Source organism: Patella vulgata, chromosome 4 (genome assembly GCF_932274485.2).
Source record: "Patella vulgata chromosome 4, xgPatVulg1.2, whole genome shotgun sequence".
Lineage (NCBI taxonomy): Eukaryota > Metazoa > Mollusca > Gastropoda > Patellidae > Patella > Patella vulgata.
The window spans coordinates 15,068,848-15,192,772 of record NC_065882.2 but is presented as its reverse complement, the minus strand read 5'-3'; the positions used below and the strand labels follow the sequence as shown (position 1 = coordinate 15,192,772).

The 123,925-nt window shown below is 37.1% G+C and overlaps 1 protein-coding gene across 1 annotated transcript; it reads left to right on the top strand.

Moving 5' to 3' along the window:
• Nucleotides 1-7,614: 7,614 nt before the first annotated feature.
• LOC126818581 (receptor-type tyrosine-protein phosphatase T) lies at nucleotides 7,615-116,809 on the top strand. Its single transcript, XM_050546043.1, has 34 exons — nucleotides 7,615-7,790; nucleotides 66,757-66,915; nucleotides 67,423-67,674; nucleotides 68,156-68,293; nucleotides 70,121-70,267; nucleotides 71,305-71,595; nucleotides 73,501-73,833; nucleotides 74,302-74,393; nucleotides 75,377-75,611; nucleotides 77,167-77,390; nucleotides 81,836-81,905; nucleotides 82,416-82,522; nucleotides 82,894-83,089; nucleotides 83,650-83,740; nucleotides 84,408-84,669; nucleotides 85,369-85,408; nucleotides 86,246-86,357; nucleotides 87,355-87,455; nucleotides 88,775-88,947; nucleotides 89,259-89,346; nucleotides 90,063-90,139; nucleotides 91,532-91,568; nucleotides 91,971-92,068; nucleotides 93,755-93,874; nucleotides 98,179-98,327; nucleotides 102,504-102,639; nucleotides 106,783-106,932; nucleotides 107,700-107,799; nucleotides 108,398-108,471; nucleotides 109,358-109,492; nucleotides 110,101-110,232; nucleotides 110,668-110,825; nucleotides 111,454-111,589; nucleotides 112,609-116,809. Exons 1-34 carry the CDS (start codon nucleotides 7,718-7,720, stop codon nucleotides 112,681-112,683), a joined length of 4,761 nt encoding a protein of 1,586 aa, XP_050402000.1. The 5' UTR covers nucleotides 7,615-7,717; the 3' UTR covers nucleotides 112,684-116,809.
• Nucleotides 116,810-123,925: the final 7,116 nt, after the last annotated feature.

The following is a 123,925-nucleotide window of genomic DNA, read 5'->3' as shown; positions in this document are numbered from 1 at the left end:
AACATTATAGGTTTCCTAATGAAGAAAAGAGTATTGGAACGTTGCATGTAATAAACCAAGTAGTATTTTAAGTATGCGATTCGCTTTTGTTTTCTGCGCTTGAAAGCATGAATTTCATTTGTATCAAGAATATTGGTACTAAGTCGAACTGCGAGAATCTTACTTATTTTGATGGCTTACAAATTACGATGTCCGTGTGAATGTCTTGTGGTATCCTTTATTGCACCCGTTGTTCTTGTGGCATCACGCAGCATGTGTGTATGTGATATGTCTTCTTTGTGTTTTTTAGATTGCTGTTGCGTGTTTTGCGCCCTCGCCCCCACAAGCTTCTGGTACGATCAGACTAACTAACTATATTGTCCTTCTATTTATCTCATGACCATGTTATCCAAGTTTTTTATTTGGTTGTTGTTGAGTGTTATTGAAATAAAAATGAATCAGATGTTAGTCCCGGAATGACCTAGTTTGTGTCGTGTGGGCGTAACCTCCCCTCTCTCTCTCTCTCTCTCTCTCCCTCTCTTTAAAATTTGATCGTTGTTGTGTGTTGAACCACCCCCTGTCCTATTAGACTATTTAAGCTCCCCTATTTATATTTCTCAATTCAGGAACATGTGATTATATTAGAAGAGGCAGTCGGACAATTTAAATGTCATATCATTATAAAATGAACACGGGACTATTCAGCCATCAATAACCATTAGGGAGTTTTTGCCAGCCCTTAATATCAACAATCATCTGGTCTATCATACAATTGGTTTGTATCAACAATAACGATGGTTGACAGATGGTGTTTCTCAAATCGTTATCCATCTCTTGGGGTCATTTTATATTTCAATACATATGTCGCTTTGTTCATCAGGGGCTGTTGAATTCCCTAAACTCAAACACGCATCGTTTTGTCATAATTGTATTTATTTGTCAATTATTCGTTCATACTATTGAACAAAGAAGTGTCTCTCTATATATATTATTATTATAATACAATTTATTTAAATGTTTGTTATAACATTATTTATTTAGATATATTCCCCTGAAAGAACCAAGCATCGTTTTGTCATAATTGTATTAATTGTACAACTATGTGTTAACTATCGCTCGTACTTTGGAACAAAGCAGTACTATGTATTTCTTATATCCCTATTTATTTATTTAATTGTTTTCCCTGAATTGAAACACGCATCGTTTTAACATAACTGTATTATTAGTGCAACTTTATGTTAACTACCGCGCTTACTTTGGAACAAAGAAGTTACTATATATTTAAATGTTTCCCTGAATTAAACAATGTATTATCAGTATTCTAACTATCGCTAGTACTTTGAAACAAAGCAGTCTAAATTATTTTCGAACAAAATGTATCCAATAAATATATTTAAACACTATACAAATATAATTATGACGGAGTTTATAAAAATTCATCTCACAATAAAAATTTTTAACAGACATATAAATGCATTGTTTGAATTCATTGTAATTAATCAAGTGAAATGAAATGAAATGGGGTTGAATGTGTTACTTTGCTACATCGACCGGACCATGAAGGCGGATCTACGCCATGCAGTGTGCTAAGAGGGAAATTTTACCCGTTTTTTTCGTCTCATCCAAGAGGCTATAGACATATGTTCCTTGCTAGTCTGCACAAGTGATAAATATTACGAATAACTGTTTCGGTTTTTAAAATATTCTGTTCTTCAGGACCGACAAAAACATCTTGGATTCCACGATACAATTGAGAGGCCCATCAGAACATTTCAACGAAATTCACAGGTGGCGCTGGCTTGCTTTGATTGACTATTTCCTATACACGTATCGTCTACAGTGGATTCCGAATATTTACAAATTTCAATTCATCACATCTTTTTAAATACTGGGGAGGGGGAGGGGGTGGATGACCGAATGGTTAGCAAGGTCTGTCATTGAGTCAACTGGCGTGGTTTCGATTCCCCGGTTGTACGTGACAAGGAGCGGGGTCGCCTGTCCAACTTCGTGGGTTTTCTCCGGGACCTCCCACTGCTAAAGACCCCTACGCGTAAGCAAATTATTGAAATAAAATTGAACCATATGTTAGTACCGAAATGACCTGGTTTCTGTCGAGTGGACGTTAAACCGCATGTCTTTCTTTCTTTAAATATTGCCTGGAATTGGCCAATTTTTGATTAATATTCCGTTTAAAAGACCCAGCTTCCACAATTGTGTTGTTTGAAGGGAATTTCAAATGCTTCAAATGACGATCCGTTGCTGCAGTGTTTAAAATTTGAAAACAAATAAAAGATCTTTTTTATCATAAACATTTTTTATAGCAATCCATATTCATTCAATGAATCGAATAATCGAACATTCGTGATTATTGTAGCAATAATCGTGAAATAATAGAATCATGATTTGTTAAATTTCAGTTTTATAGTTCTTTGTGTTCGGGGTGAGTAGAGTATGTTATCTAACGCCTCGGTGTTCAAATTGCCGTGACAGATAACGCAATAAAACAACAAAAGAAACGTCCGATAAATCAGCTAGTGAATAGAAATCCGATCCGTCTTATGCACGCACATAAACACGTGTCGACTCGTGCATAAAACATTTTAAAATAAATGTAAGAGGGGTTCTATCGATTACATTTTCACAATGATGAAAGTTTTCTTCGCCAGAATTACGTCTTTTCAACCACTGACATTAAAATCGAGTTATTTCACCAAAATAGGGATAAGTTGTAAAGGCCATTGTTGAGGGGCACGCGCCGTGTTAATCAACCGTAACGGAGCGCGTGTCCTGATATAGGATATACACAAACAGTCAACAAGGGCTTGGCGAATATGAGACTTAGTTATCAAGTCTTAAGTTTCAAATTACTCGAGTAACGTTCTTTACAGGTCCTGATGTTCGTGACTTGAAATTATAAACGGGTCTTCTTGATCGTTTATTTGCAATCGTGAAAAATTTCAATAACAAAACCAATCTTATTCTAATGGAGCGTGCTGCTTACTGATTATTTTCTAAATAAATTGAAAATTGTCGAGTTCACCAAATAAAGTTGTCACTCATTGTATTAATTACGAAGAGATTTTATAGCAAAATGAAATGAAATGAGGGTTATAACGTCGCCATTTTCTGCACCAACCGGGATAATGAAGACAGACATGCGCCATGCATTGTGCTATGAGGATATTTTATCCGGGCAGGGGCGTTTCCACTTACTCTTAGGTTAGATCTATTTGGCAAGGACAGCTTAAAGTTTGGTCAAAGGTCACGAAAGGGAAGTTCTGCCACTCTGTCCATTAAAACCAGATTTCTATGGGCGGTTTTTAGATGACGTTTTCATAGTCTGGACCTACCCACTAGACGAATTTTGGACGTTTTTCAACATTCTGAACAATCATCATCCATCTGTCAAATTAACCGCAAATGTAAGCCATAACAGCATAGATTTCCTTGATACTACCGTTTTTAAAAGTAACAACACCAAAATCACAGGCCAATTGGAAACTAAAGTATTTTTCAAAGAAACCGACACACATCAATTATTGTTCAAAAGCTCCTTTCACCCAAAACATACATTCTCTGGCATCATAAAATCTCAGATTCTCCGTTTTCATAGGATATGTACTCAGAAGACCGACTTTGAGTCAGCATGTACATTGGTATTTAGCAAACTAAGGGAAAGGGGATACTCCAAACGCTATCTACGACGTATAAAAAACAACACTCTAGCTGAGCTTGCCGCCAAAGAAACAAATAATATACAATCAGCACATAAAACCAAAATTTGTGGCCATCCAAGATGTCAAACATGCAAAATCTTAAACATATCCGACCATTTCCATAACAAAACATCTGGCACAAAATTCCCAGTAGTTCAAACATAATTTATCTAATCTCATGCAGAAAATGTGACAAGCAATACGTAGGGGAGACTCAAAATGCACTTAGGGAAAGAATTAACGGTCACCGGTCTGACATAGTCACCAAAAAGGACAAACCTGTCTCAATTCATTTCAACCAACCAAATCATGACATTTCTGATCTCATTGTCACGCCAATAGAAAAGACCAAGAGCGACTTTGAAACTTCAGAAGAAATTAAAACGTTTAGGCTAACAAGAAAAAAATTCTGGATTGACAAATTGAAAACAACAGCCCCCCTAGGTTTGAATATTCATACGGCTAGCGCAATAGCTCCTTTTGTAGTTCCATTTAGCGCAACAGCAGCAAGTGCGTCCAAAATCATCAGAAAACACTATACTGATCTCCAAGAAAATCACCCGAAAATATTCACACAGAAACTTATAATTGCATATTCTAAAAATAAAAATCTGAACGACATCCTAGTGCACAGTAAATTAGATTAAATAAGACCAGTCTCCACCCTGACCCAAAACAAACCATATATCAAATCCTATGCCTAACCGTTAGTTATTAAAATCAATTAGATATAAGAATCCCTAGCCGTAACCCGGTGATGTGGAACAAACACGATTTTTTTTAGAAAATCCAATCCGTTGTAGGAAACACACTAATGTGGCTCTCTCCCGAGAGCCTCAAATTTATTTTCTTTTTTCTTCAGAAACAATAATACCAGAATACCAGAAGCACCACCCAAGGAAGACCATCAGCGCCACCAACACCAATAAACAGTGAAATCGCCTTTCTATATAAATCTAATGTATTGTATGTATTCTAATAAAACTAGGAAATACCACGAACTAATTTTTCATCATCCTAGGTCAGTGCTTATGTGGAGACTTAACCTCTCCCCCCAAATTCTTAAACCTAACCTACAATCTCGCCAACAATCACGTGCCCTAACCTTATTTACATCTCAGCGACCTCGACGAAAATTGAATTTATATGGTTACGTGAGAATTTCACCGGGACAGCAGCATCTCCGCCTACTTTCCGTTCTATCAGAACAACTAGACACAAAGTGCGTTTCAGCCCAACTAGGGCCACGAGATATTCCAGAGTCATATACATCCTTAGACACTTAGTCAAACTGCTAGTATATAATTCGACAATTCTAGGCCTATAATATCTTTATTATATTTTATATTCTGTTCTAAACTTAAAATCGTAAACACTAGTATGAATGAGTGTTAAACAAACGATGACAGGGTACTGATAACGATGTGGGTATGGCTTCCGTTATTTACATCCGTTGTTTTATAGATTCTCAAATGTTGTATTACTTATGGTATGAACATCCTTGACATTTTTACAGACATAATTAACACAAGAATATTTTGGATATACCTACGACGAATTTATTAGCAATTCCCAAGATATCAGATTAAGACCGATGTTAAAAGAATTCACGATTATGTTCACTCCTGCACTTAACTATGCTATAACCTAGACATACAGCCTATAATTATTGAATGAAATATGGGAACGAATGAAAGTCAGCTTCCAGTACAAAATGTCTGAGAAAGAGATTATATTGGAATAAAAATTTATTTTTTAAGAATTATTGTATTTACATTTAAAAATGTAAAATAATGAAGTCTCACTAAGCGCGACGTCGTGTTAAAAAGCTTAGCATTGAAAACAAAGCGAAGCGTGACGCGATGGCTATAGAGAGTTGATTATGGGCTTGTCATGTTAATATAATAGTTCAAATAATAGTTCACATAACATTTCAAACCAAAATAATGATCTGCAATAGGAAGATTTAGCTACTTTCTGTGCCGTCACAGACAAAAACATTATATCGCTGCACTATATTTTTCCATTGACATAAGAATGACACGTGATTCAACATACTACTATTAGTACGTTTCGGCACCAACAGGGCTAATGAAGACGGGCATGCGCTATACAGTGTACCGTGAGTGAGATTTTACCCAGACAACATTTGAATTCCAATTATCAAAGGGGGGGGGGGGGATGGCCCAATGTGTAGCACGTGCGTGCTGTATCACATGGAGTGGTTTCGAATCCCCAGTTGTACGTAGCAAGGAGTAGGGTCGCCTGTCCAACCTCGTGGGTTTTCTCCGGGTCCTCCGGCTTCCCCCCACTGCTAAAGACCCCTACGCACAAGCAAATTATTGAAATAAAATTAAACGATATGTTAGTCCCGAAATGACCTAGTTTGTGTCGAGTGGACGTTAAACCCCATTTCTCTCTCTCTCTCTCTCTCTCTCTCTCTCTCTCCAATTATCAAAGGTTCTTTTACGTCCATGTCCGGCAAGGGACAACGTATAGTCGTTCGGATGTGACGAAAATCCGAGGTCCCGTGTACACATTGGCGTAAAATATTCCTTGGCAGTTGGAATAAGATATAAAGAGTAGGCCGTAGCGCCGCTGTCCGGGCAAAATTTCCGTCACAGCGTACTGTATGGTGTATGCACGTCTTCATTAGCTCAGTCGGCGCAGAACAGTAGGACTTTAAACCCCACTTCATTTCATTTTTCAGCATACCTTCTAAACGACTAGACCATGAACGAAGACAGTGTCATGACACTAAAACACACATATTTTCTTTTACCGCGGATCAAAGAGCGGATGCTGACCACATAAACAATGTCCACTGTCCAGCCCGGCTATATAATAATTTCCCTAATTCATCGTTTGACCCATTAAGTGAGACAAACCCATTAATTAAGCAGTAATAAGCCTTGGATGTCAAAATAATTAATCGCCATTTATTTTAAATTTAGGTACATACAATAGTCTTGAATAATGTCCATTACTTGTCTCTTTACTAACGGATGACGATCGGCGCTGCACGGGTTGAAGGTAGTATAACCCCGAGAACGCCACCTAGCCCATGTTTCCCCCCGGTCCGAGATACTACTATGCACCACATTTCAGCCTCGGGACATCCCTAGTGTAGCCGCCAACCACGAACAGACAGACAAACAGACAAACAAACGACAGTCGCAAATAATTAGTATAGATAACATCACTTATTGTAAACACACGTTATTTTGGTTACTAACAAATTTAAGAATCAGAGTTTTTAAACATTGCACATGAGAAACGTTGATGTTTAGAAGATTTAATAAAATCGTAATAATATTATATGAACCCCATGCAAAGACGTGACGACCGTGGTATGGTTGGTTTTATAAATTAATCAAAATATTACCACTTTCCTTTGTGTCAGACAAACAAAATATACTATAATATAGAAAATAATAACACATTCATTATATCAATATCTGCTGTGTGATCATCCACTTAGTGTAAAAAAAATGAAACCGGTTTTTTTTTTATAAAACGAAATATGTTGGTTTTACATGTCGGGGCCGTCTTTGATATGAGAAAGGATGAAGATGTGTATCCCTAGCGAATCCAGTCTGACAAGTACTGATAAAACAAATATCTACTGTTTGAAGTTTGGTATAGAAGACCGTGATGTATATTCTGCGATTTCCTATCTTTTTATTTATTTATAAGCTTAAATCATTACTTAATTACATTAATTAGAAACACATCATCGTAGTCCTTTCAACATCTAACCCCCACTTAGTCACTCAACTCTTTTATTGTTTAAAACTAACAGCCGTCTCTAGCTACAGCCATTGAGAAGGATTCCACATATGGCCCGCTACCATTACCATTCTAGCAGAAATCACGCATGCGCTTGTTCTATTTAGAACGGCAGCAGACGAGAGAGAGAATGAAATAAGATCGCGCGTGTTTAGAAGACTTCAGTAGCAGTGTATTGAGTGACGTACGTACGTACATTTCATGTGTATTTTGGAATATTGTCGATTAAAAGAATGGATATAACTATTTGGATTATCGGTTGGCTGTTTTTAATCGGATATTTGGATATTCTGTGTGTCGAGTCAAGTAAGTGAAGTTTTTGTATTAAATAATTCAACACAATCAGCTGTTTTAGAGTCGAATAACCGTTCACACAAAAGTTACTCGACTTTTTGAAGTAAGGCTTCTATTGCAGTTCCTGTATCCCGGCTGTTTTGGCATCGAATCGAGGCTAATACAGGGGTATATATAACTCTATTTTTAGATTCCCCCCATACCACCTTTCCTTTCAACAAGCCAAAATATCTTCTGGTAAATAGTTTAGCCATTTTATATATATGTATATCATAAGCGAACGTAAATAACTCGGGGAAATATAATCGTATCATATTAACATTAAATAAATAAAATATATAAGTAGGCCTAAATATGAATGCAATTATAGCTGTAAACGATATATAGGCCTAAATATGAATATGAAAACAATTAAAGCTATAAACGATTTTTTAGGCCTAAATATGAATACAATTAAAGCTATAATTTGAATACAATTATAGCTACAATATGAATACAATTAAAGCTATAATATGTTGAATACAATTACAGCTATCAACGATCTTTTTTAAGGCCTAAATATGAATACAATTAAAGCTATAAACGATTTTATTCACACATATTTTAGAGGATCATACACAGTAAACTGGATCAAATCTATAGGCCTGAATATGAATAGAATTTAAAATATTTGATTCATTTATACAATTTTAGAGATAGCTATGGGATTTAATTTATTGTACCATAAGAACAACTATGTACATGTACACACATTAAAACAAAAGTTTCTGAACAGGAATAATCGAGGATGATCACCCGGACCTTAAGGGTTTCAGGGCAGTGGCATCTGTCAGCTAGAGGGAGGCCCTCCAGAGGTTTTTATATGTAAAAAGTTATTTTATTAGTGAAAGCTGAATCCCGTAGCCTATAAGTATTCTAAATAATCTATTGTAACAAAGGGTTCAATTAATATGTAAGTGTAGAAAAAAGCACAGGTTTTCTTGTGGCTAAAACAATTAAAAGATTCATCAAACATAACCGTACCTCTGGGATCTATACGGAACCTTTAGCCCCAGGCCTATAGAATCTTCATTCGAGTCTGTTTACTGAGAAATTATCTGGAGACCTCTACATTTTAACCGTTGATATTTGTTTTACAAATCTAAAACGAACTAACGTTGTATTTAACTCACAAATCATACATTATATCATACGCCATTAAAATCCTGCTGATAATTGTCTATAATGGATTGATATTGTTGGTATTAGTAATGGATTAATGATAATAGTTTTGATATTATATAAACCTAGTGAGAGAGTTTGAATTATTTCGGGGTCACCTCACTTAACCGCATTACCCGATTGTGATACAGTAGTACGTATGACTAACGGTTCTCATACAAGTTGGCAACCATATTGCGATTAATAAGCAGTGTATATGCGATAAAATAAAATTTAGTTTAACAGTTATAGATCTTGTTTCTCTGCATCAGCCTGGATAATGAAGATGGGAATACGATGTAGTTTCCAATTTTGCCTGGGCAGCGGCGCTACCGCCTATTCTTATTTCAAATTCCAACTGTCAACGATTCGTTCCCGTGAGCAACAATATTAATGTGTACATGGGATCTTGTTGTTTTTGTCCCTTTCGAATGACTAGACACTGGTTATTGCTAGGCTCTCCAAACTGCACCACTGACAAGAGGAAACCACGTTGGAAAATCCATCGGAATTGGAGATTTTCCTAGCCATCATCGGGAACTAATCCCTAGTTATTGAGCCAGCGCCTTACTGATCAAGTCAATCTGGATGATAACAAAACGTAATCTCTCTCCCCACCCCTCTCTCTCTCTCTCTCTCTCTCTCTCTCTCTCTCTCTCTCTTCTGTGGCTTTAACCAAAGGACAACACGTTTAAAGGACGGGCATCATGAATGAGGGTGAGAGAATGTGGGTATAATTACCAGTAATTTTAACATGGTTAATATTGTGTGTGGTATTTAAATTACTCTACAGTAATCTCTGTGAGAACCAGTATTTATACTATAATAACCCCGGTCTATATATACATACAGTCAGCTAGAATAAAGGGAGTGCGTTCCTGATTTCAATACGATGTATACGTGTGTATTTATGGTGTCGGGCTTAAGTCATTTGAACAAAAAATGTTTCAAATTCGGCTCCCACCACCGCTCACAGGTTTCTGTGAAAACCTGAATATGTATATATTTATATTATAATGGCTCCGGTCTAGATATATACCGGGGACACGGTGGCTAAGTGAGTAGGTCTGGAAGTCGTGGGTTCGATCCCGGTGTTATCCGAGAAAGTTCATCGGTATTTTCGTGGTGTGTGTGTAGGGGGGGGGGGGTGATGAGGACAGCTGTATAGTCGTTCGGATGGTACAAGAAAATCAGCTCCCGTGTACACATCGGCGTGCACGTAAAAGATTAAATATCCCTTGATACAGTTGGCATTCGATATAAGACCAGCCCTCATAGTACACTGTATGGGGTATGCCCGCCTTCATTGTTCCTGTTGGAGCTGAACAGCAGGACGTTATACCCCATTTCATTTCATTTTATTTTCAATTCAAAAACTAACTTCCACTCCCTTCATTTATATTCTTCTTTTGATACAGATTAAACAGTCAGAACCGTGTTGACCTCTGATTCTGACATTTATAATATACCCTTATCCTCTAAAAACCTCAACTAAAAATAGAAATTAGACAGAAACTCGGATCAGATATTTTGACTAAACGAGACGGTTTCGTTGTAAATTATAAAATGATCCTCGTTTAACGTGTTTATCACCATTTAATGTTGCTAATAGTTGTTAGGAATCTTCATGATGCCCGTGGTAAATGCGTTGATTCGTTTATTTTGAAATGCAGGTTTGAAAATTGAATTCCGATGTGGATATGTTGCATAACGGGGAACGTATCTCGTTTTGTATGTCCATTAGAAACGCCAATTAGACATTTTAAGTTAGAAAAAAGAGCGCTGGTTATTTAATGTGCCTCTTTATCTGGGTTCATCATCATTAGATGATTTAAAGGTAGTTATTTATCGTCATGGAGTGTATTATCAGTAAATAACACTGTAACGTAAATTAGAGATTTGAATATGGTTATATGGAGTAACATTGATATAACATTAGTCACGGCTAATATTTTTTTAAAATCCAACAATACATATGTTTTATTTTTTAAAAAAAAAGCCTATACATGCATTTTGTTCAGCAATCACAGAAATGTGCTTAGCAGACTGAACCAATGTGCCTTATTTGAGAAAGCTTATACTCGCTGAACGTCTATTGGTAATTGACTTGTAAACTACAATATTGTTAAAGATAATCTCAAAGAATAACAGTCCAAAAATGGTTCAATTCCGTTCGGTATTTATAAATGTTTGATGAATTGAAAATTTATCTACGTTTGGCATCCATTGCACATGATATATGGCATAATCATCACAGGCCAGTGTCACCATCTTTTGATGGACCACGTTTTAATCGGATTGGATCTACTGTAAGTCGGGAGATTATCTACTGTGGATAGTTTGATTTTGTATTCTTATTTAAATGTTAAGTAATCAAATACTAACGCCTTCTCCTCTTGGGCCCCTTACAAACACAGGAGCCACGATGGCTAGGTGGGTTAGACGCTGGCTCGCTAGCCTGGAGGTCGAGTGTTCGATCCCTGCATTGGCCGAGAAAGTTCATCGGGATTTTCCGACGTGGTTCCCCCTTGTCAGTGGTGCAGAACGGGGGGGGGGGGCTGACAAGGACAGCTGTCTAGTCCTTCGGATGATACGAAAAACCGAGGTCCCGTGTATATATTGGAATGCACGTAAAAGATCCCTTGGCAGTTGGAATTCGATATAATAGTAGACGATAGTGCCGCTGCCCGGGCAAAATTTCCCTCATAGCACACTCTATGGCGTATGCCCGTCTTCATGAGCCCAGTATAGGAGCAGAACAGTAGGACGTTAAACCCCATTACATTTTATTCCTTACAAACACTCGATGCCCCCCCCCCCCCAAGATATTAAATTCTGAAAGTGAAAAATTGAATTGTCTCTTTGAATACTTCACTGAACCAAACACGTGTATCATTAGCATCACTGAACATACTGAATACAGAACAACGACATATGTATTTTATGACATTTAACAGTTGATTTATATCAAATAGAATTTAAATAATAGAATATCATACTATATACAATAGATTCAATTAGGACAATGTCCACATAATATGATAATTGAAACAATTTAAAGTACAGAATTTGACACCAGAGATCTCGTATGTGTATAAATTAACATAGCATCTGTATGATATAAAAACCATATCACATTTATCAATTAGAACCACCCGGCTGTAATTTATTATATATCTAGTTTCATTTCTGGTCGTATTTTATCCATGGTAGCCTAGTTGGTCAATATGGTGTTAGTACAGCCCTGTACTAACTATTAACAAAAAACAAGAACGTGCTTAGGCCATCAAGGAAAGAAGGCATCACAGAAAAGGGGCCCTGCTATCAGTGGCATGCTATTATTATTTGTTACATCGTCTGAAAACATATTTAGTTCAAATCATGGTCCTCATACCGGCTTGTCCACTGTATAAAATGGTTGGTGATATTATAACCACCAATACGTAGGGTCCTCATAACAACCATCAGTGCATAGGGTCCTCATAACGACTTGTTCACTGTATAGAACAGTTAGTGATACATGTATTATAACCATCAGTGTGTAGGGTTTCATAACGACTTGTTCACTGTATAAAATAGTTGGTGATATTACAAAACACCGGTTTGTTGGGTCCTCATAACATGTTTGCTGTATAAAGTAGTCGGTGGTATTACAAAACATCGGTCCGTGGGGTCCTCATAACGACATGTTTGCTGTATAGAATAGTTGGGGATATTAACACATCGGTACATAGGGTCCGCATAACGACTTGATTACTGTGTAAACTGTATAAGGAATTTGGTGTACGACAAGAGTAATATGATCAAGTGTGTATTAATATCATGTAATATTTAATATCGATATCATCGCCTTTCTCTTTCAATCTGTATTTTATACTCCACACTCAATCAACCAATCAATCAACTTATAGTGTCCTCCACGGTGTCATAGTGCTGTATCTATTTAAAGAGAGACTCAATTGTTCGACCCCTTCTTCTTACTGAATTTTGTGTTGGAAATATCCTGTACTAGCGGATAAATCGGAAGTGCACTGTTTGTGCCCGAAACTGTAAGCAGTAGGCCAACGCCACTCTAGCCTATGTTACTTTTAGGTCCGAACTACCCTATACACCAAATTTCAGACAAACGACAGTCACAGATAGATAGATATGGTCTGCGGTGGATGCTGAATGTTGACAAATTATCAATTCAGCATATCTTAGTGAACGGAATTTAACCATTTTTGGACTTGTATTCCCTCAGATGTACAACTTTCACAGTATTGTATTATGAAATGTAATTAAGATACATCATATGCCGATCAGGGAATTTGGAACAAATTATAACTGGACTGAAAACTTTTACGGGCGCATCAGTTAATTAGTTCCCATCTAGATCCTTTCGATTCCTTTACAGTGGTCTGATTCCATGATTCCCTAGGTTTGGGTTTGCTGGATCTTGGGATAAGCGTGATGAGTAAAACAAAAACACAACATAATTTTATGGAAAACAATCACTGGTAGATAACAATAAGAGAATATACCATGGATGTAAAAAAGCAGTGATTGTTTTCCATAACATTGTGTAGTGTTTTATTTTGTGCCCAATCGCTATATGCGATTATACCATTGTAATTAATGTACTGCTGTGTCAGATTCGTTCCAGTATCACAGTGGCGAATGTCTCTTTAACGGACGAGTATGACCGGGGTGTATTATATTGATTACTGTACTAGTCAAGTAGATATTATAGTATTATGTATAGGTTAGATCAGTTCAACAACTGCTATCTGTCCACAGTCTTATATTAATCGATAATCGATTGATCTAGGTGATCTGGTTCACATTCCAGCACACAAAGGGACACAACATGATATATAACTGTGTTGGAATCATGTCGTATTTACGGTGATTGCGAGTTTCAGACTCGAAAACAAAAAACCTCGTATCAGATTACAAATCATTTTTTTCTAAATGTAAACACCGCTGCCTTCATATTATCTTCTATGTTCACAAGTTGTAAATTATGGCCTGTAACTTAGTTTGCGTGTGATAATAGTCGTTATTTTTAAGTCAGAAGCTCGTAATGACCGTAAATATGAACTCAGTCTTCGGTTATGTCCACTATTTCAGTGGTTCCTAACACCTTTTCCACTATCGGAACCCTAGGGACATCTTACAAATCTACGAGATCCGGTAATCTGATGGAAAAACATGGTTCATCATCACAGAGCAAAATGATCACCACTCCTATTAATGTGACTCTATAATATTAGCTACTGAAATTAATTATCAAAATTCTGATAATTTGATACTGAATAATATTTGACTTGGTTTAACTTTCTTTCACTGACCCTGCTTTCCTATGACTAATTTATGATTCTTTCTTCACCACATTATATAATACTTAAAGATGCATAATGTAAAATTTAGATAAACAGCTGATAGTTCTCGGTATAATAGTTTAAAATAGACGGTGAAAAAGGACCATATTTAAACTTTCAGTCCAATTACTTTATTCTGAGCGAAGTTATGGATGTTTGAAGAATAGTATAGTCTCGGATTTTCATTGCTACCGTTGTTACAATAGTAAACAGAGTTTCCATCCATTCAAAATCACAAGCATCCAGATGATCTAGAGAGTTGATTATGGATTTGTCATGTGAATAATTGTCTAATTTTAATTAGTAAAACAAATTATGCATCTTTAAAAGGAAATAAGTCTATGCAAGCCAGATAAATTGTGTAGTCAGAAATCAAATTTGAATCATACTAATTGTCGGATATGCATATTAATTTTGGTGCCCTTCCAATTTAAGAAATATAGTTCTATTTGAGAAATATAGAGGTTCAATAAGGTTGTAGATGACTAAAACATAATATGTTTTAACCTCATGCCAAGGACGGATGCGGTTGGTTTTAATATTTTAATAACCAATATTTATACTTTAAAAAACCTGGAGTAGCCTAACCAAGGACACTGTCTACATGTACCGTCACATAGAAATCTAATATAAATATTACGAATAAAACATCTTCTCGTTTGTAGTGCAACCTTGTTGCTGAATGAAAAGTTTGTCTATGCCACTATTTTCTGAATGAATGAAAGAATGGATTAGATGTGTGCCAGGAAGCAATTACTGGGTTTGTGGGTGTTTGAATGATAGCGTGAATGTAAACCAACCACAGCATGGTACCACACCGTTATATAATATACCATTAATACTCATAATTACATCCATTCAATTACATCACTTACTACTAATCTTTATTCCCACGATAATGGTCTAGATCCTTGCGTTACGGCACTATGTGTACATTATTAACACATATACAATGTAAATTATAACCATTCATTTCATTATTTAACAAGTATAGATGTGATGGTAGTAGTGGGCGAAAGCTTTGCGCTGCGACTCAAACGTTGCTTTAAGTAGTGACTTGGTCTAAATCCTTGCGTTACAATTCGTGGCACGACACTGTGTACAACCGTAACACAATGACAGTGATGGGAAGCACTAGTCGAAAGGCTTGCGCTATGGTTCTTTCGTTCGTTAGTTAATTTAGTTAATTCCCTTTTCAAAATATTACAGGGAAAATGTTCCTTATGACCTGCTGCATGGCCTGCAAAATGTTACAATCATGGCCCTTATTGCGCATTGCGTGGTGTTTACAGGTCTTTATTAGGTAATCGGAGTAGAAAGTTAGGATGTTTAAACCATTCCATCTCATCCCACCATGTTACAGTAATAGTGACACGAATGTTTATAATCTTTTATTTTGACCCGACTGGCTTCTGTTTATAATTAGCTATGGTTGTAGCTTTATAAGTTGGGTTTGAAATAGAATCTGTTCTGTGTTAGTTTGTGAAGTAGAAGTTTGAATGTCAAATGTTGAGGATAAAGTAATAGATGGGTTTGTTATTGTATATAATATGGTTTATAACTTTATTCACATTTTGAACTTCCAGAATCCTGGAACTCTGAAATCCATCATTGTTTTAATAGAACCTTCATACGCTACGGGAAGCCGCGGCGACTCAGTGAGTATGGCGCTGACTCAATAACCTGGAGGTCCCATGTTCGCTCCCGGTGATGGCCAAGAAAGTCTCTTGGGATTTTCTAACGTGGTGTCAGTGGATCAGGAGCCACGATGGCTAGGTGGTTAAGGCGCTGGCTCGCTAGCCTGGAGGTCGGGTGTTCGATCCCTGCATTGGCCGAGAAAGTTCATCTCGATTTTCCGACGTGGTTTCCCCTTGTCAGTGGTGCAGAACGGAGGGTCTGACAAGGACAGCTATCTAGTCCTTCGGGAGAGACGAAAAACCGAGGTCCCGTGTATACATTAGAATGCACGTAAAAGTCCCTTGGCAGTTGGAATTCGATATAAGAGTAGGCGATAGCACACTGTATGGCGTATGCCCGTCTTCATTAGCCCAGTATAGGAGAAGAACAGTAGGACGTTAAACCCCATTTCATTTCTGTCAGTGGATCAGGATAAAGAGAGTACATTTCAACGTAACCACCCTTTTAAAGTGGCATTATGGAAGATTACATAAAGGGCTGACAGTTCTCGCTATAATAGTTACAAAAATAGATAATACAAAGAGGATATGTTGAAAATTACAGTCAAATTATTTAACTCTTAAGCCGCGAAATCCCCATTTTAATAACACTGTAGCCTCGAGGAAGAAAAAAGACTTTGAGTAGATGGAACCGAATGAGGGAAATTCATGGCCGCCTGAGAGACAATCACTTCATTTCATATTTTAATGCGTTTGCATTTTTGTGTATCATCTTACTATTACCAACGCCTATACCGTTGAGTCACCCATAGATTTGTTGAAAAAGAAAACTATATTTTTTCACTAGATACAACCAATATAAACACATCTGTTACTTCTGTAATTAGGCGAGTAGAGTTCACGGGAGATTTTTTGTTTTGTAATTTTCTCAGTTTATGTTTTTTCTAAAGTAGCTTTTTTTTTACAGAAAGTAGATGAAAGACGCCTCATCAACTAATGGCTGGGATAAATAGGTCTTGTAAAACGCTTTTGATTCGTAGATCATTTTGTCGACTCAAAACCACTTCGTCTTAGATGTTTTTTGAATCATTTCAAAGACTTGATGTCTCTAAAGACACAAGTCGAATCCGAGAACAAAGTTTACTACAGTCTTTTTGTGGAGATTTTTTGTCAAACATAGTGCTTGAATTAAGCCTGTACATTTCCATATTGGAGACCTTGTAAGCCAGATTTCCATCTGATTAACCAGAACGTTTCAAGTTTTTTTTATGTTGGAATAATATGTCTGTTAAAGCCCAGCTAATATAACAACTGGAAACTGTTAGCTATAACATAAATAGCCATTCCTGGGGACGTTAATCAAAATAAACTCACATCGAGAGTGTATTCATATCTAGTGGAGAGTTGTCGCTTGTAAAGTTGTCATCGCTAAAGATCAATGGTTATCATTTTGCAAAATGGTATATCAAACATCTGAATACAATATCGCGCCTTTTTATAACTCAACTCGACCCATTATCTACAAATATAGGGCTTAATATTAAAACGATTTGAAATCGTGGTTGAAACCTTTGTTCTCTTGTGGTGGGGGATGTCGTGCATGGGGAGGGGGAGGGGTGTGATTGGTTATCATTTTGCAAAATGGTATATCAAACATCTGAATATAATATCGCGTCTTTTTATAACTCAACTCGACCCATTATCTACAAATATAGGGCTTAATATTAAACGATTTGAAATCGTGGTTGAAACCTTTGTTCTCTTGTGGTGGGGGATGTCGTGCATGGGGAGGGGGAGGGGTGTGATTGATCTTTCTAGAACACCTGATACGACTTCTCTTTTGTGGAATTGATATTTGGTACTGTGGTTGTATTTCTCTGATGGCGAACGGTTATTGTTTTAGATTTTCATAATTTCGAACAGTTTACTAGTAATGGGTCCCGTACACAATGACAGGTAGGCCTATGACTACTCTAGAACATCTGATACCACTTCTCATGTGGCACACAGCTAATATTTTTTTTGTGAGGATCTTGGAGTATTTGTAGATCAGGTTTTGAACACAAATAATTGGAACAATCTCCAGGAAACACAAGTCGTAGAGTAGACACGAATACAACGTGTAGATCTATTTATAGTAACGGAAGATTCAACAATCTCCCTGATACCTGTATCTGATATATTTACCACCTGTGTGTGGGTGTAACAAAGACTGGTGTACATAAACCAGATAAATATATTACACCGAGTGTGTGTGTGTGTGTGTGTGTGGGTGTGTGCGGGGGGGGGTCATCCCATATAGTTTCCTGTGTGGTTGTTGGTAAGATAGATAGTGAGAGGAGGGTGGGAGGTGGGAGGAGGGGTAACGTCCCCACGACATAAACTAGGTCATTTCGGGGCAAACATATGGTTCAATTATATTTCCATAATTCGCTTGCCTGTAGGGTTCTTTCGTTCTTTCGTTGTGGGAGGAAACCGGTGGTCCCGGAGAAACCCCACGAAGTTGTACAGGCGACCCTACTCTTTGTCACGTACAAGCTTCGGATCGAAACCACACCACTTGACTCAATGACAGACCTTATGATCTAACACGTACACGTTAAACCATTCGGTCACCCAACCACACTTTGTGGTTGTTGGTCGTTCATGTAGCATGTCGCCTGCCTAACCTTGTTGAGTCTCTTCGGCGGGTTCTCTGACTGTCAGAGAACCCTACGCGCAAGCGAATTATTGGAATGGACTTTTACCATAATTATGTTAGTCCCGCAATGACATAGTTGGTGTCGACTGGGTGGGGGTGGGGTAAAACGTCTATGGGACACGAATGTTTTGTCTTGAGTAGTCACGATTTTTCCGTAAATGTGGCGCCGACTACCCAACAAGGAGGTCTCGGGTTTGTTAAAGCAGCTCGCGATTTTTCAGCATCGTTTCCGCTTGCTAGTCCTGTGAGGAGGGGGTACTTGCAAGAGATATTGTCTAATCGTTCAGAGGATTCCATAGTTGTTCTAATTCGAAGATGAGTAAGCGGTCATTTCCCTGATACCACATTGCTGAAAAGAACGACGTTAAATCACATCTCGTTCCGTTTTACAATAAGAGGAAAACAGGCTTAACCCACAGTTTCAAGTTAAATTCCTCACTTAGGAAGTTGGTCAACAGTCTATATATTGTCATGTGAGAAACTTTGAACATGTTTATAATTAAAATACATGCATGTGCAGGGTTTTAACAGGAAATTCCAATGTTGTCTACACCCCTAACTTACTTCCTGGCACTAGCACAGTTGTACTATTGTATTTAAATGAATTCACAGACATTGTTTGTTTTCTTGACTTCGTTCTGGAACACTTGTTCTGTTAAGCGAGCGATTTTATGAATTCCTGTTGTACCGATGCCATATAATCGTTCATTTGGTTGTATACGGGAGGTTGAGCTGACTCCTTTTTCATGAGAGGTATTATTTAATTAGTTTTTCAAAACAAGCCTTAATATAACGGCTCATAAACGAAAGCATATTCCCATTAAAAGAGAGAGAGAGAGAGAGAGAGAGAGAGAGAGGGAGAAAGAGAGAGAGAGAGAGAGAGAGAGAGAGGGAGAGAGAGAGAGAGAGGAGAGGGTGGTGGTAACGTCCACAAGACACTAGCTAGAAAACTAGGTCATTTCGGGGATAACAAAGGGTACAATTTTATTTTAATAATTCGCTTGCGCGTAGGGGGGGGGGGGCGAGTCGTTAGAAGTGGGAGGAAACCGGAGGACTAACAAAGGGTACAATTTTACTTTAATAATTCGCTTGCGCGTGGGGGTGGGGGGTCGTTAGAAGGGGGAGGAATCCGGAGAACCCGGAGAAAACCCACTAGGTTGGACAAGAACTGATTGTCAGGTACATGCTTGGGATCGAACCCACACCACTTGAATATCGACAGACCTTGTGATCTAACGTGCACACCTTTCACATAACCGCCAACCCGATTCCCAGCAGAGAAGACGTGAGCTACCATACATCTGGAAGAAAGATTTCTCGAGTATAACAACGCTGGACTAGGAACTACTGCTAAGAGGTCAAAGTTCGATATTGTACATATTGGAATGTTTTGACATATTTTAGCCATTGTCTTTCATATCACATGCCAGACCAATCTAAACTACCGACATCTAAAACACAAAGGTCAAACGAGGTTAAGTTAACAGGGTGTTCGTAGAAAGGTCAGATTGCTATCACGCGCTACGTGATTTTCTGTGAAGGAACGGACTAAAAGTTATATGGATAAAATAAATGGCGGAAGATATTTATGCCATCATATTTATAGCTGATACGAAACTAAAGAGTAGAAAATATTGTTGAGTATCAGCGTTGTACAGATAAGATAAATGTTATTGCCCACAGGGAGCGGCATACAATCTCATAAATCATAGTAATACAACGAACGTGAAGGAATAAACTGATGAACGAGGAAATGGTTTATAACTGTCCAACATCAACCGAGTAAATGAAGACGGGCATACGCCATGCAGTGTGCTATCAGGCACATATTGTACGATCGGGTACACGATTGGACCTCGATTTAACGTGCTATCAGAAGGACTAGACATCTTCTCCTTACCAGATTATTCGACCTTCCAAAGTAACTTTCAAAATAGTTATTTTTATTACGAAGTTCTTCTCTCCACTTCTTGCATGCAATTCGTGTGTGACCGCAAGCAACCGTTGTTAATCATGGGCCGCAAGCAACCGTTGTTAATTACGGACCGCAAGCAACCGTTGTTAATCACGTGCCACAATCAATCGTTGTTAATCACGGGCCGCAAGCAATCGTTGTTAATCACGGGCCGCAAGCAATCGTGGTTAACCACGCGCCGCAAGCAATCGTTGTTAATCACGTGCCGCACACAACCCTTGTTAATCGCGGGCCGCAAACAATCGTTGTTAATCACTGGCAGCAAGCAATCGCACGCCGCAAGCAATCGTTGTTAACCACGGTCCGCAAGCAACCGTTGTTAAGCAACGGTTTGTTCTAGACGGAATCGAACGTATTTCGTTATCGGTGGCGCACAAGGGGTTGGTGACCCTTGGGGACGATTCTTAGATTGTACGCCCCCAAAACTCAAGTATGGGAGAAAGGGAGACGTTTTAAATAAGTAAACTGTTAATTCAAATTAAGCAAGGCATAATGTACAGCAAAATTAACAGCGATAAATAACTTCAAATTTTAAAATAAACTTAATTTTAATTTCAATCTTCGATTGGATGCCCTGCGCACCCTGAAATGGATGCCCGGAGGGGGGTGGGTATAGCTCTCTCTCTGCCCCCGCCCCTCTCTGCATTATCCTGTTGGTTATTGGCATTGCGGTATACTATATCACAGGTATTGCGAAATATTTCTAAGAGGTGGATAAGAGTGATATAAGTTACACGTGTATTAAAGATGTGGTATATTGTTTATATACCATGGTTTATATATTATATCATTCTAGCTGTACATGTTACTATAAATAGTATCATAGTTTATACTTACAGGAAATATATAGGCTATATTATAAATATATAACAGTTTTGTCATATCTGTCAAAATTCCTTACTTTTCTTTTCGTGAGCTTAAACATGTACATCTGTAATCATTAGACGCAAAAACTTTATTACTGACTAACCTATACAAATACAACTCAATTTGAACATTGTAAGTTCTAATGTCCTTAAAATCAAGGTTTTGAACGTTCTAATGTCCTTCCAATAATGTTCTGAATTTTCTGATGCCCTTCCCAGCGGTGTTTTGAACGTTTTAATACGTGTGTTCTAATGCCCTTTCCATCGATGTTGTGATTGTTCTAATACCCTTAACATTGCGGTTTTTGAAAGTTTGAATGGCCTTCGCATCGTTGTTCGAGAGCCCTAACGCCCTGGTGTTGTTATCTCTGTTTTCTAATGGTAATATCCTTCCCATCAGGGTTTAGAACATTGTAACATCCTTCGATGATTTAAAGTGTTTTGAATGTTCTAATGCCCTTCGAGATTTTGAACCTCTCTCTCTCTCTCTCTCTCTCTCTCTCTCTCCCTCAGGACGGAGGGCCTGACAAGGACAGCTGTCTGGTCGTTCGGATGGGACGAAAAACCGAGGTCCCGTGTACATATTGGCTAGCACGTAAAAGATCCCTTGGCAGTTGGAATTCGATATAAGAGTAGGCCGTAGCGCCGCTGCCCGGGCAAAATTTCCCTCATAGTACACTGTATGGCGTATGCCCGTCTTCATTAGCCCAGTTTAGGAGCAGAACAGTAGGACGTTAAACCCCATTTCATTTCATTTTATCTCTCTCTCTCTCTACCTCTCTCTCTCCCTTAATGGGGCTACACAAATACAATAAATTACCAGAACCGCCTTTTGTCTCGCCAATGGTTTTTCGTGCACTATGGAAGCTATTACCATTAATATATTCATTTAGTCAAGGAATTCAAACCATCGTCTCTTTAGAAAATAAAAATGTCCTTAACTGTATTTTACGATGAGATTAACGTCACGCGAGGTGGAATATTATTAATTGATTGATTGTTGAGGGTCTTAGCCTCCGAGTATTTTATCACAATACATTACGGTTTAAAACCAGTTCTAATCAAACGAAAATCGTTATTCTTACGTCTTCGTGGTATTTGATATACTTACATTAAGAATTGATATAAATTGCGGGTTAACAATGGAGGTCAGTTAAATGAAATAAAAATGGGATTTAACGTCTCAGTGTTCTACACCGACTGGGATATGAAGACAAAGTCTTTTATAAGTAGTGATCATATCGAATGCTGGTTTTGCTATTGAAATATACGCTTCAATTTCTTTGAAATTTCTATTTTGCGAATTTTTAAAATCAGTAGATTTTGATTGTCTCTTTAGTTTGGAATTGGGGGATAGAGAGAAGAGAGAGAGAGAGAGAGGGGGGTAACATCCACTCGACACAAAATAGGTCATTTTGGGACTAACATCTGGTTCAATTTTATTGCAATAATTCGCTTGCGCGTAGGGATCTTTAGCAGTGAGAGGAAACCGGAGGACCCGGAGAAAACTCACAAGGTTGGACAGGCGACCCTACTCCTTGTCATGTACAACCGGGGAATCGAAACCACGCCAGTTGACTCAATGACAGACCTTATGATACAGCGCGCACGTACTAACCATTCGCCCCCCCCCACCCCGTTTGGAATCGAATCACAATGGACTAATATTATTCAAGTTTATAGCAACAAAAAAAGGTTTCAATTGGAAGATATATATCAGAACATTGCTTGATAACGACCAGAAATTACAATTGTATTCCATGGAATTTTGTCCTGTGATTATTTGCTAATTCTGCGTTCTGCGACAAGCAAGTAGATCTATTTTAAACATTTAATTTAGATCCTACTCATTTACAGAGAGTTTTGTTGTAGCCTATGTTCTGTTTGGAATACAAATATTATTTATTACTGGGTAACGTTTCGACTAGGATTCCCCATTCCTGTGTATTTCAAGTTCAATTACTGAACTCAACATCAAAACTATACAAGACACACCCCTGATTCTAAACCTCGTCTCTCGAGACTGCGTTTCTCGAGATAGGAGATGGTACTGTAGTTCTTTCTGGAGATACAAATGGGAATCACATAGTAGTCCATAAGCAAAACTGAAATTTTTTTTTCTTCAAAACAATTGATTATTATTATTTGTTACATTTCTGCGTCTGACATGGGTATAAATCTTTGCCCAATATTTTAAAACGGAATAGGTGTGACGTCTTATCGTTATGAAGGCGGGGCTAAATCTATGTCGTATACAACAGCCAATCAAAATACTGCGAGGGTGATATAATAATCAGTGTTCAAATCTATATATACGACCCGCTTAATTTCATTTCCTATATATGCTGCATGTAATCAGCATTATTCCCTGGTGGCTGCAAAATACAGTGACGGCATTAAGTCAATATAAAGCACGAGACACTACTAAAATATTCACGTGCACAATATTTACACGTGACGCTCAATACATATTATCTTTTCCACGTTTAATTGATTCCCAGGTGCTTCAATAGAAAATACAATCGACATTATCTCTAAAACATAACATTGTTATTAAAATCTACTTCACAATATCTAACCCCATACAGCACGACATAACTTTAATTTTAAAAGTGGTCATGTGACCACTCACGGACCGGAAATTACATCAATCGGAAGTAGAATCAATCTGTGACAGATTTTCTATCCACAACGAGTGCTTTTGGTGCTTTTTTTGTCCAGCAAAGATCAATTTTAAAATGTTGTCCAGTGGAACCAACCATTATGGTAACTAGACCCGTACAAGAAATTCAATTTAGCAATCAGTGTCTGTGTTGAAGTCGGAGGATCATTTCGTTTCGTGTTAGCGGCGTGGGCATTGATTTGTTTTTTAGCAAGTCAATAACTAGTGGAACTAAGCTCGTGGAATCCACTACGTGGTGATAGATGACTGTCTCAACTTAGATAAAAAAACCAACGAAAGACTGATAGACGCTGAAATTAGATTATTTTTTGTGTATAAAATCTTCAACTCCCAGACCTATAAAGATCTGAGGATGATAAATCGTATAATAAAATAATGTTTCTAGAATTAATGAAAGGGTTTTATTGACGGTTTATGGGTCTGTTAAGATAGATTAAGAAATGAAGGAAATCGAATAATGTCTCGATTTACAGTTTAAGAATTAATTTAGAGGGAAGGAGTAAGAAATGTAGTTTGAAATCCAACCGAAACTGTTTAGCCAGGTCATATTGAGACTTACGTGGTACATCTTTTTATTTAAATAATTAGTGGTACATCTTTTTATTTAAATAATTAGTGGTACATCTTTTTATTTAAATAATTAGCAAGACCACATGGGTCTTTAGATACGTATGACATCCGATCTTTATCACGTATAAGCCCTGGATCAAGCCCATGACTTACATAGAGAACTGGGTCATTTCAGGACAAACATATGATACAATTGTAGATCCGGAGAAAACCCATGGGGTTATACAGGTGACTCAATTCCCCGTCACGTATTGAAACCACGCCACATTAGAAATAAAAACATGGGAATTATGTTTAACGTAGCACAAATACTTTCTGTTATTCTGAGATTGACTTTGGGTGTTTTGTAATGGATGGGTTGAAAAAATCAAAATGGCTGTTCTCTGTCCACGTCAGTGTATTATCTAGTTGTATAGAATGGAGAGAGGTTTAAAAGCTCGTCAACCCAATGTCATCATTTTAAGAACAACATACGGTTAAATTGTAAAATGGCCAAGTATGACCTAAATGTTGGCTGTACAACGGCATTTCATCGAATTCCAACGAATGTGTTCACGGGTGAATCTTGGTTTGAGGATAAAACTTTTAATCCTAATGTATGACACCATTCAAGGAAAGTCGACAGTTCAGGCTTGAGTTTTAATATTGCATCACCGACAGAGCAGCACAGAAATAATTAAACCTAACAGTCCTTCAAATCTTCTTCTCCTCCTTCAACGTCACCATATTAAACATTATTACAACCACCCTTTCTCTATTAACGCAAGAGTTGAGCCCAGGGGCAGATTACTCGCATGTTTTTACGACCCCCTCACAATGGCCACCACCTTGATTCTTCAAACAGTAAATATTGTCTTAGATGAATCATATTAGAATGGATCACCCTGCTGTTGTCGGTATAATGAACACTGAGTGCTAGAACCAATCGCTCGTTCCCCTTCAAATATTTTATGGCTAAACGGAACACTATAATTTCTTTTTTTTTTCTCGTTGTAATTTTTTTTTTGTTTTCTCTCGTTGAAGTGAGAATTGATCTCTTTTTTTTATGGTGCTCACTTTTTACAGTGCAAATATTTTCTCCCCAACAAGACAGTTGAAATGAATGTAGTTATCAATTATTTTTCTCCTCGTTTCCCTTCGGGGTTATATAAAGCTGTTTTGTGTTCTGGCTAATAACTTTTCAGACTGATCTAATATTTCAATTCGTTCAGAAAACAGGGTGACGCGTTATGCTGGGTCTCACTATGAAATTGATTTATTTTATAGCGAAGTTTCTAGTTTTTTGTTTCAAATAAGATACACAAAAAGTAAAAGTAATTTGAAATGCTTTAGAAACTGGCGATGTTCAGAATAAAACAAATTTATTTTCAACCATATTTTTAAAAATGTAAATTGCTGTACGTGATCCCGCCGCCCCCTCTTTCAAATAAGATGCAAAAAAAGTTAAAAGTAATTTGAAAATGGAAATGCTCAGAATAAAACAAATTTATTTTCAACCATATTTTTAAAATTATAAATTGTTGTACGTGTTCCCCGACCTCCCGGGAGGTGAATGACGAACCGACCTACATAGTTATAGTTTGATATCCCTTAGGCTTACTCGTCTGAAATCTACCCAAACTAACGTTTCAATTAACTGCATATGGCCAGGGTACATGTATGTTTAATCCTTATATGAGGAGCCGCAAAATGAAAGGAGGTTTAATTTCTTAATTTTCTGCCCCGGTTGGCCTAATGACGACGGACATGCGTCATAGTGTGTTATGAGGAAAATTTTTCCCGGACAGTGGCGCTATAGCTTACTCTTCTATCCAATTCCTACTGCCAAGTGTTCTGTTACGTGCACGCCAATGTGTACACGGGCCATCAGTTTTTCGTCCCATCTACTAATAGGAGCCACATCGGTTCGGTGAGTAAGGCACAGGATCACTAACCAGGACGTCTTGGGTTTCATCCCGGTGTTGGCCAACAAATTCCTCGGGGTTTCAAGTCTAAGTTTCGCCTTGTCAATCGTGCAGGAGAGAGAGAGAGAGAGAGAGAGAGAAAAAAATATTAAGTATTTCCACAATAACAGAGAAAGAGATAGGGTTTAACGTCCACTAGACACAAACTAGGTCATTTCGGGACTAACATATGGTTTAATTTTATTTCAATAATTCGCTTGCGCGCAGGGGTCTTTAGCTGTGGGAGGAAACCGGAGGACCCGGAGAAAACCCACGAGGTTGGACAGGCGACCCTACTCCTTGTCACGTACAACCGGGGATTCGAAACCACCCCAGTTAACTCAATGACAGGCCTTATGATACGACACGCACGTGCTAACCATTCGGCCATCCAACACACGTGCAGGATGGAGTGCCGGGCAACAAGAAAAAGCGTCTAGTCGTTCGGATGGGAGGAACAACCGAGGTCGCGTGTATACAACTGACAGCATGTTAAAGGTCCCTTGACATTTGGAAATCAATATACACTGTAAGAGTAGGCAAAATGTCCTACATACATGTACATGTAGCTGCACGTCGTATACTCGTCTTAATTAGCCTGTTGGGTGCAGACAAATAGGACGTTAAACCCCATTTCATTTCATACTACTTCTCCTTTTTGGTGGAAAGGGCGGTGGGGAGTGGGTGGGTGGCCGAATGGTATAACGTGTGCGCGTTAGATCGTAAGGTATGTCGTTGAATCAAGTTGTGTGGTTGCGATTCGCCACTTGTATATGTACGTGACAAGGAGTATGGTCGTCTGTACAAATTCGTGGGTTTTCTTCGGGTCCCCAGGTTTCCTTCCACTGCTAAAGATCCGTACGCGCAAGCGAATTATTGAAATACAATTAAACCATGTTGGTCCCGAAATAACATAGTGTGTGTCGATTGGACGTTAAACCCTATCTCTTTCTCTGTTATTGTGGAAATACTTAATATTTTTTTTTATCGAACTGAAACACTGATTACTCACTGCATGCCACCAAGATCGTGTGTTTATTGCAGCAGCAAAAAATACAATCAACCAGGAAAGTTCCCTTGAGATCCCGAGACAGTAAATCTAATTGACTAATTTATTGAGGCCACTACCAAAAGTGACTAAGCTAAATTCGATAATGGGAGCGACTAACGAGAAAAATGTATGTTATGAACATATAGCCTGCAGGGTTTATAACATGTGGAGATATGCCATCAGTGTAACCGTTACGATACTTCAAAACCAGGAAAACTACTTTCAGCACTGCGTCGTGAATCATAAAAAATTAGCAAAAACACATTCCTTTTAGCAGACGTTACCCTGGCCGTGGTCTGAAGTTGATAACTCACACTAGCCTTGTTTTTAAAGGGCCAATCCCGATATTATTTTGGAGAATAGATTTGCTTAATTTTGTGTTAAAATCTCTTAAAATCCTCTACCTTACAGCCGAGCAACAAACTCAATAAATGTGATACGTTTTCAAACAACTTAAACCCGTCAGTCTTAATCTGAAAATGGAGACCGGTGTCTTAAGTTGTATTATGCAGTGTCTGGATTAAACTAGACTTTTAATTTATAAGAATAATGTTTAGGTGAAATTTACCTTTCGTTATTAAGTACAGCATATGGGTCATTCACTGTATAGACCTCTAAAAGAACAGGAATCGAATATCAGGTCACCCAACGAAAAAATTGACCCGAAAACTTAAAAGGGTTACGTGTCCGGATCAGCAGTTTTGACGACTGAATATTTTGAGCTGACATTTTGAGACAGGGTAAATACACAATTCCTCTATATTTTGGCGCTTAAATTTCATACGTACTCGGACTTTATTTTTGAGTTGAGACTCTGTTCAAATCGGGATAGTCCCTTTAACATGCAGAGATATGTCAGTGGTGTAACACTAACGATACTTCGAAACCGGTAAAACTGCTTTTAGCACCGAGTCGTGATTAATTAACACAAATACATGCCTTTTAAAAGACGTTACCCTGTCCGTGGTAGTAAACCGATATCTCACAATAGCCTCGTTTAAAGCATGTATAGATATGCCATCAGTGTTACCTGTACGATACTTCAAAACCAGGAAAACTGCTTTTAGCACTGAGTAGTGATTCATAATTTTTTTAAAACAAAAACACATGCCTTTTAGCAGACGTTACCCTGTCCGTGGTATAAAACTGATAACTCACAGTAGCCTCGTTTTTAATTGTATAAATCTACATATTGATGCTGGTGCCGCCAAAACGTGATAAATTAGCTGAATCTGGTGATGTTAGGACGTGGAGTTAACGATTAGACCAGAACACTCTAACATGGCACTCAATGTTCAGGAAATCTAATAAAGCCAGAAGGCGGTTGATGGGCGCCATTGTAGATCACGTTTGTTTATTTTGGGTTAATTCGGCCATTGTTATTTTATTGGACTTGTTAATGTCTGTTTATAATAAAGTCGCCCTTTCAAGACTGGGTCTGGCTTATTCTGTGATCTTTACGAATGTCTTGTACTCAGTCATACGTCCCAATAGGCATTCTGCCTATATATAGTTAATAGATTAATGCTGTGGTTGATTCGTGTTGTATTTTGAACTAGGGCTAAACACTGGATATTCAGTGAACTTCGAATATTTCTTAATAGGTTCGTCATAAAAAAATGGAAATAATCAAATTGGCTGACAGTTCTTTCCAAAGAGAATTAAATATTTTGATAGTTGAATCTCGTTTACTGTGGCTTCATACGGCATGTAATCGAATATTTTTATTTCAAATTATATAATCACCATTGGACGGAAAAGTAAGTACGAGTCGAATAGCGACGATTCTCGAGTGAGAAAACGGTCCGCCATTTGCTTCATATGTATTATGTAAAGACGGATTTTTTAAGTTGTTGCATGTTGTAATTATATCGGTAATTGTTTTATAATAGGCCCACCTGAGAAATAAAATTGTTGCATGTTGTCTTTTTTATCACACATTTTTGGCAGATAAAATATTCAAGTTGGTGGAAAAAATATGAACATTTTTGTAGATAAAAATTATCATCCATTTTGGTAGAAAAAAATGAAAGCCTGTGAGTGCCCTGATTCCATAGAATTTTATCCTGTGTATTTCCACGGCAGTTCCGTTACAAAATGCCATCGAAAAATTGATAGACAATATCGGTAAATAATGGACGTACACGTGAAGAGGACTTTTACAAAATGACATTTATCTACAATGTATTTTAGATAGACGAAACGAAATAATGAAAATTATCAATGACCAGTAGCCATCAGAAAACATAGAGGTAACCCCAAGTGTTATCAGGTGATAAGTTCGCTGTTGGCATGTCGTGTGTTTTCGTGCAGGGTTTTCATCGCGGATGGATTTGATCTGATATTGTCTGTGTGCAGGCCTTATTGTGTTCAGTAAATAGGTTTTTCATCGCGGATGGATTATATCTAATTTCGTCTATATGTAAGCCCAATCTCATTTAATGAAAGGGTTTTCGATCACCGATTTATTTCATCATACTGTCTATCAAGTTTCTTATTTGCTTAATATACACCCCCCCCCCCCCCATTATCCAAGCTCTGTATCCACACAGGGATCTGGACATATCACAGTACAAAATGCCACAAGGGTAAAAGAAAATAATTGCTTGTGCCCTTATGTACTCTGGACATTATGCACTGTTCTATTATATCCACTGACATGATTTCAAGGACTCATCCATACTGCATGTTAAAGTAGCTATCTTCATATTATCACATCAGAATGTTTGTTTGCGAGTTTTTTATCAAATGTTTACAAAAGCTAAAAGAATAAAACAATCCATAAAATTACTATGCACGATTCTTTCCGTTTGTTTTTTGAGTCAGAAATAAAATACCCCCCCCCACTCTCTCTCTCTCTCTCTCTCTGAGTCAGAATATGGATGTACATATGGATATTTATACAATATGAAGCTTTTAGCTGTGTCATAATCATCTAGATTAAATTGGAGATAAACGGCCATCGAATATTGCTACAATTAAATCACTTTGATACGTTCCATTGTTATAAACCGTCCTGCTTAGTGTTATACTGTTTGATAGACCATCTATTTGAAGAGCATATAAAGTCGTGGCTGTCCCGTTCAGGAAATTGGGTTTATTTTGAATGACAGCCACAGTGCTGCTGTTTCTCTCTCTCTCGTGTATTACCGTGACAAATACACCGATTGTCATTTAAAGTAACATTCCCGATTTCCGATGATGCCAGCCTAGAGGCATCTTGTGATCTTTGAAGAAAAAATCCAAATTTTACTAGATACTTCAATTTTGAATGGCTAAGTACTAAAATCAACCTAATATTATCCAATCAAATTACTAAAATTTGGATTTTATCTTAGTTAAAATTTCGTGAAACAGGCCCCTGGTTCCCACTTGTCAAAGGTACCACCAGCGTGTCTGAGAATTAAAGTCCCGACTAAGTTATGCGGAGGGGACGAATTACAAAGGTTCACCTGTGCATCCCCTTTGTCGCACACGTGAAAAACCTATGACAGTTGAAATTCGACGAAGACTAATCGGAAACGTCGCTGTCCGAGCAAAATGTCCCCGTAGCACACTCGTGTCCATTTTCATTATACTTGGTTGGTGCAGAAAAGTATAGGACATTAACCCCTTTTTTATTCAATGTTCCAGAAATCATTAGAGTAATAATGTTTAGAGAATTCGAAACGTCACCCAAATATATTAATAGCTGTTTTCCATAAAGTAATGTTATAGATTTTTACTCTATCCAGTTACTAAATGCTACTAAAGGATTATTCAGAAATATAATTTGTAGCTCCAGGTCTCTGTCTTTAAATATTCTGAAAGTGAATTCGAAACGTCACCCAAATATATTAATAGCTGTTTTCCATAAAGTACGTGTTATAGATTTTTACTCTATCCAGTTACTAAATGCTACTAAAGGATTATTCAGAGATATAATTTGTCGCACCGGGCCCCTGTCTTTAAATATACTGAAAGTGAAACATGTTTGGTTTAAGTCATGGTTGCAATCATTTAAACTTAAAAGACAAGCACACTCGATAATCAGTTCATTATGTAATTATAGTCTTCAATTATTCTCTGTAATGTTTTAAAATTGACAGAAGAGATTTCAGATATCAGCCAGCCTGGCACAGATTCTTTTGTCCTGATAAAAATTGTTGCAAACAATTGTTTTTGGCTGAATAAACTCGGTAATTTATTAATCGATGTGAAACTGTTGACAAGAGTTTATTTTCAATTGTGCTTGGTTTCTCTTTGTTACGGTTGCACAATAAATCAACAAGATAGCATGTGAATGTTAGAACATGCACATGCGTTTAATGACATAATGCACGTGTAGCGCGATTGTTGAATCAATCCATATATTGAATTAGTTTGCAAAGAGTTCATTAATTACACGTATAGGGATTGATAATGAGGGATGTAAACCGGTACAATAACGCCCCTGTGGGTTGAACAAAAAAACATTATGTGTAAACATTATCTGATAAGGCGGAATAAGGTTGAGTTTAACCGCCTGAAAGGAGAGAGAGAGGAATGAGGTTTAACGTCCACTCGACACAAACTAGGTCATTTTGGAACTAACATATGGTTCAATTTTATTTCAATAATTCGCTTGCGCGTAGGGGTCTTTAGCAGTGGGAGGAAACCGGAGAACCCCGAGAAAACCCACGAGGTTGGACAGGCGACCCTACTCCTTGTCACGTACAACCGCCTGAACGGAAATAGGGGTTTGGTGACATAGTCGTCTAAAGTGTCGCGCTTCGAGCCACCTGTGAGAGTACCTGGCTTGAGGATAGGGACACCTTCTCAACATCGCGGGTTTACTCCAGGTACTCCTATTTCGATTTTAAGTGTCAAACTGCCAGGGGTCCTTTAACGTGCTGCCAGAAAGGCATACACGGAATCTTGGTTTTCCGTTACATTAGATGATTTTCTTTCCCAGGCCGTCCATTCTGCACCACTGACATCAGAAAAGCAGACTGGAAAATATCACGAAATGGATCTCCAAACCCCCCTGGTTAGTGAGGCATTGCCATGCACAATATTGGATGGGGTGTTCTTGTGTTTCTATGGTTACGTGGGCAAGACGAGACGCAGCATTTTAGCTCTGTGATTGAAGTAGCGGGATGATTTCAGACAAAGAATGTGCAACGTGTTTTGGAAGGGAGGGAGGGGGGGGGGGCTTTTATGAGATGAATTGTTTGATCATGTGTCTAAAACCAACCCACCTCGCACCCGTCTACCGATTGCGTAAACGAGCGTTTCTCTTATTTCCAAAATAAACATTTATTCAACCTAATCAAATGCCAGTTCATCAATAGGTTACCGACTAGTCGATTGGCTAACAAAAGTTGATTTTCATAAACCATTGGTTAATCGAAGCTACTTTATGCTAAATCAGACCAATTGACCAAGTCTCTTGAGGTCAGTTTGTGAAACTTGACAATTGATGTATTCCGTGTCACGTGCGTCTAGCAGGCGGTTATATTCCTGCACGCACATGTAATGTGATACGAGCAGGAACGTGTAAATCGACTTCTTCACAGATGGAACAACACTAAAGTTCAATTAACTCACTCCAATTTATTAATTGTTGAAAAGGCATTTAAATAATAAAAAAACGGGGAAGTTCAATTAAATTGTTAAAAAAAAATGGGAATTTAAATAATAAAGAGACAACAGTAAAGTTCAGTTTACTAAATGCAAATTCATTAAAGTCTCTCTCTGAACGTCATTTTTGGGAGTAATGAATTCGTTGCAAACTACTGTATTGCGAAATAAGTTGAATGCCCGTCTTCATTGCCTTGTCGTGTAGCAAAGACAGGACGTTAAACCCCATTTCGAAGCCACGATGACTAAGTGAGTAAGACTCTGGCTCGCTAGCCTGGAGGTTGCGGATTCGATCCCGGTGATGGCCGAGGAAGTTTATCGAGATTTTCCGACATGGTTTCCACGTGTCAGTGGTATGGTACGGAGGACCTGATAAGGACAGTTGTCTAGTCGTTCGGATGGGATGGAAAACCGAGGCCCTTGTGCACATTGGTGTGCACGTAAAAGATCCCTTGGCAGTTGGAATTCGATATAAGAGTAGGCCGTAGCGCCGCTGTCTCGGCAAAATTTCTCTCATAGCACATTGTATGGCGTATGCCCGGGGCTTCATTAGCCCAGTCGGAGCAAAACAGTAGGACGTTAAACCCCATTTCACTTAATTTAGTATTCAGCTCGCCGACAAGTAATATAATCAACCCAATATTCAATAACATGGATTTAATAAATCTCAATGGAATTTAATAACTTGTCCACGTACATGTACATTAACTTGAAATAAATTCCTCTGGTTCTATGGTTGAAGTGGTTCTGGTGAATTGTTTTTTCACACTCCACGAGACACCGTGACGACTTCTTTAAATAGCGAATATTTAGAATAATTGAGATGGAATGGAATAATCTAATCATTGGCTTAGTCATAACTATATTACTAACTGTCCATCATAATTTCTAGCGCACGTGCCATACTCCTGTCTCGTGTTTTCACGTTTTATGGTAACAGCATTAAGAACTGATTAATATGTCGGAATATTCAGATTAATTTGACATTTAGAAGTTTCTTGTCCGTTTATAGTTTTATACTACTCGGTATTGGTGACATAGATAGTTTTAAACTAGAACGAACGTGAAATGAAATGGGGTTTGACGTCCTTACTTTTCTGCACAGATTAAGTCCGAACGTACATGTATGTACTACATGTCATATATTAACCACGAACCGATCATGACGTCTTCGCAGCCATCTTTGATTGGTGACGTCAAATGAAATTGCGCATCAGTTGACTCAAAGAAGAAAAATATCAATTTTTTTTTAGATCGTACTCGGATTGTTGACGCTTCAGGATGTTTCCGAAGAGCGTGTATCTTAGTTTACCTTTGAAACTGGGAGCCATGATGGCACAGTAAGTATGATAATGACTCAGTAACCAATAGGTCCCGGATTCGATCCCAGTGTTGACTGCAAAAGTTCCAGTCTGGCTTGCTTCTATTTGTTCGGATGGCACCCGTGTACACATTAGCTTGCAACTAAACGAATCCTTGAAGTTGGAATTTGTTGGCGGAAAACACCACTTTCAGGGCAGAATTACTCCCATACCACACTGCATGACGTATGTCTGTCTTTATTAGCTAGGTTAAACCCCAGTTTATTTCACTTTCCCTCTGAAACCGTCTGCAGGATATCGGTGTGAGAATTTACCCAAATACCTTGTTTATATTCATCTCATGGATAGAAGAGAACTGATTGTAAGATAGAACTATTTCAACTATGATTTAATTTTCTAGAGAAGAAGTCCCAGCAGGGGGCACTGTTCTCACACATTTCTGCTAACTTTTGGCAGAGAAACAGATTTACTTGAGTTATAAAAAAGCCAACACGGCGTGAGTCAGAAACTATAGATCGAGTCCGCGTCAAGCAGATTGAATAATTACTCAATCTTTAGATCTTTCACTTAAACTCATGCTTTTAATTTCTTTAGTAGAAAATCTCTTGTTGTTGGGACTATTACCATAATTATCAATCATTGAAGCAATTCTACCAAACCATGTTATACAATAGGATTGGTTGCTATAAAATCCCGATTCTACGGTTGATTAAGAAATTGACAGATCCAAAGATGATGACTCCAAAAATTAGACTTTAAGACATCTGACAAGATAAGCCATTGGGATTTTGTTTAATGCATAAGTTTATAATTTTAGCTAATAATAAGACACTAACTCGAAAAATGTTGATATCAAGTATGCCAACTCATGTCAGATCCTTTAATCCTTTGCATAAGTTGATCATTCTAGCGGATAATAATAAATAAGGAAGATTAACAGAATTCTTTTATCATCAAATATGTCAACATAAGTCCGGGTATTCAAGAGGTCAAAGATTGTATTCGATCATTTTAAATCAAAACGCTTTTTCAAAATTTTGTCGATCCCGAAAACCATATAAAGGTCATATCACAAGGTATTTTTCAAGTTTTTTGAATATATGATATCTTGTAATAAGTTCATATTTACCGAAAAATGGATGAGCGCCATTTTTGAAAATGGTCAATGCCCGACCGTAAAGTTAAACAAATAAATCTGGCAAAATATTAATTTATCTCTAGAACAAAGCAGTACTTCATTTCGGCAGAGTTTAGGACATCCCTATACACTACTTTGAATGCCATTGATTTGTTCTTGAAAGGATGTTAACCCTTTTGTATTAATATTCAGAAAATAGCGAAAAAAAGTCATTGTCAATTCCACTTGGTATAGCGAGCCTGTGCCTTACTCCCTGGGCCACCATGGCTCCCATGGTCTCAATGAAGTGTAATAGAGATTATACCAGTTGTGGAGAGATTCTGGAATATGTAACAAGACATATTTAAAAAATGTGGGAACCTACATCTGAATTAACCTTATTCAGATAGATCAGACTTTAAATGAAAAGCTTTCCTGTAATTAAAGACACCAATAATTATCCTGAATAAAGATGGCTACTTTAATTAGTCTCGTGCTATTTAACGCAGTTTAGTTTGACGTATAAAGTTGTTGACATGACAAGGTGTCACCTCATAAATACAAACTTCATCGACAGTCATCGTCAACTTGATAGTTCTTGATGACTGTGACATGTCATTAGGTGTCTCGGTCGTCCAGTTATAATCCAATATCTCTAATCACGTCTCGTATCATTTAATCCCGCTTAGTCTATTAGTTGCAATTACAGGACTGGATGTGTGAGAATAAATGTTGAAGATTTGATTGGCAGGGACACAAGATCACTTTGATTAAAACACGTGGATTGTGTGTTGATTAAAAGACGTCATTTCCTCATCGCGTTACTTTCGCGCCAAATTATTCGCTCTCACGTCGAGGTTGTTACAGAGTGCACGCGAGTTGACGAAGTGTGAAATGACTGTCTGGCTGGAGGGAGAATCGTTCAGTTTACTTTATTAGAATTCCCATGATTTCCGTTCCGCTAGTTTTATATTAATAATCCAAAATATGGACGGATAGTTATAGGATTACAAAATAACATTAACCATCATCCTCTCTGTTCCATGTGAATGAATAGTCCGGGCTTTGGTATTCACTAAGCGTAAAGCATTTACAACAAGCAGAACACCCTAATGAATTTTGAAATTGTGGTTTTCGATGTTTTCTGAAGAATCGCTAGGCAGAATACCCATAATAACAGTTTCTAAGGCGCTAATTCGATTATTGCTAAGAATAACCACTAGGCAGAATATCCACCGATAACACAGTATGTAACTGCAAGTTCAAATCCCATTGTGGACAATTGTGAAATTTAGATCTACATATCAGTGTTATCGCTACGCAATTTCTATAACACGACCCCATTGCTACTAACACTAATCCCGCTGAAGATTGTGACAATTTCGTTCATTGTAAATAAAATGCAAACGAAACAAAATGGTAATTAGAAAAATGATACACGTATATAGGGGGTAAAATCATTCCTTGTAGTCGAAATTACCATCCCGTTGATGCATATGGGAGGTACATTAGGTCAAAAACAAAACTATTTTGATGAATGCAAAAGTAAGTCCTGAACATAAGTCCAAGATAACATGGATGCATATAAAAACAAATCTATCATATAATGTATCTTGAACGGAACAAAGACACCGGATGAATAGACTTTATCGTTCAGATATATCAGCTCTAAATCGAATCGATATTTGACTATTGTTGATTTAGCAGATTCCACAATATGATTTAATGGATGCAGGCGTAGCATCAGCTTCGTGAGTTTATAATTAAAATCACTTAATTAACTGATTAATGAATGGCGGAACTCTCTGTCGGATGACGGTCTGGATAATAGTTATTATAAATACAACTAAACAAAACTCTATTTGCATAAATCTTCCATTCTAATTCATGGAAACAAATAAACGAGTCACTTCGCATGTGCATTACGCGCGCATGAATGAGACAATTTGAACGGAAATGAGATCATTAACAAGCCCGACCACAATCAGTTGTTCGTTTCGGTTCCGCTTAATTCAGAAATTCGATTTGATTCCAGATTTGTTAATAGAGAATACCAAATGACACTATTTAAAACCGAGGTATGAACGATTGATCGTAACCACGCTCTTCAGCGCACAAAGGGTTAAAACTAATAACGAATCGTGTTGATGTTAGAAAGTGGCTATCTCCGAAAATAAAGATCCATTTAAAGTAATTTTAAGATGTTTTGGGATGTGTTGATTGAATAAGAAAGTTGATTAGAATTCCAATGAGATTCGTGAGTAAAATCAGAATAAGTCTAAGCTGTGATTGAGGAAGGTTACAAAGGTTTTTCGCAGGTCAGACAATTTATTCCGTTACGCAATTAGTTCATTGAAAAATGAGAATTCTAGTTACTTCTCTGGCTTTGTTTGTGAATACAGTTTTAGAAAACATTTTGTAAATATAAGTACAACCGTACTATTTGAAATAGTTACAGATCATGGGGTCATCCCAGCCATCATGGAATTGTGACGTCATATCAAAAATCAGTCAATTCGACTCGGCGGGGCCTTAGAGCGTCGCCGAAGCAAGAGGATTGACAAGTGTGTGCCCGGTTCAAAAATATTACCAACAAGTAACAAACTTGTTTGTATTTCCAAAACAATATTAGTTTCATTGATTAATTTATGTAAAACGGACGTTTCTGATATAGCAAAAATACAACCCATGAAACACCCTCCACTTCACAGCCCCACCCCCAACCAAAGGTCTTGCTTATTGCAGGGTATGCATACTCCTTATATAACCGGGAGGTTGACATATTTGTTCTCTGTTAGGAAAAAGGGTCGGTCGGGTAAACACAAAAGAAATGGAATCGTTCATGAGACAAATTGCAAGGCGGGGTAATGGCGAATTACAAATGCCGGTCTGTAATTTGTATAAATCAGTAATTCTACCCAAGTTCAATAAAAATTTAGTGACCAATTTTAGCGGAACGGATTTCATGTAAAATGGATGAAGAAGCCAACGAGATGAGATGAGTTGATTCTGGCGTCGATGAGGTCAGAAAGAGGTCACGTGATTTGACAGACATTAAAACAAATTGGTGACAGTTTATCTGGAAAGAATTAATCTATGCTAGTTTTCATCGGGAAATAACCGCAGACGTCTGCAGTGAGAAAGTCTATGGCGCTGGCTAACTAAACAGTTCGGCCGAAGTTGTTCCTCGGGAGTTTCTAGCCTGTTTGTATAAAGTTTCTTTATTTATCATCCGCTTTCACAATAAAGTGATATCGCCGACAAAACGTGATTCTACTCACACCAGAGCAGCTATTCCCACTGACAGAACTGGATTCCATACAAATATACAATTACATTTTTCAATTCTGTCAAATCAGAACGCCTAGGATCCATAATCGAACAACCCCAAATGATTTCTTAGGAATTTGGGTCCAGCATTCGACTCCCGTCAGTGGAATTACATATTACATTCAACCATTTTCATGGCCAACTAAGAATATTTCGTACATACCAGATGATACCTTTTCAGGCTTTTTTTGTAATTGTTTTTTTTATATCTCGGCTGGCTTTTTGTCTGCGATATCAATCTGATGGAAACTTAAGTCAAATAAAGCTATTCCACACACAAACAATCCTGGCTTTGGTTATTTCGTTCCGCCAAATGTCCCCGCGGAGTGACTCACGTTACGGTAATAAGCTGTTTAAGAATTATTATACAGATGCATCTATAAATATGTCAACAATGGTTATTTTTTTTATAGGTTCAATTATAAAGATAGCTTTTTTTATTGTTCAGTTATGACGGTGATATGGAACTCCATGTTGGTATTAGAAAGCAATAAATTTTAGCATGATATCGCAATGGAATTTTCCTTATCATAACTTGCAATCTTTTTTCTCGTATCAGTCAATCACAATTATTACAGTTTTTATTGTTATTCTGTATGATTATTCATGACCTATGATCAGTAGTCATGTCCACAAAATTAATTTGGGCTATGTTTTATGTTTTTCTTGTCAACGGGGAGAGAGACGGAGAGATGAAATTCAACGAAATGGGGTTTAACGTCATACTGTCCTGCTAGGACTGGGCTAATGAAGACGAGAGAGAGAGAGAGAGAGATAGCCCGTTCAGACGCTTAAGTTGAACTGGTTTAAAAACCCCGGGGATCGTTAAACCAGTTTAACTTAAGCGTCTGAACGCAAATGTGGGGCAAATAAACCAGTTTAAAAAACCCTGCTCGCGACCTGTCTTCGAGAAGGCTTTTTATTTTAAACTGGTTCATCTTAGCCGTCTGAACGGGTTGGCTTAAAAACCCCAGCTCCAGCTTGCTTCGAGCATGCGCAGTACGCAGTTAGTTACATTCCTGTGAAAATATTGGGGTCAGACAGTGCCAATGTTATCGAAAGCGTGCGAGAACCGAATAAAGAATATGAAGCTACCCATGCGCAGTTAACTCTAACCTCCGACCGAAGAGGTCAGAATAGTTAAACTGGTTTGGCTTATAGTACGTGTGAACGCAACACGATGCTGTCTTAAAAACCCCAGCGATTATGAACTGGTTTAAAAATAAGCGTCTGAACGGGCTAAGAGAGATCAGTAGCCATGTCCACAAAAATAATTTTCACTATGTTTTTCTTGTCAACGGAGAAGTGAGAGAGAGAGAGAGATGAAATGCAACGAACGAAATGGGGTTTAACGTCATACCGTACTGCTAGGGCTGGGCTAATGAAGACGAAAAGGACACAGAGATAGACAGCGAGACGGAGAACTGATTATTTCGGAACTAATATATTACAACTGTACGTTTTAATTTAATGATTCGCTTGTGCGTTTGGGTCTTTGGCAGTGGATGGAACCCGATCGAAGGACGTAGAAATAACACACGGGGTTACTCCTTACAATACCGAACATCAGCCTACTTGAGCACATTGCGTCCACTCGCTTTTATTTCATAACAGAATCAGTGTTTAGCTCTCTGAAGAGCACGACACCATAGTACTGATAGCCCCTATTAACCCACATACAATAAGAAATAAGCAGGAAATGATGTAGATATGTCATCTAGACTAAACAATTATCCTTTGACTCAAACGGAACACTTTAAAAATGACGGAAGAAAACCAAGCAAGCATTGTGATAGAAATAAGAACAGTTTGCGACAAATGTGGCACAGAGCATGTTCTATAAGGAAATATATGCCTCTCATTAAAACATGTCTGACACTTTTCCTGTTGTGTGTTGATTGTTGTTGTGTGTGTTCAAAAACTCCTGTACTTACTATAATATGTGTGTGGTGCTAATTAACATTAGTTTAAGGTGGTCATATAGTTTAACACTACACGTATCAGTGAATTACTTAATTTATTTTTCAACAGAATATCGCAATCTGTACTCCATGAAGACATAAAAAAATAAAACATTCCCGGCCTGTTCAAATCTTCCTACACGCACGGGGGGTCACGTGGCACGCTGGCTCGCTAGCCTGAAGGTCGGGTGTTCGATCCCTGTATTGGCCGAGAAAGTTCATCCCGATTTTCCGGTGTGGTTTCCCCTTGTCAGTGATGCAGGACGGAGTTTCTGACAAGAACAGCTGTCTAGTCGTTCGGATGGTACGAAAAACCGACGTCCCGTGCACACATTGGAGTGCACGTAAAAGATCCCTTGGCAGTTGGAAGTCGATATAAGAGTAGGCCGTAGCGCCGCTGCCCGGGCAAAATTTCTCTCATTGCAAATTGTATATCGTAGCTAGTCGGAGCTTCATTAGCCCAGTCGGGGCAGAGCAGTAGGACGTTAAACCCCATTTCATTTCATTTCATTTCCTGGATGTAGTGTGCTATGAGCTACATTTCCTACACGCACTTTATTAATTATTGTTAAATGTGGTTTCAAACTACATGTGTTAGTGAATCACTTAATTTATTTTACAGCAGAATTTCGCAATCTGTAATCAATGAAGACATAAAAAATATATCCTGTTATGTGTTTATTTTTGTTGTCTGTGTTCAAGTACTCCTGAAGTTAGTATTATTATTGTCTATGGTGCTCATCAACTATATTTTAAGGTACCAATGAATCATATAATTTAATTTACAGCAGAATAAAAATCAAACTTTTTCCAATTTTAAATGATTTATGAGGAAGTTTATGGAGGTTTATTGGAACATTTTTTATGGAATATCACCGACTGCTATCACCCGTTATTCCACCATGACTCAGACAAATATTTAAAAAATGTTTAGAATATGCATAAAGTGTCTGACGAATCAGCGGAGAGAGACAGAAGCTCGAAGCCATCCATCTTAAAAGTCAATTTAATGCATTTTTGTGCAGAGCCATGGGACGTTCTTTTACGATCCATTTTCATATTTCTTTAATAAATGAATGTTGGTTTGATCTGTGAGTGTAGCTCCGATTTTTGATAAATTTATCAATTCATGTCCATTACATTTGTGAATATGATTGACAGACAAGATTGGTTAGAAAAGTATGGAGGAAAGTTAATGACGCGACTTAAAGACGACATCTTTTAGCTTGTTATTACATTTTTTTTGTCTTGCTCGAATCATTGAACTAACAGCTCAAGGCAATCTATAACAAAAACGTTGTGTCATTTTTTGGACCTAATGAGCTAGTGACGAAGATGGAGTATTTACAGAATCAAGAAGGGTATCACGACATATTCACCGACTCCAATTACCTTTGATGTCAGATTGGTTTGACTCCAGAATTCAGTGCCACAAGCATGAAAGAAAATCCGTGGGACAATCTTGTCTCGGTCATTAAATGTATCGAAAGAAAAACGCCCATTTAGCCGATTGTACAAAACATTGTACACAGTTTAATTGAGCATGCTGAATAGGCTTCTTCATGTCAATGAATTAAAAAAATGTGTTCACTTTTCAAGCAGATCGGACGGTAAATTTTGTCACTAGATTGTTCGAATTGTTCACGGGCCATAATTCAGCATCGAGGCAGGAAATAGATTTCTGATAACACTTGTACTCATTTGTTTGGGAAGTTCATATAGCTAACCGAATGTTCGTTCCATCCAAACGATTAGATGCTGTTCATTGTCCAGCTTGCCTTCCCACACAACTGATAAGAGGGGAAACACGCTGAAAAATCCCGGACCAGCACCTGGATCGAACCCCGGATCTCCTGGTTTAGTGAGCCAGTGCCATTCTCACTGCCCCGATGTGGCCCCATGTTCCGTGGATTCTTCTGACCAGACATACGTATGGCAAATAACAGTGCGTCTTTTAACGTAAATAGCCATGGCCCTGTTTCTCGAAATCTTAACTAAAGATAAAATCCAAATTTTAGTAGATACTTTAATTTTGATTGGTTAAGGACTAAAATCAATCGAATATTATCCAATCAAATTACTAAAATTGGGATTTTATCTTAGTTAAAATCTCGTGAAACAGGCCCCAGAAGAATAAACAAATCGTATCTTATAAATGAGAATTATTGTATCTGGACAACAAGTAGCATCTCAAACTGTCATATCACATTCAATAACCCCGAGGACATCCTTCCTGGGTAATCACATACTGTAACAAGATATATCATTGGTCAATTAATCAATATTAATATATCACGTGACCGCATCAGAAGCTCCACGAGAGCTTATTACTTCCGGTAAGTGGCCAGCAGTGTAGATTATAACCGCTGATTTGATGCTTTTCATCAATAGATTATTTCCACTAGGGCTTAAAACTCACAACATTCAGATTCTGAGAAAATAACCAAATTATGATAAATAAATAAACTTTCTCTTCTCGATGTCGGTTCTTTGTCAGTCTATTTATTAATGTAGATACCATGTGGGCTTGATTATCCTCAAGGATCGACCATAGAGACAAAATGTACTCTCATATACTGATTACAACTTAATTATTTTACGTTTTATCCACGATGAATTACATAAGGGGTGTCCACAAGGCGTACTCCATCTTATAAGTCGCTGCAATGAATCAGGAACATTTGGTCGAGTGGGCTAAAGCATGGTCTTACTTTTATTACATCCCTTTAAAACTGGTTTCGCATTGGTTAGGGCGCTAGGTCAGTAACCAGGAGTTCTTGGGTTCGAAGTTAGTGATGACCCAGAAAGTTTCTCGGGATATTTGAAAAGCCAAAAGCAAAACACCTGTCTCTGTGAAAATAATTGAAATGACACTAGTTTACATGGAAAGGGCGTTAGCCTCTTGAAAAGCCCCGCGGTCGAAACCTTTGCTTTCGGTATGACGCACACCGCCAGAAACTCTGTGTTTTAAAGTAAATTGTATGTATTAACATAAGTAGTCAACCACCCGATGTATATAAAAAATATATAAGAAAGACTTTGTTTAATATTTAAAATAAAAAATGATATACCACATTTTAGTCCGGAAATAACCTAGTAGACGTTTCTCCAAATCTGGTGACAGACAAAAATACGACATGAATTGCACAGAGTATGGACCCGAAAATAGCAGGGAATGGTGTTTAACGTCAGCTCGATAGAAACTAGGTCATTTCGGGACTACTACATGTAAAGCATCCAGCATCTAGCAAAGGAAAGGAATTGGGTTCACCTCATCATCCCCTTGTCAGTGATGCAGGACGGAGGGACTGACAAGGACAGCTGTCTAGTCCTTCGGATGAGACGAAAAATCGAGGTCCCGTGTATACATTGGAATGCCCATAAAAGATCCCGTGGCAGTTCGAATTCGATATAAGAGTAGGCGATAGTGCCGCTGCCCGGGCAAAATTTCCCTCATAGCACACTGTATGACGTATGCCTGTCTTCATTAGCCCAGTTTAGGAGCAGAACAGTAGGACGTTAAACCCCATTTCATTTATTTCTCTCTCTCTCTCTCTCTCTCTCTCTCTTACAACATAGGCCACACGCCACTGGTAAGTAGAAAGTGTATATTAATATAAGTATTGGTTTAACCACCAGGCGTTTATAAGAGTTACTTTGTTTACTATTTAAAATGAAATGACGACGAGATGAGATAGGGTGTGAGATATAAAACACGTGGCTTATGTTGTGTCTGTTCTCCCGTCATCGTATATTTCAATTTGTTGTTATAGTTACTGACTGGTCGCCATCTTATAACAAATTACCTTCTTTCAACACGCAGCTGTTTCCATCACGTATATTCAAATTCTTCACATCTCAAGCTTCTTTTTATTGTTTTATAAAAATAAAGGCAGGTTTCTAGGAAAATAGATTTCGGTGATCTTGCTATACAAGCAGATTTGTACAATGGATGTTTGATCCACTCATGGTGTATGTTATATATGGTGAGATATGCTCTGTCGATAAGAGGGAGAGAGAGAGAGAGAGAGAGAGAGAGAGAGAGAGAGAGAGGGGGGGGGGGGTAATGTCCACTCGACACAAACTAGGTCATTCACGGTTCAATTTTATTTTAATACTTCGTTTGCGCGTAGCAGTCTTTAGCAGTGAGAGGAAACCAAAGAATCAGAGAAAAAAAACGAGGTTGGAAAGGCGACCCTACTCCTTGTCACTCCAAGCGAGAAATCGTAACCATACCTCTAAACTCAATGACAGACCTTCCTATTCAACGCGAGCGCGATAAACATAAGGCCACCCAAACCCCCCGTCGATAAACGATCAATATTGTCAGATATAAACAATTTTATTACATACATTAACATTTAGGGAATTTCCAACTTGGTTTCCTCATGTCAGTGGTGCAGGGTTTTAAACGGTCCAGCATCTAGTTGCAATTGTACGGACAATCGAGGTCCTGTGACCACGTTGGCGTGTACGTAAAAGGAACAGACAAATCGATGAAAATGTCGCTGCCTGGGTACAATTTGCCATATAGCACACTTTATGAGGGGTAGATGGAAACGCGAAAATTTAGATCATAGCATATCTCATGGAGTATGCCTGTCTCCATTAACTTGGTCAGTGTAGAAAAGTAGACCGTTTAATCACGTTTTATTTCACCTGAGTATTTGTATTTCTTGGATTGATTCACTAAATTTTTGCATTACTGTTCAAAGAGGTCAGCACAGTTTTATTTATTTTATATTAATTCCATTGATAACGAGAAACGGATACTAATCGACTTCCGTTGTGATTTGAGTGCTTCCCGATACCTAAGATTCAGCTGTCGGGTGGTTCCTGCACAGATGTATATATTTGGCATACGAGGAAGGACCTAAAAATAGCAAGGATTGAGATTTTAGTGAGAACTGCATGGTTTCTGTACAGTTGATACGGGATGTGAGGTCTAACGTGGTATTTGATAAAATATGTTAAACGCCTCATTACTGAAACACATCAATGATTGGAGCAATTATAACCACGTGGTCATGTCCAAGAGATTGGCAACAAAAGCGAAGTCTACATAAACCAGAGGGAAACAGGCCACAAAACATTTCCCTATTGACTTTCGTGTTAATTCCTATCTCATTGCCTGGTTGAGCTTTGCCCAAATTTTCAATGGGTTGAGCGCCCTGCACCACACAAGAGACACCATCTGGCGTCGTCTTACCGTATAGATTGGACGAGGTGCAACATGGAAATATTGAGATATGCAAATTGGAAATAGCATATGTACTAGTAAATATATGTCTATTTGTAACCAGACTCTTAACTCTGTTTCTCAAGATATTCCAGATTGTTTTACAATTTGTCAGTGGTGTTAAAGCAAGGTAAAATGTCTAGACGTTCGTGTGGGCTGAGCATGCAAAGCCAACCCGTGTAGTCATTGGCGTGCACGTCAAAGAACCCTTGACAGTTCGAATTCGACGAAGAATATGCTAAAACGCAGATGTCCTGGCGAAATTCCCCTCATATATCACTGCATTGCGTATGCCGTCTTCTTTAGTCCCGTAGACGAATAAACGTAGCACGCTAATATTTTGATATTGGACAACATGCTAAGATAAGATAAAAGTACAGATTTTAGTATGTAATGCATGCAGTTGAAACACGTGTATATATATATTAATATTGTTTATATTGGCGTGCAATATATGATCATGTAGGCACACCACTCTATATTAAATAGTATTTACGGGGAGAAGGAAGGGCGAATATCTACATGTATAACCAAATGATATACAGATGGCTTGATGATTATTGATAAGATTCACAGACACCGCGGACTGTTTTATTTTTTGGTACAGATGCACTTTGAAGAGTTTAGACCAAATCTACCCTTTCTGATCCGAATACGCCCTTTTGTTATTTCTAGAAGGATGCTAAAAAAAACTAAAGCACGGTTTACCTTTATATGTATAGGCGTAAATTGGCTCAGAGACTCGGGATATACGTCATCAACATGGCTGGGACACGAGTAGCGGGTTATTCTCCTTTAGGAAGTCAAGTTACTATAAAAGTTGTCTCCACTCTGTCAATCGTCGGTTGCCAGCGTTCATGATCAAATATATTGGGCTAATGACGGCGGGAGCGTAGACATGATTAAAACAACAGTTTTAAACCAGTTCAAAATCGCCAGGGATTTTAAGACAGGGTCGTGTTGCGTTTACACGAACAATAAGCCAAACCACTTTAACTATTCTGACCTCTTCGGTCGGAGGTTTGAGTTAACTACGCATGGGTAGCTTCATATTCTTTATTGGGTTCTTGCACGCGTTCGATAACACTGGCACGGCGCATGCCCAAAGCGAGCTGGACCGGGTTTGTTTAAGCCAGCACGTTCAATCGGCCAAGATGAACCAGTTTAAATAAAATGCCTTCGCGAAGACCGGTCGCGAGCTAGGGTTTTTAAACTGGTTTATTTGTCCCACATTTGCGTTCAAACGACAAAGTCAAACTGGTTTAGCGACCCCCGGGGTTTTTAAACCAGTTCAACATAAGCGTCTGAAATGGCTATTAGTCCTGACTGAAATTTAACGACGAAGGCTTCACTATTTATTTATGTATATCAACAAATATTGTGTAATTATGTTGTGTTTGGTCTGATATATCAAGGGAGGATAATGTTACCTTGTTCATTATCTCGGTAATGTCACTGTATTATGTAATCCTAACAGAACGCGTCCCCTATGGGTTGCTGACGTAATGAGGTCCTGGTGCTCTCAAGTTAACCGGGAGCTGTAACAAAGTAGCCACCCGTTCGAATATTATTACCGCCTAGAAGGGGATAATAATAATGAAATAAACCGGCCTATAAAGAGGTATATGGCAACCCGTTTTTACCGTTCGGTAAATTTATGACCTCCATCATATAGACATAAAGGCCTACTTTCCAGAATATAGTATGATGTGTATGTTTTAAGCTCGGTTTTCTTTTGGTTGAGTTATCTCGACTGTCCCTAGATTTAAAGCTTCCGTGTGCGTGGTGGACCTATGTTTTGTTAGGGTTAGGTTTAGGTTTAAGATGGAGTCATAAATTTACCGAACGGATTTTTCGTGCCATCCGAACGACTATACATTGTCCCTTGCCAGGCCCTCCGTAACCAACACCACTGACAAGGGGGGGGGGGGGGGCTATGCCGGAAAATCCCAATGAACCAACACCGGGATCGAACACGGGACCTCCAGGATAGCAAGCCAACGTCTTACTCACTGAGCCACCACCGCTCTCGTGTGTCATGGTAAGACATTTGGTTAACTATTAATATACCATTAACTAACAGCCTTCGTCTCTTTTTGAGATCCTTTCAAGAATCCGTTAACACTTCCAGCGTCGCGCAGACTAATTTCAGTGTATACAAAACAAACAAATCGAGTCCAAAATTTTCTTTTAATAATTACACCTTCGATCAATATATTTTCTCTGCGTTTTATTGTTTTCATTTCCTTTATCCGATCTTGATAGATATATTTATCCATCAGCTTAGAATCGTGTTAAACACGATAAGTTGTTGAGTCTAGACAACTCTCAATAACTTTCAATCATTTTTATTCAAATTCCTTGAAGCAAATATCGTAATCGTCTTTCTTTACGGCAGAGTTGATTGGAGTTTGAACAATAAATGGCATTATATAGCTTGCTGATAACAGTTGGTTTACAATTCTCCTGCAGATAAATTACTTTCCTAAATAAACCCTCCGTAAGAAGTTAAAATCTAGCGGGGTTATTGTATATTTGTCTTGCCAATCATCACTACTACGAATAAATTCAACTCGACTGAAATAATTTCTTAAGACAAGATTTCACCGAGTAGCATTCATGGCGGAAATAATATCTGTGTTTTCTCGATTATATGGTCTGACTCCTGGAGCTTTATAACGGTCTTGTATAACATTCAATCTACTTTGGGTTTCATTATTATTGATATACTAAAGCTGTTGAAAATAATGTCGTAGACTCGATTACATATATAGTATCATTACTACGATCGGTTATGAATAAGCTGTCTGGAATAATTTCCTCCTTGTTGGATAAAACAGACTACTTACCACAATAAATGAAACCCCTCGTCCAACCTAATTTCGATTTCTGTATCACTGATTTGATGTGCTCTGTGATTTTTAAATTTTGTCAAGAACTATGACTACATTGTACAGTTATAGGTACGAATTGCCCAGGGAAAATAAATGAAAAACGGTGAAAGGCACGACACGCCATGTTATTATGTCTATTACAATGATACTTCATTAAGAATTGGTTGGCTGTTACAAAATTATAGCACAGTTATTATCACTATAAGACACAAAAAGATGGCTATGTAAAATTAATAGAAATTATTTTGCACTTAAGCAGGATGGAGAGTCTAACAATAAAAAGGTGTCTTTTTGTTCGGATGGGACGAACAACAGAGGCCCACACAGTTATTTGTCTTCGTACACGTAAAAGAACCGATGCCAAATGGAATTTGATGGTCGGTGGCACAGGCTGGAGGGGGTGATAAGTATCAGTCTCTAGTCGTTCGGATGGAACAAACAGTGGGGTTACGTGATCATGTATATGTTGGCGGTGCACGTAACAACCCTTGCCATTTAAAATTCGAGGTAGAGCACGCGTAAACTCTACTTTCTGGGTAAAAGTTTCTTCATAGAACACTGCATTGCGTATTCCCACCTCCAATAGTACGGTTGGTGCAGAAAAGTAGTACATTAACCCCCCCCCCCCTCTCTCTCTCTCTCCCGGTTGGTTCAGAAATGTAAGATCTTAAGCCAAATTTCATTTCATTCCATTCCCCCCTCTCTCTCTCTAATAGACCATTTGAAGCAGAAAACCCATTTCATTTCATTTAACAAAGTGTGAAAAGCTATCATTTACACTGTAGGTTTCTAGAATCATTTATGTCACGGATGAAAAGCCCAGACATGATTCCGCGTGGTTTATCTAAAACTCTTCTTTTATTAAAATTCAATCACTTTAACACGATCTATGTAATGACTTGGAATCATTTGAAGTGGTTAGATGATAGCCCAGCTTCATCCACATTAAAACTTTCAGACAGTATGTCATTATCTCCTGTCACGTGATCAATGGAGCAGATCAAATTTGTTTTACTACTTACCGTGGTATATTTACATGTCTTGTCAAGAAATTTAAATCAAATATTAGGTTAGTATGGAAACGTTAATATTTTGCAGACTCACTGACAGAAAGAGAGAGAAAATGGGGTTTAACGCCTACTCAACACAAACTAGGTCATTTCGGGATTAACATATGATTCAATATCTTTAGCAGTGGAGGAAACCGGGGGGGGGGGCTGAAAAAAGCCATGAGGTTGGACAAGCGACCCTACTCAAGTCACGTACAAGCGCTGAATAGATTCCACGCCAGTTGACTCAGTGACAGACCTTATGATACAACGCGCACGCGCTAACCATACTCACTGCAGTGGCTAGATCTGTTCTTTCGTTCGGCACCATTGTCCCGGGTGGAGCAGACAAGTAGGACGTTAACCCCCCTTCATTCATTCATTATGTCGGCACCACTGACAAGGAACTCTTCTCGACAAAGACCGGATCGAAACTGCGACTTCCTTACAGCGGTAGAGAGTTACTCCTCTTCTATAAGTGGAGCCACAATGAAGACTAGATGTCCACAAGAATTTCATTAAACAAAATATTAATTGTACAATGGTTGTTGTTTTAAAAAATCTGTTGCCTTTTATAAATATATACAATATTGCATGACATTTGTTGCTGAATTTGCTACTCATAAAGTTAATTACGATTATCCAGGTGGTTAATTATAAATGTTACATGGTATTTGTTGCTGAATTTGTTGCTCATAAAATTATTTACGATTATCCAGGTGGTTATGAACAATTGTGTTAGCGACGCTGACTGTGCAGTTTTGTTGTGTTTGGTCTGATAATAAACTGTTTATCCATATATTTCTGCTGAAACATGACAATTCAATGTTTGTTGACGTTTTTGTTTTGTATACTGCACATGTCTGCATTTATTTTGAACCATGTGTTATTTGTTTTTTTGTAAAAGTTGACCTTTGACATTTAAACACTGAATAATGTTGTTTTTAAAATAGACTAAATTACATGAACATTTACTGGGTGTTAACTAAATCATCATGAATCATTGTTTTGCTTCGGTTCACGCATGCGTCCTAAAGATGATAATAAACCGTTTAGGACAAAAACGATGAACAAAACGACATACTTATTATAATTTTGCAACTCTGCGAAATAAAATCAAATTGGAATTGAAATGAAATGGGGTTTAACGTCCCACTTTTCTGCTCCGACTTGGCTAATGGAGTAGAAAAATTTGAATAGAATCGGGATTGATGTAAAATTGCCCTCAAGGGAGTAATTTTGCCCCTCATACATATGCCACTTGTTGTCTCTTCGTTTTTTTTTTTTGGGGGGGGGGGGATCAGAGTAGCTAAGTGGGTAAGACGTTGGCTCGCTAGCCTGGAAGTCAGATGTTCGATCTCTGCATTGGCCGAGAAAGTTCACCCAGATTTTCCGGCGTGGTTCCACCTTGTCAGTGATGCAGGACGGAGGGCCTGACAAGGACAGCTGTCTAGTCGTTCGGATGGGACTAGAAACCGAGGTCCCGTGTATAAGAGTAGACCGTAGTGCCGCTGTCCAGGCAAAAGTTCCCTCTTCATTAGCCCAGTTCGGAGCAGAACAGTAGGACGTTAAACCCCGTTTAATTTTCATTTCATTTCATTTCATTTGTCTCTTCTTCTCTATTCTTCTGAACAGGTCGTGTATGACCACAATCTCCCGTTATTGACTGCATCTTGACAAACAAACCGAGGTCTGCTACAGCAACACATTTTGTCATGACAACGATGATCCTAAATGTCTTAAATCAGACAAATGTCTGCTCGTTCCGATGCTGTTTAATTAGATCTTCACCCAACCCAGAAATTTAATTATAAAACCATGTCAACGCAATTAGATTTAACGTGGCAATAATTAGTCACGTCATGTTTATTTTTTGGTTGATTTCTGTCTTTAGCTGCGGTAATGGACGCCGCGTGCTTTTCTAACGGCCTTTGTAACGACTAGCACTGAACATAAATGGCCAATACCACAAACTTCTTTGAAAAAACCCAAACGTTTAACTTTGTTTACATTCATTAATTATTTTATACCCAAATCGTTATACATTTGACAAACATGTTTCTACTTTTCTTGAGTTTGGATAACAAAGTTGGAACTACAGTACTAAGCATTTTAAAACAAAGGACTTTTATCAACGAACTAAATTGATATTTCTTCCATGAGATATCTTAAAGGCCCAAACATAGACGTTTAAAATCTAGACAGTCCACATAGTGTATCAAATATTAAAAAGTAGTCCCCTCAATAAGCACCTCGGTTCAAAACTGTCCATTACCTTCTATTGCTTTCATAACGTTAACCTTTTCTGACTTATCACGCCCAGTCCTATCCGGATGAACAACCCGTTACTAGACATGTACATCGAGATCAAGATGGTATATAACGCAGGTGTTTTGATTAAATCGTTCAGATTTTTATTTTATTTTTATAAACAATGTTTTCTTCAGGGTATATGAATGGGATGTAAATCACCCTCGTCCAGATTTCTACCCAAAGAATCATCTATCAGCCCTTATTTTTTATTTAATGTAAAACTAAGGAAATGGCCCATAAGTCTTCTAGCGCACTGAGGATTGAAGCTGTCTCATTTATTGAATTTACTGGGATAAACATACAGCTTGAAACACGTACAAAAAACATATTGTTTCGAATGGAATTAGAGTATTTCAAACCAACATGACTTAGAGTAGACATTAAGAATATCGTTAAAGTATTTCTGGCTTGTCCACAAGTCATCTAAGTGATGTAAGGATAAGGAGCTGTCTGTAAGAGGATGGGGGGATATTGATAGAACTGTCGTGTAGAATAAAGACTAGGGGGTACTCCTGTCATTCAGTTATATAACATGTAATTACTCCAGCTTGTTTAGCTGACAGTTGTACGCAGAATCAATATGTCCATGACTTATTTCTTTAATCAGAGGTTAAATCGTTTTCAACAAGAAAAATACATTAGACGTGGATTGCTTAATGCTGCCAAGCCAAGACTTCTTTCTTAAGACATAGTTCTCGTTAGGACAAAATAAAAGTCCAAGCCAGAAATCCAACCGAAAGCTAAACCGTTTGCATCAACTTGTACTTGTAGGGTAAGGTGCTTCAGTACATCCACACTGGCTCACTAAGCAGGAGCTCTGGGTTTCCCCATGTCAGTGGGGCTTGCAAACAAAAAGCGTTTAGTCGATCGGAAAGACGAACAATCAAGGTACACGCGTGTACTCGTTGGCGTGTACGTTAAAAAAAATGATAGTTCAGGAAAGTAGGGCGCCCCTGCGTTAAACCCCATTTTATTTCATTTTACAGCTAGGATAGCTCGTCTTCTACCATAATGTAATGAAATGAAATGAAGACGGGCTCCTATAATGTAACTCTACCCAAGACTTATTCTTTTAAACCAATGAATGTTTAAAATCTATACACCAACCAGTCAATACCCTACGGTATACCGGTAGTCGTTTTCTGAAGCTGGCACTTGAAGCTATTACTTTTGGTGCATTAAATGTACAACTTGCCTATTACAAGCTAGAACCATGTATGATCTACAATGATTGATTTTGTTGAAATGGAAAGAGTAACTGTCTTACTAATGAGAACAAAGCAGTTTTTAATGTTTAGTGTAACGGTAATGGCTTCGCCTCGTGCCACCTCGAATGCGTATTGGATCTTGTACGTGTCAGATGGTCTATCAAAACGATAAAAAGCCATTACTTCACAACCAGTCAACCATACATCTAATTCCCTTCTGTAGATATTAACCCCAACCTTAAGAAGTTGTGGAATCCTCGTTAGCGTGCACATCAAATAACCTTTGACAATTGCGACTCGAAGAGTAAGCGGAACCGTAACTATCCGAGCACAATGCCCTATGCGGGGCCTATGTCTTCATTATCCCGGTTGGTGCAGAAAATTCGGACAACTCGTTTTGCTTTTTCCATTGTAAGAAATGTCACCTAAGGTCCCACGCTTAATAATATATTGCGAAAGCACTCGTTACGAGTAGTTTCAGGCAGGTTCTGTAGCTTCATTACGAAACGTTTAACCGATGTTACTCTGAATAGAAGCATTACGTAAAACCATCATATCAAATTAGAGCGCTAAGGTCTTTCTAACTGAGCTTCTGCGACTCCCGAGTTTAAAAGAAGTGTTCATGTAATTCAGATGACATGTGAGAGAAAATCCTATGATATTTTTTGTATGCTATGCTATATAATGGAAAACGTTTCTTGATCATGTATGCTTTACTATTTATCCCAAGGGAGATTCGTTATCAATAGAAGAATATCTCATTTATGAATAGTTAAATAAAAAACATAAAACGAATCCAATAAAATGAAGGAGGTGATCAGAACTTTTTATATTTACGGTGAAAGATCTTTCAACCACTAGAAAACCTTTGTACGTTGAGTAGTTAAATCAATGGGCTCCCATAGACACCAGGAAGCCAGTGAAAAGTAACTTGTACATTTAATGCTATTAATATGTTACGTTACGTGAGCTTTGGACGGTAGTTTCCGATTATATAAAACCCTTCATTCAATTTCTTCCATTATCTTACCAGCCCACTCTTCGTGGACACGCTGTATTTTAAATTCGAGCTCTGGCTATACACCGCAATCAATTAATCTTGATTCATTCCTTACACAAGAGAGAGCTTTTAATAACTTCCGGGGCCAGAGGGTTTATGGGAAAATCGAACCCATTTTGCTTTCAATCCACACCGAATTGATTTCCCATTTTGTAGAACATAAACGGGTGGGGATCTTTCCAGCTAAAACAAAAAGTTTGACTTTGTTTACACCACCAAAATCATCTGCAAAAAGGGGCTTATGTCGTCCATTCTGTCCGACCGTTCGTCCGACGTAAATATTAATTTTCAAAGTGTTCTCTGAAATCGCCAGATGGATTTCAGCAATTTAATGGGTACCTTGCCATGGTATTCAGAGTGGTTCAAATGATGTCGCTTGCCGACAGAAACTGGAATGATCCTGAGATGACAAATACAAAAGTGGGTAAAACCGAAAGGACTGGGTCCCACAGAGACGAGATAGGGAAAGTTTTTTTTTAAAGGTGTTCCGTGTGAAATGAACAAAGGGCAGTAATTTTAGAATCTTCCACGTACCCTGAACCAGTATGCATAGGGCAGATTTTTAAGGGTCATGAAATGAACCTATCTGATTTATTAACCATAAATGGGATATCTCCTTTAGCTGTTTTTTATTTGATATTTATAGCTCTGTATTAGGTGTAGAAAAACCTCAGATGATTTGATATTTTATATTTCCCAATGTTCATCAGATGTATATTTCATTACCCAGGGGGAGGTAATCGTGAATGCATGTCTTAACCAAACCAAATATATAATAATAATCTTGGAATCTAGGGAATATTGTTAACATGTAATAATTGTTTCTATATATAATCTGACATTTTGTTGGCGAGTTGATTTTAAACAAATCCCATATATTATTGTAGTCATATGACATTTGACTATTCCAATATTATAAGGGATAACACGAATAATACTCGGGCAGTCTAATGCATAATACGAATACTATTCGGATATCCGATTCAAATGACCATTCTTTGGATAATTTCTAGATACGAAAGTACGACCAAACTTCTGAAACAAGAACTAGTATTTCCGAAATCTATTCGAATATTGGATTCACGTGATCAAGTTGTTTTATTCATGTCCATATATTTAGGTTCAAGAGTACAAAAATAATCTATATGAATGCCTCAAAGGAGAGGTGTTTTTTTTATAAGCATTTTGGAACATCTGAAACCATGTATAATGTATATGAGAAGCTCTAATTTTATCTGCTTTACCATAGTAAAAATTTCCCAGAATGGTTTCCCCCTGTCAGTGATGCAGGACGGAGGGCCTGACAAGGACAGTGTCTAGTCGTTCGGATGGGACAAAAAACCGAGGTCCCGTGTACACGTTGGAGTGCACGTAAAAGATCCCGTGACAGTTGGAGTGCACGTAAAAGATCCCGTGACAGTTGGAATTCGATATAAGAGTAGGCCGTAGTGCCGCTGTCCGGGCAAAATTTCCCTCATAGAACACTGTATGGCGTATGCACGTCCTCATTAGCCCAGTTCGGAGCAGAACAGTAGGACGTTAATCTCAATTTCATTTCATTTCCATCGTAAAAGACATCTAGGAGAGAAAGTCGATTATCTAACACACAATAGCTCATAATAAAGTGGATTCCCCAGGATACCTTAAGAATATTTGAAGTTATATACACTTCCTGGCAGGCAATATATCATTTATTATTAGCTATTATATAACTGTAACATAGTTCCCTTGATGCTATCAGGTTTTGACATACTTGCTATTAAAAATAATTTAATGTTGAAGAACTTGCGCCCGTAAAGATCATGTAACTTTCAGTATAATGAACATTAGACTATACATTCGTTTCTTTTTTATGTTTATGTCGTTCTTATTGTTTTTATGATTGATGAAGTTGAACAAGCTCACGTTAATCGCAGAGAAGAAAGAAACACTTATGATAAGGCAACATAGTAAAGGCAACATACATGTATATCCATTAAATAAGCATGCCATGTAGTTAGATCTTATGTTGAGTACACCCAGTTGGTCTTATTGCTAGTGATGTAATGGGGTCTTTTAAAGATACTTTCCCACAAAAGTATTTATTGGGTAGTTATTTTCTATAAAAGTATGTCAGTTTTGGTATATATGGAAAGTAGAGACACACAATCTTACTAGAAACATACTGGATTCCTTGAAAGACATGCATGGAGCGCGCACAGGGCAAAAATGAGAGGGTGTCGCTATTGGCATTCTGACGATTAAGGGCTGCCTGCTGATCTCCTGGCGTTAGAAGGAGAGCGTGTTGTATATGTTGATAAACTTGATGGTGAGCGAACGTGTAAAAAGTACAGTACCTTGCCAGACCTTTCATCTAGCACACCACTGACAAGCGAAAACCAGCCTGAAAAATCTCGAGGTACGTTTTCGGCCAACACAGGGATCGAAGTCAATATGCATCTGAATTGTTAAGAGTTTACAAATGTGGGCGTATAAACATGTATGCCGAGCTACACATACTGTATACAGTGTAATAACATGTTCTATAATAGCCATTTTATATAATTACAGTATAATTATTGATGTTGGAAGAGGTGATATTATTATGGTAATTGACTAATATAATCACAGGAATAATTTACATAGTCTTTATACGGCGAGATCTAATCACGATTCTTATTATAACCATAGCGCGATACACAATAAATACCATCATACTATAGAACAGCAGACAATAAATACCATCATACCATCATAAAGGCTAACCAGCTGGGACGATAAGGGACAAATCAGGAGAAATCATTCTACTGTCGGTCAATTTACATCATATTAAAAATCACGAATATGAGACATGAAAAGGAAAGTCCTGTATCTTAGAGTGATACTTTCCAATAAACCGCCTCTTCTATATGTTTGGCATAGTTATTGTCCTAGCTTGGCATAAAGGCTAACCAGATCAGATGATAACGCACAAATCAAGAGAAATCACACCATGACAGACTTGCATTTTATAGCGGTACTTTACAATAAACCGAATATTTGGTATAGTTTCTGCCATGGTTTGACAGGACGAAGACTAGTAATTCTCTCAACTACTATCGGCCAATTGATCACGAACATGAGACACCACTCACACCATAAAATATTTCGTTTAATAGCGGTACTTTACTATATACAGACCTTTTCCGAATATTTCGCACCCGTCCTGTTCTGATATGACTGGACTTTAACTAGTAATTCTCCCCAATTTACGTGACATTAATAATTACGAACATGAGAGAGCAATCACACTTTTGCCAAATATTTGGCATAGATTCTGCCCTGGATTCTCTCGTCATCGACGTCACTTATAAATCTATGACATTTCTTAGCTTATAAATCTTAACCATTGTAACCACACTGGTCACGAAATGTTTCTTAGAGTGGTATTTTACCGAATGCATGTAGGCTATTTGGCATAGATCATGTCCTAGATTGGCTGCAGGAGGAGGTTCTGGCAAGGAACAGTGTCTAGACGTTCGGATTCCATGAAATACCTAGGCCCCTTGTACACGTAGGCGTCCACATAAAAGAACGCTTGGCAGTTGGAATTTGAAATACGGGTATAAAGGTAACGCCACTGTCGGAGCAAAAATTTCCCTCATATCACATTGCATGGCGTATGCCCGTCTTCATTAGCGCAGTCGGTGCAGCAAAGTAAGACGGTACACTCCATTTTAGTTCATTTCATAATTCCATACCATTAGTTCAATTTCTGTATAATTACAGTAATGCACCTTCCAGCCCCGCAGCACTATCATTGTGTCTGTTGTTATGTTGCACGACTCGGTAATCTTTTTGTTTTTGATGAGCTCCATGACCCTGAGCCAAGGTCAACGTAAGAAAATAAGCTTTCATCTTTTTCGACCCCATGCCCTGGAGACCAATTTCCTATACTATATAAATCTCTTATGGAAACCCTCCGGTCCAATTATACCACAGAAATTAACAAAGATTGACTTTTATTGGTCTGAGTAATCGAATCACAAACGGTAGTCTAGATTATTCAGTCAGTATATAAGGTGTAATTTGATTAGTTATTTATTGTAAGGAAGTAGAAACTGGGTAATTTAATAAAAACGTAAATGTGAAAATCATACGGGTTTATTAACTACTATATCAGCATCGGAATGACGTGGGCCGCAAAGAACACAGGGATATTTCCAGTTCGGTACGCTTCGGGGTTAAATCAGGTCCCATCCGCAGAAAACACTGGAGTGTCCGTAAAAGACAGTTGAAATTCGTTGAATATTAGGGGGAACGACTACTGTCCGGGCGAAATTGCACTATAGAATTGTGCCCATGGCAATAGAAATAAAGGCAACTCTATGTTACTCTAAAATAGAAATTGCTGAAATACTATGTTGACAAATTCAATATGGCTGCGATGGAGTCATGGTCGGTTTTTGGTTCATTTTATATCACAGTACTTGGAAGCTCAGGAGTTTGCATGCAAACGATTCGGGTGATATTTTCAAATTGGAAACACAATTAATGTGAATCAACATGATGTGGTGTCCAGGAAAGTGTGGTTATAGTTTTATCCATATAATATGACTAGTAGGGTGAGTGTTCGTCCCGTGATTCGTGTGTTGCTTACGTTTACATGGTTATCGTAACCTGCAGGGTATGGTTGGAAAGCTGGAGTATGGCAATAGTTTTAAATGAAAACAGATATGACGTTATTACTCATGGTTCATGGAACACTGCATGTCCGGGAAAGTGCATATTTATGCTTCATATATCCATACACAACTATAGTTTAAAACCAATAAAGCATTTATAAACCCATAATGGCTTTGATATTGATTTCTTAAAGTGGAGGATCTTCATCAAAACATAATTAAACCGTTATCTATATTATGGATCTATATACACCGGTTCATCATATTCATATTCCCGGTCAATAACATACAACCATTGGTCAATATACGCTAGCCAGATTAAAAGTAACCCCAGTGACCATTGGTCAGCATGGGATGAATTGATTAAAAGCATGGATTCGACCCTTCAATAAGACCTATTAATCTTCCGGTCAAGCCATTAGAGTAGGTGGTTGATTTTATCGCGGAGTATGATTAGAATTTGATTTGACAGAACATTAACGTTGTCGTTCTAACAGCTTGTATGCTGCTCATCAATCATGGTTAAAATTGGTCTGTTTTTAATTGTCCCTGTCACGAATTCCCACATTTTCAAACATGGATTCCGTTATATTGAAGACACACGGCACAAACACAGTTACCAAGACAATCGTTTTGCTAATGCTAGGTTTCCACTGGCATGCGATGAATTACGATAGGATTGCACCTATTGAGGCCACGTTCGGATATGTAGGATTTGATGGGATCATCACGATTACTCCACGATTAAAACCACGATCTCAATCGCAGCGCGAATCGTGATAGTGGTAACCTAGCATAAGACAATTCTGAAGTTACAAAATTTCTCGACTCTCAATGTCCATTAGTTGCTGAAATTTCCAATTGAATAACTTTGACCACCAGTTAGGATTATTGTCTGAACTCTAAAGAGAGTCTGGTCATCTGCGGTCATGGTGGCCACTTGCCCACCTAATCTGTAAGTTTAACATTAGAACAAAAACTGTGTAATAAACTGTAATTGCACAGCACAAATAAAACATCTTGTTACCCAATCCCGAATGAGAAATAAAATGATATGAAATGCAACGAAAGGGTGTTTACCCTACTTTTCTGCGCCATTTGGACTTGTAAAATGGCCATACGTCATGCAACGACTATGAGGGAAATTTGGCCGGGATCGTGGCGCCACGGTCTGCTCTTATTTCGAAATCTAAATGCTAAGGATTTCCGTCCTGTACCACTGGGGAAATCACACCGGGAAATTCCCGGGATCGAACAAGGGACCATGACAATTGAGACAATAGCTGGCCACACTCTCTCTATACATGGCTTAGGTTGATATCAGTCGTATCAGCAAATTAAATACAAAAAATAAGTTAAAGATTTTGCGAATAAAGGTTCGGATTTTGAAGTATGGGCATTGTTTGAGATTATCTGCCTAAAACCGTATTTGTGTAATCGAGTTGTCCGTGGAGTTCTGCATGCTCTGTTGTACGTATTGACATTTCCAGTTGTCTAACGATTACTAGTAAAACCTCTCAAAGATTTATTCCTCCATTCTTGGTTTTTATCTGCTTTATTGACAGCCAACCTACAAATTAATTTGCTGAATAAACGGATCAATGGGTAGGGAATCAGTGAGTTTCTTTCAAACACAATACAGCTGATTATCTCCCTTGACCCCACGTCTCCATAATTCGACCAATTCGCCAAGATTTGCGAGAAGAGTATCGAATTTCCATGTTTTGATTTGAGTTATCAAAGATGACCTTTGCACTCTTCTGGTACGAATCTCATTAAATCGAACTAATTGTACATCTCTGTGATTTTAACAAGAAAATCCCAGAGTAACTTTAGACGTCTTGTTTTTTCATCTCCTAGGATTACTCATTGCTGCCACAAGTTATTATTTCATTATCTCCATCCCGGTAGACATTGTCCGGTTAGTGATTGCCCATTTCTCAAGAGATTTATGTTCAAGGTTTTCTAAAGTCTTGCATCCACGTAAAATTCGTATTCCTTGATTTGAATAGCCATAGAACGGTTGTAATCCTTAATGCCAATATATCGGCTATTGTTGTGGATGGTGTCCGTTGATGTTAGTTTGAATTCATTTTGAGTAAAGACCGTTCGTTTGATTTGATAATAATTTGTTATGTATTGCTTGCTATGTCCACATGTCGTGTCTTTTCTGTGGGTTTATCTTATTGGTTTATGCTTGCTTATTAGTCTTAAAACTCTACGAGTGTCTGACAAGGGACAACGTATAGTTGTTCGGACGGGACGAAAACCTGAGGACACGTGTACACATTGGCGTGCACGTTAAAGATCCTTTGGAATTCGATATAAGAGTAGGCCGTAGGGCCGCTGTCTGGGCACAATTTCCCTCATAGCACACTGTATGGCCTATGCCCATCTTCATTAGCCCAGTTGGAGCAAAACAGTAGGACGTTAACCCCATTTCATGTCATTTCATGAGTTCGTGGAGCAGAGAAGAACATTCTGGGAATGGTGTGGAGGGCCTCATCCCTATTATTAAACTGATGTATTTTCTATGTCGGGCCGCTTTAATATTTTTATATTGCCGTTTAGCGAGATATTAAACCACAACCCCGGCCTCTTCAAAAAAGTTTTTAAACAGATAACACATGTTCCTTCTGGAAACACAATTTAGTTGCTCTGTTCAAACGTATCTTGTGTATCGAGAAACATCCAGTTGAGCAGTTTATTGACATATTGGAATCTGTCATCGCTTCAAGGTATCTAAACTCCAGATGAAACGAACAGTCTATTTATAATTCTTCTTGTCTTCCTTTCATTATACTCAGTAATTTCACTAGACCTCTTGTAAATGGTTGAATCTGGCACCGCCTTAAGGTGCCAATGTACAATTATAAACAAATGCCAATAGCTGTATGGAAAATAGACAAAATCTGGCGAAACTTCCAGATACACAGGACCTCATTAGATGACCAGCTCTCGGTGGTTAATTTCAACATCAGGCTGACTGGGGAATTCCCTAAAGGTTGGCCAGACAATTTATTATTAAAACAGTCCCCTAAGGAGTGTTCGGAGACGCGGATGTTAAGTCTATTATCTTTATTATCGATACGTGATTTTTAATATTGGTTTACCAGGCGTAGATTATTGGCGAGTGAAACAATATTTGTCTAGCTTTAATAATAAAATGTATGTAAAATGAATTGAAGCGTCGTCTTAATTTTCTGTACCACATGGGCTAATGAAGGCGGGCACCTGCTGATCAATATACCACTACCACGATCAATAAAATACATGTCACTTTAAACAGTTCAGACATTACTCTATACTCTCCATTTTGTTCTTGAAATAGAAAATACATACATTTATTTTGTATGGACTGAGAGTGACACTGTTAATTAAACGATGTACATGTACGTGTCTGCGATATCAATCGATGTAAAAGTTGATATTAAACCCCATTTGGGCAGTTGATCGTGTCACCTTGGTGAATTTTGAATAAAAAAATTAACATTAAAATATAGTATCGAGAGAGAGAGAGAGAGAGGGGAGAGAGTGAGAAATGGGGTTAAACGTCCACTCGACATAAACTAGGTCATTTCGGTACTAACATATGGTTTAATTTTATTTCAATAATTCGCTTGCGCGTAGGGGCATTTAGCAGTGGCAGGAAACCGGAGGACCCGGAGAAAACCCACGAGGTTGGACAGGCGACCCCACCCCTTGTCACGTACAACCGGTTATTCGAAACCACGCCAGTTGACTCAATGACAGGCCTTATGATACACCGCGCACGTTTTTTATATATAAATCTGAAATTACAAAAATTCAGTGAAATGAAATGGAGGTGTTAAGTTCTACTTTTCTGCACCAACCAGATATTAGTGAGAGCTTTTCGCCGTTCTTTGCCGGGTCCTCTCTTTTCTGCTATGACAAGGGGAAACCGCGCTGATTAATCCCGGGGAACTTTCTCGGTCAAAACTGGGACACCGTCGTTTTCCGATACAAGTGGAACAACAGAATCTTAGCATAGGATCAATGACAACGACAGAGACAGTGATACCCGGCTAGCATATATAAAATAATACTAATAACATGGTTGGAGTACTGGCTAGTTTATCAACTGAGATTGATGCTACACATATTGAATCAATACCTTAACACGGGACATTGATAGACGAATCGATCAATTAATTAATAACAAGCTTCATACACAAAATCTCCAGATTGTTAATCTGTCGGCAATAGAAAAATTAAGTGATATTGAGTCGCTTTCTCTTTTCTGTTTTGTCGACGAACTAAAGCTTCATTTGATTGTTTTGTAGGCAATGTGATGATCTATATCGGTGGTTATTGTTATTTCAAGATAAAATCAATATTTACTGATCACTGAATCACTGAATAATATCATAGCATACCTAGTAAAATCTAGACATACTTCAACATATTGTTGATGAAACCAGAGCTTAAAGATACATTATGGAAGATTCGATAACGGGTTGACAGTTCTCACTATAATAATTAAAAACTAGATAATGTAAAGTTAATTTGCTGAAAATTTCATTCAAATTGATCCACTGTGAACCAAGAACTAAGCGGTTGAAATTTCTGGCTAGCCTTGATCATCGTTACTAAAGTCAGTACGATAAACAGCATAGTCTCGATTATCCATTTAATCGTTAAATCGTGAAGGAAAGTTATGCAGTAAATCGGTTCATAATCCACTAAAGATCGCAGGCTAGCGATGGCATCTAGAGATGATTATGGTCTGGATCGCTTAATTAATGTCTAATTAATAATTTAGATAACATTTCAGGCCTATAGAAAGACATGCAATAGACAGATTTAGCTCTTGCATAATGTATGTTTAAGAGAGAGAAACGACATTTACGGCGATTATGCATTATTCCGCGAAAATTGTGCACTGCGTCTAAAATTATGTGCATGTTCGTTCGTTTGTAGAGCATAACGTTCGCTTTCAACGAGAGTTATATTGCAGACAGGAAATACTAGCCGTCCCTTCTTTTAAACGTGGGGGAGGGCTGGTTGGCCGAATGGTTAACGCGTGCGCGTTGGATCAGAAGATCTGTCATTGAGTCAAGTGGTGTGGTTTCGATTCTCCGCTTGTACGTGACAAGAAGTAGGGTCGCCTGTCCAACCTCGTGAGTTTTCTACGGACCCTCCGGTTTCTTCCACTCCATGGCAGCTGGAATTCTAAATAAGAGTAGACTGTAGCGGTGCTGTTGGGGTAAAATTTCACTCATAGCACACTGTACGGCGAATGCCCGACCTCATTAGACTAGTCGGAGCAGAACAGTTGCACGGTAAACCCCCATTCCATTTCATTTCATTCCATATGCACACTCCATATGCACACTTCTTCTATATATTAAATCATTTACATATGGTTAGCGTATGGTTAGCGTGTGCGCGCTGCATCAAAAGGTCTGTCATTGAGTCAACTGGTGTGGTTTCGATTCCCTGGTTGCACGTGACAAGAGGATGGGTTGTCTGTCCAATCTCGTGGGTTTTCTCCGGGCCCTCCGGTTTTCTCCCACTGCTAAAGACCTCTGCGAATTATTGAAATAAAATTGGACCATATGTTAGTCCCGAAATGGCCTAGTTTGTGTCGAATGGACGTTAAATCCCATTTCTCTATATATACATGTATCTAATGTACTGTAATTCTGAACTCCCATAATTACTCATTCGGGTACTTTATATATTTAATATACTCAGATTCTAGTCTTCTGTGTGGGTTAAATTAGCTTACAAATGAATAAAAATCAAAATAACCCTGGCATATAATCGAATTAATCGCATAATGGTTTCTGGTTTTCCGAATGGTGTGCTTTTTTGGATTTGCTTCCTAATTTTATTCATTTTTGATGAAGTTTTCCGTCATTGGTAGATTTAATATGGATTGAAATTCATCTATAAATCAGAATATGATGGATTATGACTTTCATGATATCACGGATATTTCATTATTGAACGAAGATAGAAAAATAATAACGTCTTTATTAAGTTGTTTTTACTCTCATATAAAATGGCTGCAAGGAGAAGTGGTTGATATTAAATAAAAAGTTATTATCCCAGGAAATGGGGTTGTTATAGGACATTATTATTATAGATAGAATATAGTGGTTTTATCTCACAGAAACACTATCGGCCTTTCAGCAAGGACAAATAGTTTATATAGATAATCGTTAAAAGACGTTTCTAGTATTATAAGACGGAACACAAGCTTTGAAGCGAGAGAGAGAGAGAGAGGAAATGGGGTTTAACGTCCACTCGACACAAACTAGGTCATTTCGGGACTAACATATGGTTTAATTTTATTTCAAAAATTCGCTTGCGCGTAGGGGTCTTTAGCAGTGGGAGGAAACCGGAGGACCCGGAGAAAACCCACGGGGTTGGATAGCTTTGAAGCGGCAATACACGCTAGTCAGAATAACTAGGTTAATCAGCTTTTAATTATACTAATTGTTGATTATGCATATTAATTTGAGATAATCTAGCGGTTTATGTTCCGTTACTTACAATGTTCTTGTATAATGCACATTGTCTCCAAGGGCCCACGGTGGCTCAGATAGTAAGACGTTTCCTCGATAACTGGAGGTCCCGTGTTTGATCCCTGCGTTGGCCGAGAAAGTTCATCGGGATTTTTCGGCGTGGTTTCTCCTTGTCACTGGTGCAGGACAGGCGACCTAGCAAGGGACACCGGAAAGTCGTTCGGATGGGACTAAAACCCAGGTCTCGTGTACATATTGGCGTGCATGTAAAAGATCCCTGGTAGTTCGAATTCAATATAAGAGTTGACCTCAGCGCCACTATCTAGGCAAATTTCCCTCTTGGCACTCTGTATGTCGTATTCCCGTCTTCATTAGCCCTGTCGGGGCAGAACAGTAGGACCCGAACATGATTTCTATTGCCAACCAATTTTAGAATTAAAATTCAACTTTCAGACTGACAAGGGATTCAAAATTCCTAAAATGATGACAAGCAGTTTTAAAGTAAATGACACGAGTGACCTAAAGGTGTAAAAATTAAATTAATAATGAATAACCCTATACGGTTAGAAGGAGTATACCCGAACTTATCGATGATGCTTGTCCTCAAAATATTATATTAACTGTGCCTGTTAACACAATCGCTTCTGCGGAAGAGGGAAGGGGGCTGAAGCTCATCTGGACTCAACACATAATACATGACATGCACTTCATATTTAGTGATCGTAAGACTAACAGAACAGTGTGTTTATATCTTACAGGCGGATTAAGAGATTTACAGAGACGATGTCCAGATGGCTATTTTGGTTACAAATGTCGGTTCCGGTGTCGCTGTCGTGGAAGTGAAAACTGTAATAAAGACGCCGGAACATGTCCAACCGGATGTGCTGATGGCTTTTGGGGACCCGGATGTCAGCTTTGTAAGTAAAATAAATTATATATATTTATAGTATTGCTAACTAGCTAAATAAATGATGGTATTGCTAATTGACTAACTTTTTATAATAAGTGGTTAGCTAAACACCTTCAAATATGTTCGTCATTCTGTTTATTTGATCATTGAAATAATCAGAGATGACATGAACATGTTAACTCAAGGCCAATTTTATGGATACACAATTACTGAGTTTAATACTAAGCGACGTTTATGTGTATCCATAAAATTGTATCTGGTGTTAATATATTCAATTACTACATGTCAATCACAGAAGACATGAACATAGTTTGCCTTTATATTATTTTACAATTTGAATGTTCTGCTGAAACGTATTCGGTGCCGGTGGACAAAATGGCAGGTGCCGGACAAAATGGCAGGCACCAGAAAAATTGTGTCTGATCACAAAGCCCGAATTTGTTCCCGACAATATCTGTGATAGATGTCGTATTTCCAGGATTGTTTATTTAATGCCTATCTACCTTGATTTCAGCTAACAACTGCTACTACAATGGACAGAAAAGGAATTATATGGGAACAAAATCTATGACCAAATCTCTGTACACGTGTCAAAGATGGGACTCCCAGTATCCTCATCAGCATTCTTATAAAGAACTTGATTTCCCTGAAAGGAAATTCACGTTGATCTATAACTACTGTAGAACGACCCCTGATTCAAATGAACCCTGGTGCTACACCAACGATAGGAAAGTCAGATGGGAACACTGCAGCATCAACAACTGTGGTAGGTATTGTCTTGAAGGTGCATGATGCTAAATCTGTCAATTGCAGGTCTTTTCCCTGGTTTCAAATGTTATATCAATTATTATTTAGACATTTACTCACGTGTCAAGCCCATAATCAACTATCTGGTCTATCGTAATGCTGAGATATGAAGTAATAATAGTGGATTACCGATGCGTTATGTAAGATTTGAATAAAGAGCTGACAATTCTCGAGTATCTTTGTTAGGAGTATAAAAGGTGGCAATTTTGAAACATTAATAGAAAAAAAAAATTGTTAATGTTAGATAACAACTGTTTACGTTACGGTTAATCGATTTTAGTAAAATTGGGGATACTATATTATTATCGAATTTAATACCGTTTATACCATTTCACTATTTGTCCTTTAGTCCAGATGGCTTTAAAGATGTCCAGCGCCAAAGTTATCTCCGCCCATTGGTACATGAATAATATCGGGTTTATATATTTCTGTTTTATTAGTTTGTCCACCAGGAAGGTTTGGTAATAATTGTGAGAAGGAGTGTCACTGTAGAGATAGTGCAGAAACCTGTGATAGTATCATGGGATTTTGTAGTTCTGGTTGTGCGGCTGGGTGGAATGAATACGACTGCCAAACAGGTATTATTATCGATATTATACTTTACCATATCATGCACACGCCTGTATATGCAGGGGGAAAATGGGGCCCCGGGGATTGTTCCCGAGACATTTTTAAAGATAATGAACTCAAATTTGGAAATATTGCTGCGCTGAAGACTCTTTGGATCCACCCCTGGTTCCGACGGTCCAACAGCGTAATATGGTCTCGCCATTAGAACGTCTAAAATAGCTATACATTATCATTTTCCGGCGTGGTTCTCTCTTGTCAGTGATGTAAAACGGAGGGTCTGACAAGGACAGCTGTCTAGGGGGGATCATGGTGGCTAAGTGAGTAAGACGATGGCTCGCTAGCCTGGAGGTCAGGTGTTCAATCCCTACATTGGCAGAGAAAGTTCATCTAAAATTTCCGGCGTGGTTCTCCCTTGTCAGTGATGCAGGACAGCGGGCCTGACAAGAACAGCTGTTTAGTCGTTCGGATGGGACGAAAAACCGAGGTCCCGTGTACACATTGGAATTCGATATAAGAGTGGCCGTATGCCGCTGTCCGGGCAAGATTTCCCTCATACCACACTGTATGGCGTATGCCCGTCTGCATTAGCCCAGTTCGGGGCATAACAGTAGGACGTTAAACCCCATTTCAAATACCAAGGTTTAGATCCAATGTGAGATCGACGTGATTGTCCCTGTATTATAGATTTATGTTCATGTAGTTACTTTTTGCTGTGATTTACAAATATTTAAATATCACCCATTTCACTGCTTGAACATACGACATAAACATCATTTTATGCTAGCGTGGTTGGCGTTAAACATCGAGCCTGGTTCCACCTTAAACATAGAGTCTGGTTGACTTTCCCTGATACACGTATGATCGCCATTTAGACGTACCTTGAGGCGGAGGAAGACCCACATTCCTCTAGCACTCCGGAAAATATATCCGAACTCAAAGTTGTATAAACATCATCATCATCATTGCATCATTGATTGTTTTTTTTAATTGTGATGTAGAGTCATTAGAATAAAGCACACGATGTATGATTAGTGGGCACGTTATTCATTATATACAAGAAACAAAGCATGCTATAGTAGAACGTTTATCAACAGATCTGATCCATCAAATATACAGAAAGCTTTCTATCCTTGACCCATGATGTGCATATCCCTAACGAGGAACCGCTCAGTTATGGCGCGACATTCCTACTTGATTTTGCGCATTCCTCTCACAAACCAATTATACGTCACAATACACAACTACAGAAAGCAGTGTTTTCGTACAAAATGGAAATTATATCAAACAGCGAAATTGCCCCCCCCCCCATCCTTCCCAAACGATAAATACACAATACACACAACGAAAAAAAATTTTTTTTGTCAATGCAGTGGACCAAAGTCAACCTCTACCTAGATCAAGGTGATCTGAATTGTGGATAAAACGTCAACAAAATAAACATTAAACTCAAATCACGACACAATACACAACGACAGCAAGCAGTGTTTTCGTATAAAATGGAAATTATGTCAAACAGCGAAATTGCCCCCTCCTTCCCAAACGATAAATAAACAACACACACAACGAAAAAACACACCATTTTTTGTCAATGCAGTGGACCAAAGTCAACCTCTACCTAGATCAAGGTGATCCGAATTGTGGATAAAACGTCAACAAAATAAACATTAAACTCAACACCAGTCCAAACCCAAATCACGTGATAAGTAGATAAGACCAATGATTACCCCCTTAGCCTTGCGACAGCCATGAAAACAACATATTGTACGAATATAGATATTTTTTACAAGTGTGATGATTTGACCATGCATGTTTTTTGTGTTTGTTTATTTTATTAGCTGAGAAATGTTCAGAGAATAGATATGGATGGGATTGTTCACAGCGCTGCCATTGTCAGGATCCCGGTGACTGTGATCGATTCACCGGACCAACACGTAACTGCGCATGTCGTAAAGGATATTTTAAACCGCCATTTTGCGAACCAGGTATATATAGATGTGTATATATATTAAATGTTGTTTTAATCACGTGTTCTGTCTTTTGGCATTTTGTTTGTTTCTTTGTTATTTTACCAACCTAATTGTCTGCCGCCTTTCGGAAATGGGGATATTTAAAATTACATAATATAGATTTTTATGTCGTTTGCACTTTCTTACATAGATTGGTTTCTCCAATATGATTGAGGGGGTTGGGTGGCAGAATGGTTAACGCGTTGCATCATAAGATCTGACATTCAATTAGGTAGCGTGGTTTCGATTTCCCGCTTGTACGTGACAAGGAGTAAGGTCGCCTGTCCAACCTGGTGACTTTTCTTCAGTTCCCCGGTTTCCTCCCTTTGCTAATGACTCCTACGCGCAAGTGAATTATTGAGATCAAATTAAAACATGTGTTAATCCCAAAATGACCTAGTTAAAAATCCATTTCTGTGCCGATGAGCGACTTTAAGGCTTTTCGCGAGATTCAGCTGGCACAACTGCAGATCGTTCACATGTATCTGGGAAGTCAAACTTGCATTAATATTGTTTTTATGTTATACTAGTGTTATTAAATATCGTGTTATTATCTTAGAATCAAAACGCTTCCATAAAGAAAGTACTAGCTTGTACGAAAAAGATAAAATTAATGTTACTTTATTCATCTAAACCCCATAAAGACGGCAGCACCAAATTAGTAGAAAAACCAATGTAAAGGGCTATAATTGAAAAATTTAGGACCAACATATTTCAAAATAAAAGTACTTTTGATTTTGTGTTGTCGTAAACATTTAACCTTGGCATGTTGGGCATTTATTCATTTCTATGTCACCTTTGTATCTAATTATCTTTATTTTAAATATGTAATCCTGAAGTATACATACGTACAGATTATTCTTAAATTTTAATTATAAGGAATCTAGTGTAACACTTTACACATGATTTTAATTCATTTACTCATTCTTGTCGTACACTTTTTAAAAATAATTCTCTAACATTCAACAAAATATTCAACGATATAATTTATAAAATATTTTTAATATTTTCAGTTACTGAACCGAGGATTGTGTCCTTTAAGAACACCAAGGTCAATCCGGGTCAGAGTTCAGAGTTCAACTGTACTGTGGCAGCGTTCCCTACTCCTTACCAAACCGAGATTCAGTTGGTTGGACCAATGGGAAGAAAGATAACATTGATAGATTCACAGCTCCTTGACAAATATCTTTATACCCGAGCCAATAGATTCCTCGCTGATTACGTCATGGCGGGAGATAGATTCATGTGTGTCGTCAAGGCAACGGCGGGTCAAACACAGATGACTGTTGTTGCTGAAACATTTGGTAAGAATGATTCTTAATGGTTAGTTTTATAGTCAGTCGTAATTTTATTGTGATCTTCTGTAGAAAAGAAAAACGAAATATTTTCACCTTTTAAAATCAAACAGACCTCCGGACAGGGGCTGACTGGTCATACGTGCATTACGGCAATATCGGTGGGCTTTAGACTTGAAATTACTACCGCAAACTCAAAAATTTGACATGACTTATTACTTTTAAAACTCAGATTTATCGTATACACAACATGGGATCAAAAGCAACATTACTACAATATTTGAATTAATACGATGGATAGTTTAATTTATATGGCAAAGAAATAAAACATGTGAAGGGCCGATTGATCGAGTAGGTGATGTAATTAATTTCCAGGTTAAACAGTAATCAATAATAAGAATCTGGATAAAACAGACTATCACCTGGAGAATAACACGACGCATTTCTCTAAACCAATCAGTTAATTTTATAACATCCTTGTAATTTCCTAATAATAAAGTAGTTTTTTTATGATGACATGAGTCACAAAGTCACTGGTAGTGATTGATAATATTGTAATTAAAATCTATCAATATTATAGATCAATTACTTCACATCATAAACAGACACGTAATATCGATTATTATAAACGAAACAAAAAAAAACAGGGAAATGATTGAATGCCTTTGGGTGTTAAAAGAAAAAAAAATGCTTCACTTCAAAGGTTAATCAATGTGAATAACTATGAAACAATCTATTTGAAAAAGAACTAGTACAATACTACTATATGGATCAGGGATCGAATAAGACGTCATCGCGATCATCGATGCGTAATTGTCTAAGGAACAAGCTGGCCACCTTTCATGTCGATCGTACTTGAATTGGCCGAGAATTATACTTTTTTCGGAGATGAGTAGGCTTTGGGGCCAGTTCATGTCCAAAATCTAAATTAAACTATTTTATGAATAATATGGGAGATCACATTATTGATGGGATGAATTATAACAAAGAACTCTATTTCATGTATCATTTAGCCATATTTAATCTCATTCTGCACATGGAGATCCATCTGCTTCATTCCTCGAGAATATATCTCTGTCCTAAATGGCCGCCATATCAAAAAATTGTATGCTGTTTTGTAATGCGTTTCTACTCCGTTTCACATCTGTCATACATACAAAGACAAAATAAACTTTTTCAATTTTATTAAATGGAAGCAGAAGAAATTATACTCAGCAAAATTCTTGAAGTATATTTAGTGTTTTCGACTAAAAGCGTCGATTTAGGACTTAAAATGTCATACATACAAAGACAAAATAAACTTTCTCAATTTTTTTAAATGAAAGCAGAAGAAATACTCCTATCACTATGAGAATTTTAGCGTTTTGAAATTCCACCTTAAGTTGCTGGATGTAACTGCCTTTTAATGGATCACTATGAAAATGTCCGTATGTTGAAATTCCAGTTTGGTGGAAATAAAATTTCTTTAACCATTCATAATTTCAATAAAAAGGTCACGTGGATAAGCTAGGGTATACGTACCTATACCAATATCATTTATGTGAACAGTTCACTTGGCTTATACTGGGTGCTGTATGAGGGACATTTTGCCCAGCCAGCGACACTACGGCCTCTTACGAATTCTAACTGTCAAGAAGGGGTCTTTTACGTGAATGTCAATGTGTACACGGAACCTCTGTTTTTCTTGTCTCTTGTCAAGCCCTCCGTCCCGCGCCACCGACAAGCGGAAGCCACACCGGAAAATCCCAATGAACTTTCATGGCCAACACCGGAACCGAACACGAAACGTCCAGGTTAGCGAGGCCAAGTTTTACTCAGCGGCTTCCTGTTTATTCATTGTACTGTACATTTAATTATTAAGAGTATATCATTTACCAGGGAATTTGCTAAAATGCCAATGATTGTACATTACAGATCTTCCACGCTTGATTTCACCGCCATTTGTAATAGATGGCACCACTACAGCTCACAACGTGACAATTCGATGGCGGAAGTGGAGTAGAGAACAAGGGGACAGCGGGGAGGGGCCTATCCTCTCCTACAGTATATACATCAAGGTGAAGGGTACAAAATCATACCAGAAAACAGGAGTGGTGTATCATTCATTCTGTGACACGGGCTGTCGATATGTTGTAACGGAGTTAATGCCCTTTACAGAGTATGCCATCTATATTATTACCAGTCGTGATGGCGCAGGGGGCGAAGGTGTGCCAGGACCGATAATTCATTTTACCACAGCTTGTAAAAGTAAGTTCATCAAAAATTGTTTACAGGTTGTGTCTCTCATCACTGAATGTCATATAATTTCCTTTTGCATTTTCAATTAGAACTTTTAATTGAATATTTAAAATAAATGAATTACAACTATACTAAAATGTCTGATGTCATTGGAGCGATTGTGATCGAATCTCTTGCAAACTACAATATTGTGAACATTGAATCTCTGAACAAAATTATTTATCAGTCCAAACATTTTACAAAGATATGTTGATTTGAAATTTTGTCAACCTTCGGCATCCACTTCAGGCGATATAAAGGATAATTTATGGTCAACACATATTTTTTACTGAAATATTTTATTAATCCGATTGATCGGATATTATCTACCATGGATATTTTGACTTTGATATTTTGATTTTGATATTTTGACATTGATATTTTGATTTTCTGTATTTATTTAAATGTTAAATAAATAAATCTGAGTACATTTTCCAGAGCCGAGTGCTCCTCCAACTCTGCTGAGTGTTAAATCTGAGAAACAGATGAATGGTACAACAACCAAAACTAGAATCAGTCTCACATGGCAGGTCAGAACATTGATATATTAATGAAATAAGTTCCTCTAATAAGTTTATTAAACATGCATTATGGAAGAGCTAAATCTGCCTATTGCAGGTCTTTCTTTAGGCCTGAAATGTTTTCTTAAGTATTAATTAGACATTAATTAACTGATCCAGGCCTTAATCAACTCTCGATGGCATCAGATTTCTCCGATATTAAATGGTTCAGCGATACTTTGATTTAATCAAATATGGAGGACCGAGACTTAGCTTCGATCAACCAGTACGGTGGTTGAAATTATTGCACACGTCTGTCAAACCTCCAAAGGCTAATATCTTCGCTTGCAATAGAGTAATTTGAATGAAATTTTCAAATTATTCATTTTACATCATCTACTTTCGAACTATTATAGCAAGAATGGCTAGTTCTTTATCTAAATCTTACATAATGTATCTTTAATGTTCGATTTTTCGGATAATTTTTCTTGAAGTTATGGTACTTGTTATCCTGTGGGCACTCTATAGGCTTAAGGTATCATCCGAATGGCTTGTTATTTTAATTACTTTAAATATTAAATATTCCTTGTAAATACCCCCGTTAATTGGCAAAGAATATTTATGGATCACTTGAACTACATATCTTTTCCCTCTAATAATCCTTTTGTTGGGGAGCAATATAGAGATGTTGTTTAACAGTTTTTAAACAGTTTCTGCTCTTGACTACAATTTAAAACTTTTTCATGATTAGCTCTTATGTACTCTACAAAAGCATTTTGCCTATTACCCCCCCCCCCCCCATCCCCCCAAAAAAGAAGAAAATTGAACCACTACGCTACTTTCTGGGTTCCTACTGTAGTTCAAATAACGTTGAACTATTTTCAACGTGTTTCTTGATTAGCCCCCTTTTGTCCTAAATCGCCCCGATTTTATAAGCAAATTGTTCTGCTTAGTGCTTACCTTGGTTTTACACCCGACATCAGTTAAATTAATTTATATGTTTATCACTACAGGATCCAGATAGAAGAACAATCAACTGCCGAGAAATAACGTCCTACTCTGTTCAACTGACTGACGACGATGGTTCAGGTTTTACTCAGACCAAGACTTTTCCTAAATCGTCTAAATCTGGAGTTGTCAAGGACCTGGACCCCTTTTCAACATATTGTGTTAAAATACGATTTCAAACTGATGTTAATTTCAACAGCCCCTTTTCTACCAGTAAATGTGTTACAACACCAGTCACTAGTAAGTTCATTTTCTTCTTGTCGGGCTTAACGTCCACTTCCATCTAGGTTTAGATGGCAGACCGAAGTTTCCTAGAAAGCTTACAAGAATAGCCAGTCTAGCGTATGTTGTAGTATAAAAAGCATTCTTAGAACGTACCCTCTCACCACATCAACTTTAGATGAGATCCCAAAGGTTATAAACAGGGCATAAGTCTGTGGAATATTAAATACTGTTTTGGCTGAGCGATGTTTCGATTTGGGCTTTTCTACTTCTTCTCAAGTACAAGCATGGGATCGAAGTGACAATCTTTGCATCGATGACAAAACGTATGATCTAAATAGCAACGTTTCGAATAGACTTCTCTTTAGTTTTAAGGAAGCAATATTAGTAATAAACAATACCGGTAATTGTATTTTATAGAATCAGGTCCTGTGTCTTCAAGCCCAATTACTAAACGTCACTGAAACAATTTAAACAAAGGGTTCTATTTTCATATAATGTCATATACGCTCTTCTTGTCTTTATTAAGCAATAATTGTGCTTAACAGTAATTATATTCCATAAACAGCGTGTCCTGTGTATTTTCAGTTCAATTTGTCACTAATTGCTATTGAAACAAACTGTTGTGGATTTATATTTGTCGATATTGGCGACGCTTCTCTTTATCAAGCAATCAAGCAATAATTGTACCAAACAGTATATACAGGTCACAATTCTATGGAATACAATTACTGCTATTAATTAGACATTTATTAAAAAAACAAGACCATAATCAACTCTCGCTGGCATCGGATACTCGAGATTTTAACTAGATTAAAACGGTTCGCCATTTAAAAATTTAATTTAAAAATGGGAAAGCGAGACTAAGTCCCGATTATACCAGTGCTTTGGTTATCACTGTCAAAACTACAAACAATGATGACTTGGCTGAGAATGAAGTAATTTGAATGAAATTTTCAATATTTTCTTTTTTTATCATCTATTTTTGAATTATTATAGCAAGAATGACCAACTCTTAATTAAACTCTTAACTAATGTATCTTTAATTTACTAAACAGTAACTGTATTCCATAAACATTGTGTCCTATGTACAGTTTAATTACTAAATGGCACTGACATAATTTAAAAAAACGGGGGGATCACGTGGCTAAGTGGGTAAGGCGCTGGCTCGCTAGCCTGTAGGTCGGGTGTTCGATCCCTGCATTGGCCTAGAAAGTTCATCTCGATTTTCCGGCGTGGTTCCCCCTTGTCAGTGATGCAGAAAGGAGGGCCTGATAAGGACAGCTGCCTAGTCGTTCGGATGGGACGAAAAACCGAGGTCCCGTGTACACATCGGCGTGCACGTAAAAGATCCCTTGACAGTTGGAATTCGATATAAGAGTAGGCCGTAGCGCCGCTGCCCGGGCAAAATTTCCCTCATAGCACACTGTATGGCGTATGCCCGTCTTCAATTAGACCAGGTTAGGTGCAGAAGAGTAGGACGTTAAACCCCATTTCATTTCATTTCGTTTCATTTAAACAAACGGTTGTATATCAATATCCAATTTTTGAAACATTGTGTTATTGTATTTAGTTCCAGGTAGACCGGAAGGTCTGAGACTAATTAAAAGGTCAAGTACATCGGTGACCCTAAGATGGGAGCGACCTGAGCCATCATTTAGTAAAGAGACGTTATATCGTATAATATATAGAGAAGGTACATCATCTAGTACGAAAGGTTTAGAATGGAGATCAGGTGATGAAACAGTAGAATATACATTAACAGGATTAAAACCTTTTACCAGTTATCAAATACAGGTAGGTCCATATCTTCAATAATTTGTCAGCTGGGGCCTGTTTCACACATTTTAACTAAGATAAAATCCAAATTTTAGTAATTTGATTGGATAATATCAGGTTGATTTTAGTGCTTAGCCAATCAAAATTGAAGTATCTAATAAAATTTGGATTTTATCTTTAGTTAAGATTTCGAGAAACAGGGCCTTGGTCTATTTTTCAGGTATTTTGTTTACTTCGCATTCGCAAGATATATTTTCCAAATAATATGACAATCTTTATAGTACATGTTCTACACACAGAATCTATATATTAAACTGTGTTTATGGTGTTGAAGTCTTTGAAATTCCATGGCATGTAGATTAAGTGACAGGGAAGTTCTTCAGTTGATATTATTGAAACTACTGACAATCCCCAACGTAATAACGGATAAAGATAGATTTTAATTCCATACACAATTAAAATATCGATCGATCGAAACCACATTTCACGCAGTTGATGACGGGGGACAACCTTTAATAAAGTTCAATCTTTCCTGTTTCAAATGTATGATTTATTTTGTCTGTGATATTTGTCGTGTGTAATTTTTCAGTTATGATTGTCTTGGGGAACATTTTTGTCTGACTGCAAGCCCAAAAGGCTCAAGATAATCCTGCCTTTAATGATGCAATTAGTGGTGTGTGACTCCTTAAGCCCCATCCCCAGTGGCATTAATCGTATAAAAGTTCGACAGGAATGTCACTCAATAGACATTAAAATTATTTCGTTTGAAGTAGTGCGCATTATGTTTCGTTTTGAGTGTTAATATACACAAAGAAAAAGGTCAAGCCCCCTGTGTATTTTTCACAATGTCTTGTCTTACGAGTTTTGACGTTGAAACCCCGAATACATAATTTCGGAAAATAATTCCAAGATGAGCATATTTGAGTCAAAAAAGGAGTCAGAAACGCAAGACAACATCGTGATTGAAGATGAAAAATGTCATTTAGATTCCACAGATTCCACAAATCATCAATAGTGAGTAAACCCGCCACGTGCCCGGATGACAACTTCCACCCGTCGTCTCATCCCTACAGTAAATCGTCTGATCTGCTAAATGGACAACCGCTGCAATAGGTCCTGATCATAATCCGTTGGAGCATGCTTGGGGCATCTTGGGGCGTCGAGTACAGACAATTGTGTCAGAGTGTGTACATGTGGGTTCAATGCCTGTAGTCGGCGCCCAAAACATGCTCTAACGGATTATGGTCAGGACCTATTGCATGACCATATGTTGAATAGTGTTTCTGACTCAGCACCTTCATACTTATTGTGTCTCCTTTTTGGCTTAAATACGGAATCTTGAAAAAATTTCCATAATGGTGATTAAAATCAGACAAATCGGATAAATTCTTTATGTTTTCTTATCGTCAAAATTCTATTATTGCAAATTACATTTGTTTTTCCGAGATTATATTATCAGGGCCTCAGCGCCAAATCCTGTAAAGACAATTCATTGTGAAAAATAAATATTTCCTGTATAGTTTAACCAATCTATGAATTACAAATTGTAAACTTATACGGTAGTTACAGTGGCCCGGTGCAACAGGCTAGTTTACTCTTGTCAGAGTTGCAGGGCGAAGTGCCTGGAAAGGAATAGCGTCTAGTCGTTCGGGTGGCACGTGTGGGCGTTGGGGTACACGTAAAAGACAACTTGGAAGTCGGATTTCGAAAATGACGCAAATTTCATTCAAAGTGACGTATTTTTCATCGGAAATGACGTATTTTTCATCGGAAATGACGTATTTTTCATCGGAAATGACGTATTTTTCATCGGAAATGATATTACGTATTTTTCATTGGAAATGGCGTATTATCCGTTTCATGTCTTCTCTATACACAAACCATGTGGGTGTTTATAATGACGAATCACCAACTCAATAAAATTCCACTCCTCGTCAACAAATATTGATATAAATAATAAACCGGATGAATGATAGCTTCACCAAAACAAACATTATCATTGATTCTATGTTGTTCTATTAATTTAACAGACATGGGATAGCTCTTATAAAATGTCAGTTGTGTAATTGTAGTCTCAGACACCCAGAACCTCCTAATCTTCAACGTACTGAGGGTCTCAATGATAGAGACTAGTATAATTATGGAGGTGGCTAACATGACGAATTCCACTTAAACAGATTGATTCGTAGACACGATATCCGAATTTAAAAATCATTCCCTGCTTTACCATATTTTTGGAAAAATACAAAAGAATATTTTAACAAACAAATACAACATGGAAATTTCAATTACCATGCTATAAAAGATTAAAATAGTAATAGCAGATTCTACTTAAACAGATTGCGCTACAATGAAATATGGAAATATTCGAATTGAAGAATCACGCTATATTTTATACTTTCTGTGAAAAATTATTGAAGTCACGTAATATAATATTGTTGTATAATTTGTAACTGATGTTGAAGTTCATAATGGATCATTTCGTTTCGTTGTTTTTTTCCGTTTCAATTTTACATCTTGTTCGTGCTAATCTTCCCTCACAGCACAGTGCGTGGACTATGTAAGTTTTTGTAAGCAAAAGGGTGGGGTCGGGGCGAACGGATAAACGCGTGCACGTTAGATCACAAGGTCTGTAATTGAGTAGGGGGATGGGCAAATGGTTAGCACGTGCGCGCTGTTTCATAAGGTCTGTCATTGATTCAACGCGTCTATGTAAGTTTTTGTAAGCAAAAGGGTGGGGTGGGGCGAACGGATAAACGCGTGCACGTTAGATCACAAGGTCTGTAATTGAGTAGGGGGATGGGCGAATGGTTAGCACGTGCGCGCTGTTTCATAAGGTCTGTCATTGAGTCAACTGGCGGTTTCGATTCCCTGGTTGTACGTGACAAGGAGTAGAGTCACCTGTCCAACCTCGTGGGTTTCCCCCGGGGCCTCCGGTTTCCTCCCACAGCTAAAGACCAATTGTTAGTCCCATAATGAGTTAGTTTGTGTAGTGTGAACGTTAAACTCTCTCCCCCCCCTCTCTCTCTCTCTTTCTCTCTCTCTCTCTCTCTCTCTGAAATTCACTGGGTTTGATAGCGGATTTCTTACTTGGATATTAACACCAGTTTCCACCTGTTGCAGGATGACACTAGTTTCTAATTTTGTGTTTTGAGAATTTGAATTTCGATTTTTAATAGGATCAATGACATGTTATTAAATCATACACTAGTGCATTTGGATGATAAATCACTGGGTTGATTAAAATCAATTTAAAATCGATGCCAAAGCTACTCCATTTACAATAAATAGCATGAGATATAGCAAGGCTTTTAATTGTAGTAATGTTTTGGCTAATTGAATTAGCTTCAGTCAGGCGATGAGTACAAACAATCTACTCCACGCGACGATATTCTTTCTAAACAAAGAAAAACGCCATAATTAATGATATTAAAATGAAGCTGTCTCCAGGGAAACCTCAAACTGAACCCGTCGTTTGATTGCACAGAAATTTAACACAATGTTTCATAAGCTACAAGCTATAACAGTGTAATTAATGTTTGTATTTTTAATGGTTTTAACGTTCAGAGATCTCTTTCTTTTCTTTCTGTTGTTTAGGGTATCATTTCAAATGTTGCGTGTTTCTTTAACGTTAGAATCGAATTTCTTAAACCCAGTGCCGACTCGTTCTCGTGCTGTTCAGTTCAATTACCAGGAATCTATTAATACGCTTAATTATCTTAAACTAATTACACGAGCTGACATGACCTTTTACATTTTCAAATAAATAGCTTTTCACTAGGAAATTGGCTATTAAATTAATATATATTAAAGACTCTATGCGCTAGAATTAAAGACTCTATGCGCTAGAATTCCGATAATCATTTGTATATATTTGTGGTCGTCGCACCCATTCCGTCCAATTGTTTTGAAATTTATACACAGAAAGAACTAGAAGTCAATCAAAGTATAACTATTTCTGATAATCACTACATGGGTTGTTACTCTTGATCAGTTTTTAGTGTTTTGTGAACCCTTCTACAGAAAAATAAATATGCAACAACCATTGTAGACGGCACAGGCGAATTAGATTAAAACAGAATACATATGCAACAACTTTTGTGGACTTTCGGACGACTTATTGTTTCATTACTTGGCAACCCATCTTCCTTATTTTTATTTTTATTTAATCTCATATACAATTTGATTGGTTAATATGATAGCTTCTTCAAAGAAATTGTATCACATCTCAGTGTCGAAGACCCCAAAAACACTTTTAATTAACATCTATCTTAGCTGTTTTATTATTTCGTTGCTTGGCAACCCATCTTCCTTATTTTTATTTAATCCTATGTACAATTTGATTGGTTAATAAGATAGCTTCTTCAAAGAAATTGTATCGTATCTCAGTGTCGAAGACCAAACAAAAACACCTTTAATTAACATCTAATTTTATATTGGTTACAATTTTTTTTTTATCATAGATACAAGCATCCAATAATGCTGGTACTGGACAACTAAGTCCTATCTTAACAGCAAGCACAGATGAAAGTGGTAATTATAAAAATATATTTGATCTTTTACTTTATCGATTTAATCAGTCATGACCTCCTTGGTATATTCATATGTGTTCCATATATTTATTTTTTGAGACAATTTTCAATGTGGATCATACGTGTAACTGTTTGTATTTTTTTTTTTTCTATCTGGTATTTTATAATTCTTTATCAGTTTTGTGCGCTGCTTAGCTCATTGTTGAGTGGGCGCTTTTTTAAATCTTGTGATAATACGGAAATAAGAATTCATGAATGGCAAATTGGTTTAAAATGCAAAATTCAAAGAAATAACACCATTTTAAATATGCACTGTATAATTGATACTATTTTTTATAATTCTTTATCTGTGCAAAGTACTGCTTAACACATTATTGAAGAAGCACTCTATAGATCCTGTGATAAAAAATAAGAATTTGTGAATAGCAAATTGGTTTAAAATGCGAATTTCACAGCAAAAACATTATTTTAATTATATACTTGATAATAATTATTTCTGGTTTTTTTTCAGTGCCTGGACCGGTGCCAAACTTCAGAAATACATCAAGATCTCGACATTTTATAAAACTAGAGTGGGATAAACCGGATGAAACTACAGGACAAATATTATATTTTACTGTAAGTATTGGTTATATTTTGATACAAAACAGTAGTCGGAAACCATTCTGTTCGCGCATGCTTTACCCATAGCACACATGGTGTATACCGGCCTTCCTTAGACCTGTTGTTGTAGGACGTGAAACCCCATTTTTTTTGCAAACTAAATACGTTGCCTCATTAAATAAAGTTTTTATTATTTCATTTCAATACTATTGAAGATTAACCGTAGTTTTATATATATGTTTCCCCTCATCAGGTAGGCGTGGCGCCGCTGTCCGGACAAAATTTCCCTCATAGCACTCTGTATGGCATATGTCCGTCTTCAGTATTCCTGTCGAATCAGAACAGTAGAACGCTAAACCCCATTTTATTTTATTTTATATCTATAGGTAACCTGTTCATCTTTAAAATCTCTCCACAAACCTGATATAAAAGACCACCGTGAGATCAAACTTGATCCAGCAACTTTAACTTACACTATGCAAGGTTTATCACCGGCTACTCAATATGCCTGTAGTGTTAATGCCAGCAACCAGAAAGGTTCCGGGGCACAATCCAGTATTTTAACTTGGACGGAAGCTAAAGGTAGGCTTGTTACATTGTTTAGATATGTGATTTGAAAACAAACTTTGTCCAACCTAAAACTGTAAACAATAACGGTATAATTTAACTCCAACGCTACTCTAAGTAGGTCATTTTCCACTAACATTGAGTAAATTTTCATTTAAGTAATTCACTTCCGCGCACCAATGCGGGGTGATAGCGTGCAGTATTTAGATAAATTTCACGAAGTTGGCGAGACCAGGTTTTTTAGGGGGCCTCTCTGGATGTGTATAATTTGTATTGATTTATATCTACACTGGATGTGTATATGGATGTGTATAATTTATATTGATGTATATCTACACTGGATGTGTATAAGTTACATTGATGTATATCTACACTGGATGTGTATAACTTGCATTGATGCATATCTACACTGGTTGTGTATAATTTACAATTTTTACATTGATGTATATCTACACTCAGTCACTGCATGTGTATAATTTACATTGATGTATATCTACACTGGGTGTGTATAGTATATATTAATGCCCATCTACACAGGGTGTGTATAATTTATGTTGTTTTGTTTTGTTATCTAGATCTGGACACACCGGTGACACCTAAAGTAGTAGAAACATCAGACAGAACGGTTACTATTAACTTAAAGACAAACGGGGACCAAAGCGTCAGGTGAGAAGACAAATTTGTCTCTGTCTAGAACCACTTCGTGAAGAAACATCTTGGACTAGATGGAACAAGTTCAAGAAACGCGTTGATCTATGTCTAGATGGCCAAATTCCATGGTTTCCAACGAGTGTCGGTCACGACCTCCTGATTCCGGTCATGACATGCGAATAGAGTATGATTGTCGTTTTCTAAATGAAAACTTCGCCTCCGTTAATGCTTTGGGAATATCTAAAGAATGGGCCTGTAGAGTTAGCAAACGATCGGGAAATAAGACCTCAAAGGAACTGTTCGCAAAGGAAAAATAGAAGAGTGAACGCAAGCCGTGCTTAGATTCGTTTCAAGAATATCAGATGCCACCTCGTATTTTAGCTAACAGTATCTACCCCGAGGTACTAGTTCCATACGGTGTCTAATCCCCGCTCTTATTCTCTTCTCATCTCCTCTTGTAGACATTTCGTTTATGACCGGAATCAACCATTCATGACCGGAATCAACCATTCATGACCGGAATCAACCGTTCATGACCGTTATTCGACGAAGATCGCTGGAAACTACAGGGTTGTTGTAGATAAAGTCAAACTTGTTTTTTTTTTACACTTTTGTATCAGAAATTCTTCTTAACCAACTAATGAATTTGTTTTTTAAGGAAACTTTATGTTCTTCGTTTCAGTTTTTATCGTATAATTGTTGAAAATGTTGGATCAAGGAAAAGAAGAAGTTCGCCGACGGATATTGGACAAGTTTCTAGTGATGCTGTGACGGCGGCCAGATACGGATCCAGTGCCTACATAGCTGCCCAGTTAGAACATCATATGGCGAATGGACCGTTTGTAGTTGGAGATAACAAGACGTATGGCGGGTTTTATAATGCACCGTTAGAAACTGATAAAAGTTATAATATCTGGTTCGGTGCTTACTCAAAAATAGATGGGGTGAGTCCTTTAGAGTGTCACGATGGGGCGTAAGCCTTTGTCACGTTATTAAAGTCTGTGTGCGTCATTTGCATTTCTCGAAAAATATCTAATGTTCGTCCGCTTACTCCTCGCTAAAATGTACATAAACTGATTATTTAACATTTAAACAAAATCAAGATATCAAAGGTAGATAATCTCCGGGTTTGGATTCAGTCGGGTATAAAAATGAAATGAAATGAAATGAAATGGGGTTTAACGTCCTACTCGGGTATAAAAAGAGGCGCATCAAATATCGTCTGTCCCGATATTATATTTAAAGACCCAACGTTCACATTGTTGTAGTTTGCAAGGAATTACACATGTCCCAACTGACATGCAAGTAAAACAACCCTTGGACGTTGGAATTCAATACAATAGTAAGCCATAGCGCCGATGCCCGGGCAAAATTGCCCGCATAGCACAATACATGGTGTATGGCTGTCTTCATTAGCCGAGCCCGAGCAGTTAGTAGGATGTTTAAACCCCATATTATTTCATTTCATTTCAATTTGCAATATTGAAATATTGGAATCGCCTACTGATGTACAAAATCGCTTCTCTTCTTGCGATTACCTCTACAAGTGGGCAATGAAATTCAAGAGACTTTCAACCATTCGTATTTTACGCTATCTTTGTCATTAATAATACCGATTTTTTTGTATTCTATTTTGTTTTTAGACTTTACGCCAATCCTTCTCTAGAACAGAACCAGTTGTAGGTATGTCCATTGTTTCATTTTAAATTTATCGCTTATTTAATTTTGATGAGATAAAAATCGTCTAAACATTATTGTCATACACGTAAAAGAACCCCTGGCATTTAGTATTCGAAATAGTGCAGGTGGAAAAGCCGTTGTCTGTGCAACTTCCTTCTCTCGCATTGCACGTGTAACCATGCAATTGGAAATTACCCTGTGTTGGTCTCCAATTGAGCTTGTATTAAACTCTATTACATCCCATTTCTAAAATCACTAATTATACTAGTCCGTCCTACTCACAAGTTGTAAATAGTTACTCAAGTTTCAGAGAGATCTCTTCTATCGTCAACGTAATCTGATTCCTGTCAGCGTACACTTACTACAGTCATTATTATATAACATATGATCATAGACCATTATCAAAAGAGGGAGAAATGATACCAAATACTGTAGTTAAATGAGTATTGAGAGTCCTGTTCCGAGTTCACAAAATATTATCAGACTTAAGTTAACAATTTACTCAAAATTGTTCGCCTTATTTTAACTAAGATATAACCCTTTATAAAGCTTTTGCTGTTTTAATGTATCAAATACACCAATAAGAAACTATGTGCAAAGTTTTATGTTTCTGGATCAAAGTTATTTCTCTTAAACAGTGATTGAAAGTTGAGTCTTAACTTATGTCTGAGATTGCTTTCCGAACTCGGGCCCTGGTCTAGCTGGATTTCCCCAATTCCTGGCTTGTGGATAAGACTGCATTGTATCATGTAACCATTCGTTTGTCTTTCCAGTATGAGCAGTGTCAAATGTTCTCGCTGCTTTTATCGTATTTATTATACTATTTGTTTAACTTTTCAGTGCGAGCAGTATCTAATGAAGATAGTAGTAGTCATATACCAGTTATTATTGGTGTCCTTGTTGTTTTTATCTTATTAATTATACTATTCGCTGTCCTATTGGTTGTTTGGAGGTAAGTAAAGCTCGATTCATTTTCTTCGGCTTCTGAAATCCAAATCCAAACTGTCACTTTCATTAAAGATACATTATGTAAGATTTAGATAACGAGCTAGCCATTCTTGCTATAATAGTTTGAAAATAGATAATGTAAAATGAATAATTTGAAAATCTCATTCAAGTTACTCTATTCCCAGCGACGATATTAGCCTTTGAAGGTTTGACAAGACGTGTGCAATAATTTCAACCATCGTACTGGCTGTTCGACGCTAAGTCTCGCTCCTCCATTTAGCTTAAATCAAAATATGGCTGAACTGTTCTAATCTATTTAACATCGGGGAAATCCGATGCCATCGAGAGTTGATTATGGCCTGGATAAGTTAATTAATGTCTAATTAATAATTTAGAAAACATTTCAGGCCTAAAGAAAGACATGCAATAGACAGATTTAGCTCTTGCATAATGTATGTTTAAGTTATAATTAGTATCGTGTGTCATTCTATGTTACTATATTTGGAACATCCTATACCACATCTGGATTATATAGTTCATATCCTCTTATATACAGCTCAATATAGTTGTTGTTCAATCCGACAAAAAATTTGATCCTATTTGGTTTATAGTTTTTATAGTTCCAGTTTCGTTTTATTTGTCTTTACTATTGGGGTCTGGAATGTTACTTGAGTAAACTAATAAAATGATCTGTCTAGTAAAGGTTTACACGAGGAAGGCGTCTATAGAACAGTAGAGAAGAAAACAGAAGTAAAATATAAATAGATTAAAATACATCATCTATGTGACCCCTGGGATCGCACAACTTTTCAGCTCGGTATCGACAGTGTTAAAAAAAACGAAATGGAAGTTAGATCTTTATTTTAAACAGGCATTATTTGGCGAATAACTTACAAGACAAAAACCCACATCGGGAATTAATAACAGTGATTCCCTAAAAAAAACCAAATGAGTTGTTTTCGACCTAGTCAATGATCAATATTTCTTATTTATTTTTTTAGAAAAAGAAATTCCTCAGCTGAAAGAGAAAAATGTGATTTCCCTAATTTTGGCCCCACCATAATGCCGGAACCTGATTCCAGTCCTCCATTAACACCTATGAGTAAGTGATTAATATTATATGATACTTTATTTTTAATCACCTATGGTTGGTCCGTCATTTGAAAGGATAAATGTCATTTGAAAATGTAATAAATGACTAAAGTCATTTGAAAAGTACAGAATTTACGTCATTTGAAATTAAGCACAATGACACAATAACGAAGTCATTTGAACACTGATGTCATGAGTTAAAACGCATGTCGTCAAGAAAATCATCTGTTTTCATTATTTTATGATTGTTAACAAATTTATTTGTTTATTTTAAATTGCTGCTTAAAGGTTTTTCGGAATTAGGTGAGACATTGTATATTTTAGTTGTATTCAGTGTTGTGTTCTATTATTGTTATTAATGTAATGGGATATAAAACGTTTTCTCCCATGATACCATTCTACAGCAGACATGATGTGGTTATCTTTGTTTCTAAAACACCTGTTGCCACACTTACCTTGTTCTGCCAATAAGAGGCGTGTTTTTTTTTAGATCTTCTTAACCTTGATATTTGTATTCATACACCTTGAAGATAAAAAAAAATCCATTAATTTGGAAATATTTCAAAACGTATGTGCTATACCAGAGCCATATCTAGACAGAGTCTGGTCAATTGCGGCCATGTTCGCCGTTATGTTATACACTCTGTAAGTCTAATAGATCAACATTAGAACTGAGTGTCTGTGAAAGGAACTGGATACCAGTTCTGTATAAGAAATAGTGGTCCAGAACTGTGAAAGAATGTAATTGCACAGCTCTAGGATATGACAAAACAGCAGTTGGTTACCCAATAATAATTGAGACAATCGTTGGCCAGACTCTTGCTGTATATTGCTCTAAGGGGTCGGTTGTTCAACGCTCCGTTGACTTATAACGACTCGTTAACATGGAGTTAACGGATCGTTAACTTTAACGGGGAGAAAGCCCCGTTAACTTTAACGTGTAGTTATCTTGCTGTTATATTTAACGAAGGTGCTGAGCTCCGTTATCGCTTTAACGATGGCATTAGTCGGCCCTCAGCCAAAGTATACCCTTAACAAAAAGTCCTGTTATTTTTATAGTGTTTCTTGTAGGAAACTCTACAGTTATCATTTTGACTTTAATCAAGAGTTGTGAACATACTGCACAGTTGTCTCATTGTCTTCAGTTTCTTGTTAATACTAACTTTTCAGTGGTTAAAAACTAAGATTTTAATTCTTAGCCAATACAAATGGTGAATTCTTAAAATAGTTCATTTTAAGAATTACGAATAAGGCCCATGTACTATAATTTGAAGTTATAAGGTTTTATTTTAATCTATGTGATATATGCATATCTAATTGTATTTCCAGCTAATATAGAAGCTGAACCGCTGATTATCCCATCCTCCCTGAACGATATAGAATGTGAGCCTATTTATAGCAACGTAGGCACCAACATTCCACCAATAAGAGTTGAGGATTTATGGGATTTTATTAAAAACAGTAAAGAACACGATTATGGTGGTTTTAAGCGAGAATACAAGGTACTGGTTTTGATTTGTATGTTAATCTGGTGTCGACCAAATACAATCTGCACCCAATAAAGAAATGTCTTTAGACCAAGATGGACTTCACAGCCTAAAATAAATCGGAAAGAAATTTGTGATAATGTTTATTAGATGGCGTTAGGTTAAGCAGAATTTCTGTATTTATCAAAGCTTTGATAGCCACAACGAATCTACAGGATGGTGTAGTATATTTGCCTTATAAAAGTATGCATGACCAGTGTGGGGGGGGGGGGGGGGGCTGGCTGTTAAAGATAATATATGTTTTGGGTTTTTTGTTTTTTTTGTAGTTAATACCAGCCGGATTGATAGCTAGCTGTGAAGTTGCCAAGAGAAATGAAAATAAACCTAAAAACAGATACGGCAACATTATAGCATGTAAGTTAATAGTTACGTTAGCAAGACCATCTGATATCACTTCTTATTTTGTTGTTGACCTAACAATATTTAGCACCAAGAGTATACCCCTACTAATGTTTGTTGGGTGTTTGTGACTTCTTGTTATTTGGTCGGGGGTGGGGGACGAATTGTTAGCGCGTGCGCGTTGTATCATTATGTCTGTAATTGAGTCAACTGGCGTAGCTTCGTTTCCCCGGTTGTACGTGACAGGGAGTAAGGTCACCTGCCCAACATCGTTGGTTTTCTCCCGGTCCTCTGGTTTCCTCCCACTGCTAAAGACCCCCAGGCGCAAGCGAATTATTGAATTAAAATTGAACTATATGTTAGTCCCGAAAGGAGCTAGTTTGTATCGAATTGACAGTCATATGTTGGAAATAGAGTCATTGAGTATACATACATAGAATCGTAATTTTATGCAATCATCTACGATATGACCTAATATATGTTTGTTTATTGTATAAAGTGTTCTAGTTTGGATTATAATATTATCATCCCGTGTCATCCCATCGATCATTCCGTTCCTGTTTTCCTTCCAGAATAATTCTTATAAACTGTTCAAGATATCTCTATTAATGTGTTCCTACATAGTAGTTGTTTCATTTGCTAATTAGAAATTTCCTGGATTTAGTTAGTCATTTTTGTGTTTCCATCGAAGCGAATTTGACTTCATTTTTGGTTTGTTGTTTATCTTATAGATGATCATACGAGAGTAATGCTGGTACCAGAAGATGGCGACCCTACAGATGATTATATCAACGCTAACTATATAGATGTAAGTACATAAACTGACTCAGTAAGAGAGAGAGACAGAGATGGGGTTTAACGTCCACTCGACACAAACTAGGTCATTTCGGGAGTAACATATGGTTTAATTTTATTTCAATAATTCGCTTGCGCGTAGGGGTCTTTAGCAGTGGGAGGAAACCGGAGGACCCGAAGAAAACCCACGAGGCTGGACAGGCGACCCTACTCCTTGTCACGTACAACCGGGGATTCGAAACTACGCCAGTTGACTCAATGACAGGCCTTGGGATACAGCACGCACGTGCTAACCATTCGGCCATCCACCCCCCCCCCCCCCCCCGACTCAGGAACCAGGAGGTCCAGAGTTAGACCCCGGTATTGGCTGAGAAAGTTCTTCGGGATTGTTATGTGTGGTTTCACCTGATCAGTGGGGCAGGGCATCCTGTGTACACGCTTGCAGATGGCCTTCGATGAAGACTTTCCTCATTAAAAACTGCATGGTGTAAAAGAGTAGGACGTTAAACCCCATTTCATTTAATTCCTATCCTTTATGTTCATATATTTTACAATGTGTTTTAAACGAACAAACCAACATGGACATCTCAGATCACAGATCACAAGTGACGTATTTACATGTTAAGAGAAAATAGATTAAATTTGGGTCATGATTCATCATTATAGAAATCAAATAATGGCAGCCATCTTGAATTAACAATAGTGGCCATCTTGGTACTCGATAAATTAATGAGTGGAACAAATTGGATTTACTGGAAGCCTTTTGACATTTGGTTTAATTTATAAGATTGGTAGTATTGGTAGTGTAGTACTAAATCTACTTTATAACCATTTGATGTCATGGGAAAAAAACTTAAAAACCACTTATTGGGTCTTAGTCAAGTCTGCCTTTTTGTCTAACTAGGGTTTTAGTTTAACTTCTATTTATTGAAACATATATGGAAATACGCGGTGAAATAAATGACGTCTAAAATATTTTAAGTCTCCGTGTGTCATTTGCATTTATCGGACAATATCTATTACGGCCTAATCCACGTTAATATGTACTCACTTTGGTTATTTGACATTGAATTAAGAAAGCAAAATCAAAATAATCCCCCGGCTTGGATTCAATCAGTTAAGAAAGAGGTTCACTAAAAGCATTAGCGGAGATTGTCGCTGTCGATGGTTTTTGAACATATCCCGTTTTTTCGTCTGCGCACTGGATGCTGAATGTTCACAAATTTTCAATTCGTCATAACTTTGTAAATACTGAAATAACTTTGAACCATTAAACGTATTTGTATTATTATAGTCACCCAATCATATATGTCGAAGCCCGTTTGTAATCCAGTATTGTTTGTAAATATGCTGTGTCGATTCGAAGTATAAAACATTTTATCTTATTTTAAAATATTTATTTCAGGGATATAATAAACCAAAAGCCTATATAGCAGCACAAGGTAACCTTTTATTTTACTTATTAATGACACAATAATCGTGGTTAAAAGTCACACATTGACTATAATATCCTATATTTAATAGGTCCTAATAAACCAACTATAAATATCTCATATTCAATGGGTCTTAATAAACCAACTATAAATATCTTATATTCAATGGGTCTTAAAAAACGAACTATAAATATCTCATATTCAATGGGTCTTAATAAACTAACTATAGGTATCTTATATTCAATGGGTCTTAATAAACGAACTATAAATATCTTATATTCAATGGGTCTTAATAAACGAACTATAAATATCTTATATTCAATGGGTCTTAATAAACTAACTATAAATATCTTATATTCAATAGGTCTTAATAAACCAACTTTAAATATCTTATATTACTATATTTACCAGGTCCTAATGCACCAACTATAAATGATATATGGAGAATGATGTGGCAGTTAAATTCTAAAACAATTATCATGTTGACCAATTCTACAGAATCAGGAAAGGTAAGAATAATCATATGTTTTAACACACAGGTGTAATAATTTTGATTGCCAGGTAATATGTGATGCTGAGAACTCGATAATTTGTTTTTAAAAATTCAGTTGAATTTACACCATGCCACTACCATGTTAGCATGATAAGTATTTGTGATGGGTGACAATCATCGGTATACGAATATATAGGTATTTCTGTTAGGGTGACCCGTGCAGTCTACAAGAAGTTGGTCTCGACACGGCTAAATGTGCACGCTTCAGTTGCGTGTCTCGAACTGATTTCTGACTACCCCGCACTCTCTTTGAGTCGATAAATAGCCATGGCACGTGCAATTCTCTACAAATATATCAACTATTACAGCCGTAAAAAATCTATTGTTGACGATTTAGAATAGCAGTAAAATTTAGCTTCTTGGTTATTACAGCAGCTTTAGAAATTACGTTTGTTTTATTTTTTAAATTGCTTTATCATTAACTGTACCGTTAAGAGCGGCATCTTTTGGTTTAGTACAAATAATATCTCTGAAACACTCGGCTTAGACAGGAACATGATAATAGCAGTAGTTTCATTTTACTTTTACAAGTTTCTTAAAACAATTGTTGAGTTGTCTAAAGTGCTTATTTCTAAATTCAATTTCTTGTTCTAGCTTTCTGTTATGTTTCGTAAAAAAGTAGTCTTGATTATCCCGACCTGTCAATCAGACGTAGAATGGTCGATAGACTGGTTAAGCGAGACCAATTTCAAAACAAGGGCACGTAACCTATCTTTTTCTCAAAAGTGTCTGGATGTTATGGACGACACTTGGACCCAGTTTTCAGTCTATTATTTATAGATGATTAATGGTCATAGCTTATTAAGTACAACATGATCGTTTATTTAGTGACTATAATTGTGTGAAACTGATTTGAGGCTTGGCATATATATAAATATTGTGGCGTAATTGTCGAGATATTTGGAGATATTTATTTATGGTGGGTCACCCTAGTTACGTCCAATGGGGAGCATGCGCATCCATCTTGCTCAGAGGTTTACTACAATAATTGTGACTGTTCGATATTTGGACATAGTACAGCACTTTCTACCACTGATGTGGCTATGTCTTAGCTCAAAATCATGCATATTCACCAAAACCTGGCAGAAAATGTATTTATTTAAACCCTTTGCTTCGATTCCACACCCGAAATTCAACAAAAACACCACCTAAACGACGGCGGGGGAGAGAGAAAGTCTATAAATAAATTTTGCACTATACTCGTAGGAATTAATCGTCTCCTGTGTCCATTTGTCAGTTGAGGCTACAACATGGAGGAATGTGGGAATAACCATGTGATAGCACTGGCAAGTGCATTGTTTATACAGTGCACTTTTGTTGTATATGCATCGAGCGGAATGTGGGAATAGCCATTTTCAACGACCATGTGATTGCACTGGCAAGAGCATTGTTTATATAAGGCACCTTTGTTGTATCTGCTGTGGAAATTACTATGTGACCGGATATTCGTACAGTTAAATAATAAGTAGACTTACCGTACAACTGTTAATTGATTTTAAGCAATACTATTTTCAGGATGCCATTAAGTAAAAAAAGGCAACGAAACTTGTATTTGTAATTTGATTTCTAATAAAAGTTCAAGAATCCTTCAAAAAAAATATTATTGTATTAAAATGTTAAATTGGTTTATTTTATTTTGTAGAAAAAATGTGAACAGTATTGGCCAGATTATGGCAGTGAAGAATATGGAAATTATACGGTTCAGATATTAAATTCAGATTTTCTACCTGATTTTACTATTAGAACCTTCTTATTATCAACGGTGAGTAGTTTAATATACTTAGGGATAAGTTAGAATTTGACAATATTCTGGATCATAAAATGATACAGAAAGAGAGAAGAGACACACATATATAGATTCATATTCCTGAAGCAATGGCCCGAGAAATCCCTCTGGTCATTGCTGGATTGACTAATCATACTTGAGCTTTTGAGGGAGTGTGTCTATTCTTCCCGTTCAATCAAATCTATCCGAGTACAGCAACATGACAGCCCTTCGTTTAATCTGGGGTCTTCATCTAAAACTTTAGACAGTGACTTAAAGTATTAAAAACGGTGAAAGTATTGTTCGTCTCGAAACAGTTTTGTTTACACTGTAACCGTTGATAGCCTCGTTTGTCACGCAATTAGTTTCTCTGATATATTCTGCTATGCACTGGTTAATTGTGCGTAAACATTTCGTAAGTCATGACGTAACGTAATGTAAACAATGTGGAGCTCTGTTTAAACCCCCAACCTCGTGGGTTTTCTCCGGGTCCTCCGGTTTCCTCCCACTGCTACAGACCCCTACGCGCAAGCGAATTATTGAAATAAAATTAAAACCATATGTTAGTCCCGAAATGACCTAGTTTGTGTCGAGTGGACGTTAAACCCCATCTCTCTCTCTCTCTCTCTCTCTCTCTCTCTCTCTCTCTATCTCTCTCTGTTTAAACCCGAATGACATTGTTACTCAGTTAGGCATTGGTTGTTAATCGGACTATTGACTAGTCATAATTTGGAACAGAAATTTGCTGTCATTACGGCAGTGATTGAGTGGGATTTAGGTCTAATGAAATGAAACACTGCTAGGAGTATGATGAAGATAGTATAAGTTGTCGCTCAACAAAAATAATTTTCTGTTTGATTCTGTACCTGTTCATCGACGACTATAAAAACTAGTTCAATATTTTAACATATCAAATCTCGGACAGGAGTCCGGTTCACTAAGGGAACGTAAACTACCATACACACACTTGCAGTTGTGTTTTGGAGAACAATATTCTATTTACGTGCAGCTACATGTTGGGTAAGACAATTGCTCGGGATTTTCCAGTGTGTTATTCCCATGTTAATGACACAGGCCGGGGAATGGGGGGGGGGGGTGACAAGGAATAGCGTGTAGCCATTTGGATTGAACGAAACACCGAGGTCTCGTGTACACGCTGACATGTACGTAAAATATTCCTTGACATTTTTGTTCGAGCAAACATATGCCCGTGTTCATTATACCTCGTTGGTGCTGAACAACAAGATGTTATATCCCATTTCATTTCACTTCATTCAATAAGTGTTGGTACTAACGATCATCTATAATGCTATCTGCAACCCGAGTATGGATGTGAGAAGAGCTGGTCCCCAGTTCAAAGCTACTTATGGCTCTAATTCCAGCCAATTTTCTGGTCTTAAGAAGAAATTGATGAGGGATTAGAGGCGATCTTCAGTCAACCTCGAGCATTATTGGATTTCGCAACTTCCGTAGATAAATAGGCTGGTGGACTCAAATAACATTTACGAGGACCAGTTAGAGAAATTAAACCGCCCATTTTAAGATATTGGCAATATTTTTTGTAAGATATCTCTAAATTTGAAGTTTAATGTAGAAGGCAGATAAATGTAATTTGAATTCTGGTTGTAATTTAACTTGGATTTTAAAAAAAAAATGTACAAAAATTAGAATCATGAAATAGTATGAACAGAGGAGGACCGCACCACATCGATTAAAACATAAATTCACAAGACTAAAGTCTGTCTCCTACGGGCGTGAATTACCCTGGAGTAGCTTGTAGAGCGTAGGGTGACTTCGTAGTCACGCGACAGTGATGCGGCGTAACGCCATAGAAATAAATACACTGGAACGCCAGCTCACGTCTACTTCCGGTACAATTTGTGAGGACGAGCGTAGTTCGCTCCAAGTATATTTAGTTCTATGGTGACACTTACGCAACATGCACGTCAGGTGACTCAATCATAGCGCCAACACTGCGACGTCGCAAGTTTATTTTGACCGTCAGTTACCGCAAAAGACTACGCAAACATGGCGCAAATTCTACCGTAAAGCATACACCACATCTTACAATACTTCGCTACTCCTAAAAAATATAAACATTTATGTGTTTATATGGGGTAACTATTTGTGACTACTTTGCGGTAACAGATTAAAAAGAACAACGCAGCTTTTGCGACACCCCAGTGGTACCTCTATGCAGAACAGTGACGTACTCGTGTGGCTTTAGCTGCCACTTTTAGAATAATTGAAATTTTAAAGAAGAAACATCAAATATATGTATTGAATGACTTTTAGAATTTGACAATTGACTAAAATATTTTAACTGCCGAAGAGTTGAAACCTGTAAAAGGCTAAAGGATCATTTTCTGGTCTGAAGGAATAATTTTTCATCGCTCTGCTCTGGGTTCATTAATTTTCTTTATTTCCACCCTCAACCCATGTCCAAAAATGAGTGGTGCCGTGATTTATACTTTCCAAGTATCGATTGCATTCATGGCAGATTCAGTGTTTGCTAATGAAGTGAGGTGGTCTCGGCACGGTGCCAGGCACGGCACGGTTAAATTTTCGTAGTGTAAACGCTATCCGGTCTGAGCACGGTTTCGGTGCGGATTACTGCGCATGCGCCAAACGAGCCTTGGCCTTTTTCCCGCGAACTTTGACAGTTCTGTCATCAATTCTGTCTATGTGGCTGCCCAAACTAAATCAACCGCCATAATTGTTTTCATCCGGGTAATTTGCATAGGGACTGTAATTAACTTTTCTGTGAAGAGTTGCACATTCGGAATGTCTGGCCCGGTTCCGAGCCCACTTATTTTAGAGTAATGTAAATGGGTAAATTTCTTTAAATTTATCGCGGCCAAGTGTAAACCCAAACGCCACGATCGCTTATATATACAAAAAACGTGCTATCATTTCTTTTTGCGAATAATCACCTTGACTACCCTAACTATAAAATTATCAAATCAATGATGGCAACCAACTTCATTTTTTTTTTGGCAAAAATGTTTGATGATTCCCTTAGAGAGCCGTTCTATGTGTTGACAGCATGAAAACAAATTATATTAGCCTCGTGAACTGTTGATTGACGTGGTATGAAGAACCGCCTGATTGAAGGGTCCCTGGTTGAAAAAATATTCTAGCAGAGAGAAAATTTGATCAAGCCATTTAACATGACAAGAGGGGGGTTTGACCTCTACATGAAGAGCCCAGTAATTATAGGCAATTCTATTAGCCCCCCGTTCAATAATATTATTTACCGTTGACCAGAGTCTCTGTATGCCTGGTATAAATCTTCAGATGTCATGCGGACTGTCGAATGCTGCCATTCATAAAATATCCATTAAGCTATATCAAAGAACTAGACAACCACAGACGAAGTTGTCAAACACATTTTAAACACATTATTTCCTTTTTCATTCGTTTGTCAATTTTTTTCTTTATTTTTTTGGGAGGCAATCGAGTAAAATAAATCTCATAAAATCGACTAATAGGACATATTTATTTAAGGTAGTAGCTAGTCATCTACATGCAAGTTAGAATTGTGTGTGATCATTCTAATTGCTAAAATTCTAAATATATCAATTAAGCTCAGTCACATGCAACCTATCGAATAACACCCCATGTATATCTGAAAATATCGGCATAATTTGTTAACAAACGACATTTTCTAGTCTTTCGGACCGTACGCAACACCGAGGTCATGTGTATACCTTTGGCAGCACGTTAAAGATCCCTTGACAATAAACTCAACTAATGGAACATATTTATTTAAAGTAGCAGGGAGTTTATTCACGCTTAAACTGTGTATTTGATCATTAACCTACCATTAATTATGCTACTATTAAAGTTAAAGATAACTACTCTTAGGTATTAGATACACAAAAATCTAAAAGTTTTTGAAAAAAAAAAATAAATTATTTGTCGATTACTAGCACTTTCGCTTATTTATTTAAGCTCTTCAGATAATCAACATATTTTTCAAAAACTTTTATATTTTTGTGTATATATATATGTATATAAATATAATAATCTAAACATTTAATTAAGCTCTGTTACTTGCTCCCCTTTTGAACGACACAGAGCTAGACGAAAACTCGAGATCCCATGTTTAACAATTAATAGCAGGTTGAATATCTCCCGGAAGTTAGAAATTGAAATTAGAGTAGGCCCTAGCGCCCCAGTGCTGTCGGAATTTTTCGTAATACCACATGGCGTATTCCTCATTAGGTTAATTAACAGTTATTAATTATTGGCTGTTTTCTGATTTATTCACTGAATTTAATTTTGTTGTTTTATTTCAGGGTGACCAATCAAAGTACGTGAAGCAATTTCACTATACCACGTGGCCAGATCATGGAGTTCCTAAGTTCGGCAATTCATTACTCCTCTTCCGTCAAAAGATCAGAGCTTTTGATAAACTTGATAATGGTCCTGTTGTTGTCCACTGCAGGTGAGTCGAACGATTGTTATTGTTAAATATTTGTAAATTGTACCATCATGGGTCACTTTACTTTTTGACTGGACGAATTTTTGAAATTGTTGTGCTTATTGAAAAACGTATCATCGTTCCGAAGGGAAACCAACCGAGGATCCCCCGTGTACTTGTACGAAAAAGAACCACTGACAATTCGATGACGAGTAGGCGGAAATGCCACTTTCCAGGTGTAATTTCCACTGCATGACGTATGTTTAATACTAAGCGACGTTTCGACGAGGATACTCTAGTCTTTGAGTATCCTCGTCGAAACGTAGGAGTATCCTCGTCGAAACGTCGCTTAGTATTAAACTTAGTAATTGTGTATCCATAAAATTTGGGAGGGGGTGGGGTGGGTGGATGGCTGAATGGTTAGCACATGCACGCTGTATCATAAAGGCTGTCATTGAGTCAACTGGTGTGGTTTCGATTCCCCGGTTGTACGTGACAAGGAGTAGGGTCGCCTGTCCAACCTCGTGGGTTTTCTCAGGGTCCTCCAGTTTCCTTCCACTGCTAAAGACCGCTACGCGCAAGCAAATTATGGAAATAAAAATGAACCATATGTTAGTCCCGAAATGACCTAGTTTGTGTCGAGTGGACGTTAAACCCCATTTCTCTCTCTCCCCATAAAATTTTACGAAGTATGATAGAGAATTATACGATTACTCATATACTGCTACCTTATTAGATACCCAGTGTCGGTCTGTTACAATGAACCATGGTGTATGTTAGAGAATACGATTACTCATATACTGCTACCCTATTAGCATCAATTGGTGTGTATCAGTAATATTGTTAAATCACCAACACCGTGATTGATTGACCAACATGAAAGGATTAGAACGAGTTCAAATTCATCTTAGATAAAACAACATGAGTTTTTATATCGCCGATTGATGCGAGTAAATGATGAATAATCGACATTACACGAGATATCTTGTTAGGAGTGGATGTTTTATTTACAACCTCCAGTTCTTTGATCGTGTTAAATAAGGAATTGATGTAGAAATAAAGACTCTGTCTGATTTGCTTGTTTTCTTTTTATTAAATGTTCTAGATTGGTGGGGTATATCATGTAAGAGTTCAAAATGATAGAACCAATACAGTTAATAGTAAGTGCAGGAGGATACCGAATTACGCAAGACAAACCTACGGACAGGATATAATATACACAAGACAAACCTACGGACATGACACAATATACACAGTCATATCAAACAGTAAACATCAAACGTATATATCAAATCAAATTAATGGATCAGATATCCCAAAAAAGATAATGTTTTAAAATAAAATGGATCTGGGTGCAAGTCGTGAGCATCCACTGGGTTGTACACCCCTAGACTTGTAGTGATATAGGCTTCATTCAAAATAAAAACAAACTTACAATAAGGAAAACAATCAAAGAAAAATATATTTGAAGTCAAATATTGGTGATAGTTTTTTTTGTGTGTCATTTGGATTTTGCAGAAAATATCAAATTTTTCACTGCTTAAATATAGTCAATAAAATTTAAAATTCAATTAATTAAATCGAAGCCAGAGATTTTTCATCGTTGATATTTTTATCATTAAATAATCAATTTGAGTAAAAATAAAACCGTGAAAAATGTGATGTTATCTGAAGAATGCAAGGATTTTAAAGTTATTTCAAGGATCTGTCATAGTTTAATGAAATTCAATAAATTGCATTCTTCATTATGCTTGATTTAATAAACGTGGAAATGACAGTTGCAAGTTATTCAAGTTACCGGCTTTACTTTGACTTCTGCTTCTTGAATTGTCATCTGTTGCATGTGAAGGGGTTGATGAAATGAGCAGAAGACAATGCGTGCCGATTGACTTGCCCACTTGAATCCACTCAACATGGCGGCTGAAGTGGATGAAATGATCTTTCAGCGTGATGAGTTTTGAAGCATACATGACAGAAACCTGACGCCTTCATTAATCAGTGACAATTGTCACGTTCGGTCCTGTTCGTCTGTAGCCCGGTTGGTGCAGAAAAGAGGACGTTAATCCCCATTTCATTCATTTCCCATCTTTTGATTCTTAATATAAATATCAACATACCAAGAAAACTAAGATCAATTCTGTTATAAACGAAAGGAAAGAGAATTCGAGGCCTATATAAGGTTATTATAAATATTATTCAAAATTGAAGTGGCCGATCAGAGCGTGCATTTTTCAGATATTATCTTTTCACGTCTTGATTAATTCTAAAATGGACGATTATTATTTAACATTTAATTAAGAAAACTAAACCAAAATATCATCGGTAGTTAATTCCTCAGATGGGATATGATCGGATTAAAGATAGGTACTGGTTTGTTTATGCCGTCTCCATAGGATACCAAATGTTGAAAAGTTTTCAATTCATCATATCTTTGTAAATATTAAACGGAATTGAAGCAGTTTTGGGCCCGTGGTGCTTTTAGAGATTCGTCTTTAAATTGTAGTTTTCGACTGATTCAAATACGGCCCAGAGACGTTAATATTAATATTTTCAACGTTCACAGTATTGTAGTTTGCGACGGATTCAACATCCCGTGACTGAATCAACGGCTTCAATTGCGCATTTCTTGGTGTTAATGCATCGAGAGCCATGATATTCCTTTGGGGACAGAGCTACCTTCACAATAGTATAGCTTTCGACTGATTCAAAATCCTTAAAAATTATGATTAGAGATGTTTTGCTTTTTTTCTCGGTGGTGATGCATCGAAAGACATGTATGTTTCACGGCAAAAATAATATTGTAGTTTGCGAGGGATTCACAATCCCTAAAATTGTGATCGACAGCTTTGATTATTCATATTTTCTTGTTTGGTGAAAGCAACTAAACTACGGAGTGGACAGAGTTTACAAAAGTGTATAGTTTTTTTTTTCAAATGTAGTACTATTAATCATGAACGCCACGCTTTACTCATAATAATAACAACCATTTAATTCACCCAAACAAGATAAACGACAGCTGCACTCTGATATTTGTCCAAATTTATCGACAACTAAGATTTAAAAAATATTTGTTTTAAACGACACGCGGTACTAATGGAGGATGTTATTTTTGCTGTCAATTTGAAGCGCCCCCTGTGAATAATGAAGAGGGGGATAATAAGGACCCCTGGGGAGCAGATTTTGATTATTCTAGCTTCCATTATCTTGCAATGTGTCGAATTCATTCTGTGGAATCACGACCAATCAAACAGCGAGTCATAAATCACTAGACACATCATATTACAAATGATCGACATTACATTATCCACTGACCCAGTCAGGCCACCAGGGGACGCTTCAAGTCAAATTTGACATGAATTAGGTTAACCTGATTTCCATATTGATACATGATATTGTATTGAGTTATTTTAGACAACACATGCGTCTCTAGTAGAGTATGATTTATAACAAAATAAAAATAGTTTTAGATGAGAAGAATTTCTTTAATATCAAACAACTGTCAGTAACAAATGAGAAAGCAGCAATTCCCATCGACATGCTTAAAATAGTAACAATATTTTTATTATCAATTCATGAAATTGACATCCACATCATTTCCAAACTTATCGAATCTTATAAATCTCCCCAGTTTCAAATACAACGTTTGAAAACTTTTATTGTTAAATTGGTTGACTTACAAAATAAAGTTTGTTTACAATAAGTTATGTCATAGAGAGATACGCAATGGATATTATTCAAAAATACAGCAATTACCATAGCTTCAACTGTTCGAATTTCAAAATTAATATGCATATTAACAATTGATATGAATATTCAACAATTAATATGAATATTCAACAATTAATATGAATATTCAACAATTAATATGATTAATGACATGATATTGTTATTGTCTTTGAATGGTATAAACTTACAAAAGACAATTTTGTTGATATCAAAACCCCTAATGTCAGATCTGGGAATGTGGAATGCTGCCAGACAGTAGGGTTTCTGCTAATTGTTATTCGAAATCCAACTGACATATGACGTGGAGTTGGTATGCCTTGCCATTCCAACAATGATTGTGCATGTCCAGTACCGATTAAAATACTAAAGTAGGTTTGCTGCTGAAATTAGCAGAATGTCAGTTGATAAGTCAGTTAGAACAAGCCTGTTTTTCCCCACACACCACCCCTAACGTCAATGTTTTTATTATTTCAGTGCTGGAGTTGGTAGAACAGGAACCTATATATCAGTAGATAGTCAGTTAGAACGAGCTAAATCAGAAGGTATTATCGATGTGCACAACTTTGTACAGTTGATGAGAACACAGAGAGTCAATATGGTGCAAACTCTGGTAACTATTACATGTTCTACCATCTCTCTCTCTCTCTCTCTCTCTCTCTCTCTCTCTCTCTCTAAAGTAAGCCATTTTGATTGGTTTGATCATAGATCATAGATATTAGCTCTTATATATTGTCCTTCAATCTGATTGAAACACAGATCCTATTTCGTTTCGTTTTTTATAGTTCAAAATTTCGTTTTACTTGTCTTTACTACAGTACTACGAAACGAAATATAGATCTGTATTTTAATCAGAGTGGTTGTCCTTAATTTGATTATTATTTGCGTCTCCTTGTGAAAAAAGATAAATGTGATTATACTATCCGATCTAAGTCTATACATACAAAGTGACCAAGTAGTGTACTCATCGCCGGCCTTTGGTTATGTCACAGCTCTGTGCAAAGTATACTATATGCCACAACCCAACCTTCAGGACACAATTTCAAGAAATGATGTGATATCAGGGTAGATTATTAGTTTCTTGATAGAACGTATTTCTGAAATTGATGAAATGGAAAGAAATTAGGTTTGACATCTTATTTTCTTGCACCCACAGTGATAACGAAGATGGGCACACACCATGCTGAGTTCCATGAAGGCAGTATCCGCCAATTAGAGTCCTTTTAGCCAATGTGTACACGGGGTTTCTGATTTTCGTCCCATCTGAATGACTAGAGTTTAATCAATGGCAGACTTTCTGTTCTTTGGTTTACTACAGGATATGAACCTACCTGAACCAGGAAACAAATGCTAATCTACAAATAGTTTACAAGAAAACTATCTGAGATTTTAACGTGTACAGTTAGTAGATCAAGATTAATACTTAACCGGTTAAGGATGTTGTTCAGTGCAACACCAGCATCCCTTTCTAATAAAATATATTTGAACTTAGAAATTCTTTTATTTACATTTACCAATAATTCATCGCTTTGTTCGTTTTGAAATAACTGCCGAGTCTTTTCTTCTTGACGAATCATGCGTAAAACAGTGAGCACGGATTTAACTTTATGCTGTGCCATTTGGAAGAATCTATTTTCAGGGTGCTTAGGGGATTAGGAATTATCACAGCTAATGCCAACACGACAAGGGTTAGGTTAAAAATTAAGGGGAGGGTTGCCGATCCAAAGTAACTTAACTCTAACTCAAAATTCCCTATAAATGTATTTTCCGTGTGGAAATGACCTCCCCATCCGGTCTGAACTCATCCTAAACGCACCCGATCTCCTGAAAATAGACAATACCGTCCTAATTCGGCATTCAATAAAGCTACAAACAAAAGATCTGTAATGCTTTATGAAATTATGCCAAAAACAAAAACTCCTTTGATGAAATTCCTTTAATAAAAGGAACAAAGCTCCATGAACTTGTTGAAGTGTGGCAAGATTTCAACGATTCATTTAGTCCTGATTTTTAATTACACGCCAGAATTTGATGACGAGTTAAAACAAAATCTGACAGCGGAGAGGAAGTTGAAGAGTTTTAATAATAGTCAAGTAGTCGAGAATAATTAACACACAGTTCTTCATAATTGAGAGTCAGTACAAAATATCTCTCTTAAAATATTTTGGACTTGGTTCAAAATGTTTGGAACAGATTCCAATTGTGAACAAAATTAATTAAATAGAGATCTCATTAGTGTTATACAAGTTAATAATTAACAAAGATTTCTTTATAATTGGTAATCAGTACAAAACATTTTTCTTAAGATTTTTTGGTATTACTGATCAGATTTTGGAAATGACTTGCACATAGTTTAAAGTTTTCAATAGTGTTATGTATGAGAGGGGGATAGGTAAGATTTTTTGGTATTACTAATCAGATTTTGGAAATGACTTGCACATAGTTTAAAGTTTTCAATAGTGTTATGTATGAGAGGGGGATAGGTAAGATTTTTTGGTATTACTAATCAGATTTTGGAAATGACTTGCACATAGTTTAAAGTTTTCAATAGTGTTATGTATGAGAGGGGGATAGGTAAGATTTTTTGGTATTACTAATCAGATTTTGGAAATGACTTGCACATAGTTTAAAGTTTTCAATAGTGTTATGTATGAGAGGGGGATAGGTAAGATTTTTTGGTATTACTAATCAGATTTTGGAAATGACTTGCACATAGTTTAAAGTTTTCAATAGTGTTATGTATGAGAGGGGGATAGGTAAGATTTTTTGGTATTACTAATCAGATTTTGGAAATGACTTGCACATTGTTTAAAGTTTTGCAATACTGTTATGCATGAGAGGGGGATAGGTAAGATTTTTTGGTATTACTGATCAGATAGTTTAAAGTTTTCAATAGTGCTATGTATGAGAGGGGGATGGGTGACCGAATAGTTAACGCGTGCGCGTTGGATTACAAGATCTGTCATTAAGTCAAGTGGTGTGATTTCGATCCCCGTTTGTATGTGGCAAGGAGTAGGGTTGCATGTCTAACCTCATGGGTTTTCTGCGGGACCTTCGGTTTCCTCTTCACTGCTTAAGACCCCTACGCCTAGTTTGTGCCGAGTAAACGTTATATAGCGCTAGTCCGTCCATATAGTGGACGACGATAGTTAACACACTGATAATCAGTAAAAAAGACATTTTCTTTAAAATATGATAATTAATATTCCATGCAAAATAATTTAAAGCTTTTCTTAAAATATTTTGTAATTACCGATTAGACTTGTGTAAAAAATAAATTGAATATAGATTCCATTCGTACTACGCGATACCCGTAATAAATATGGAAAATAAAATATGGAAAATATATTTTTTTTTTTTAAATAGTTTTTTATATAAAATATAAATGAAATGGTTGGAATTTATTGTCGAATATATTAGGACTAACACGCGGTTACTTTTATTTACTATTGTCACGTGTACAATGCAGAAAAGGGAGAACAACTTTTTGTCCTGACAGTGGCATTTTCACTTAATCTTCTCCGAATTCCATCTGTACGTGGGCTCATTGACTATATGGCGCTAGCTAACTAACAGGTCCTCGGTTCGATTCAGGGTTTTCCAACAAGGTGTCCCCCGTGTCACGGGAAGTTTGGGAATAGATAGAGTCTAGTCTTGTGAATGGTAGTTACAAATCGAGATCCCGTGTGCACCTCAGCGGGCCGTAGGAATTCGACGAGGAATATGTGGAAACACCGTTGTGTGGGCAAAATATATCTCATAGCACAACGCCCACCTTCATTAGCCAAGTTGGTGCAAGATCTTAACCCCCCGACCACCCCTCCACCCTTCATTTCAGTTTATTCCAAGAATAATTTACTAGCCAGGAGAAAGCTAAGAGTATTTTTAACCGATGTAAGCGAGTTACATCCCTTGGTGTATGAAATTGATCCGGATATAGTTGAGGCGTATATAGGGATGCTTTACGATGTTTGTAGCGTAAACGATTGAATTATTACCCATGATGGTATTACTCATCAACAATAGACGTGCATGTTTATCGTTATACTTGTCTTTGAGGCGAAACTTGAGCTGATGTGAGAATTGGTATCTGGTGTCGGTCAAATAAACAAATGGTCACATCACTCACTTGAAATTGACATATGGTTCGACCCCTTTTATTGATTTTAGACAACAATTACCAGCCATTCACTTTGAGTATATCGATCTAACAGTTATCACGTTCACATCAGCGAACTGGACTGACGAACGAATCCAGTATTTTTGTTTCGGTTTTAGTATTTGTTTAGCCACGAGCGTTTCAAGTCGGAAATATTTTGGTATTGCTCCCCAGTAGACTATCATATAGTAACTCATTTTCAATAAAAGGCTTGATCTCACTTTAACTCCGTATATCTTATCAAGCTCTTCATGTAATACCTTGCATATTTTGTCATTAATTTCGATTGGCTACTGACCCAGCGGGGGACCTCTCAGATTCCTCGATAGAAAATATCATCGCGAATACCAAGGCCCCCCTTTTAATCGCCATTACATCTTTCTTTTTGATTTATATCATCATCATTTATTTGCTATAAGACTTATTGTTTTTTCTGGGATTAGTATATAATTATATATTATTGTTGTTCTAGGAGCAGAATATACATTATTGTTGTTCTATGAGTAGAATACACAGCTGTGTATTATTGTTGTTTTTAGGAGTAGTATATATTGTTGTTTTATAGGAGCAGTATATATTTGTATTGTTGTTTTATAGGAGCAGTATATATTTGTGTATGACTGTTTATTAGAAGCGTTAATATGTGGTGATACAACTATACCAGTTATCAACTATCCTACAGTATACAGAGATCTCGTAACTTATAACCAAGATCTAGGAAAATCTAAATTAGATGAGCAATTTGAGGTAAAGTATTAAATATTTATACAATTCTCTCTTAAATCAGTTGTTCCAAACCATTTTAGATATCTTGACACCCCCTCCCGACCTCCACCACACCAAAAAATTCAAACAAACAAATCACATACACCTGTATTTACTCCTTGTTCAATCACATTTCCCATATTAGGTGGTATGGCTACTTTTCATATACATCTTTGAGAAACTCTAACATGGGCCATTTGAACAGATCTTCTATTTTTTTTTTTCAAGTAAACTAACCCGCACAAGTACTAGAATCGCATATTACCTAGAAATATTCCAATGATACATCTGCATTTGATGAGTCTTATAATTTACACTAGCCGGTTCCCAAACTCTTTTGGAGCATGAACGCAAATAAACGTCTGAATAAGTATAAAATATGAATACTTCAAATAAAATTTAAACGAACCTTTTAATTTTTATCGAATGATTTACTTTTTTTTTGCGATAACAGGATTTCCTGACCATCAACATTAGTGGGTTCAGAAACGTTTGTTCTTATTACAATGATATCATTTTCAAATTACTTCCCCTTGCATTCAAATACGGGGGCGTGCTCCTCACGTTGGGGATTAGGGGTGTCATGGTAATTTATGTCATTTATGTAATTCTGTTTGCAGTGACTAAAACTTGTTAGTTATGTAAAATGTGTTTGTTCCAAAAGTAAATATCTAAATATTTCCTGATAAATCTGGGACATCAGTTTGAAGTTTGAATACTGTTTAAAATTGTTTATTTTTATATTTCAGATTTTAAAGCTTTTATCAACAACCATAGAACGAGATGAATCTACGACAGCATTAAGAGCTGAAAATATCTTTAAAAATCGCTGTAAAAATATATTACCAGGTATAAACATTGCCAAAAGATCTAAGATAAATTTATTACATTAATTAAATAATCAGTGTAATTTAGTACAAAATAATCACTTGATATCACTTGATTATGTTGGGTGGTCATTAGTCCCCATTTTCTTCGTATACACCCATGTTTAAATGTGGTCGCATATCTCATCCCAATCTGTCCGTCCGTTCGTCCGTCCGTCTATAATCTAAGTGTATCATCCTCAAAATTTATACACAGTGTTTCCATTCAGGAGACGAAGAAATCCTTTCATTTTTTTTTTTACCGATTTCCAATAATTACTGGCAGAGTTATGGTACTTGATTACCTTGATAAATCTTGTTGAGGCTCTAAAGGTAAAAGTTATTATCGAAAATGTATGTCGATTTTTCGACATGATTTTAAACATTTAAATCGCAGATGTTGGTAGCAATTGGTCGGCTAGACATCAGTTTGCTATTTAAAATCACCATGCACACAGGTCGTACAGTTTTCCTGACTTGAATTGACTTTGAATGGAGTTATTTAAAGTGATCCCAATGATGACAATCAGCTTAGACTAAATAAAAATGTTATATTAACCTCTATGTGATCTGTGTTTCAGCCAATCGTTGTAGACCTTATTTGATTACACCATGGGAAGAAGGCAATGACTATATCAATGGTGTTTTTGTTAATGTAAGTTTTTATTCGGTTCACGTTATTAGTAAATCGAAAACGCCTCTTGTTCCCTTTGAATTATATTTCTTACATCCGATCATAGTCATTTGTGGGAATTTGAATCCTTTAGAAAACTACGGTATTGTAAAAGAAATATCAATCCAATCCAATCCAAAAAAGGTTCAATATTTAAATTGATATGGCATATTGAAAATTTTACAACATCCGTCATTCTCCGAGGACGATATGAACAAGCTAGCACCATCAATAAATGTTGAGTAAAATCTTTTGATAGGCCTCCTTTAGATTCGTTTGATTCCAAGTTGTAAGATTATCTACTGTTTATATTTTATATAAGTAATCAATGTGGGTTGAGTCGTGAAATATTACATATAATTGGAAAACTCAATTTATGATCAACGGTTTTAGCCATATATATATTGAATTACAACGTCTAAGTTCATCTATACAGAGGTTCATGCCATGATACAATATCAGGGTTTATATTAGACCATGATTAACTCGGCAATAATGAATTCAGACGAAAGATTATACAAGGCATTGACCCCTTCGTCTCTACCGGTGGCTGTGTGTTTAATAAAGACCCGAAGCGAACACGGACTTTCTGTGGCTAGAATTTCAAATTTCATCCCGATGTTAATGACATAACGTACCCCATTGTGAAATATCCGACCTTTTAGTAACATGATGCCATTATTGAAACCAAAGTTCGAATTATTCCTCATTAAAAACTGTTTCCGTTTTCATTAACCCAGTAGACAGAGAACAGTAGAACGTTAAACCCCATTTCATTTATAAATTGTTTTTATATTTAGTAATCAGATCATTATGTGTGATTATATGGGCAGTTTGTAATAAACTTTTTATGTTTATCCTTTTGTAGAGTTACCACAGAAAAGATGCGTTTATTGTAACCCAGATGTCGTTGCCTAATACAGTGGTTGATTTCTGGAGATTAGTTTACGACCATAATTCATCGTGTATAGTCATGTTAAATGAATTGGATCTTAATGATGAGGTAAATACATCATTATTATTCTTATTATTATTATACAACACCCTACATCTTACAATAAGGAGCCACGGTGGCTTAGTGGCTCGCTAACCTTAAGGTCGCGTGTTCGATCCCTGCATTGGCCTAGAAAGTTCATCGGGATTTTCCGGTGTGGTGTAGAACGACGCGCCTGATAAGGACAGCTGTCTAGTAGTTCGGATGGGGCGAAAAACCCAAGACATGTGTATACATTGGTGTGTACGTAAGTGATTCCTTGGCCATAGTGCCGCTGTCCTGGCAAAATTCCCTCATAGTGCCCCGGAGCAGAACAGTAGGACGTTAAACCCCGTTTAATTTCATTTCACCGAAACCAACTAGTACCTGTGTTTAAGATCCAAGGAAACCTTCAAAATCCCGGGACATCTTCACATCTCATGTCTAAACATTTTTGTTCCGAAATCGCTGTGAAAATATAATTAATGTTAACCCTGAAACATGCAGCCCATAGAATTATTGTGTTCACGCGCTTTATAAATGTTGATATATTATTATATTATATTATTAAAGGGAATGACCTACTGTTTATGGCAAATTTGTCCTTACCTACATATTTACTTGATTTTGTATTTCAGACATGTGAAGTATATTGGAGTTTAGATCCGTGTGGAATCAGCTATGGTCCCTTTATTGTAGAAACTACAGCCGAGATTAAATCCGACCCTAGTGTCACGATACGAGACTTCACTATTACTAACACATTAAATGTAAGTATAATTCTACCCCTCTTGTCAACCGTCAAGAGTTCGGTTACGGGCATCTAAATGTGTACACGGATATACCTCGTTTTTTTGTCCAATCCATGATACTAGGAAACCTTCTAGTGTCCTTGTGGAACCACGGTGGCTAAGTGAGCAAGACGCTGGCTCGCTAGCCTTGAGGTTGCGGGTTCGCTCCAAGTGTTAGCGGAGAAAGAGAATAGGAATTTTCCAGCTTGGTTTCGCCTTGTCAGTGGTGCAGGACGGAGGGCCTGACAAGACGTTCGGGTGGGACGAACAACCGAGGTCCCGTGTACACATTGGCGTGCATGTAAAAGATCCCTTGTCTGTTAAAATAAGGGAGAAAAGCCAGGAAAAAGGTAACATTTCTGAGATCTAAGGATATTCAGCTGTGTAGCTATTATATATTTTTTGTGCTTTTAGCCTGATGATCCACCACGAGTTATACGACAGTTTCACTTTCACCATTGGGCCGATGGTAGTGCTGTACCTAGTTCCAAGATGGCGTTGTTAGAGTTACTAGACATGGTTGAGAGATGGCAGCACCAGACTGATAATACATCTGTTACCGTCCATTGCATGTAAGTTCTTATTTAAACTCCATCATCTTATGCTAGGTTGCCACGATTCGTGCTACGACTGAAATCGTGAAGTAATCGTTAGGTCAGTCGTAGAAATCCTGTTGATCGTATCTGCACGTCCAGATCGTGGACTAAATAGCGACTATCCTATCATCGCACCATAACACATCGCATTAGTGATTTTTCAGCCAGGACATGAAGTCAAAAAAGTAGGGCATCATATATCCATAAAGTTATCGTCCATTGCCTGTAAGTTCTCGTGCTGCTATATTATATTGCGTCCTTGGAGATTTTGTCAGTCGTCTGAATTAAAATAAAATCAAAATGTCTTTTAATTAAATTACTGTCATTTACACCGTTTTGTGTTTTTGAACCAAATTTTACGTTGTAGAATAGTCACTGTCAACTGTCAGCTATTATTGTTGACAAACAAGGCGAAGGAAAATCGCAATAAATAGTAGTTTATATTTCCAGGAATGATTATGCGTTGCTGGGTTTGCTTTTTCTAAACAATGTTTAAATTTCCAGGAATGGAGCTAGTCGGAGTGGATTATTCTAAATATTGTTTTAATTTCTAGGAATGGTGAAAGTCTGGGTTCTTTATTTTAAATATTGTTTATATTTGCAGGAATGGTGCTAGTCGCAGTGGATTATTCTGTGCTGTTAGTTGTATATTAGAGAGGTTGAATGTTGAGAAAGAAATTGATGTGTTCCAGGCAGTAAAACAACTCCGATTAAACAGGTCGCAGTTTATAGATAATATGGTATGACATTAGACTTTTTATTTCGTTTTGGGGTGTTGTGCTTTTGAATCATATCATTTCATTTCATAAGAATTTCATTTATATATAGTTCTAATTTGGTATAAGGGGCGATTACTCCAGATAGATTCCTTGACTTGTACTTCTTTCCCCATTGATGACAGTGTTAATCCGTTCTATTTTATAACTTATAACATTTTTTGTCAACAGCCTAAGGGAACGAAACAACTGCTCTAGGAACTAAATAAAGAGAGAGAAGTCCTAGTCCTATATGGAGGCAGGCCACCATTATTTTCTCCATTGACTTTAATAATAATTTTCGACTCTTTGCCCGGCTACAACTGCTCCCAACATTTCTGTTGGTCTAAACACTTTTCACTACAGACAGAGCAACAACTGATCGTGTATTTGCTCCAAAGCAGTGGTTCTCAACCTTATTTTGCCAACGGCACACCTTGGAACACATGAAAAAATAGCGGTACATCTGGCTAAATAATATAAAACACAAATGTATATGGAAAACAATCACTGGGTTTGATTGTTTTCCATATAAATTTGTATAAACCCAGTGATTGTTTTCCATATAAATTTGTGTTTTATATCATATGTTCAGTTACTAAATGCCGTATAAGGATTTCACCTGGCTAAATATATATGAAAAATATTTGAATTTTGCAAAATAAAAACATGATAAGTCAGACGGAATACAACCGTAGACAGAGACTAGTCATAGACACATAGAATGATTCAAACTAAATACAGAAAAACACAGCTATGAACTTAACAGTAGACACCAGAGAATACTCAATTGCGATCGCGTGGTTTTTCATATTTTCTTAGTGTGCCGTTCGAACTTTCGCAGCACACCTGTGTGCCGTGGCACACTGATTGAGAATCACTGTTCCAAAGTTTGTATGCGTTTGACTTCTGAGATTATGAGATACATGGCTTCCGAATGTCTCTGTTGATTTGTGTGTTTCCAGTATAATCCTGATACTTATATTATGTTTATATGATTGCAGGAGCAGTATAAATTCTGTCATGACGTCGTCTTGGATTATTTGAAAGACCCAGAATCACCTTCCGCTCTTTCATAACCCCTGATTACTTCTTAGGTCATTGGTTCAAAGGTCGCGAGAATTCTGTATCAGCAATCATACCGTGAACACTGGTGCAATAAAAGTGAAAGAAGCTGAATGGGAAAATAGCAAAGATGTAGGGAATGATTGGTCAAGATATTATATTCAACCAATCAGAAAGCCTGTTTATAACTATTTGTTTGAAAACGAAAGTAGAAAAACTAGATAGTGCGGCAATACAAAGCGTGTGTGTATATCTAGGAGTTCAAATTCTTATCATAAAGTGCCAAAATATATCCCTATAACAGTATAAGAAAAACTATACATTATCATTGTTAAGCTTGATTGGTCGAATATCTACAGCGGAAACGGAGTGGAACAATCTGATTGGATGTGAAATAAAGTACTAAAGGTCAAGCTGGGGTTAAAGGTCAATCCAAAAGAACCTTTATAAGTGGACATTATGTTTTCTATTATGAAAAAAAGTTTCTAGTTGAAATTCAGCTCTCTATAAATAGATTCATCTTTATTATTATGTTTTATTATATTCACTGCCATATGTGTAAGCCCTTATTTCAGTGTAGCGAGACTAAGGGATCAGCTAAACGAAATTGTTGAGCTAAGAGATAATAATTAGATTGACTTAATCATAGAAAATATGTAATATTAACTAAACATAACTGGTAGAAATCAAGTCAATATTAATTCATAGGGAACAATTGACAACGGTCATTTTTTTAATTTTTATAGGATTGTTATGAAAGGTTAGTCAAAATCCACATTGCAGAAAGTCCACATTTACTTTTTAAAGTTTCTGATGGCCCTTTGAGTGATTCTGAATCCCTTACCAACTACAATATTGTGAATGTGTTTACATGCAGGAAACACAATGTAGGTACAATCAGGACCATATATAAAGAGTCTGGTCAACTGTGGCTATGTTCACCATTTTGTTACATTAGAACAATATAAAACAAATATAAGTTAATGAGTGTCTCTTTGGGAACAGTTTCTTTGGGAACAGTCTAAGCATCAGTTATTGCATAGCACTTGACCTGAAAGGAATGGGTTTTTTTATATTATCTAGATGACATGTATACTCCATTTCCAATGTTAATAATTAATTATTTAAAATTAAACTAAATGTTAGAATATAGGGACTCATATGCATAGTAGAGATCTATGATATATACGTTTCTGTTGTATAAACCATGGAAATTGCATGTGCAAAGGGCCACTATATATAATTTTCTGCATTGTGAAACATTTTGGTTATGTGTAACAGAGCATCATATATACGTTTCTGTGCTATAAAACAATAAGTACCAAATGGCCAGTATAAAGGTCTGTCATAATAGCGCTAGACTTATATTCAAAGGGCTACATACTTTTATTTAGTATAAAAAGGGTGCTATGTGTATAATAATAATTACTATTACTACATATTATATTAATATCATACTAGTATAATTATATATGTTTATGTTTTTTTATGTTTATTTTAAGTGTATTAATTAGTTTATTACGAAATCTAAAAAAATGGATTGCTTTAAACATGGATAAATTGATATTATCCTTTATAACCCTGCTTTAAACATCACCATCATCAATCATGTCAACTCATAGCCTAGTTCAAATTCAATTTTCGTTTCGTTTCCTTGTTGATTTTTTAAGCTACATAGATCAATTTGAAAGAGAAGCGAAACGAATTAAGATCGTAATTACCTTCTATAAATCAATTTTAAATGAACATAGATAAATCTGATAAAATATAAACGAAATTACCTTGAAGCTTATATGAAATCATTATTTTGTTTAATTTTAATTTTAATAAAAAAAAACGCTAAACGTTATGTTAATGATATATCATTTTCCATATTGTTTTTAATGTCCGTAAATTTAAATAGTTATTGGTACAATTGTATGGTTTGTGGTTTAGAATAAAAGTCCAGTGATGAATAAATTTTTTTTATAAAATTTAGCCTGGTCGATTCTGAACAGTAGTCAAAATAGAAATTCTAGTGAAAGAATCATATTAAACAACAGCGAATGGACTTCCAATCCATATGTAGCTTACTGGAATTTGATACATTGATTTTATTGTTAAATTAGCGTAACATAAAGTTAAATTAATGTTAAAGTTAACTTTAGAAAGGAATGTTAGAATCGCGTCAAAGAAACGTTAAATTTAACTTTCGAAAGGAATGTTAGTATCATGTCAACGTTACGTTAAATTTACTTTAGAAAGGATGTGTGTGTGTGAAATAGTTTTATTTAACGTCCGCTTCTACCATAGTGATATCGCCGATAATCGAGTAAGGAACGTTAATATAACGTGAAATTAACGTTTGATTAAATTTGGCTATTAACGTTTATATAACGTCAACTTAACGTTAAATATTATGCTGATTTCTAATATTAATCTCGTAACGATAAGTAAAAGGAGCTATATAACAGACCATTGCTATGTTAATATGGCTAAAATAGACGCTTTAGCCATACAAATAGTTTGGATTTTAAACTTTAACGCTGCTTTCTAAGTGTAGACATTATAATAGTAATATAATATATTTACCCATATCATTAAATCATTGACAATTGTACATATTCATTGTTTTATAAATATACATTTGCAAAACTGTAAAATAAACGTCTAATATAACCTCTTAACCTCTATACCACCCTCTCCTCCTCCCTGCCCCCTTTCTCCTGTACTGCCGTGTTGTTAGTCTGTGATATATTCAAATAAAATAATAAAACAGAATAAAAATGAAATCATATTTTTCGTGCTCTTTTAACAGTATAGAAATAAAGCTTTCAATGGTGACATGTTGCAAGTTACCAGGACAACGCATTATTTTTTCTTTGATCATTTTGTCGGATTGTATTGTTATGTTACGGTTACCATGACAACGTGTATGTAATAAATAAAACAAGATGTCTGCCGTTTTGAGGAAAATTATTACTGATAGAGTTATGTCGCGTCGATTATATCCCCCGGATGTAACATTGTAGCATAAAACGTTTAATAAAATTAAGTACGATGTTTTTCGGATCGAGGGAAAAGAGTTCTTTTTTAATCATGTCGCCGATCACATCCCGACATGTACCCTTGCCTCACGGCATTCGATGAATATAAACTTTTATTTGGTATCTTATATTAAACAGTCTCTATGTATAATAACCACAATTTTGTCCTGTATATATTATATATCAATACATGTATATATAAAAATATATATGAATGTATGCTTAGTTAAAATAATAGACAAGAGTTAAAAACAATAACGGAAAACTAATTCGTTAATTACTACTCAAAAATTATTATAAAGCTCTAACGAAAAAAATAACGGAAGAATAAGCTCTTCGGTATGTCATTTGATATGATAAACGTTTACCATTTGGAGATTAAAATGTTATGAGAAATATAAATGCAGGTCGGGACTTCTACACCTTTCCTTGAAACTCTCAGTAGTTTCCTTTCATAAGTGACATTTAGTATCTGAAACAGGGACGACGAGGTACCTTCTCCTTTTTTCTTGGTTGAGCTGAAATGTGTACGAAAACAAACCAAATTGGGATAAATTGAAAAGCTACTCCCTTCGTTTATGTTTCCAGATCCAGTAAGGTTTCCTTGAGATATTCTTTTTAGTAGCTGAAACGTATACGGAAACCCTTCGAACATTGGGATAAAGGGGCTTTTCGGGAGCATGATAAATCGAAACGCTATAACCAGAGCTTGTATTCACCTCATCGACGCTTGAAGATCTAATAAGGTTTCGTTCGACTTTTGTGATTTCTGACATCATTTTGGTTTCCAAATCTGTTAGCTTAAGACGACAAGCAGTTTTCTTGTTCTTGATATAGCTGAAACGTGTACAAAAGAACCGGAATGCTGGAGCATGTGAAAACAAAAAGCTAATCAGAGCTTCGATCTCTTCCAGACCCAATAAGGTTTCGTTCGGCTTATATTTTCAGAAAGTTCTAATATTATTCACTAGTTGAGGTAATAACGCATTGTGTGAGTATATATTGTTTGTTAAATGTGTTTTTTATGTTATCTGTTTGTTTTGATATGATGAATTGGGTTATTAAACTATGCATATATAATAATATGGTAATAAAACTCACCTTTAGTATTTAATGTTGTTTTTACGTAGATATGGGGTATGACGTTACTAGACTTGATTAGATTAAAATGAAATAAAATTGTGTTTAATTTCCTACTGCTCGGATCCGATATGGCTAATGAAGACGGGCATGTGTCATATGTACACGGGCCGTTGTTTTTCTGTCCCACCCGATCGAATAAGCGTTGTTCCTTTCCGTGCCCCGTGCCCTAAACCACTGACGAGGGGGTCCACGCTTTGAATACATCCGGTTAAGGTGACCCAGTGGTCTAACGCGTGCCCTTAAGAGGTCTGGCAGGTGAACTGATTTCGATTCCATGCTAGTAGGTGACACGGGGAAGGTTCGCCTGTATAACCCCGTGGAGTTTTTATGGGTCCTCCGGTATACTTCCACAGCTGAGGACAGACAAACTTTTGAAGTAAATTTGTATCATGCGTTCAGGAAATAACCAGATTTGGGTCGAGTAGACGGTTGAGCCGTTCTCTTTAAATGGGAACGAATATGAAAGTCACCCATGTACGTCGCTCCGTACCAAGCTCTTCCTCCCTCATTTCAAATCTAAACTCCGGTTTCATTCAATCGTGGTGAAGAACCCCATTGGCGTGCACGTAAAAGATCTCTTGGTAGTTTGAATTCGATGTAAGAGAGAGAGAGAGAGAGAGAAATGGGGTTTAACGTCCACTCGACACAAACTAGGTCATTTCGGGACTAACATATGGTTTTAATTTTATTTCAATAATTCGCTTGCGCGTAGGGGTCTTTAGCAGTGGGAGGAAACCGGAGGACCCGGAGAAACCTCACGAGGTTGGACAGGCGATCGATGTAAGAGTAGGCCGTAGCAAACTTCCCCCCATAGCACATTGCATGGCATATGTTTGTCGTCCTTAGCTCAGTCGGTGCAGAAAATTTGGACGTTAAACCCCATTTCATTTAACCCTTTCGCTTTACGGGAAATTGGTCAGGCGATACGTTTCAAGTCAGTAGCTTGAAGCGTATATATGGTATTAGTGTCAGTGGCCTGTGGCACGAAGTAACAGTATATTGTCGCATACATAAAATATTATGTCAACGCTTGGGCGATATAATATATTATGTCAACGCTTGGAACTAGGATGGAGGTGACTAGGCATGAACTTGCAACGATAGATTTAATTGGCGCTTTGATAACCAATGAATGCTTTGGAGACATATTTTGGCGGTATTTTCCATCATGGAATCGGTAAGTTTCGATTGTTTTTTTCTTTTCTGTTTTTTCTCTCTTTTCTGTGTCCTAACCCTAACCCTAACCCTAACCCTAATCCGAAAGAAAAGTGCCCTTTTTTGAAATTCTGACATCACAGGTGCCCTTTTTCTGATAAGGATGCCCTCTTTTATTTACAGGGACACTTTCTATTGTTAAGGGGGTGGACCGGTCCCCATGGTCCAACCCCTGGATCCGCTCTGATGACGCGTACATTCCACTGAGTCTACAGGTCTAATATGCTAACACGCTTGGAGCGTCAACACAATATATTATGTCGCCCAAGCGTTGACATAATATATTATGTATGCGACAATATACTGTTACTTCGTGCCACAAGCCACTGACACTAATACCATATATACGCTTCAAGCTACTGACTTGAAACGTGTAGGGTGAATTGGTCGTGGATTACATGAGGTTATTTTCGGACCTACCAATTTCATATCTACGGCTATTATCTCCGTGACATATCATTAGTCGAACAGATTTCTTGAAGAATGTCATCAACATATCAAGTATTATCGCCTTTTAGTGGTTGGTATAGAATTAATCACACAATTAATGTTTATAAACGTTTTGATAGATCTATAGCCAACAGACTTCTTGAAGAATATCGGGTTTAATCGGCTTTTAGTGGTTGTATATCGTAGTGTTAGTACTGTACAATTAGTTCATTTACAGTCAAACAAGCCATTAATGTTTATAAATGTTTTAATATCCATATATAGGTAAATCAGATAGAGTAGGCATCCGTTAAAATATGTTCTAGATGTTCAAGTTACTCAGTACACAAAGAGTATCATTGAAGTTACTTTGTCATTAAGGTGTCAGTTTTCTGTCCATTAACGAGTTCAGTCACGGTGGCGCGGTGAGTTTGCGTCGAGTGGTTTGGGTGGAAGAAAACCCGATGTACGGTTTTCACATTGACCTCCACGTAAATGTGGAATTCCAAGAGGAACAAGGGGAAACGTCGCTGTCCGGGCAAAATGCCCTACCTAGCACCCTTCGTCTGGGAAAGATTACTGTTTTGTTGTTGGTAGTCTCCCTTGTTGTGAGTTTGTTTTCACTTTAAGTGAAGCCCATATTAATACAAGCTTAGGTCTGTACGGCGCAGTGTGTCGATGTGTGTCGATGTGATCAACATCACTACTACATTTTTTATAACACTTGTAAGCTTCTTTAGTGATATCAATATTTTCCAGTCCTAAAATTGTGGCGGTGTGGGTGGGTTTGGTGTGAAAACACAAGGACTGTCATTGCGTCAAGTGGCGTGGTTTCGATTCCCCGCTTGTACTTGACAAGGTGTAAAGCCGCCTGTCCAACCTCGTGAGTTTTCCCTGGCTCCTTCGGGTTCCTTCCACTTAAAAAAAAACCTACGCCGAAGCGATATATTGAAATAAAATTGAATCATATGTCATTCCCGAAACGACTTAGTTTGTGTCGAGTGGACGTTAAAACCCCATTTCTCTCTAACTCGAACAAATGTGTTGCATTTATTGTATTAAAGGAGCATTATGTAAGATTTAGATAAAGAACTGACCGTTCTCGTTATAATAGTTCAAAAATAGTTTATCCAAAAACGAATATATTACAAATTTCATTCAAATTAATTTATTTGGAGCCAAGTTATCAATGGTTGTAGTTTCACAAGATATATACATTGATCGTAACCACCGTATTGGTCATTCGAGTCTTAGCCTCGGTTCTCCATTTTTAAATTAAATCATTAAATGGTCGAACCGTTCTAATCTACTTAAAATCGGAGCCATCTGATGGCACCGAGAGTTGATTATGGTCTTGTCATGTCAATAATATTTAATAAATAATCTAGATAACATTTAAGGCCTAAAGAAAAACCTACAAAAGGCTGATTTAGCTCTTACATAATGCATGTTTAATAGAAAGTTAACAAGAAATCTTCAGTTAATAAAAAAACCTGTATATCCACCATCGCAGTTAATTTCAATAGTTCACTGTACATATTTTCATGTACTAGTGGTACTCTCTTTTATTTATAGTGAATTAAAGGCTTTCCAAATTTTCAGGCTCTCATATTTTCGATCAGTTGAAGACTCTCCGCGTTTCCATGTGCGAGTGGCATTCTCTTTCACATGTATCGTGAATTGAAGACCCCGTGTTTCTATGTGCTAGTGACAATCACTTTCATATTTATCGTAAATTGAAGACTCCGTGTTTCCATGTGCGAGTGGCATCCACTTTCACATGTATCGTGAATTGAAGACCCCGTGTTTCTATGTGCTAGTGACAATCACTTTCATATTTATCGTAAATTGAAGACTCCGTGTTTCCATGTGCGAGTGACAATCACTTTCATATTTATCGTAAATTGAAGACTCCGTGTTTCCATGTGCGAGTGGCATCCTCTTTCACATGTATCGTGAATTGAAGACCCCGTGTTTCTACGTGCTAGTGACAATCTCTTTCACGTGCACCGTGAATTGAAAGCCTCGTGTTTCTATGTGCTAATGACATAATGACAGTCTCTTTCGCATGTTTCGTGAATTGAAGACCCCGTGTTTCTATGTGCTAGGTACAGCCTCTTTCACATGTATCATCAATTAAAGACATCGTGTTTATATGTGCGAGGGGCAGTCTCTTAATAATTAGTCGTGAATTGGAGATTGCTTTATTTACACTTTTGTTTTCTGTAATGAACTGTCAACATTGTGTTATCTTGTGGTTGACACATGACCTAATTAAACCAGCAGAGGAAAATTAACGACTGTAAATAAGATTCTAGGACCAAAAATCGACAAAATGCTCTATTAAAATTTGGTAACTATAAACAATATTGTTAAACACGCATCCGATTTCTTTTTTAGACTTTAAACCACAATCGGTATATGTATATACATTAAAACCCTCTGAACCGACAACTAGAAATCGTGCCGATGTACCGGAACAAACAACCATTAAAAGCTTTACCTTTAATTGGTTCTATTATTTGTTCAGTTGGTGTCATTTTTGTAAAATCGACAACACCAAGGTTGGCATTATCATGATATCGGTTAAAAGACAGTGTTGGGATTACAGAATACACTTGTTGGCAGGATTCAGTAACGAGTTGCCGAAATAGTTATAACACCTTTCCATTTAGCTACAATTAGTAAAGTGTGCGCCTAAAAGAGTAGATGAAATAGCTATAACACCGCTCTATTTTGCTGCATCTAGCAAAGTGTGCACCTTATGCTATAGAGTGAGCGAAATAGTTACAAAACAGCTCCACTTTGCTACAACTAGTAACTTGCGCGCATAATAGAGTGATCGAAACAGATTTAAAAGAAATCGCTCCATTTAGCTACAAGTGGTATAGGCTGTTATTCACTAGGTAAGAAACATCTGATGTCACTTCTTTTGTACCTAACATTTTAAGGTACTTTACTTGAGAAACTAGGATACCAATATCAGAAGATTATTGACATCTATTTGGGGTCGACAATCACACCAACATGCATATTTCTCTCCAAATAGGATTAGTTTTGTTTGTATGCTGTGGTGTTTTGGGTGACGAATCTATCCGACGATTCCAAGCCTTCAGGTACCCACCCATGGAAGGATTAAAGCCACCGATGAAACCAGTGAGTGGGAGTGTTGCTGGATCAACAGAATGCGCCATGATGTGTTCCAGTGATGCAACGTGCACTTCCTTCTCTCATTCAGCAGTTAATGAAATGTGTATGTTATCTCCGGAAATTATAAGACAGTATGATATTAGTATATCACATTCTATAGAACATTGGTATCATTTTAATGTACACGAAGGTAAGCAATAATAATACTAATAATAATTATAATCATAATGTAAAAGAGGTTTGTGGCTATGTCGTGGGTTCTTTTTCGCCTAACGCGAGGTTTACGGCAAATCATTGTGTAATTTTTCGACTAACAAAAGGTTTGCGGCTATTCAGTTGTCATTTCTTTTCAACTTGCATAAGGTTTACGACCATTCGTTGGGTCATGTAATTGGGTCATTTCTTTCCGACTATATAAAATAAGTGGGTCATTTCTCTATTAACATGGTCCATTTCCATACCACTATTTTGCATACGTTTTTGGCTATTTTAGTACTGGAATGCTACCGCAGAACAAGGAGAAACCCAACAACCTTGGACAGGCTACCTTTTTATTCCTCTACGTTTAGAATGTCGGAGTGAATATATAACACACTATTGATTGGGACCCCAAGACTTTGGATCAAAACCGCCTTACCTTATTTGGTTCGGAGCTCAGTGCTCTGGACTAAAAACAATCGCACCACTATTTAAACTCTTACTATACTGGGAAACCGGCAATATCTCTAGGAATTAAAAGCAAAAGAATGCTTGGTCTTTTCTAAACACTAATCGAATTTGAGTGAAAGCCACGGGCAATTTAAAAGCTAAAACCAGCTAAAACATCATCAGATGTTGCGAAAACAGCCAACTTCTTCTATCTGGTGTAAGACACCCACTAACGATTGTTGCTTTATTGATCGGAGTAGGTAGCGTCGTTTCGATTCCCCGCTTGTACGTGAAAAGGATTAGGGTTGCCTGTCTAGCCTCGCTGGTTTTCTCAGGGTCCCCCGTTTACCTTCAACAGCTAAAGACCCCTACGCACAAGATAATTATTGAAATAAAAACGAATCATATCACAGTCCCGAGATGAGGTTACCCCCCCCCCCCCCATCACTCTCTATTTCTATTTTTGAACTTTTTTTGTAGTTATTAACGGAAGTCAGTTGTTTCTTCGCCAAGGTTACAGGTGGTTCCATGACCTCCAAATGGCACTCAGATTTCATTTCTATTGGCCTTTAAATTACAACCAATCACAAGCCAGTTGTCAACAGGAAGGTGCGGAAATTGTCACCATAAATACCGAGGAACAGATGGGCACCATTTTATCAGCTATAGAAGAAAACGAAAGTAAATTTTAAATTTAGTGAAACCTATACGTCTTACCGTCCCAGTTGCATTAACGTCTTAACCCGTCATTTGTGGATTTTGAATCCCTTGAAAACTCCAATAGTTCGTGTCCATTGTGTCGATGATATAAACAATCCAGCGCCACCCACCCTTCACTGAATTCATTTAAATCTAGTTGAATCCAAGTCGGTGATTATTTACCGTTGCTATTTGAGTACATTATAGGTAAATAAGGCGTGAAAAATTAGAAATTGTCCTAAAAATATAAAGAAAGACCAGCGACTTTAATTGTGTCTTTGAATTAAAGGATTATGCCCCAACCAACAAAAAGTTATTTTGGGAAATTTACAAAGTACTATAAATCACTTTGTATTTTAATCCCCTTTGTGCCCCATGCTACTATATAATTATGTTTATTGAATTTAATATAGCGTCCATTATGACACCGTTGATGCATGCAATGGCACTGTACGTGAACAATATACACACATATAATAACTAATAGAAATTTTACACATACTATGAACAGTTCTTTGAAAAAATAAGTTTTGCAGTTTTCTTGAAGTTTTCCAATGAAGGGCACACTTTCCGATTTCGTGATAGTATATTCCATAGTTTTAGACAGGCCACAATGAAAGATCTATATTCAAAAGACTTCTGTTTTATTTTGGGAATATACAAATTTTGACTTCTCGATGATCAAATTTTACAGGATAAATGATGTAGCGTTCGTTTTGTCTAAGAATATAACAGTTAAATTATGTTTATTTTATTTATTTTTATTTTTTACTTTCGTTTTTCAGATTTGAGAAAATTCAAAACATTTTTCACCCATCCCTCGAATTTTACAGACATCATTGAGGAAGCTGATAATGAATGTGGTATTTTGTCGCTGGTAGAAGAAGGGAATTCTACCACGGCGGCTGTAACCTGTCTCAAACCGCTACCATACATATGTGAAATG

Coding starts and splice junctions, on each gene's coding strand:
- LOC126818581 (XM_050546043.1), top strand. CDS start 7,718: ATGGATATAACTATTTGGATTATCGGTTGGCTGTTTTTAATCGGATAT. Junction 88,948..89,258: donor GTTTTAAGCGAGAATACAAG/GTACTGGTTTTG, acceptor TTTTTTTTGTAG/TTAATACCAGCCGGATTGAT. Junction 92,069..93,754: donor ATTCTACAGAATCAGGAAAG/GTAAGAATAATC, acceptor TTTATTTTGTAG/AAAAAATGTGAACAGTATTG.